The sequence below is a fragment of the Scyliorhinus canicula genome, chromosome 10, assembly GCF_902713615.1.
Source record: "Scyliorhinus canicula chromosome 10, sScyCan1.1, whole genome shotgun sequence".
NCBI lineage: Eukaryota > Metazoa > Chordata > Chondrichthyes > Carcharhiniformes > Scyliorhinidae > Scyliorhinus > Scyliorhinus canicula.
Genome location: NC_052155.1, coordinates 48,138,897 through 48,283,075, shown reverse-complemented (window position 1 = coordinate 48,283,075; position 144,179 = coordinate 48,138,897).

Below are 144,179 nucleotides of genomic sequence, written 5' to 3'. Positions count from 1 at the left end.
AATAAATATGGGAGTTGAAGCAAGTCTCAATAATGGTGACACTGAAACTTTTGGATTGTGAGAAAATTCCAAATGCCCCTTGAGGGCAGAAAATCTGCCACCTTTTCCCACACAATACGGTGGCTTTTATTCTCCCTGTGAAATGGCCCAGCAAGCCAAAACTATCTCAGATATGTTGATAAAACCGGACGCACCATCTGTCATCGACCAATAGGCATCAGAAACAATAACGGAATATTCTGCCAAGTCAACGCTGCAATGTCTTCCTGACTAATATCTGGGACCTGTTCCAAAATCAGGAGAGCTGTTCCACAGGCCAGTCAAGCAAGTCTTACATAATTGTTGGATCCAAGGAAGCGATCGCTTGAGAGCATAAAGGAAATAAATTTTATTGAATGTAGAATGAAACTCTGTACACCGCCACTCCCCAAAGCAACTCCTGTGACCGGCCCATACCCGGGCCGTGGCTTTTATGTCGTGGTTTGTTCCCCCTCTCATGAGGGAGCCCCGCCCCCTCAGTGAGGTAGCTTGCATTCCTCGAGAGTCACAGGAAGCCTAATTGGACCAGTCCCATGGCTCCCGTGTAGGTTATAACAATAATAATGCTCACCGAATCTAAGCTTCAACCAATGTCTCAAACTCCTCCATCACCTTTCCAGGATGTCCTGTTGGTTTGGAGAGGTTGCGATAGTGGTATACAGTCAAGGGGGATTTATCCTGGGAATCTTCAACATTGACTGCGGAGCTTTCATAGCATGAAGCCAAACATGTGCAGGAAACCTCCTGCTGATTTTCACCGACTGTTTCCCCCCCCCCCCCCTCCCCCCCCACCACCACCCACACCCCGTCCCCCCTTCTCCGTCCCCGTCTCCCTACTTCCAGCTGACGAATCAGTACTCCTCCATATTGAGCACTGCTTGGAGGAAGCACTGAGAGTAGAAAGGGCACAAGATGTTCTCTGGGTGGGGGACCTCAAAGTCCCTCACCAAGAGTTCCGAGGTAGTACCACAACTGGCTGAGCTGGGAAAATCCTAAGGACATATGCCAGACTGGACAGGTGGTGAGGGAACTAACGAGAAGTAGAAACATGCTTGACCTTGCCCTCACCAATCTAACTGTAGCAGATGCATCTGCCTACGACATTTCGGTAAATGTGACCACCGCACAGTCTCTGTGGAGACAAAGTCCTGTCTTTACACTGAGGACATAATCTATCATTCTGCCAACTGTAATAGATTCAGAACAAATCTAGCAACTTAAAACTGGGCATCCATGAGGCATTGTGGGCCGTAAACTGCAGCAGAATTGTACTCAACCCCAATTTATAACCTCATTGTCTGACTAAACTTTCACTCTAATATTACTGCCAAGTCAGAGGATCAATAAAACATACACAATTCTGTGGGGGCTTGACACGGTGAATGCTGAGAGAATATTTCTTCTTATGGGGGAATCTAGAACTGGGGAGTGGAGTTTGAAAATAAGAGGTCGCCTATTTAAGACAGAGATTCGGAAGAATTTCTTCTCTCAGACGTTATTCTTTAGAATTCTTATCCAGACAGAGCAGTGGTGGTTGGTCATTGAATATATTAAAGGCTAAGTTAGGCAGATTTTTGATTGTCCAGGGAGTCGAGGGTTATGGGAAAAGGTAGGATAGTGAAGCTGAGGCCACAATCAGATCATTCATGATCTTATTTACGGCATGAGGGGCCTGCTCCTATTTCTTATGTTCAAACCCTGGGTTCAATGAGGAATGCAGGACAGCATAATAGAAGCAGCACCAGGCCTGCCCAAAGGTGAGATGCAAACCAATGGATGTTGTGATCTTCCTCCGACAGCCTCTTCTGGTGCACACAGGGGTTCATCTGCCTGCATCACCCCAGTCAACCCAACCCATGCAGGCTGCACGAGAATGACCGAATGTTGACTGCACTTTCTTCAACTCTTGTAGGTATGTCCAGCAATGCAATGCAAATGGGGTTACCTCTGCACAGATCCAGGAAATACATATATCAGTAGTATCACAGCATCATATTCACAAGTGGGTGGCACATTAGCACAGCGGTTAGTACTGTTGCTTCACAGCGTCAGGGACCCAGGTTTGATTCCCTGTCTGTACGGAGTTTGTACGTTCTCCCCATGTATGCGTGTGTTTCCTCCGGGTGCTCCGGTTTCCTCACACAGTCCAAAGATTAGGTGGATTGACCACGATATCATAGAATTTACAGTGCAGAAGGAGGCCATTCGGCCCATCGAGTCTGCACCGGCTCTTGGAAAGAACACCCTACCCAAGGTCAACACCTCCACCCTATCCCCATAACCCAGTAACCCCACCCAACACTAAGGGCAATTTTGGACACTAAGGGCAATTTATCATGGCCAATCCACCTAACCTGCACATCTTTGGACTGTAAGAGGAAACCGGAGCACCCGGAGGAAACCCACGCACACACGGGGAGGATGTGCAGACTCCGCACAGACAGTGACCCAGCAGGGAATCAAACCTGGCACCCTGGAGCTGTGAAGCAATTGTGCTATCCACAATGCTACCGTACTACCCTGATAAATTGCCCTTAGTGTTCAAAACGTTAGGTGGGGTTGCTGGGTTACAGGGATAAGGTGGAGGTGTGGGCTTAGGTAGAGTGCTCTTTCAACGTCCGGTTGGCATCTTTCTGCACAGTAAATTCTATGAAGTGGAAGGTGGGCAAGAGATGGAGTTCAGGAACATTGAAACAGCAACTTCCAAGCACCCATGACCCCTCTCCTCACTAACATCCATTGGTTTACCATCCTGCTCATACTTATTTACATATCTTATGGCCTTGGTGGGAGCTGCCTTTGTGGGTTTGGAAGGTGCTTTCTACAGAGACTTGGTGTGTTCCTGCAGTACATCTTATAGACGGTACACACTGCTGCTGCTGTGCATTGGTGATGGAGGGAGTGAATGCTTGGATGGGGTGTCAATCAAATAGGCTGCTTTGTACTGGATGGTGTCAAGTTTCTTGAGTGTTGTTAGAGCTGCAGTCATCCATGCAAGTGGAGAGTATTCCATCACACGCCTGACATGTGCCTTGTAGTTGACGGAGGAGCTTTGGAGAGTCAAGAGGTGAATTACACACTGCAGGATTTCTCTCCTCTGATCTGCTCTTGTCACCACAGTATTTATGTGGCTGGTCCAGTTCAGTTTCTGGTCAATGATAACCGGCAGGATATGGATAATGAGGGATTCAGCTATGGTAATGCCATTGACTGTCAAGGAGCAATGGTTAGATTCTCTCCAATTACTCCCTCTGCAGAATAATTCCAGACAGCCGAATTGTCTCCGTTTCTCAACAGAAGACAACCCTCACATCTCAGGAACCAATCTACTGAGCCTATACTGTAGTGCCCAAGTATATCCTTCCTGAGAAATGGAGACCAAAATGGCACACAGTATTCCAAGTGCGGTTTCATCAAAGCCCTCAGCTACAAATGTAGCAGGACCATCCTCCCCACAGCTTACATTTTCACCTAACTTTGTATCATCAGCAAACTTAGATACATTGCTGGCATCTCTTCATCAAATTCACAAATATAGGTTGGAAATAGCCGAGTCCAGCACTGATCCTTTCAGCACTCCAATAGTTACAGCCTATTAATTTGAAAATTAATTTGAAATTGCACCACTTATCCTCGCTCTCTGCTTCCTGTCCATTAATCAATCTTCCATCTATATATCTCACCCAACTTTAAGAGCTGTTATGCTGCATTAAGGTGTGGCACCTTACTGAATGCCAAAATGCAAGTTTACTAGACCTAACACAGGGTTCTGTATCAGGGCCTCAATTATTCACATTATTCAATTATTCATTAATGACTTGGGTGATGGCAAAAACCCATGGGTCCTAAAAGAGCCCTGAAGTTTCTCCATTGTGACCTTGAATGTTGTGGAGGTCATCTTGCACGCTTTGAGCCATTTCAAGTGGGCATCCGCGATCACAAGGAAAATGGACATCATTAAGGGTCCCGCAGAATCCGCATCTAAGTGAACCCATGGGTGTCCTGGCCATTCCCAAGGATGGAGGGAGGCTGTAGACAGGAGCTTCTGATGCCCCTGGCATTTCAGGAAGCTACACACAATTCTCTGGATGTCCTCATCAAAACAGGGCCACCAGACATAACTGCGGGCCAACTTTTTCATTTTGGACGACCCCGGATGACCACTGTGTAGATCCTATAGCAGGGCGTCCTGAATCTACAGAAGGGTGACCACATGAACTCCTTATAATATGACACCGTCTTCTAGGCTTAGTTCAGAGAACCTCTGGGCGAATGACTGGAGGGTTACTGCTAGTGCCTCCTTTTTCTCGCAGTTAACAGCATAAGGCGAAGCGACACCCATTCCGCATCATGCTGTTTCCATGCACGCACTTGAATACTCATCACCAGTAAGGTGTCCACGAAGTTGAGTGTCGCAATCTCCTCATCCACTACCGGTGGGGACAGGGCACTCACGGACAACGGCAGCTGCTGAGGGCATCTGCATGGGCAACTTAGGTACCGGGTCGGTGCCAAAATGAATATTCATATGCAGCGGGGAGGACAGTCCAATGCTGGATCCCAGCCAACGTGATTGGTGAATTCCCTTATCCTCCCTAAAGAGGCCAAGCAGTGGTTTGTGGTCCGTAATAATAAAAACATGTCGCCCATAAACAGACTGATGGAAAAAAGCAAATTACTGCGGATGCTGGAATCTGAAACCAAAGAGAAAATGCTGAAAAACCTCAGCAGGTCTGGCAGCATCAGTAGGGAGAGAAAAGTGCTAACGTTTCAAATCCAGATGGCCCTTTGTCAAAGATACCGGTCAGCAGTAGCGACAGAGATTTGAACTTTGCCGCGGATGTGCTGCCGGGGCTGCCCTTTCAGTGGAAGTCTGGCCTGACCGACACCATCTCATAATGTAGGGGGGAGTGTGAAACAAAAGGCGTGCCAAACAATGAACGCCATAGTCCATGGACCCCTGCAGCTCCTGCTCACCATTCTCTGCGTGCTCTCAAGATAGGGAATGTCCAATGGCCCATTTCAAATCAAGGGTGATTTCTGCCAACAGCTTCCTCTGTGTGGTCGTATTGTTAATGTCACACACGAGCCAGACCCTCCACATTTCGGAGAGGGATGGCCCGAACGTGTAGTGTTCAGCCAGACATTACAGGCGGGTCAAGAAATCAGTGACTGACGTGCCATGGGACCGCACCGCCATATTAAAATGATACCATTGCGTAATTACGGAAGGCTTGAAGTCATAGTGTTCTGAAGCCAAAGCGGCCAGTTCATCAAAGGATTCAGAGTCTAGTGCCTCCGAGTAAGTCAGACTCTTTATGATCCCAAATGACTGGACTCCACAGGAGGCCAGGAAGCAGGCTTTCTACTCGCCTTTCCCCAAAATCCCATTTCCCGAGAAAAAAAACATCATGGACTCCACATACTGGTTCCAATCTTCCAGACCTGTATCAAATGCTTCCTACTTTCTGCATAGCAGCATCGTAAATTACTATGATGTTATGCCCCACACAGCGAAATTCCAATGAGTAGTCAGATCTACTAGCGAGTCCGGAGTTTCATTTAATCCTCGTCGCCAGTTTAGTAACTCAGACACAGCTGGCAGTAAATGAACATATTTTAATCTAACTATTTACAAAGTCCTTCTCAAGGCAGCATATCACTCCCTGTACGGTCCTTGCCAGGAGCACTAACCACACCAGGGCCTGCTTTGGGCCAGCTTTTATCTTAGTTGATAATGAAACGCAGGTAGGTGCCCTCCGCCCCCTATCTGAGAAATTTGTATGCCACGAATCCCACGGGGTGATCAATGATCGCTTCCCCTTGTCCTCGTGGGGGGTTATGACAATGTCTAAAGAGATTTGGGGATTCAGGTGTGTAGATCCTTAAAATGTCACAAGCAAGTGCAGAAAATAATCAAAAAGGCGAATGGAATGCAACCTTTATATGTAGAGGATTGGAGAACAAAGACACATAAATTATGCTGCAACTATATAAAACCCTGGTTAGACCCCACTTGGAGGACTGTGAGCAGTTCTGGACACCACACCTTAACAAGGATATTTTGGCCTTGGAGGGAGTACAATTTAGGTTTGCAAAAATGATAGCTGGGCTACAGGGGTTACGTTACGAGGAGAGATTATACAAATTAGGCTTAGTTTTGCTGGAAGTTAGAAGGTTAAAGGGTGATCTGATCAAATTATTCAAGATGTTAACAGGGAAACACAGGGTAGCTAAAGATAAACTATTCCCACCGGTTGCAGATTCTAAAACTGGGCAATGGCCTAAAAATTAGGGCCAGACCGTTCAGGAGAGATGTTAGGAAGCACTTCTTCACTCAAATGGTGGTAGAGGTTTGGAACTGTCTCCCACAAAGCAGTTGAAGCTAGGTCAGTTGTTGATTTTGAATCTGAGATAGATAGACTTTTGTTAACCAAAGATATTAAGGGTTTATAGGCCAAAGGCAGATATCTGGGGCACGATTCTCCACTCCCCACGCCGGGTGGGGGAATCACGGGACAGCCGGGTGACTCACGACACGCCGTCCTGGCACCCCCCGCAATTTCCCACCCCCGGCTCGGAGAATCGTCGCTCGCCGTTTATCACGGCGACCGGCGATTCTCTGGCCCAGATGGGCCGAGTGGCCTGACGTTCACGACGGCGGCAACCACACCTGGTCGCTGCCGTCGTCAACATGGCGCCAAAGTTCCGTTTGTGGCTTGTGGGGGGCGGAGAGGGGAGTGAGCACCACGGCCGTGCTCGGGAGGGGACTGGCCCGCGATCAGTGCCCACCGATCGTCGGGCCGGCGTCTCCAAGAGACACACTCTTTCCCCTCCGCCGCCCTGCAAGATCAAGCCGCCACAACTTGTGGGGCAGCGGAGGGGAAGACGGCAACCGCGCATGAGCAGGTTGGAGCCGGCAGCCGTTGTGACATCAGCCGCGCATGCGCGGCTGACGTCACTTAGGCGCCGCCATCGCGTCATTCTCAGCGCGCCGCCTTGACGCAAGCGACAGCCGAGATTTACGGAGCGCCGCTCATAGCCCCCTGGGGGGGGGGGGTTGAATAGAGTGCGAGGAGCGGGCTCCGAGGCCGTCGTGTAACTTGTCCGAGTTCACAACGGCCTTCCCAATGCCGTGCGGGAGCAGAGAATTCCGCCCCTGGAGTTAGGTCACAGATCAGCCATGGATCTCATTAAATGGTCGGACAGGCTTGAGGGGCTGAATGGCCTATGTCTGTGTGGTAGTATGGCTAGAGAACAAGGCTGCCATTGGTACAGCAGCCTCGCTGCCCATTGGCCCAGGCAAGTCATGTGCCTCTCTGCCAATTGGTTGTGGCTGGTCATGTGACTCCCCTCCTATTGGCTGAGAGGTTGGTAGCTCCGCCTACAAGGCGGGGTATAAGAGCTCGTGTTGGCTGGCAGTCGGCCTTTCTCTGTACGACCACTGCTGGGCTCACATCTAGCGTATTAAAGCCTGTTGTTTGGAACTTCACTACGACTCGAGTCCAATTGATGGTGCATCAATCTGTCCCTATGTTCCTATGTACCCTCCCCTTTATCTACCCTATGAGTTAGCACCCCAAAAACCAATAATTTGGTCAAACATGATTCCCTTTCGTAAAATCATGTTGATTTTGATTGATCAAACTATGACTTTCTTAAGAAGTGCATTCTTAAGACATCCTCAATATTAAAAGGGACCTTCATTCCAGTCTGGTACTGTAAGGATCCGTGTCAGCTAAAATAACAAATGTCAGGTAAATTCTCTCTTTGACCTACTGTGTTTTATTTCTTGTAAGGTTTTTCTGAATCTGATTAGGCGCAAATGTCTGCACTCTGTGCGAGCAAAAGCTTCAGCTCACAGAACAATTTAAGCTGCTTTCTGGGAAGCTGTGTGCGAATGGCCGCATGTTCTCTGAAGCTGAGAGGAAACATAGGTCTGGTGATGTTATGTCATCGAGGGAGCTAGGGATCATCACGTTCGTCAATCTGGAAAGGTGGTTCAGACATTGTCATTGATGGTAAATCACCCCCATTACTTAGCGCTTGCCCTTTCCAGACATGTGCTACTGACACACATGATGAATCTTCGCTGGCACAGAAACTGCCAATTCTTCGTGGAATTTTGTGTTTATTTTTACTTGTTGTCCAACTATGCAATATGGATGATATAAAGCCAGAAGAAGTGTCGATTATGGAAGGAAATATGCTGCATACGTCTAACTTAGGTGAAGAGCCAAGATTTATACTGTGGGAACCACCAAGGTTGAAAACAGCAGGAGAGAAGCTAGGGCAATAGTTGAGTGACACATAACATTGGGTTTTCAAAACCCACAGACTGGGCTTCCGCAGTGGCTGAAATTCCTTATCTCCTGAGTTTATGACCCTGACTGAAATCAGAGAATTGTACGGCACAGGAGACTATTCAGCCTATTCCACCTGGGCCCTTACTTTGAAAGAGATTTCCAATTAGTTACACTAACCCTGCTGTTTTCTTATCGGTGCTGGCTGTAATTCAGTGGGAGCACCCATGCCTCTTTGTCGGAATTTCGTGGTTTTCAGTCCCAGTCGATTCTGAGCACAGTCCGCATGCCTGCAGAGCAGTGCAGTATTGATGGGGTGCCACACTGCCGGATTAAATGCCCTGTCCGCTTTCACAAGTGGACATAAAAAATCTCCTGACACCATTTGAAGAAGAGTGTGGAAGTCCTCTCCGGTACCCTGGCCAATATATATCTCTGAACGAACATCACTAAAACTAGTTACCTGGTCATTATCACACTGCGAGATCTTGCTGTGAGCGAAGTGGTACGGCATTTTCTGCAGTATAACAGTAACCACACTCCAAACTACTTCATAGGCTATAAAAGGTTTTGATACAGCATGAAAAGAATGTTGTCTTCTGTAGCCCTGAAAATCTTCCTTTTTCGGCATATACCCAATCCCCTTTGGAAAGTTAATATCAAATCTGTTTCCACAAACTTTGCAGGCAAAGCATTTTGGATCATAACAACTCCCTGGGAAAGACATTTGTCCTCGTCTCCCCCAGCTCTTTTGGCAATTTTGTTAAATACGTGTACTCTGGTTACCAACCTTAGGTCAGTGGAAAGAATTTCTCCTAATTTACTCTACCAAAATTCCTCTTGGCATTGTACATTTCCTCTTGACCTTTTATTCTATTCTAAAGAGAACATTCTCTCATCTCGTCAGGTGGCCCTCAGTTCATTCTTCAGTCCATACTGAGTTAATAGATCTCAGTTGGGATGTGGTTTGCATCCCTGGGTCAGAGGGAGAGAATAAACAACAGCTTAAGTTTTTGATCTTTATTATAAACTGTACACTGGGTTTGGTGGAAGGTACAAGCCCCACAGGGCAAAGATAAGTAGCCTAGAATTCTGACTGCCTATGAGCTTTAAAAAAAAACACTTTATAGATCGTTTGGGCAGCCATGGGGTCTATGGATTGGGGTTGAGCCTTGGAATTTTTATGACAATCCAACAATTTTTGATCTCTTGCGGATATCAGCTTTTTATTTCCAAATTTCTCAATTTGCCAATGTTCAATTTGAACTTGGGATTTTCTGGATCTAGTGGGATCATTGAGATCTGAGGAATTTCAAGATGGTTCCCAAATCCTGCTTCCTGATTTGCCTCATCCTTGAATGTTTTCTATCACCTGAACTGTTGACCTTTGGGCTTCTGAATATTTAAAAAAATATTTTCATCACAAATTAGGGGTGAATTTATCTTTTGGGTGACAGCAGATGGCAGCCAGATTTACATCTCTCCCAATTTTCATTGAAGTCAAAGTCAAAATGCGTCCATATTGTTAACACTGAATAGGAAAGGGTTAAAACCTTCACAACATTCCTCAGTGGCTATTATGCTATATTTTCAGAGACTATAAGGAATGCGAAAAGAGGATTACACTTAATGATAAAGAAAGATGAGATGATCCAAGAGGGAACTTTAATACATGATTGGAATTTTAATCTTTACATTGCCTGTATTTGCTTTCCTCACGCTATCACCTCTTTTGCCATCAAAGGCGATGGAAAATGTTATTCATTAATCTCGCTCACTGATTCACAATATTTCTGTTCAGATGCGTAGGGTTCCAAGGGAGCAGCCTTCAATTGGTTCCCACACTGACAGGGCAAGAACCCATAGGAGAGCGATGGTTAGGGGAAAGAGGCTTTTTTCTGTTTATGTTGTTCACAGAGTAGTCAGGCTATCCATGTATGTAGAGTAGTCAACAATAATGTCATTGGGATTAAGAAACCAGTTGCTGGATTCTCAGTTTCTGCGGCTAAGTGACGGCGCCAACAGTGGTGTTACACAACGGGAAAATTGGCGCAAAACCCTCACTGATTCTGGTACCGGAGATGGGCTAGCGCCGGTGCCATGTGGAACACCCGCAGATCATGTGGACAACGGCCAGAGAACGATGGGTTCCGAGCCGCACATGCACAGGGCTGACAAGCTGCAGCCACGTACGCCTACACCCCCACCGGTCGCGCCGGGAAACATGGCGTCGGCCAAGCTGGACAGCATACCCATTCACCCCAACCCTGGCTACTCCATGAGCAATCACGGGGTAGCCAGGAGGATGTGGGTCCAGTGCAGAAAGCACTACAGTGATTTCATAAGGTCTAGGAGGGGGAGTGGCAAGTGGCTCTGTACACAGCAATATGCACACAAACTCAGAAGATGTCAGAGTGAATAACTAGTTGTATTACTGAGATTTCAGCCACCCTCTCATCTGGAGTGAAAATGAGAGAAGCACAGCACTGAGGAGCACAACATCTCACAGCAATGCCATGCTGTGAGAGCTGAGGGAAGGTAACCTGTACTTGCATAATTCTCACCTCATCCTGCAAGAGATGAGAGCTTACCATACCTGGGAGATGATGCATGCAGGGGGCAGAGTGCTAGACCAGCACTAACTCATGGCCTCAGAGGCGGTACAGCTGGAAATTGCACAGGCCCAGTCACAACAAGCCATTGGTGACGGCGAGACTGGAAGACATTGAGAGCAGGGTCATTTAGGTAGCTCCATTCTCAAGTAAACAGGTGGAGTAGGCACCTGTTCAATGCAGGATGTGGCTTGTTAACCGCTGTCCTCTATGGCAGTGCTTTTCAAACCTTTTTGCTCGGGGCCCATTTTTACCAACCAGCCATCCATCGCAACCCACACCGGCTGACCTTCGCAACCCACACCACCTGAACTTCCCGACCCACCATTTCCACTTACCTTTAATATGACAGGTGAGCCGGTTTGGTCCTCACAATCTCACTTGCCTTGTCATTCAGTGTTCCTGCTAAGGACTACAGCTGATGATTTAAGATCTCACTATGTCCGCTGAAAGAAACTCAAGAGGTTTGTCATCGAACTCGCCACGCTTAGTCTTCAAATCCCTTCGAACTTTTGAGGGTTTTAATCTTTCATTTGCCAGTATGTCCCTGCACATAATACACATGGGCTGGGATTTTCCTTCCCGGGGACTAAGTCCCCACGCCGGCGGGAAAACCGGCGCCAACCACTCCGGCGTCAACAGGCCTCCAAGCTGAGGAATTCTCACCTGTCTTGGGGGCTAGGTGAACGCCGGAGGAGATGGCGCCACTCCAGCTGGTGCCGAAGGGAATGCACGAGTTTGCACATGTGCCAAAGTGCTGGGGTGATCTCGCGCATGCGCAGAACTGCCGGCGTTTTTTGGCGCATGCGTGGGGGATTCTCTTCTCCGCACCGGCCATGGCGGAGCACGATAGGGGCCGGCGTGGAAGGAAGGAGTGCCCCCACGGCACAGGCCCGCCTGCAGATCGGTGGGCCCCGATAGTGGGCCAGGCCAACGTGACCCCCCCCCCCCTTCCCCTGGTGACAGCCCCAGCCGACTTACCTGCCAGGCCCCGTCGTGTGGGACCATACGTAACCCACGCCGGCGGGACTGGCCAAAAACAGACGGCCGCTTGGCCCATCGGGGCCCAAAGAATTGCCGGGGGGGCCACTGCCAACGGCCCCGACCGGTGTGGCGTGATCCCCACCCCCGCCCGAAAAATGGTGCTGGAGAATACGGGGCGGGGCGGGATTCGTGCCACCACCCCCCCCCCCCCCCCCCCCCGTTCTCCGACCCAGAAGTTCATGGTTGGAGAATTCCGCCCATGAACTTTTCATCCTGATTTGCAGCGGCACAATTAATAAACTAATACCTCAAATAATCATCTTTATGCTGCTTTATTCCTGATTTCAGCTTCTTCTTCATGGGTTATTCGCCAGAGGCCCTGGAGCTCACACCAGCACTCTTGCCAGCAACAAAATGGAGGAATTTATTTCGCGCCAGAGCATGAGACCGGGTGCTGGATTCTCCCCCCCCCCCCCCCCCCCCCACCGACGAGGCAATCGCATTCGTCGACGGGGCGGAGAATCAGCTTTTCGTGCATGAAATCGGGACCGGCACGTTTTCTCTATTCTCCACCCCCCCAAAATTGGTGCACTCGCCGAGTATCCACCGCCTGAGGCCCATCCCGCTATTCTCCGTCCCCAACTGGCCGAATTTCAGACGACGTGATTCTAACATGGTCCTGCCATTCGGGAACCTTGCGAGGCTGCTGCAGCCTTAGTCCGGGGCCACCACAGTTGGGGGTGGGCCAATTGGATGACAGGGGCGGCCTCATTTGGAACTGGGGTCATGTGGCTGGGCGGTCCGAGGCGGACGAGCGCCCGATGGAGGGCACTATTTCAGCAGTCCAGGTCCGCGGGCTGAGTCCACCATGGAGCACGGCATGGCCGCTGGAGGCCTCCATCGTGTGCATGAGCGGCCTCTGACCCAGAGGTGCAGAGGGCCATATCGGCAGCTAGAGCTGCGAGCTTTACGACAACTGTCGCCCTCTGGGAATGCTACTTTCACCCACACCCATTCTCACCCAAACCAGCAACTCAAACTTCAGCCCAAAAGGTCAAAAATGAGAGGTAATGGCTCTAGGTTAGAATGAGAGGTCACGGGTATAGGTTGAGAGGTGGCAGATTTAGAACTGAGATGAGGAGGAATTACTTCTCGCAGAGGGTGGTAAATTTGTGGAACTCGCGGCCCCATTGTGCGGTACATTCTGAGTCATTAAATAGTTTCAAAAAGAGATAGATATATTTTTGATTAAAAAACAGGTGAAAGGGTATGGGCAACAGATGGGGAGGTGGATTGGAGACCAGGAAGAGGTCAGCCATGATCTGATTGAATGGTAGAGCAGGCTCGAAGGGTTGAATTGCCTACTTCTGCTCCTATTTCCGATTTTCCTATGTTCCAAAGTGGCCTCTGTGTTTCTAGCATAGGGAAAGGCTCAAGGTTCATCACTAGCATTACAGTGCTCCCTCAGTACTGAACTGGAGAGTCAACCTATATCATCAACTCAAATCTATGGAGTGAGCACTAACACACCACATTCTCACAGTAGAAGTGAGGGTATCACTCAAGCTCCAGCTGACAGTACCATTACATCAGCTTAATTCTGGATCTAAGTGCAGCAATACACATGGAGCATTAGAAAGGCACAATAGACTGTTCAATCCCACTCTCTCAAATGCAGAATCTTTTCTAATGTGTCAAATATTTAGTCTGCACCAGCCAAGAATGTTTAGGAAATCATATAGTAAAGGAATTTACTCATTAAATCCTGTCAGCGACCCAGGCATTTACTTGGAAACAGTTCAAAAATGTTCCCAGTTCACCCTCCCTCCAACATAAATCCCTCTCCGGCCCGTAAAACAGCATTCAGAGAATTCAAACTGGGATTTGTTGCGGTTTTAATAGAGATTGATTATTTTAACTGTGTATTTGGTGATGCCAAGCAACTGAACTCATAATAAAAAGGGGTTAAGGCCAGTGTGGTACAGCACACGTAATGTGGTGTGAGCACATTGAGGGTTTGTAGATGAGCCGTACTGATCAGAATTCCTAACCTTCATTGTCCTGCCAAAAATCAGAAAAATGTGTAAACGTCATCACCCCCTGTTTCTCAGGCGATAAGTTGTACGACACTGAGCCATGCCAATCAGGAGCTCAGCTGGCTGATTTGCTGCAGTTGGCCGCAATTCTACTGCATTAATTAAATCAGCCAGGGATTCCCACTCACAATGACTTTTTCTGCTTGAAAGCAGACATCAGACTGAGGATAATATAGGGCATAGCTATTAGTAGCCATTACTCCATCTCACCTCTGAGGTTACAAGGTTGTCGGTTCAGGTTCCAGTCCAAAAACGTCAGCACAAAATGTATTTTGACACTCTCACTGCAACACGGACAGAGTGCTGCACTGCCAGGGGTGTCTTCTTTTAGACGTTAAACTGAGGCTCCATCTACTCTCTCCATTATGTCTGCACTAGCCATATAGCACCTATCTTTTCTGATGCCATTTTCCAGCACTTGGTCCATAGCTTTGTAAGCTATGGTGTTTCACGTGCTCATCTAAATGCTTCTTAAATGTTGTGAGGGTTCCTGCTTCCACCACCCTTTCAGACAGTGAATTCCAGATTCTCACCACCTTTTGGGTAAAAAAGACTTTCCTCAAATCCCCTCTAAATCTTCTATCCCTTACCTTAAATTTATACTCCATGGTTATTGACCCCTCTACTAAGGGGTTTAATACTATTTGCCACTGTTCTGCCCTCCTGACCAGCCCATCTATATTGTCCTGTAATCAAAGGCTTTCCCCCTCACTATTTAACACACCACCAATGCTCATGTCAGCTGCAAAATTACTGATCGTACACCCCACATTCGCGTCTACATCATTAATGTACACTACAAACAGCAAGGAATCCAGCACTGATCCCTGTGGTGGACACAGGCTTCCAGTCACAAAAACAACCTTCGATCATCATCCTTTGTCTCCTATCAGTAAGCTGATTTTGGATCCAATTTGCCAAATTGCTCTGGATCCATGAGCTCTTACCTTCTTGACCAGTCTGCCATATGGGACCTTGTCAAAGGCCTTACAGAAGGCCATGCAGACTACATCAACTCCACTGCCCTCATCTACGCATCTCTCCTCCAAACATTGAATCAAATTTGTTGGACATGATCTCCCCCTGACAAAGTGATGCTGACTATCCTTGATTAATCCTTGCCTCTCAAATTGTTTCCAATAAGTTCCTGACCACTGATGTTAGACCCACTGGCCTGTAATTGCCTGTTTTTTCCCTAACTTGCCTTCTAGAATAATGCTATATATAATATATTCTGTAATGAACTCCAATTGGCTTTATTGGTTGGCCAATTGGAGTATGAGCTCCCTCAATGATAGCTTATTGAGGGGGCCCATATAATCACCTGTGTAGGCTTTGTGAGCAGTCTTAAGTTGACTGGACTGCTAGCAGCACTGTTTGTAGCTGCTCCTGTAATATCGTTATTGTAAATAAATATCGGTGTGGTGACGGAACTCCTGCCTCCCGTGGATTACTACAGTGGCGACGAGGTAAACTACGAATTTTGCGGAGACCAGCTGCCGCACTTGGAGGGTAAGTCTTGCCATTTTTAAAAATGCCGTTTTTTGGGAGGTTAGAGGCATTCGACCCGGCTATTGAGGACTGGTCCCAGTATGTGGAGAGAATGTGTTACTTCTTCCGGGCAAATTATATACTGACAGACGAAAGGAGACGGCTTATCCTGCTGTCGGCGTGCGGACCCTCCGCTTTCGCCATTATACGTAGTCTGACTTATCCCGATGCGCCGGACATGAAAACTTTCCAAGAAGTAATGGAATTGGTGAAAGAGCACTACGTCCCAAAACCACCCCTCATTTTGCGTAGGTACAGATTCTACACAGCGAAGCGGGAAAACAGGGAGTCAGTCACAAATTTCTTGACCCGCCTAAGAAGGCTGGCGGAAAAATGTGAGATCGGCCCGACGCTAAATTAAATGCTTCGGGACCGGTTAGTGTGTGGTATAAACGACCTCACAATACAGAAACGCCTGTTGGCGGAAACGGAGCTAGACTGCAGGCAGGTGTTACAGCTCGCACTGTCCCTAGAAAAGGCAGCAAGTGGGCCGCAGGAACTACAGGGCACGCCAATGGAGGTAGATACCTGTGAGAGGGACTACCACAATGGGTCCTGCTACCAGATAGCCGCTCTCAGGAAAAACCTGAGGAATAGAGGGAAAAGGGAAAACCCCAGAACTGCTCCCAAGTCTGCCAGGACTAACTGGAGACAGAGGGAAGTACCGGCTGAGGCTCCCCCAACAGGGAAGGACTGTCTCTGGCACCAGACAGAGTTGGGTAACAACGACAGAAACCCTAGAAGGAGGTGGCAAAAGAGGAATAACAGGTGGGGATGCAGGGAAGTACACAACCTAGACGCCCCATCCTCCTCCGAAGGGGAACAATTATATAATATTACAACGAAGAAAGCAGAACCCATTAGGATTACCCCATGGGTGAACGGGCGGCCGACAATAATGGAAATAGACACAGGTGCGGCCGTATCAGTAATGGGAATGGCAGCATTTATAAAAATCAAAGATGGACTCCAGCCACTAACCCTAACAAAAACATTGACGAAACTTAAAACCTACACGGGGGAACCCTTGGAAGTTCTAGGCACGACTCATGTACCTGTGGAATATGAGAAACAATTGCTCAGATTACCGTTGACGATAGTAGAGGGCTCCGGACCGAGCTTAATTGGACGTAACTGGCTGAAAGACCTGAAATTAGATTGGATGAAAATTTTCCAGAGTGGAAGCGGGCAGTTGAGTGGAGTACTCCAAAAATACCCGGAGGTCTTCCAGGAAATCATAGGCGCCCAAGCAACTTTGCACATGGACCCAGAAGCCCTTCCGAAATTTTGTAAGGCCAGGCCGGTACCTTTTGCATTAAGGAAGAAAGTAGATGACGAAATAGAAAGGTTACGGCGCGACGGCATTATCAGACCAGTACAGTTCTCGGAATGGGCAGCGCCAGTGGTACCAATTTTGAAGCCAGATGGCTCGATACATCTCTGTGGAGATTTCAAACAGACAGTAAACAAATACGCACTGCTAGACAAATACCCAATCCCGAAAATAGACGACCTATATGCCAAATTGGCAGGTGGACTTTTGTTCACAAAACTAGACATGAGCCACACCTACTTGCAGTTAAAACTGGACAAAGCCTCCAGAAGTTTGCTACGGTCAACACCCTGAAGGGCCTTTTTAGTTATACTAGGCTACCTTTTGGAGTGCCATCAGCCTGCGCTATATTCCAGCGTACGATGGAAAATATTCTGCAGGGACTACCGCAGCTGGCGATTTATTTGGACGATGTCTTAATCACGGGTAGGAAAAAACAGGGAACACTTAAGGAACCTGGAGGAAGTGCTCAGGCGTTTCGCAAAGGCAGGCGTACGGCTAAAAAGGGAAAAATGTGTTTTTCTGGCCTCACAAGTGACGTACCTGGGATATAAAGTAGACGAGTCAGGCTTACATCCATTAGAAGACAGAGTAAGGGCAATAAAAGAAGCCCCAGCTGCCACCACGGTCCAGGAGTTACGATCATTTCTAGGGTTGGTAACCTATTATGGAAAATTTATTGAAAATAGGGCGTCCATCCTAGAACCCCTCCACCAGCTACTAAAAAAGGGGCAAGAATGGAAATGGTCCACCCGCCAAAACCGAGCATTTAGGGACATTAAGGAACAGCTGTCATCCGAAAATGTCCTAGAGCATTATGACCCAAGGAAGGAGTTGGTGGTCACTTGTGATGCATCCCCCTACGGGGTAGGAGCCGTCTTAGCTCATAGAGGAAGGAATGGGGAAGAACGGCCAATAGCCTATGTTTCGAGGACCTTGGCGATCGCTGAGAGGAAGTACGCCCAAATCGAGAAGGAAGGACTGGCGGTGATATTCGCAGTAAAAAAATTTCACCAGTATCTGTACGGGCGGAAATTCACCATCGTGACGGACCAAAACCGTTATTAGGGTTATTAAAAAAAGACAAGTCAATACCCCCGATCGCTTCAGCTAGAATCCAACGCTGGGCGTTGCTACTGGCGGCATATAGATACGTTCTGGAGCACAGACTGGGAACGCGAGTAGCACATGCAGATGCTTTGAGCAGACTTCCCCTCCGGACACTCCGCCGCAAATACCAAAAGTAGAGGAGATAGTAATGACTCTAAATTTTTTGGACACCCTACCAGTAGACGCACATCATATTCGGTTGTGGATGCAAAAAGACCCAATTTTAGCCAAGATGAAGCATTTACTGCTAACAGGGGAACTGGAAAGACCAGTGGAGCCCCAGATGCACCCATACTGGAGCAGAAGGGACCAAATAACCATAGAAGATGGTATCCTATTATGGGGAGCCCAGGTAATTGTCCCAGCTCAGGGACGTCAGGCAACCTTAACTGAGTTACATCACGGACACCCAGGGGTGTCTAAAATGAAGATGCTAGCTCGAAGCTACGTTTGGTGGCCAAGTTTGGACACAGACATAGCAGCTTTGGTACGTCGGTGCCAGGAGTGCCAACAGGGGCGCCATTGCACCCGTGGGAATGGCCAGGCAGACCATGGACCCGCCTGCATATTGACCATGCCGGCCCTTTCATGGGCTCAATGTTTTTGGTGATAGTGAACGCCCACTCCAAATGGTTGGATGTCCACCGGGTAAACACGGCAAGCACAGCATCGACAATTGAAAAGCTCAGGGCTTCGTTTGCAACACATGGACTTCCGGAGGTATTGGTGTTGGACAACGGAGCGGCATTCACAAGTGGGGAATTTGGAAAATTCCTGAAGGAAAACGGAGTCCGTCACATCAAAACGGCCCCTTACCATCCAGCGACCAACGGCCTGGCAGAGAGAGCGGTCCAGACACTTAAAGCGGGACTCAAGAAGCAGCCAGCAGTGTCAATAGACACAAAGCTCTCCCGCTGGCTGTTTGATTACAGGACCACACCGCATTCCACAACGGGCATACCACCAGCTGACTCTTAATGGGAAGGCGGCTGCGAACGAGGCTGAGTCTCCTTTTCCCAAATTTAACGGGGAAAGTGAAGAAACAACAGGAGGCCCAACGCAGAGGGAATGATAATAGTCGGCAGCAGAGACATTTCCAGGTGGGGGCACCGGTTTGGGTAAAGAATTATGGGAATGAACCAACATGGGTCAAAGGCACGGTAGAGTCCCAAACAGGGCCCATATCCTATGAGGTTTCAATAGGAGGTAAGGTGCTGAAGAAACAACTAGACCAAATAAGGGCAGCGGAACCACACCTGGAGGCAGGCGAAGCAGGACCGCCTCAAGCTGGGATAGCCCAGACGGAAAGGATACCCACACCCCAACCCCGAGCAATTTCTCCAGACCCCGTCATCCGGTCATCAGAGTCGGAGATGGATACACTCGACGAGGCCGCCGCGACACCGCTCCCCGAGCAGGAGGAAGAACAACTTCCAAGGAGGTAGTCAAGGAAAAGACGGGCACCTATCAGGTACACCCCACCCACTTCGGAGAACGACCCGGCGGACGACACAGAGGTGACAGACCCAGACATGAGGAGCAGGAAAAAGCTCAGAGGAATGCCAGCTGGCAGGAATTCCTCGGACCTTGGGGGGGGGGGGGGGGAGGGGTGTAATGAACTCCAATTGGCTTTATTGGTTGGCCAATTGGAGTATGAGCTCCCTCAATGATAGCTCATTGAGGGGGCCCATATAATCACCTGTGTAGGCTTTGTGAGCAGTCTTAAGTTGACTGGACTGCTAGCAGCACTGTTTGTAGCTGCTCCTGTAATATCGTTATTGTAAATAAATATTGGTGTGGTGACGGAACTCCTGCCTCCCGTGGATTACTACATATTCCATCTGGCATGTTCTTGCCCACTCACTAAGTCTGCCCAAACCCTCTTGAAGCAGCTTTGCAAATTCCTCACAACACACATTCCCTCCGAGCATTGTTTCATCTGCGGACTTGGAAATATTACATTTGGTCCCCACATCCAAATCATTGATATATATTGTGAACAGCTGGGGCCTGAGTACAGATCCCTGTGGTATCCCACTAATGAAAGCCTGCCAAACAGAGAATGATCCATTATTCCTACTCTCAACTTTCTACCTGTTAACCAATCCTTAATCAATGTCAGTGTGTTATCTCCCATCCCATGTTTTTGAATTTTGCTAATTAACCTCCATTGTAAGCTGTAGTGTTTTTATCAAAAGCCTTCTGAAAATCCAAGTATTCTGCATCCACTGAGGTGGTGGGGGAGGGAGAAGGCTGCATAGGGTTATAGAAAGACACATACAAATGGTCAAGACAACCTTTGCCAAATTCGGAGAATCAAAGGAAGATTCAAACCTTGGCGTATTATCGCTCTGAACAACATCTCCCAAGGCAGGCATGAAATTGCCTACAAAGCTGTTGAACAAAAAATTATAAGACAACTCTGCCCCGCACGATACTTCCTTCAAGTGACCAGAAGGAATTAGGACAACAACTCACTGATGCACAGGTCGAAAGAGGTCAACACCTCAACAGGCATGCCAAATCCCTGCAGCCCACCAGAGGTTACACCCCAAGTCACATACATTCCTGACTTGGAATTATTTTACCATTCCTTCCCTGTTTCTTCATCAAACACTTCCTAATAGCAGTGTGTGCGTACCTGTCCTTTACAGTTAAAGAATGTGGCTCAGAGTCATTTTTTGTTTCCTGATATTCCTGTGAGGCACCGTGAAAATTTTATAATGTTAAAAACATCGTATGAATATGAATTGTTGTTGTTAAGTGCCCATAAAAGACTTTTAGATTCCATTTTATGTTAGCTGCCAGTCTCTTCCCATACTCTCGCTTTGCTTTTATTATTTTTTTTACATCCCATTTGAGTTTTCTATATTCCGTCTAGTTCACAATTGTGGGCAGCACGGTGGCGCAGTGTAGCATTGCTGCCTACGGTGCTGAGGACCCGGGTTCGAATCCCGGCCCTGGGTCACTGTCCGTGTGGAGTTTGCACATTCTCCCCGTGTTTGCGTGGGTTTCACCCCCACAACCCAAAGATGTGCAGGATAGGTGGATTGGCCACGCTAAATTGCCCCTTAATTGGAAAAAATGAATTGGGCACTCTAAAAATAAGAATAGTTCACAATTGTATTATCCACCTGATATCTGTACCCTTTTTATGTTTGACCTTATTATCTATCTCTTTTGTCACCTTTCCTCCTCATGGGAATGTACCTTGACTACACAAACTACCTCCTATTGGGATGGCACGGTGGCAGAGTGATGCCTCACAGCGCCAGGGACCCGGGTTCAATTCTGGCCTTGGGTGACTGTCTGTGTGGAGTTTGCACATTCTCGCCCTGTCTGCGTGGGTTTCCTCCGGTTGCCCTGGTTTCCTATCACAGTCCAAAGATGTGCAGCTTACGTGGATTGGGCATGCTGAATTGCCCCTTAGTGTCCAAAGGTTAGGTAGAGTTACCGAGATAGGGCAGGGAGTGGTCCTGGGTTAGGGTGCTCTTTTGGAGGGTTGGTGCAAACTTTACTGGCCAAATGGCCTCCTTCAACACTGCCGGTATTCTATGATTCCTCTTTAAAGGCAGTCCATTTCACCATTACTGTTTCGCTTCCCTACTTATGATTTCAATTTGTCTGGATGGGATCCATTAAAATTGACCCTCTTAATAATTTAGTTACTATTATTTTTACCCTGGATTTCTCTTTGCCCTTTTCCATTACTAACCTAAAATTTATGATAGGATCATGACCCTTAGATGTTCCCAACTGATACTTGACACATCTCATTCCCTAGAGCCAATTTCCTCCTTCTCTGTGAGCCTCTGTACCCCTCCCTGATGCAGCGATACACGGAGATTTTGGTATTGCCAACAGTTCCAGACCTGAAGAAGTCTGGGGCATCAAAATTTAGGATGACAGTCAACTTAGCTGTCTTCATCCTGCTCTGTGGCTGCAGGTCTGTTTTGAGGAGGTGGCACAGTTTAGTGATTGTCTCCATGATTAAGTGCCGCCATCTGGGACACTGCTCCTCTGGCTGACATGCGGTGTAGTGGTCTTTCAAGACCCTTTGTGGCTTCTGCCCTCTATTGAGAAACATCCTCCTCCTCTGTAAGCTTTTCCTTCACTTGCCCGTGCTCCATCTCCGGCTGAATTTGCAACTCAAGAGGGGCTACAACTATGGAATTAGAACAGGCTTTCTACACAGAGGCCTTCACAGTATGGGGCTTTTCACAGTAACTTCATTTGAAGCCTACTTGTGACAATAAGCGATTTTCATTTCAAATATCTTGGAACTCCTTGACAATGTCTCGTACCAGCACAGCACAGAGTGCTTCCTTTAACTCTGCTGCAGCAAAAAGCACCTGATCTGAACGTTCTATGGTGATGCCTTTGAATAGGACTTGGAGTGTTGGAGGAGTGCGGAGGTAGGCTGCTTCCCTCATGAAGCTGAATGTATGAGGGTTGTTAAGAGAGGGGAGTTAAATTACCTGCGAGGTTCAGAATGGCAGGTCGGATGCTAAATCAACATTAGAGACTTTGCGAGTTCACGTTCTTCCTCAACTGCATACCCATGCTAACACATTCCAAGCATGGTGTACTGTGTGGACCATGCCAGAAGTGGCCGAAAGTATATCGGCCACAAGTTTTAGCACCTCCAGGCTCCACTAGCCCCAAGCACAATTTTACACTTCCTATCTCACTGGGACATTTTATGCATGAAACTGCATTTGTTAAATTACAGTTGCTTCCTAAATATTTCATTGACTGTGAAGCATTTGGGAATGTCGTGAGGTCATGCAAGGTGCTGCATATATAATTTTACATCTAATTTTGTGACCTTGGCCATTGGTTGAAACTGAAAAGTCAGACTGAATGCAAGGACGTTGATGAGGAATAAGCATAGTGGTGAATTGTCCCTATCTAACCTAGCTTAGTGATTAAAACAGTGATATAAACTGGGTGGCATGGACAAGCTGGGCTGAAGGGCCTGTTTCCATGCTGTAAACATCTATGACTCTATAACCCAGCAATGTGGAGGTTAAGTACAACCTCCCTAGCATCAGCCTAGCTAACTCTGTGAAGGGTCAAACCTAAAGGATATCGCAGAGCTCCTTCACTTGCTCTGTTAGGAAGGCCCTCCTTTCCTAAAAGCATTCATTTTCTTTCTGCAACTAGATTTAGGAATCCAACCTTAGTCAGCATCCATCAGCCATGAACAGAGGCCACAGGGCTCATGCTGAGGAACTGCTTTGCATTAGAAGTTCGGCTGTGTTTAACAATTGAATACCAACTTCTTGGTGACTGATGCAGTTCGCCTCCAGCTCTCACATATCAGCATTAAGAATTAACCGTACCCACTTCTCAGAGCACACATGTGTAGAAGTTGACACCAGGACTCACATGGGCCAACCAGTAACAGATGTGAATCATTTGTTACCTTCCACCCAAAGTGTCTGCTCCACACACGCAGGACTTGACACAGACAAGCATTACAGTCCCAGATGTGTAGGAAATGTCAGGGTGTAATCCCATATGCTTGGCACTGATTGATTTGTTGGGTTGTCTCTATAATATTGAGCTTATTAATGCAATATGCTACTTCCTGTCATAAAATAAATTCTATATACATACATATGTATAAATTTAAAAGCACACTTGGTCAAAAAAATAAATCCTCCCTCAGCACAAAGTTTTGATAGGACACAATAATTTACAATTTAATCTTCTAAAGAATTGAAACAAAAAAAGAAAAATCTGGCAAAGTATCAATAGCTGGAGATGAGCTGGAAGATTCACAATGTGGTGAGCCTGATAGGGTATCTGGCTTCTTTCTAAAGGATAAATATTTGGGTATGCAAATTTAAGCAGCTGTTGTGTACATTTCATTGTAAGAATTAAAAGTTAAAGAGTCAGTCACATTGCTGTGGATCTGGAGTCACATGTAGGGCATTCCAGGTAAGGATGGCAGATTTCCTTCCCTGAAGGGACATTAGTGAACCAGATAGGTTTTTAGGACAATGGCTTCATAGTCATCATTACACTTTTAATTCCAGATTTTTATTGAATTCTAGATTCACCATGGTGGGATTTCAACCATGGTCCACAGAGCATTGTGCTGGTTCTCTGGATTACTATTCCAATAACAATATCACTGCACAACATTTCCCTTATTGAATTCTTGGACATCTATGAACATATGAAGAGGACTGAAAACAAGTAACAAAAGTTTGAAACACGGAGTGACTTGCTAGGCAACTTCAGAGGTCAGTTAATAGACAACTACATTGGTGTTGGAATATAGTCACAGATATACCAGGCCGAGTAAGGGTGGTGGATTTTCTTCTTCTTTGGATGTTCGTTAACCAGCTGGATCTCTGCACCAATGTGGTCAATTTTACTGAGACCAGCTTTTCACTTTGTTACAAAGATATGTTATGTAGAATAGTAATTCATACGTCATCAACGGAACATATGTATAGAACTTTCTGGAAATAACACACTTGCCAAGCCTATAGCAGTTACTATGGGCAGTGATATATGGCTTCTCACAGCATTTGATCTTCTGATCCTGCCGAAGTCAATGAAGTTTTAAATGGCTTGCTGTATTTTCTGGCCCTGTCCTCACCGTGACTGGGGCAATAAAACTCTGTCCTATGTTTGTGAACATTTGCGAAGGACACAAACGACTATATGGAGACACACAGCTGAATAAAACGCTCTGCGATAAGGAGCGTTTCCCATTTTGATGGGCGTATGATTTGGTGCAATGACATCAGGCCCCATTCTGGATGTCATCACAACAACTTCAGATACTATCGTAAATGGGTGGGGGTCAAAAGTCAGGAATTCCCCCCATATTATTCAAATATCAATTTAGATTTGTTACGATCCCTGACCAGATCCCAATTTATATTAGGAAACCAGATAAGACCCCAATGATTTTTCAATTTGTTAAACTGTGCGAAAAGGATACGTCACACCAGGACTGATGACTCTGGTCAATAGATATCTTTTATATTAAAACAAACTTTATTCTTACCACAGAACTAAACACATCAATATCACAGAAAATAACTTTTCAATTATCACACATTCTAAATTCTCACTCCGTGTACCCGAACAGGCGCTGGAATGTGGCAACTAGGGGCTTTGTACAGTAACTTTGGTGCAGTTTTAATGTAAGCCTACTTGTGACAATATAGATTATTATTATAAACAATTCTTAAAAGAAAAGGAAACCCTTTTACTACAAACTTATACCTTCTCTATTTGCAATTAAGCAAAGCCCACCACAGGTCAAAACCCATTTATATATAAAGTTAGCAAGCACAGGGTTACTTGCTGCACACTTGTATAGACCTTCCTTGGAAAGGCTGCTTGACGAGGGAGAGAAACACTTTCAGATAAAAGCTGCAAGTCCTTCTGTCTTTGGCAAACTAAAAGCGAAACTATTTGCAACAGATCAGGCTCCTCCCAATAATTACATTATCTCTATCCCACTAACTGGCTATGACCATCTTACTAAGGCTATAGATACCTTCAGGTATCTAAGCCACAAGGAAGCTTATTTCTATAAACAAAATTCCATTAGTCCTATATAGGAAAATAATTAATTGGTTGGAATGAATGATGATCTCACTTTTATGACATCTTAATTGCACCCTTTTTAGTCACAGTCTGTCTGCATGTTAAACTAGGATTTGTAAAAAATATTACTGCAACAGATATATATAGTACAATCATAGAAAAAAATGCAACATTCATCACAAATGCCAATTGAGGCAATTAACAAGTAGTCTGACTGAAATAATATGGCCATATCATGTCTTCAAGGTGAGATCAGGTTGCACCTTTTTTTAAGAACAAGCTTGTTTTGGCAGGTTTTTAAATGGATTAACCCAATGGATAAATAACTGAAGGATGAGGTGTGTCAACTCTCGGACACAGATCATAATTATGCTCTCAGTAGCAGACCAGTGAGGTAAAGAGGAAGATTAGGAAGAGGAGAATGGTGTGAGGACTAACGGGTCAGAGGCAGGCCCAGAATGCCATGGGTCCTCAGGATCGGTACAAAGCAGCACCAGCCTCAGGAGGAGTCTTGAGATCCTCATCGGAGGCACAGAAGATATTATGCTGCACCTAGAGTTTACAAGCAGTGGTTCAACTACCTTCAAATGACTAGCACTCAGTGAAGGAGATGAATGAAGCTCTCAAGGGCAATTCTACTTTCCTTAGTAAGGTGCTCACAGGGACAATCTCATCAAACTGCCTGTTACCTTGAAGGTTAGAGTGGCATTCAGTTTTTTTGAAGAAGGCTCGTTTCAGGAAGCCTGTGGTGACTTTTCAGGGGTACCACAGTCAACTGCACATCATTGCATAAAGGTGTAATGTTACAAAGTCATTGAACCTATTGTGGCATTGCGACCAGGTCCTCCCCACCATGGCTACACTGCTAACCTCCTCGGCCACCTCCTCCCATCCAACACAAGTCAACCTGGCTTCCTTTCCTGAACCTCACTTGGTATGAGCTAATCAAGTCTCCCTTCAACTACACGCAAAAGAGGGCATTAAGAGCAGTCTCATCTGGGGGCCACTTTGCCCCTTTTGGAAAACTTCTCTCCATCTTCTGATGGTGCAGACGACTGTGCATAGAACCATTAAATTGATGTTCAACTCCTCAATGTCTGAAGCTGTTGGGCTTGCTCATTTATTACTATTTTGTAAACTATGGGCGCGATTCTCCGCAAATGCTGAGAGTCGTAAAGGCTGCCGTGAAACTGGCCGTGTTTCACGGCAGCCTCCGCACCCCCTCCCGGGACCCGATTCTCCCCCCTGGTCGGGGCTAGCAGCGCGGCCCCGCGAAGCACGGCATCGCAGGCTTAGCGACCGTCGCTAAGCCCGCGCGCCAAGGGTCACGGTGGCTGACGCGCACGATGAGATCAGCCGCGCATGCGCGGATTGGACGGCTCCAACCCGCGCATGCGCAGATGACGTCATCACGCATATGCGTCAAACCCGCGCATGCGCGGGCCGTCATGCCCCTCAGCCGCCCTGCGGACTGATCCTGCGGGGTGGCGGAGGAACAAAGAGTGCGCGGGTTTCGGACCAGCTGCCCGCGATCGGTGCCCACCGATTGCAGGCACATGCCACCCTTGGCACGGCCGTGGTGCCATGGTTGTCGGGAACGGCACTTTGCGGCCGTTTTCACGAACGGTGAGAGCAGGTGTGTTTGCATTTGTGAAAACGGCCGTAAAGGCCTGGGAACTCGGCCCATCGGCTAGGGTAGAATTGCTGTTCGCAGTAAAAATAAGGCGAGCAGCGATTCGTGTCGTAGGGCGGCCGTGGGGGGGGGGAGAATAGCGGGAGGTCGGGAAAAATGTCGGGAAGGCCCTCCCGCTATTCTCCGACCCGTCGTGGGCAGCAGAGAATCGCGTGTATGTTTGGCAAACATAAGCACAAATTAAACAGACTTACCTGGTTCAACTACAAGTCAAAATTCTTCACCGCTCACAATTTCAACCCCTGAAAGATCAGCTGAAGGCTCACTTGACACTTATCAGTGTCAGGGTGTCTTTAAAGTACTGGACATCACCTTGTTCTGGGTTATAGCCTCCAGCCTTCAAGAACAGGCATTCAGCCCTCCAACACACATTGGACAGGATGAAGGTCTATACCCACCCTTTCTGACAATTGCTGACAATTAGAATGTTGGACATATTTATACATTTTAAATCTTAGTCATTTGGTTGTACAGAACTTGGGTATTGCTGAGAAGAGAGAAATGGCGAGGGGTATTCCGGTTGTGCCCGCCTCAAAGGCAATGAACCTTTGAATGGTCCATCAAATTTTCTGTCACACTTGCGACGATTCCCGCAGTGGGCAGGATACATAATTTACCACATGATGTAAAAACTTTTTGTCTTGCGTTCATCAGTACAGCTGTGCAAGGTAACCCAAAAATAAAAGGGACAACAATTCATCCTGTATTGGAAGAGAGTGTTGATTGGTTGGCAAGTGGACTCTGATTGGGAGAGGCATTGCCAAGGGGAATGTAGCAGAGAACAGTTAACTGTTAACCGCCACGCTTTTATTTCAAATTCAAATCTTTTGTTAATAGCTTCTGCATCTTTAGCAAAAACTAACTACATACTTGTTAACTTTAGGAACCTGGCTGGCTTGTTTCTTAGGCCGAGTCACAGTTAAGTATAAATATGGAATTGGCAATATTACCTTCTTAAAATGTTAACTCTATTATAACCAACCTAATATTGGGATAAAGAGAGGAGTGAGTTCACCCCTCCTAACTGGTCATAACAACTTCAAGATTTTGTTCAAATTTGCATGCTGCTATGATGGAACATGAGCTTATAAGTAATTCTTACTTTGATCAATGGTTAAAAAAGGCAATATTGAATTAGCAAATCATTGTATGGAGAACCTGTGGCACAGGAGATAGCTTCCTTGCCTCCAAGTCAAAAGCTTTAAGTTTGATTTCCAACTCATTTACTTGATGCTCAAGCAAGGCCTGTTTATAAAGCAACCACTCAGGTTGATTATCATCCGTAAAATCCTTCCAGTACACTCCAATGACAAGCAATAAGAGTGAGAGAGCTTTCTGATCAGCCATTTGATGGAAAGGCAGTTGGAGCCTCCACCATCACAATGCGTAGCTCCAAACTACAGCATGCATGTAAAAATGTTTGAAGCCATTTTGGATCCCTGTGTGATCTGTAACCCTGTCCGATTCTCCTTTCCATGTAAGTCAGCCAGTGTAAATAATGGAGATTATAATTCGCTATCCTCCATTTTGCACCAGCATCCACAGTTAAAGATATATCCACCACATTCCTCTGGATTATTAGTCCATCCACAAGACTCTTAATCTACTGTAAGACTTGTATAATTAATAATTATCAAACTGTACTGCACCTAAATTTAGTGATGGAAAGTTTTAATTTTTATGTATTATTGGAATGTTATTACAAAGTCTTTAGATTGGCATCTCTTTAAGTGTTAAATACTGTAATGTAGATTTAAGGGAAAAAACCTAGTAGTGAACTGAATTTGTGGTGGGACACATGTTGCATTTGGGCTCCAGTGAATCCAGCAAGGAGCAACACGTGGGTGGCATAGTGGTTAGCATTATGGCTTCACAGGTTTGATCCCAGGTTCAATTCGCAGTTTGGGTCACTGTCTGTGCGGAGTCTGCACATTCTCCCCATGTCTGCGTGCTTTTTAGGTGAATTAGACATTTTGAGTTCACCCTCTGTGTACCCAAACAGGCGCAGGAATGTGGCGGCCAGGGGCTTTTCACAGTAACTTCATTGCAGTGCTAATGTAAGCCTACTTGTGACAATAAAGATCATTAATGCATTATGCATTAACACTGAAAATAAGTCAAGCCTGAGATACTGATTGGCAAAAAAATGGATGGGCTGAGGGCTGGAATTGTAGGAGAAGGTACAAGCCACTATTAGTTTATTGCAGGGATGCCTTCTCCAATCAGTCAAGAATTGTAAAAAAAAGAAGTGTAACTCAGGGCGTGATTCAACTAATTGGGAACAAAGTCCCATAGCGAGCGCGTTTAGCCAGGTATTTCCTGGCGCTCGCAGTCGAGGCCGCACATAACCCCGTTTTGTACACTGAGGAGCTCGGCTCGCCGGAACTCCTCAGTGTAGTGAGATATCGGGACACTTTTTAAATGGTATCCCGATCTCCAATCTCTGAGGCCCCCGAAGCAACCCCAGAATCCCCCAACCCAAATGTGCTATGGGAGTATCCCCAACACCCATGCAGGGCACCACCAGTCCAATTAAGCATGCATACAAAATGCCAGCTTGGCACCTTAGCAGTGCCAACCAGGCACACTGGCAGTGCCCATGCCAGCTGGCAGTGCAACCGTGGCAGTGCAAGACTGGCACTGGAAGGGTGTCAGGGTGACACCAGCAGTGCCAGGATGCCACCCTTCCCAAAGGGCATGCAGCTGGGTACCTCTGTTCCCAATTTGTGGAGACCTGTACAAAACAGGTTTCACCCGAGTTCTCCAAGGCAAAAGGCTTAGAACCCATGCCTCAGGTATCTCGGGAATCTGCACATTAAAGTGAGACTATCTATCTTGCTTTAACATGCAGATTTATCAAAAAGTGAACCTGCCCACAATGGGCGAGATTTTCAGCGTAACGTTAGATTTCACAAGGTGTTGTGAGCCGTGTAGATCCCAAGAGTGTGGTCTCCTGGCTTTTATCAGCCACCGTGGTGAACTGACTTTCAGGCGCAGTGTGGCAATTGGATCGTGCCCTCAAGGTTGTCATAGAGAAGCCATGAGATTAGTTTCCATTGGTCAGGAATTACAAATGCTTGGGAGAAGTTATTAGTTGCATTTACAGTGGTGATCACGTCTGGGCTGATATTGAAAAATCTCCCTGAAAAAAGAGCATAGAAATAGGGGAACAGCACTGGGGTCTTTGCATTTGCCGGGTACAGCGTTAGCCTCAGGAGACTTAGCAAAAGGGGGTTCCTGCTGGGAGAATTCGGAGTTAGCAGTTGTGCCAGGGTGACACCAGCAGTGCCAGGATGCCACCCTTCCCAAAGGACAGGTTGACCTGGGGTTGACCGTAGGAAACCTAAAGGTAAATATAGGTTTAGGGTTTGCTGCAAGGAACCCAGAGGTGACTATAGGCTTGGGATTTCTGTAAGAATCCAGAAGTGAGGTTTGGAATTTTCTGTCAGAAGTCTAAGCTATTAGTGTTCAATCAGTATTAGGATTCAGTATTAGGACTAAAGGACTTGCTTTAAGAAGGAAGTGAAAGTGAAATTGAAAGCTGCCTTCAGTACTCAGCAGCAATTGTAGACTATGTGAGACAGAAAGAGAGAGGAAAGTACTCAGCAAGTGAAGTGACATAGACGGGGAAATTAGAAGTCTTAAAGCTGCAAAAGTGTTTTGTATGTAGATTAGAATTAAGTTGACGAAGGTAGAATCTTCAAGACTTGAGAGTCAAGAAGCCAGGTCCTAGGGACCAAGAAGAGAAGATTGCAGAGATCCCAGGATCCACAAGTAGACAATGGACAAAATTCTCCAACTTGTGCCACCATTAGTGGAGTTCCTGGTGAGGTGGAGAATCAAGCGGTTCTGAAGAAAATGGTGCTGATCCATTTCCGATGCTCCAGCCCCTTGCTGATCTCGGGATCAAGGTTTGCGCCCCACTACAAGCAAATGGGTCATTAAGGCCCTTTGCACTTAGCAGGCCGGCACCATACTCTCCAGTTCCTCTGGGCTGGGAATCACGTGGGTGAGAGTCACTACAGCTCTTGATTAGCATGGCCCTGATGAGGTGGACCTCAAGGTGGGCCAAGAGGGTAACATTTTAAGGGACTTATTCCCAAAGTCCATCCGAGGGTCACCCCCCCCCCCCCCCCAACCACACATAGCAAGATGCCCCCCACCCCACCAGATTGCTTTCCAGTCACCTCCCTTCATGCTATGTGATTTTGAAATGGTCAGTTGGAAATTGACAGCACTTAATTCTGTTTGAACTGATCCAAGAGCTGTCAATCAAAGTTTATAAACATTGTGGTAGACTGCGCTCTACCTTCCTGACAGGTCTCTTTTCCAGGGGCTTCCTGACATGGGATCACTTTTCTGCGGGGTCTGTGGGGGCTCTCTCTGTGTGGGGGGGCGGGGGTAGCCAGCCTCACTATTGGGCTGCCCATTCAAAATGGCGGCCCAATAGCAGGATTCCCCAGGGAGTCACTCGCAATCTGCACCATGCATAAATTTTCATGGCAAATGATTGGGAATCCCTTCATCTGGGAGCAAAAAATCAGGTGCAATTCTGCTCCAGCGGGAGAACACAGGGCGGGATACTCTGTCAGCGGGATCTTTCCTTTTGTCAGCAGTGCACTCATGTCCGTGGATTTCCCCCTGACATGGGGGTGTCCACAATGAGAAACCACATTGGCTGGCTCCCGGGAAAGAGGATCCCGCTGCCAGCAGGGGTGCGCCGCACCAGAAAACGGGTGCGATAGGATGTAGAATTTCCACAAGCTATATTGAATCCAATTGCATTACCAGCCAAGGTGGGATTTGAACTAACAGCCAAATACCACACCCATTACCAGCTTTACCAGCGGAGGTGGTAGAGGCAGGCACGATAGCATCATTTAAGAGGCATCTAGACAGGTAAATGAACGGGCGGGAACAGAGGGAAGTAGACCTTGGAAAATAGGAGACAGGTTTAGATAAAGGATCTGGATCGGCGCAGGCTGGGAGGGCCGAAGGTCCTGTTCCTGTGCTGTAATTTCTTTGTTCTTTGTTCATGACAAGACCCCAGGCCTGCATTTGAATAGAAGCTATGAGGGATAAATTTGTTTGCAAAGTGCTGCTCCTAGCATGGCTGCACAGACTTATTTTGATTCCCTGGCAAGTCCGTTTGGAGAGTTCTTCAATGAAATCAATGCCAAATGCTGCAGAAACTGAGTAGGTAGCTGTCTATCCCCAAAGGACTGGCATTTTCTGCATAGAGCCTCTGGAATCATTTTTTTTGTCTGAGAGTTGTTTTTTTAAAGTTTCATAATGTACCTGAGTAAAAATGTGAAATCAAAATATTAATTTTTTAAGATATTTATTTTGGGATTTGGACAGTGCTGTAATTATTGTTCATCCCTATTTATTCCGAGGGAATTAGGGTCAACTGCATATGCTGAGAAGCTTCCATAGAGATTACTCTAACTGGCTACCGTACTTTGGGTTCAGCTCCCTCATAAACTGTCAATCTGCTTCGAACAGTTACGCTGACCAAATAGGTCCCCTGAAGGGAATGACTTCATTGGAGTCACCCGTAAGCCAGACAATGAGAACCTGTTGGGTTTAGGTAACAATTCGGTAGATTTCATGATAATCATAGAATCATAGGATTTATAGTGCAGAAGGAGGCCATTCGGCCCATTGAGTCTGAACCGGCCCTTGGAAAGAGCACCCTACCTAAGCCCACACCCCACCCTATCCCCGTATCACCGTAACCCCACCCAACCCAACCTTTTTGGACACTAAGGGCAATTTAGCATGGTCACTCCGCCTAATCTGCACATCTTTGGACTGTGGGAGGAAACTGGAGCATCGGGACGTAACCCACACAGACATGGGGAGAACGTGCAGACTCCGCACAGAATGTACATTTTTCCCGCTATGCTTAGCGACTTTCAATGTTTCTGGTTGTAAGTGGCCATCCCAGATGGCTACAACGTCTTCTGGGACTTGTGGGAGCAAACTGGAGGAAACCCACACAGACACACAGGGAGAATGTGCAGACTCCGCACAGACAGTGACCCAAGCCGGGAATCGAATCTGGGACCCTAGAGCTGTGAAGCAACTGTGCTAACCACTATGCTTCCGAGCCACCCTTTGTCTTCTGGTACTAGCCACAAGTTTCCACATATTTAATGAATTAATGTATTGATGAATTAATTTTCAGCCCTTGTTACGGTAGCATTCGATCTCATAGGAATTTCTTCAAACACTGTGGATGGTTTTTTTTTTAATTGATCCCCCACCTGGATGCCAGGCTTTATAATCTGTTGGGTGCAGAATGCTGCAAAATAGGCTATAGCCCAGTCAAGTAAGATTTGTAATTGCTGTGGAGACAGATTAAGAGCTGGGGCAGTTGCGTTATTTGGGGATACATGAGTGTGGGGAGGGGGGAACATAGAACATAGAACAGTACAGCACAGAACAGGCCCTTCGGCCCTCGATGTTGTACCGAGCAATGATCACCCTACTCAAACCCACGTATCCACCCTATACCCGTAACCCAACAACCCCCCCCTAACTTTACTTTTAGGACACTACGGGCAATTTAGCATGGCCAATCCACCTAACCCGCACATCTTTGGACTGTGGGAGGAAACCGGAGCACCTGGAGGAAACCCACGTACACACGGGGAGGACGTGCAGACTCCGCACAGACAGTGACCCAGCCGGGAACTGAACCTGGGACCCTGGAGCTGTGAAGCATTTATGCTAACCACCATGCTACCGTGCTGCCCTAATTGGTCAGAGATTTGGGAAGTCAGGGTGGAATCAGAGGGGAGTGTTGTTCATGGTTAAATCAGTGAAGGTTTGTGGGTTGTGAGGTGAGGGGGAGATAGTATGGGGTCAGAGATTGAGGGAAGAGGCGGGGTTAGATGTCAGAGATTGCAAGGGAGTTAGGAGAGTTAATGATGGAGGGGTTGGTGATGCGAGGGGTTGGTAATGAGAATTTTCTGAGGAAACATCATGGTGTTGGGGTTTGGGTGCTCTGACAGGTAAGCTTTCTGGAAATGCTCTTGAGTGTGTTAGAGCACAGAAGCATGATTGGGTGAGTTAGACTCTAAGAAACTCTTGCATTTGTATAACACCTTTCACAATTAAGCACTTTTTGAAGTATAGTCACTGTTGCCATGTGGAAAATGCAGCAGCCAATTTGTGCACAGCTTGCTCCCACAAACAGAAATATGGGGCGGGATTCTTTGGAAACCAGCGGGGCGGGCAACACCGGCGCGAAGGAGTAGCGTGAACCACTCCGGCGTCGGGCCTCCCTGAAGGTGCGGAATCCTCCGCACCTTCAGGGGCTAGGCCGGCACCGGAGTGGTTTTTGCCGCTCCGGCAGGCACGGAAGGGGCTTGGTGCCACACCAACTGGTGCGAAAGGGCCTCTGCCGGCTGGCGTGAGTTGGCGCATGCGCGGGAGCACCAGCGTGTGCTAGCGCCATCCCAGTGCATGCGCAGGAGGGGGTTCACCTCCACGCCAGCCATAGTGGACCATTACAACTGCCGGCACAGAGGAATAGAGTGCCCCCATGGCACAGGCCCGCCCGCGGACCAGTGGGCTCCGATCGCGGGCCAGGCCACCATGGGGGCACCCCCCGGGGCCAGATCACCCCTGCAACCTCCCGAAGACCCTGGAGGCCGCCCACGGAGCCAGGTCCCGCCGGCAGGACCGGCCTAAAACGGGCGGCGACTCGGCCCATCGCGGGCTGCAGAATCGTCAGGGGGCCGCCGACCGGCGTGGCACAATTCCCGCCCCCGCCAAATCCCCGGCGCTGGAGAATTTGGCAGCCGGCGGGGGTGGGATTCACGCCGCCCCACGGCGATTCTCCGACCTGGCGGGGGGTCGGAGAATCCCGCCCTTGATAATTGATGTGTTAGGCAGCCTGGTTCGATGTGGACTGCACTTGATGCAGGGAAGCTAGAAGCAGACGTCTAACACAGGAGAAAATCCAACACTATTTTATTCAACGATAGAACTAATATACATGTTCAGCTGTGGGTCAACACTATACGGAACTGACTGGAGACCTTGTATTAGCCTGACCAGACTTACTCGCTACCACATGGTGTTTGCATTGGATAGCTCGTGGACTCTGACTGTCTCAGTGGCTGGGTCCAGAGAGAGCGGGAAACTTAGTGCCCTCTGGCTTTATAGTGGTAGTGTCCTGTCTGGTGACTGGCTGCACTGTGTTGTGCGCTTACTGGTCGTCCTGCATGTCAATCACTGCCTGTCTGCACCTCATTATATACATGAGTGGATATTATGACAGTAATGTTCAGACAATCTAGAGTATGGTTGGGCGTGATTGAGTCCAGAGTATGGTTTGGCGAATTGGAGTACTTCACAGAAAGCATGGTTAGTAGAATGGCCGTATTCATGGAATCATACAGCACAGTGTTGCTGATGGATACGAGGCAAACAGAACTTCATCCCCACACTGTCTATCTATAAGAAGAGCTGTTTTAGAATTATTTTTAAGGTAGGTTGTGGCATGTTTCCCCAAACCCTCAGTTTGTGTGGTCCATAAGTAACACGCAGCAAACTCTTTTTATGTTTAACTCAGAAGGTTAGTTTATTCCACAATTAAAGCTTTGTTGGTAGGGGGTTGGCAATATTCACAAACACACACACACGGATAGAAAAGACGAAGTTCGTACAATTATGGAATGAACCACAGAAATGAATATTAGCTCACGTGATTTATAGAATCCAGAAAGTCAAAGTCCAGAGGGGTTTCCTTTGTGATGGAGTTCAGTCCGGATGAGACTCTGGTTGGAGACAAAAGCACAAAAATCCTTGAAATGAATGATGCTGCAGCACGGTGGAATTTCTGTATTTAGACCACTTAGCAGATGCTGATCAGAAACTTTTAAAATCAAACAGGCTTTGAGCAATTGAGAGATGGTGGCTGGCTGCTTTGTCAGCCTTTGCTGTTGTTCTTTTCTGGTTGGAAGTGATCAGCAGACTGCTTGTTCCTCCGTTCGCAACTGAAGAAAGAGATTTCAAAATGTTCACTCAAGTCGCGTGACTGCCTTCCTCCAAAATTCTTTAAAAAAGGATGCTTATCTGATGTCTGTGTTTGGCCTTTGTTTCTAATGTCCCATTCAGTGGCCTCTGAAAGAATCGCTCTCCATGTTGAGGAACTTTTTCAGGAAGCCATTGTCTGGGTGGACCCTGTGAATCCAATGGAGGGTTACGTTTAGCAAGATGTAAATGACATTCTTTATCCCCTCAGCAGTCCCTTTTGGAAATGACCTGGACAGTCCCAATTGTGAGATGAGTCTGTTAACAACTCGACAGGAATAAAGAATGTTTATCTCTATGAGTCCCCTGGTTTCATGATTATGATGTTGGATTTGATTTATTGTCATGTGTACCGAGGTACAGTGAAAAGTATTTTTCTGCGTACAGTCCAGTCAGATCATTCCATACATGAAAAATATAGTATATCATGCCTCTTCATTCACCTGAGGAAGGAGCAGTGCTCCGAAAGCTAGTGTTTGAAACAAACCTGTTGCACTTTAACCTGGTGTTGTAAGGCTTCTTACTGTGCTCACCCCAGTCCAACGCCGGCATCTCCACATCATGAAAAATATAGGACATATGATAAATACACAATGTAAATACATAGATACAAACATTGGGTGAAACATAGGGGGCAAAATTCTCCAACCCCCAGCAGGGTCGGAGAATCGCCTGGGCCGCCTAAAATCCCGCCCCCGCCGTTGCAGAGATTTGCCGGTGGCGGGAATCTCGCCACCCCGATCGGAGAGGCCCCTGCGGTGATTCTCCGGCCCGGATGGGCCGAAGCCCCGCCTCTGGGAGGCCTCTCCCGCCGCCGAGGTTTGAACCACCTCTGTAACGGCGGGATCAGCGGCACGAGCGGGCCCCGGGGTCCTGGGGGGGGCAATCGAACCCTGGGGGGTGCCCCTAGGGTGGCCTGGCCCGTGATCGGGGCCCCCCGCTCAGACTCTGGGCCAGTGCCCTGGGTGCACTCTTTCTCCGCCGCGGCCGCCACGGCCTTCGCTATGGCGGAAGCGGAAGAGAAACCCACATCGCGCATGCGCCGGTGGTGACGTCAGCGGCTGCCGGCGCATGCGCCGACCGGCGAAAGCCTTTCGGCCAGCCCCGCTGCTGGGGGCGCCGGTTTTTTGCACCAGTCTTCTGGTGCCAACCGCTCCGGCGTGGGGCTGGCCCCCAAAGGTGGGGAGAATTCCCCACCTTTGGGGAGGCCCGACCCCTGAGTTGTTGGCGCCACTCCCCTACGCCGGGACCCTCCGTCACTCCGGGTAGGGGAGAATCCAGCCCATGGAGTGTAGTACTACTCAGCAGAGAAGATGTGTGGAGAGATCAGTTCAGTCCATAAGAGAGTCATTCAGGAGTCTGGTAGTGGTGTGGCCATCTAAAATGGGCACCCACAAAGAATGATGGGAATTGTGGCCAGGTTGGGACACAAATAAGATACAATTTGTGTATTTTGCAAACAACAACTCCGATTTGTGCAGAATCTCACACCTGCTAAAGACCACTCAAAGGTCTTCCTGGGACAATGGGCTCCAGATTGAAACTTACCGTAAGTGGCAGACTCAGTGGCGCCTGTTTGCCTTATTTGGGAGGGCCTACATGCCTTGGACACTACCGACCAAGCCCCACCCAGCCATCAAGGTACCAACCCCTAATTGGCCAGGATCGATTAGGGTGATCAAGACCCTATCAATCCATTGGATCCACCTGGGACCACCCAAAAGATGGCTAAAGATCGGAGGATAAGAAGAACTGCGCAACCAGCATTCAGTCTCTTTGGGATCAGCTCCTGCCTCCCAACTGCAGCCAAGTTCAAGGACCCGCGACCTCCACCAGAAGACAACACTCAGCTCAGATGATCCAGCTGACCTCCAGCCGCCACATGTGAGGAAACAGGTAAAGGCCTTGGCCGGGAATCTCCGACCCTGCTCCGGGTCGGGAAATCTCCGGGGCAGGGAGACGTGAATCCCGGCCCGCCGCTCCGACTGCCCTATTCTCCGGCGCCATTTTTCGGGTGCCAGCGGGATTCCCGACACGCCAGTCGGGGGCCGTTGACAGCGCCCCACCCACCCCCCCCGGCGATTCTCTGGTTCCCGATGGGCCGAGCGGCCGTCCAGTTTTGCCCATCGCGCCGCCGTGAATTACTCACCTTACGCAGGGCGGGACGTGGCAGGTAAGTGAGCTGGGGCGGTCCTGGGGGGGCACGGGGGGATCCGACTCTGGGGGGAGCCCCACGGTGGCCTGGCCTACCGATCCTGCGGGTCGGCTGGTTCCATGGGGGCCTTCTTTCCACTGCGCCGGGTCCCTGTAGGGCTCCGCCATATTGCCCGGGGGCCGACGTGGAAATACACAGGCAGGTCCGCGCAAGCATGTGATCACACCACCGTTCTGCGCATGCTGGAGCGGCGCCAACCACTCCAGCGTCCACCTAGCCCCTGAGAAATTGGAGAGTTACTCACTTTTGGGGGCTGTTGACGCTGGATTGGTTGGTGCCAATTTTCCCACCAGCGTGGAGACATAGCCCCATTTCCAGAGAATCCCGCCCAATTCCTACCCTGCATATTTGGGAGTTAAGTCAAGGTCATTTAAACTGATGGCTATAGTCTAATGTGCAGTAGCGTGTGATTTGTTAAATATAGGACTAATCAAGGGAGCACGGTGGCGCAGTGAGTTAGCACTGCGGCTTCACGGCGCCGAGGTCCCAGGTTCGATCCCAGCTCTGGTTCACTGTCCGTGTGGAGTTTGCACATTTTCCCCGTGTTTGCGTGGGTTTCATCCCCACAAGCCAAAAATGTGCAGAGTAGGTGGATTGGCCATGCTAAATTGCCCCTTAATTGGAAAAATGAATTGGGTACTCTAAATTTTTTTTTAAAGTATAGAGCTAATCCTATCTTCATTAATAATCTGTGATTAGACTAAATACCTGTGTGATCATTTGTCCAATACACGGAGCACACACGCACACTGTGGTTATTAATAATAAAAGAGATAGAAGTCAACAGTGGGGAAGAAGCATTTTTTGAACCAGTTGGTGAATGTTCTCAGACTTTTGTATCCTTTGCCTGATGGAAGACGTTGGAAGAGGGAATAACCTGGATGGGAGGTGTCTTTGATTATGCTGCCTGCTTTCCCAAGGCAGTGGGAGGTATAGACAGAATCAATGGATGGGAGGTGGGCTTGTGTGCTGGAATGGGCTGTGTTCATGACTCTCTGTAGTTTCTTACGGTCTTACAGTGACACAATCCGGGAATCGAACCCGGGTCCCTGGCGCTGTAAAGCAACAGTGCTAACCATTGTGCTACCGTGCCGCCCACATGACACCATTCCACTAGGTTCTCTATCTCCCTCCTGTACTCTGATTCATCATTGTTCGAGATCCGACCCACCACTGTTGTGTCATCAACAAACCTGTAAATGGAGTTGGAGCCACATTTTGCCACACAGTCGTGAGTTAATACCGAGTATAGTAGGGGGCTAAGTACGCAGCCTTGCGGGGTCCCTGTATTGAGGACTATCGTGGAGGATGTGTTTTTGTTTATCCTTACTGATTGTGGTCTATGGGTCAGGAAGTCGAGGAACCAATTGCAGTGGGAGGAGTCAAGTCCTAGATTTTGGTGCTTTGTTATGAGCTTGGCTGGGATCATGATGTTAAAGGCGGAGCTGTAATCAATGAATAGGTGTCTGACATAGGAGTCCCTGTTGTCGAGATGCTCCAGGGATGAGTGTAGGGCCAGGAGGATGGCGTCTGCTGTGGACCGATTGTGGCGGTGTGTGAATTGCAGTGGATCAAGGCATTTTGGGAGTATGGAGTTGACGTGTCTCATGGCCAACCTCTCAAAGCACTTCGTAATTATTGATCTCAAGGACACTGGATGGTAGTCATTGAGGCACATTGCCTGGTTCTTTTTTGGCAATGGTATGTTGGTGGTCTTCTTGAAGCAGGTGGGAACCTCGGACCGGAGGAGGCAGAGGTTGAAGATATTGCCAAACACACGTGCCAGTTGGTCCACGTAGGATTTGACAGGGACCCATTGCTTTTAAAGGGCTCACTTTCAAGAAGGCCGATGTGACTTCGGATGATGTAGAGATGCCAGCGTCGGACTGGGGTGAGCACAGTAAGAAGCCTTACAACACCAGGTTGAAGTCCAACAGGTTTGTTTCGAATCACTAACTTTTGGAGCACAGCTCCTTCCTCAGGTGACTGAAGAGGTGGGTTCGAGAAACATATATCTAGACAAAGTCGATGATGCAAGGCGATACTTTGAATGTGAGTCTTTGCAGGTAATTAAGTCTTTACAGGTCCAGATGGAGCAACTGGAGAGAGGGATAATCATAGGTTAAAGAGGTGTGAATTGTCTCAAGCCAGGACAGTTGGTAGGATTTCTCAAGCCCAGGCCAGATGGTGGGGGGGTGAATGCAATGCAATATGAATCCAAGGTTCCGGTTGAGGCCGTACTCATGTGTGCGGAATTTGGCTATAAGTTTCTGCGCGGCGATTCATCGTTGTCACGCGTCTTGAAGGCTGCCTTGGAGAACGCTTACCCGAAGATCAGAGGCTGAATGCCCTTGACTGCTGAAGTGTTCCCCGACTGGAAGGGAACATACCTGCCTGGCAATTGTCGCGCGATGTCCGTTCATCCGTTGTTGTCGCGACTGCATGGTCTCGCCAGTGTACCACGCTTCGGGACATCCTTTCCTGCAGCGTATGAGGTAGACAACATTGGCCGAGTCGCACAAGTATGTACCACGTACCTGGTGGGTGGTGTTCTCACATGTAATGGTGGTACCCATGTCGATGATCTGGCACGTCTTGCAGAGATTGCCATGGCAGGGTTGCGTGGTATCGTGGTCGCTGTTCTGAAGGCTGGGTAGTTTGTTGCAAACAATGGTCTGTTTGAGGTTGCGCGGTTGTTTGAAATCAAGTAGTAGGGGTGTGGAGATGACCTTGGCAAGATGTTCATCTTCATCGATGACGTGTTGAAGGCTGTGAAGAAGATGTTGTAGTTTCTCTGCTCCAGGGAAGTATTGGACAATGAAGGGTACTCTGTCGGTTGTGTCCTCTGTTTGTCTTCTGAGGAGGTTGGTGCGATTTACTTGCTGTGGCGCTGTCGATCGATGACTGGAGCATCATATCGCATTCATGTGAGGGCATCTTTCAGCATCTAGAGATGTCTGTTATGCTCTTTCTCGTCTGAGCAGATCCTGTGTATACAGAGGGCTTGTCAATAGGGGATGGCTTCTTTAATTTAGGGTGTTTAGGGTGGAAGCTGGAGAAAGTGGAGCATAATGAGTTTATCCGTGGGCTTGCGGTAAAGCAAAGTACCGAGGTGACTGTCCTTGATGGAGATGAGTGTGTCCAAGAATGCCACCGAGTCTGGAGAGTAGTCCATAGTGAGTCTGATGATGGGATGGAACTTAATGATGCCATTGTGTAGTCGTTTCAGTGATTCTTCGCCGTGGGTCCAAAGGAAAAAAATATCATTGATGTATCGCGTGTATTTTCATCTCTACTGCCTTCCGAAAATACACAAGGCCAATACACTAGGCCGTCCTATCGTATCAGGCAATGGGACCCTGTGTGAGAGCCTCTCTGGCTCCATCGAGGGCATCTTGAAACCCATGCTACGAAATACAACGTACTTGTTACAGAAACTCAGCACCCATGGACCAGTTGAACTAGGAACATTCCTCGTCACAATGGACGTCTCGGCACTCTATACCAGCATCCCCATGACGACAGAATTGCCGCAACAGCCTCAGTATTCAACACCGACAACTGCCAATCTCCAGACGCAGTTCTGCAACTCATCCGCTTCATTCTGGATCACAACATCTTCACCTTTGAAAAGTTCTTCATCCAGACACACGGACTAGCCATGGGGACCAAATTCGCACCTCAATATGGCAACATCTTCATGCACAAGTTTGAACAAGACCTCCTCACCACACAGGACCTTCAGCCGCGTTATACACCAGATACATCAATGACATTTTTTTCCTTTGGACCCACGGGTGTGGGTGTGCTGCCGGCGAAGCAGAGGATCTTGCCAACGGAGATTCTCCAATAAAGGGGCTATATCCCCACACGAGCACTTCTGGTCGGGAGACCACTCATGCGCAAAACGGTGGCCGCCCCGTGGGACATGGCGGACTCAGCCCGCGGAGCAGCACCTGAAATGTAGCCCCCCCCCTCTGAGATCGCGCACGCCTGCGGCTCCGCGATGCCGGATCGCCCGCCTGGCTGTCCATGAGGGCCCCCCCCTGGTGATCGATGCCCCCGCCACCCCATCAGGGTGGATGCGGACTGAGTCTGCAGCCGCCACTGGCCATTCCCAACGGTCGATAGGTGGTTAGAACCATGCAGTCAGGAACTCAGACAGTTTTCCTCGGAGAATCGCCTCTGATAATGGCCCTCTACCGACGGCGCGAAGTTCGCGCGCACTATTTGTGAGGATTCTCTGGGACTGGAGAATCATGGGAGCGGCGTCAGACTGGATTTCAGTGTAAACGCCCATTCTCCACCCCCTCGCCGATCGCGAGTTTGGTGCGGAGGCTCAGAGAATCCAGCCCGTGGTCTCTAGAATTGGACACAATACTTCAGTTGAGACCTTAAGCAATAATTTATGAAGAAAGTGACCATTAATTAAGTGATAACTAAGGGGAAGCAGTGGCATTGTGGTATTGTGACTGTACTTGTCATCCAGAGGCCCAGTGTAATGCTCTATGGATCTGGATCCGGGCTTGAAACTCACCAGGGCAGATGGTGAAATTTGAATTCAATAAGCAACTGGAATTGAAAGTCTAATGATGACCATGAAACTATTGTTATAAAAACCCATCTGGTTCACTAATGTCCGTTAGGGAAGGAAATCTGTTTAAGAGTCAATCACATTGCTGTGGATCTGGCCTATCGTGATCCACACCTGGAGCAATTATGATGACTCTTAAATGCTCTCAGGGATGGGCAATAAATGCTGGCCCAGCCAGTGACTCCCACATCCCATGAATGAAAAAAGGCCATTTAAGAACCTCAATTGGTGCATGGATGGACCAGCCGAGCCGGTCCCAGTGTAAAATTGTGGGTGGGAGGCCAGAGGGAAGGCCATCTGAGGAATTTTACAGGCACCCCTGCTGGTGGAGGGATCGTAAAATTCTGCCTTTGGTTTATAGTAGGAATGTGCCTGATGGGCTGAATGGCCTTTTGTCATTTCATGCTTTTGCGCGTTCTGATTTTGTCTGAACTCAAAGCCTGATAAAGCCTTGGGACCTAGCTGACATTGCAGCTTTGACAACTGTTTAAAGACTTGCTTGATGGTGTTTTAACAGAGTCTCTGGGTGGCCTGTTAGCACAAACATGAGAGCATTTGTTTCCTGACCAGACGGTCTGAGTGGAATTGTTAGACAGAACAACGTGTGGTGGTAAAGAATTCCTGTCTCGCACTGAGTAACACAGGCAGGCAAGGGTATGGCTTTAGCACTGTAATCATCATTGAATTCAGAATGGCTTTAGTTTCAGACTTTATTAAGGTAACCACGTTTCAGCATCAGCCACTCTATCCATCTCTCCTTTTGTTTGCACCTGTCATTTATTCAACCTAATAAATGTTGTGCCCTTTGAACTCAAATATCAACACTGAATACCAAACTTCAAGGCTGTCAACTGCAGCCAATGGCAGTCTACTATTTGCTGTTGGAGCTCAGTTAAACAGGTTAAACAATAGCAATGACTCCCCCACTGGAACAGTGGCATTAAAGTAAAAGAGATTTTCTTCATTACTATCCTGAATTCAGAAGGTGGGATTGAACAAAAAAGAAACATCCAGAACTGCAACTTTCAAAACCTCGAGACAAAGCATTTTACACTCACTTAACTAGTATTGAAATGTTGTCATCATTGCAATGCAGGTAGCACAGCAGCCAATTGGCACTCAGCAAGCTCCTCTTGTTGAGGAATAGCTATTGACCAGGGCACCAGGAAATGCTCCTGAAATCTTCTTCAAAATAGTGCCATGGGAATCTTTGAAATGCACCTGAGCGGAGAGATTTAGCATCCCAGTGGAAAGGTAGTGGGCGGAATTCAGCCCCATTATCATCTAGGTGCAGTTAGAAAACAGTGACTTCAGCAAAGCAATGTAGGATAACCAGTGCCATAGCGGAGTAGCCCAGAGAAGGTCTTATAGTGACCCTGCCTCTGACCTAGAGCTTCATGTTCGAGTCTCACACCAGAACTTGACAGCAAAGGAAGATGCGTTCATACCGTGGTATTGACACTGGACTAGTAATCCAGAGACCCAGAATAATGATCTGGGGATCCGATTCGAATCCCACCACGGCAGGTGGTGGAATTTAAATTCAATAAAATATCTGGAATTAAAAGCTTAATGATGACCATGAAACCATTGTCGATTGTCGTAAAAGCCCATCTGGTTCACTCATGTCCTTTAGGGAAGGAAGTCTGCCGTACTAATCTGGTCTGGTCTACATGTGACTCCAGACCCATAGCAACATGATTGACTCTTAAATGCCCTCTGAACTGGTCTAGCAAGTCACTCAGTTGAATTCAACCAGTATAAAAACACAACAAAGGAACAAAACCAGACGGACCACCCGGCATCGAACCAGGCACGACAATGGTAAACCCAGTCCTGTGGACCCTGCCAAGTCCTCCTGACTACCATCTGGGGGGGGTGGACCAAAGTTGGGAGAGCTGTCTCACGGACTAGACATGCAATAGTCTAATATAGTCGCACTGCCAGAATCATACCTTAAAGACAATGTCCCAGACACAACTATCACCATTCCTGGGTATGTCCTGTCTCACCGGCAGAACAGACCCAGCAGATGTGGTGACACAGTGGTATACAGTCAGGTGGGAGTTGCCCTGGGAGTCCTCAACATCAACTCCAGACCCCATGAAGTCTCATGGCTTCAGGTTAAACATGGGCAAGGAAACCTCCTACTGACTATCACGTTCTGCCACCATCAGCTGATGAATCAGTACTCCTCCATGTTGAACACCACTTAGAGGAAGGACTGAGGGTAGTAAGGGCACAGAATATACTCTGGCTGGGGGACTTCAATGTCCATCACTAAGAGTGGCTCGGTAGTACCACCAAAGACCGAGCTGGCCGGGTCCTAAAGGACATAACTGCTAGACTGGGACTGCAGCAGGTGGTGAGCGAACCAACAAGAGGGAAAAGCATACTTGAAATCATCCTCACCAACCTGCCTGCCACAGATCATCTGCCCATGACAGTATCACTAGAAGTGACCACCGTACAGTCCTGGTGGAGACAAAGTCCCATGTTTGCATTCCAACGTGTTGTGTGGCGCTACCACCTTGCTAAATGGGGAGACTTCGACAGATCTAGCAACTCAAGACTGGGCATCCATGAGGCACTGTGGGCCATCAGCAGCAGCAGAATTGTATTCAACCACGATCTGCAACCTCATGGCCCGGCATATCCCCCACTCTATCATTACCACCAAGCTAGGGGATCAACCCTGGTTCAATGAAGAGTGCAGGGGACCATGCCAGGAGCAACATTAGGCATACCAAAAACTCAGGTTTCAATCTGGTGAAGCTACAACACAGGACAACTTGTGTGCCAAACAGTATAAGCAACAAGTAATAGAGCTAAACGATTCCACAATGAACGCATTAGATCTAAGCTCTGTCATCCTGCCACATTCAGCCGTGAATGGTGGTGGACACTTAAACAACTCACTGGAGGAGGAGGCTCCACAAATATCCCCATCCTCAATGATGGAGGGGCCCAGTGCAAAAGACAACACTGAAGCATTCGCAACAATCTTCAGCCAGAAGTGCCGAGTGGATGATCCATCTCGATCTCATCCGGAGGTCCCCAGCATCATAGATGTCAGTCTGCACCCAATACGATTCACTCCGCATGATATCAGGAAACAACTGAAGATACTGGGTATTGCAAAGGCTATGAGCCCTGGCTATATTCTGCCAATATACTGAAGACTTGTGCCAGAACTTGTTGCATTCCAAGCCAAGCTGTTCCAGTACAGCTACAACACTGGCATCTACCCGGCAATGTGGAAATTTGCCCAGGTTTGTCCTGTATACAAGAAGCAGGACAAATCCAACCAGTTACCTCCCTATCAGGTCTACTGTCCATTATCAGCAAAGTGATGGAAGGAGTCATCAACAATGCTATCAAGTGGCATTACTCAGCAATAACATGGCCGGCATGGTAGCACAGTGGTTATCACTGTTGCTTCACAGCTCCAGGGCCCCAGGTTCGATTCCTGGCTTGGGTCACTGCCTGTGTGGAATCTGCACGTTCTCCCTGTGTCTGCGCGGGCTTCCTCCGGGTGCTCCGGTTTCCTCCCACAATTCCCAAAAGCGGCACTGTTAGACAATTTGGACATTCTCAATTCTGTGTACCGGAACAAGCACCAGAATAGATTGGATTGAATTTGTTTATTGTCACGCGAAAAGTATTTTTCTGCGAGCAGCCCAATAAATCATTAAGCACATGAAAAGAAAAGGAAATAAAAGAAAATAAATAATAGGGCAACACAAGATACACAATGTAACTCCATAAACACCGGCATCGGTTGAAGCATACAGGGTGTAGTGTTAATGAGGTCAGTCCATAAGTGGGTCATTTAGGAGTCTGGTAACAGCGGGGAAGAAGCTGTTTTTGAGTCTGTTCGTGCGTGTTCTCAGACTTTTGTATCTCCTGCCCGATGGAAGAAGTTGGAAGAGTGAGTAAGTCATTTGGGAGGGGTCTTTGATTATGCTGCCCGCTTTCCCCAGGCAGCGGTAGGTGTAGCTGGATGGGAGGCGGGTTTCTGTGATGGACTGGGCTGTGTTCACGACTCACTGTAGTTTCTTGTGGTCTTGTGCCGATCTTTAGCCATACCCGTCTGTGATGCAGCCAGATAGGATGCTATCTATGGTGCATCCAACTCATGTTCCACAGGCTGTAGTAAAATCTCACAAACCTGAAAATCACTTCAGATATCATTCTGGCATCTCAGCCCTCTTCTCAGTTTGGTCTGTCTTTACCGAACAGTGTTCTGTTCCAGTACCTTTAACCTCAAATTTCATGGAAACTGTTCTTCATTTCTCTAGTTTCTTCTCTTTCCCTTATAAGTTAATTTCATTGTCTTGAGTTTCATCAGAAAAATAACTTCCTGCATCTTGTACTCTTCTCATCAAATATCTCAGAGGGACCTATATTTTCTGTTAATGTTAGTGCCTCTGCTTCCACCGAGCTACAGGCATTGTGAACTTACATGACAAAAGCTTTAACTCAGGCTAACAATTGTCATCATTCAATAAACTTCTATCAATATTTTGCAGCGAGTTGCTGACACCATTAATTATTTGAAGTAACCAGTTCCAGAAATAAGTAAAACAGCAATATCGTACTTCAAATTTCTCTGCTGAGGATTTTGCTTCAGTGTTCAGACGTGGTTTTTTGAATTTAATGCGGGTGTCTCTAATAAGGTTTCCTTTATATCAGCAAAGTTCATTTGCAAAGGCAAAACAGCATCTACACGAGCAGACCACCTCATGTATCAAATTCTTTTGACTGTCAAATATTTTTCATTTGCGGGCTCCAAGCATAATTGCAACATGTTCCACCAATGCATGGAAACCCAAAAAAGGCATACAAATTTTGAACAAAGTCAGGAAAATGTACAGTCCTCTCACAGGATTCAGCTGCAGCATTGCAAATTAAATCCAAGTCACTACGAGAACATGGGATGAATGCACAGAGGCTTACATTGTTCAGTCTTGCTTGTGGACCTGAATACTTTCCTGCCATAGTTGTGACATTATTGAAGCTCTTCCTTTGACAATTTGTGATGTCCAAACCTACATTTGAAATGATTTCCAAAACATTGTCTCCAGACACTCAGAAGTGTAGGATTTCAACTAGGCAAAACAAAGAAAGCGCTCTTCAACTTCACCATCGCTGGTCACATTTCTTAAAATTAATGTTAATTGGGCCACATGACTTTCATCTGGTGGTGAATCAACTATTATGGAATAGTTTTTGGCATCTTTGACTTCATTCGTGAATTGGTTTCTAAGCCATTATAGTGATGAAGTAATCGTAGATTTGATTCGTTAAAAAGTTTCTTGTCAAATTCACTGAGATATTCAAGACAGGCTACAAATTACCTCTTCAAGTTGGCACTGATGACTCATCGTTTCCTCTTAAAGGAAGTCCCAAGGAAGACAGCAGTTTGACAACAGCACTTTCCTCCAATAAGAACACTTCTTTTCAAACTGAGCTGATAACACAGAAGCAATTCCTTCAGATAATTTACACCTTTGAAGAAATAAACACGTAGCCTTAATATGAGCTTTGGAAGATTCATGATTGGCAATATCTTATAGTTTCGCTGTCAATTCAGAGTCAATTTCTTGTTTAGTTTTTTCAGGTCATGTGGTTTCTTTGGAATTCAAAAGTCGAAGTCATAAATTATTCGCTCAAACTTTTGGATGAGGATGAATGTGCGCTGTTCAAATTTCTAAAAGGAAAATGACTAAACTGTCTTTTTGTCGAGCTTTGTCCTCTTGCCTCGCCTTCAATTTCCTGCGTTTTTCACTGCCAGATTGATAGTGTCGGTAAGGGACATCTCTAACCGGCTTGAAAGGATATCGAAGTGGGAGGGAGAGGATCCAGTTGTTGTGGTCCATGTTGGGACAAACAAGATATAGGCAAGACTAGGAAAGAGGACCTGTTGGGAGATTATCAGGAACTAGGAACAAAATAAAAAAACAGGTCCTCAAGGGTTATAATCTGGTGGATTACTACCCGAGCACGTGCAAATTAGCATAGGGATGAGAAAATTAGGGAAGTAAGCGCTTCCTAAACTAAAGGAGCGGTGCGGGAAAGAGGGGTTCCATTTCATGGGGCATTGGAATCAGTATTGGGTCAGGAGGGATCTGTACCGTTGGGATGGTCTCCACCTGAATCGATCTGGGACCAGTGTTCTAGAGGAAAAGATAATAGGGTGGTAACAAGGACTTTAAACTAGCAAATGGGGGGGAAAGGGAGGGGTAAAACGTAAAGAAGTACATTATAATGGCAAATGGGAACCAGAGCAGCCAGTCAGCATGTGAGGAGAAGATAGAGGTTAATAGGATGAACAGGCAGGACCAGCCTAATGACTACGGAGTGGAGAGGAAACATAGAAAATCAAAATGTAAGATAACTGTGGGGGTGATGGTTGGGGATGAGGCTGAGTGTTATCAGAGATTAAAGGAGGTCAGAATGTTTGAAAAGTGTAGTGCACAAGAAAATTCCACAATGGAATTACAAATCAGGAGGACATATTTAAAAACCTTGTATCTAAATGCATGCAGTATTCAGAATAAGGTCAATGAACTGATGGCACAAATGGAGAGAAATGGGTATGATTTGGTGGGGATTGCTGAAACATGGTTGCAGGACGACCAGGACTGGGAGCTAAATGTCCAAGGGTACTCAGTATATCTAAAGGACAGACAGGATGGAACAGGAGGTGGAGTTGCTTTATTGGTTAACGATGACATCGAGGCTGTATTAAGAAATGATATTGGCACTAAGGGACAAGATGTTGAATCGATATGGGTGGAAATAAAAAGCAAGGGAAAAAACTCCGGATAGAAGTAATTTACAGACCCCCAAGAAATACTTCCAAAGTGGGGCATAATATAATGAGGGCTTGTGAGAAGGGCTACATTAGGGTTAGGGTAGCCTCGAGGGAGATTTCATAGGGTGCATGGTTTTTTTTTTCTTAGAGCAATATGTTATGGAGCCAACCAGGGAGCAGGCTATTTTAGATTTAGTGCGCTGTAACGAAAAGAGTTGGTAAATAATTTTGTCGTTAAGGATGCTCTTGAAACGAGTGGTCACAGCATGCTTAAATTTCAATTTCTGGGAAGGGTGTAGTTTCAAATTCTGGGTGGGGTGGAAGGGGGACAACTCTGCTGGCGCAAACTTCAGCAGCTTCCCTCATTGTGGTGGCGGCCATGCCTCTCCCTCACCGTATGCTCTTGCGCAAGTTCACCTGATACCAACAACCGTTACTTTTCCCGCTCTTTGACACTCATCCAATCAGAGTCTGATTTTGCTCTGCATTTACTGCTGATAGGATCAAACAAATGAGAGTAACCAGCCTCCAATTGAATGCCCTCTAACTGACGACTCTGGCCGTGTGGAGCTGGCCCTTTACCACAGGTCGCCGACCGTGCTGAGGCACAGTGTGTTTCATTGTAAATCTGCCTCTGCGTATTGTATCATAATCCAATTTTTCATGTTTAATAAATGCTTTTTTCTTGTTGTTAAAACTAATTAGAGTTTCTGTGACCCTGTTCCTTCACATTTTCTAAACAAGTATAAAAGTTATGCAGTGAAATTCTCCGTCGGCGGGATCATCCGATCGGCCAGCAGAGCACCCACACCCGCGGGTTTCCCAATGGCATGAGGTGGCCACAATGGGAAATCCCATTCGCCGGCTGCGGAAATGGAGAAGCTTGCTGCCGCGTCAGAAACCATGGCGGGCAGACTGGAGAATCCTGTCCATGGAATCTTCTCGTCCAGTTATAACATCAACTGGGATCGTGAACCGAAAAATGCACCAGCCCCTCTTCAAATGGCATCATGTGATCTTTTACATCTAAACAAGGTTTAGTGTCTCATCCTAGAAATAGCATCTGTGGCAATGCAGCACTTCCTCAGTATCACAATGCACTTTCAGTCTTTCTTGGAATAGTCCTGGAATAGATCTTGAACCTTAAATCTGCTGAGCGACAGACAGGAGTGCAGGCACTGAGCCAAGGCTGGCTGTCATATGGAAACAGAAGATATTGGGAAAGTCAGTCAGCAGCTTTAAGATCTGTTGAACAAACATAGAAAATTAACAGGCAGGGAAAGAATAGCTGGTCTTTCGAGGCCTTCATCAAGCAACATGATTGGCCATTTTCCTCTCCAAGTCCTAGTTATGGAATAGCCCGAGAGACAAACAGGGCCACTAAGGGGATAAAATCCTCTGGAAAATGTATCTTCTCTCAGGCTCCCACCCAGCTAGTCAAAATCAATCCAGGCATTCATTTAGCATCCCTTAGTTATAAAGTATGATGTATCATATATTATATGTATTATAAAGTATCATATTAACATATGATGAACGGCTGAGGATCCTGGGATTGTATTCATTGGAGTTTAGAAGGTTAAGGGGAGATCTAATAGAAACTTACAAGATAATACATGGCTTAGAAAGGGTGGACGCAAAGAAACTGTTTCCGTTAGGCGAGGAGACGAGGACCCGTGGGCACAGCCTTAGAATTAGAGGGGGCAAATTCAGAACAGAAATGCGGAGACATTTCTTCAGCCAGAGAGTGGTGGGCCTGTGGAATTCATTGCCGCGGAGTGTAGTGGAGGCCGGGACGCTAAATGGCTTCAAGGCAGAGATAGATAAATTCTTGATGTCGCGAGGAATTAAGGGCTGCGGGGAGAATGCTGGTAGGTGGAGTTGAAATGCCCATCAGCCATGATTGAATGGCGGAGTGGACTCGATGGGCTGAATGGCCTTACTTCCACTCCTATGTCTTATGGTCTTATGGTCTTAAAGTGAGCCTGGGGTTTTCAAACTCTAATAGATAGAAATAATTGCTTGATTGATATTTCTGGCACTGTGATACCTGCTGTCAATCTCAAAATGTTTATTTACACAAGATTAAGAGATTTAATGTGCCAGCAATTGATACTTTAAATGCTCTGGCTGATTGACATTTATTTTGTTTTGTCGCACAAGTTTTTTTGGAAAGTGGAAATTTATCAATGAATGACCTTTTTTTGAAGTTTTTTCGTACAAATTTCAGAGACTATTTCCTCGGGTGGATGTAGCTGTTACAAGGGGGCATAACTATAAGGTTCAGGATGGGAGATATAGGAGTGATGTCCGAGGTAGGTTCTTTACTCAGAGAGTGGTTAGGGTGTGGAATGGACTGCCTGCTGTGATAGTGGAGTCGGACACTTTAGGAACTTTCAAGCGGTTATTGGATAGGCACATGGAGCACACCAGAATGACAGGGAGTGGGATAGCTTGATCTTGGTTTCGGACAATGCTCGGCACAACATCGAGGGCCGAAGGTCCTGTTCTGTGCTGTACTGTACTGTGTTCTATGTTCTAACCTACTGTCACTATAAAGTTAATCGGTTTTTGTCAGCACTTAATGGGCATGGATGCACCACAGGTTTAGCATGGAGAGGCATGAGGAGTCATGGGGGTCATTTTAGGGACATAACTTTCCATGGGGAGGACATGCGGAGCCATTGAAGTTGTTTGATGGGGCCTAATTTGACATGGGGCATGAGGGGCCATAGGGGATGGGTGTGGGCATGAGATGGAATTTGGGGGGGGGGGGGGGGGGCTAGAGGGCCTTTATGTTTTTATTTTATCTGAGCCAAAGTCCCACACCACCAAGGCGGTTTCTTTGGGCTGCCCACATTGACTCCCAACAGCCCTTGTGGCTGCTTCTGAACTTTGCCTAAGGTCGACTAGCCCATCTGCTGCATGCACTCACCTCCCAACAATGAGGATCCTATCTTTGCAGGTTTGTTTTCCCCAAAGTCGAGCTGGGAATTTTCCTGACTCCCAGTACCCACCTTGAGGATGAAATTCCAGCCCACGGAATCTGTAAGAAATGGAAGCAAGCTTGTACTGGAGCATAAAAGAGTGGCCTTATGAAACACCCTTCCTCAGTCTTCACAGAGCGGGTGGGTATTGAGATTGCAGAGCTATCGGGGCTTCGGTATGCGCCATGGAGTGAGTGGTCACACACAAGGCAGCTCCTGCCCAAGGTTACAGAAAATATTTTTTAATCAATACGGGGTGGAATTTTGATGAAAAGGCGTAGGTGAATGTTGGAGGAGTACTTTCCCCCAGGAATGGTATGTTTCTTGGTTACCAGACCCGCAGAAACAGTGAAAGATTTGGCTGAAGCTGCAGCAAAGATAAAAGCCTCTTCCAGCATGCAGGCGGGGGAAGGGCGGGCTTAGAGGCCTCAAGCTGACTTGAGGGCCTTTATGAAAGCTGAATTCTAGCAGCAGAGGGAACAACTGTGAAAATATCTCACCAAGGCCATTGAAGAAGCGGGGACGGGACTTCCGGTTGCGGCGATGCGGAGCTAAGCCACACGCTCGGTAGCTCCTGCTATTTTTGGACTTTCGGGCTCTTTTAAGGGCCCGCAACGGCGCTGATTCAGCTTTTCCCCGGGTGGGAACGCAGCCACTGTGCTCAGCGGCCGGTGGATGGGCTGGACTAGAAGTGGAGCGGTCAAAAAGTCGACTTTGCAGCAGAAGAAGGTGCGAGGCAGAATAAACAAGATGGCGGCGGGCGGGGAACCGGCAGCGTGGCAGCAGTGGGCGCGGGAGCAGCAAGAGCTGCTTCAGATCTCCTTCAGGGAGCTAAAAGCTGAGATCCTGGAGCCGTTTAAGGCCTCGCTGGACAAGCTCATGGCGACTCAGACGGCTCAGGCCGCGGAGATTCGAAAGCTGCAGCAAAAGGCTTCGGAGAACGAGGACAAGCTCCTGGGCCTGGCAGTGAAGGTGGAGTCGCACGAGGCGCTTCACAAGAAATGGTTGGCAAGGATGGAGGAGATGGAGAACCGCTCCCGCCGGAAGAACATGCGGATTTTGGGCCTCCCGGAGGGGCTGGAAGGTTCGGATTTGGGGGCCTACGTGGTCCTGATGCTGAACTCGTTGATGGGGTCGTTTCGTGGTCCCCTGGAGCTGGAGGGCGCCCATTGAATGCTGCTGCGGAAGCCCAGGCGAAATGAGCCGCCCAGGGCGGTGCTGGTCCGCTTTCACCGCTTGACCGACCGTGAGTGCGTGTTGAGATGGGCGAAGAAGGAAAGGAGCAGCAGGTGGGCGAATGCGGACATTAGGATTTATCAGGACTGGAGCGCGTAGGTGGCGAAGAGAAGGGCTGGCTTCAATCGAGCGAAAGGAGTACTTCATAGGAAGGGGGTGAAGTTTGGCCTGTTACAGCCGGCTCGCCTCTGGGTCACTTACAAGAACCGCCAGCTCTATTTTGACTCTCCGGTGGATGCCTGGGCTTTTGTCGAGGCAGAGAAATTGGACTCGAACTGAGGACTGCGGGGCTAGGGAAAGATGTACATTGTTTGGAGGCTCTGTCCTCCTTGGTATCCTTTTGCTTATATTGGCTGTGTTTGATGTTGCCTTTTCGTTGCCCTGAGTTTTCGTCTTTTGGGGCTGTTATTTATTTACCGTGGTGCTTTTTGGGTTTTTTTTCCCACTGGTGGGGGGTTGGGGAGCAGTTTCAGGTCCCGCTGGGTCATGTGCCCGTCTTTTTCCCGCGTGTTGGGTTGGGGGGTGGGTTTCGGGATGGAAGCGCGGGCTTTCTTCCCGCGCTGGAGGAGTTGGGGGCGGGGCCGGCACTGGGAGGGGGGATTGGTGGTTGTGTTGCATTGGGGAGGGGGGGGGGGGTCGCTGGTATGGCGGGAGTAGCCAGGGTCAGCAGGAGTCAGCTGACTTACGGAAATACAATGTTAGGGGTAACGCAGCTAGGGGGGGCCCTAGCTTGGGGGTGGGGGTGGGGGGGCTCGGGGGCTCGGAAGAAGGGGGTGGGTACCGGGTTGCAGCTGTAGGGGCTGTAAGGAGACGGCTGGTGAAGGGGGGATTGGGAGGGGGGTTCTGCCACCGTGGGGAATGGGCTTGGGGGGTTCCCTGGACACATGGTGGGTTGAGGGAGAGCTATGGCTGATCGGCGCGGAGGGAGTGGGAGGACCCCCCAGATTCGGCTGGTCACATGGAATGTGAGGGGGCTGAATGGTCCGGTGAAGCAGTCCCGGGTCTTGGCACACTTGAGGGGGCTGGGAGCGGACGTTGCTATGCTCCAAGAGACGCACCTCAAGGTTACGGATCAGGTGAGGCTAAGAAAAGGCTGGGTGGGGCAGGTGTTTCACTCGGGGCTCGATGCGAAGAACCGAGTGGTGGCAATCTTGGTCGGTAAGAGCTTGTCGTTCGTTGCGTCCAATGTGGTGGCAGACAGTGCAGGTAGATATGTAATGGTGAGTGGTAGACTTCAGGGGGAGCGGGTGGTCCTGGTCAATGTGTACGCCCCCAACTGGGACGATGCGGGCTTCATGCGGCAAATGCTGGGCCTGTTCCCGGACCTGAAGACGGGGGGTTTGATCCTGGGTGGGGACTTTAATACGGTGCTGGATCCGGCTCTGGATTGTTTGAAGTCTAGGACGGGTAAGAGGCCGGCGGTGACCTCGGTGCTGAGGGGGTTCATGGATCAGATGGGAGGGGTGGACCCTTGGAGGTTCTTGAAGCCGGGGAGTAGGGAGTTCTCTTTTTTCTCCCATGTTCACAAGGCTTACTCCCGGATAGACTTTTTTGTTCTCAGTAGGGCGTTAATCCCGAGAGTGGTGGGGGCGGAGTATTCGGCGATAGCCATATCGGACCATGCTCCACATTTGGTGGACCTGGAGCTGGGGGAGGGGAAGGACCAGCGCCCGCTATGGAAGTTAGATGTGGGGCTTTTGGCAGAGGAAGAAGTGTGTGGGCGGGTCCGTAGGGGCATAGAGGGGTATCTGGAAGCCAACGACAACGGGGAGGTGCAAGTTGGAGTGGTTTGGGAAGCGCTGAAGGCAGTAGTCAGAGGGGAGCTGATATCCATTAGGGCGCACAAGGAGAGGGCGGAGAGGGCCGAGAGGGAGAGGCTGGTGGAGGAAATGGTAAGGGTGGATAGGAGATATGCGGATGCCCCGGAGGAGGGGCTTTTGAGGAAGCGGCGCAATCTCCAAGCGGAGTTCGATATACTGACCACCCGGAAAGCGGAGGCGCAGTGGAGGAGGGCACAGGGGGCAGTATATGAATACGGGGAGAAGACAAGTCGGATGCTGGCCCACCAGCTCCGGAAGCGGGAGGCAGTGAGAGAGATAAGGGGAGTCACGGATGCAGGAGGGAACTTGGTGCCGGGTGGCAAGGACATCAATGAGGTGTTCAGATCCTTTTATGAGGGACTGTACCGAGTGGTGCCCCCTAGGGAGGTGGGCGGGATGGACCGCTTTCTGGATAGGCTGGAGTTCCCAAGAGTAGGGGATGAGCATGTGGAGGGTCTGGGGGCCCCAATCGAGCTGCAGGAACTGATGGAGGCGATGGGAAGTATGCAGACAGGGAAAGCACCGGGACCTGACGGGTTCCCGATGGAATTTTAAAAGAAGTTTTCGGATCTGCTGGGCCCGCTGCTTGTGAGGACTCTGAATGAGGCAAGGGAGGGGGGGGCTCTTCCCCCGACGATGTCCAGGGCAATTATTTCTTTGATCCTGAAGTGGGCAAAGACCCCCTTCAGTGTAGGTCTTACAGGCCGATTTCGCTCCTTAATGTGGATGTAAAGTTGTTGGCAAACGTACTGTCCAGAAGGGTGGAAGATGTGGTCCCGATGGTTATCCATGAGGACCAAACAGGGTTTGTGAAGGTGAGGCAACTGAATGCCAACGTGCGGAGGCTCCTTAATGTTATGATGATGGCGCCGGCGGCTGGGGAGGCAGAAATAGTGGCATCAATGGATGCGGAGAAAGCTTTTGATAGGGTGGAGTGGAGATACCTGTGGGAAGTGTTGAGGAGGTTTGGGTTTGGTGACGGGTTCATCAGCAGGGTGAGGTTGCTGTACAGCGCCCCGGTGGCGAGTGTGGTGACGAACGGGAGGAGGTCGGAGGACCTTTGGCTTTCCAGGGGGACGAGGCAGGGGTGCCCCTTGTCTCCCCTGCTCTTCGCGTTAGCGATTGAGCCCCTATCCATGGCGCTGAGGGATCCGAAGAGTTGGAGGGGGATTGTGCGGGGGTGGGGGGGGAGGAACACCGGCTGTCGCTGTGCGCAGATGATCTACAGTTGTACGTCGCGGATCCGGCTGAGGGGATGCCAGAGGTGTTGAAGATACTTGAGGGGTTTGGGGACTTTTTGGGTCAATGTGGGGAAAAGTGAGCCGTTTGTCCTGTGCGTGGGGGATCAGGAGAGGGAGATAGGTGAGCGCCCGTTGAAGAGGGCTGAGAGGAGCTTTAGATATCTTGGGGTCCAGATAGCTTGGAGCTGGAGGGCCCTGCACAGGCTTAACTTTTCGAGGCTGGTGGAGCAGATGGAGGAAGAGTTCAGGAGGTGGGACGCGCTGCCGCTCTCGTTGGCGGGCAGGGTCCAGTCGATTAAGATAACGGTGCTCCCGAGGTTTTTGTTTCTTTTCCAGTGCCTTCCCATGTTGATCCCAAAGGCTTTTTTCAAAAGGGTGAATAAGAGTATTCTGGGGTTCGTGTGGGCGCGGAAGGCCCCGAGAGTAAGGAGGGTATTCTTGGAGCGAAGAAGGGAGTTAGGAGGTTTGGCATTGCCCAACCTGTGTGGGTATTACTGGGCGGCGAATGTGGCAATGATTCGCAGGTGGGTGACGGAGGGGGAGGGTGACACATGGAAGAGATTGGAGGTGACGTCCTGTGTGGGTACGAGTCTGGAGGCTTTGGTGACGGCCCCACTTCCACTCCCCCCGACAAAGTACTCCACGAGTCCGGTAGTGGTGGCATCCCTCAAAATCTGGGGGCAGTGGAGGTGGTATAGGGGGAAAGTGAAGGCCTCACTCTGGGCCCCGATATGGGGCAATCACCGTTTTGCGCCGGGGAGAATGGATGGTGGATTTGGGAGTTGGCACAGGGCAGGCATCAAACAGATTGGGGACCTTTTCCTTGATGGGAAGTTCTCGACTCTGGAGGAGCTGGAGGGGAAGTGGAACCTCCCCCCTGGGAACGCTTTCAGGTATATGCAGATCAGGGCATTTATTAAGCGGCAGGTGGTAGAGTTTCCGCGGCTGCCGCCAAGGGGGGTGCAGGATAGGGTGCTCTCGGGGACGTGGGTCGGTGAGGGGAGGATCTCGGCAATTTATCAGTTGATGCAGGAGGAGGAGGAGGCCTCAGTAGAGGAGCTCAAAGCGAAGTGGGAGGAAGAGCTAGGGGAAGAGATTGAGGATGGAATATGGTCTGACGCCCTGGAGAGGGTGAACTAGTCCTCTTTTTGCGCACGGTTCAGTTTAATTCAGCTGAAGGTGCTGCATAGGGCGCACATGACAGGGGCCAGGATGAGCCGGTTCTTCGGAGGGGAAGACAGGTGCGGGAGGTGTTCGGAAGGCCCGGCGAACCACACCCATATGTTTTCGGCATGTCCGGTCTTGGAGGGGTTTTGGAAGGGGGTGGTGGGGATTTTGTCGGAAGTGGTTGGGTCTAGGGTCAGGCCGGGCTGGGGGCTCGCGATCTTTGGGGTAGCTTCGAAGCCGGGAGTGCAGGAGGCGAGAGAGGCCGGCATTCTGGCCTTTGCGTCTCTAGTAGCCCGGCGCAGGATTCTGTTACAGTGGAGGGATACGTGACCCCCGAGTTCAGAGGCCTGGATCAATGACATGGCTGGGTTTATCAAGTTGGAGAGGATGAAGTTTGTCCTGAGGGGGTCGGTACAGGGGTTCTTTCGGCGGTGGCAGCCCTTTCTTGATTTCCTGGCGAAGGGGTAGAGAGTGGTCAGTCTCTGCAGAAACCTGGGGGGGGGGTGTTCAGGCTGGTTAAGGGGGTTTGTTTTTGCGACGGTGGGCTTGTTATTTTCTTCTGTCATGTATTGTTGTTTGTTATTATTTATTATTCTGTTTTGGGGGGGGGGGGGAGTTCTTTTCTTGTTTCGGTGTGGAACCACACCTTGTTTACTTTAACTGTGGGGAGAAAATCTGTTGTTGAAAAACTTGAATAGAATAAAAATGATTTAAAAAAAAAAAGATTTGGGTGCAATGGAGGCGGCACAGGTGGGGGTGGGGGCCTCGATGGGGTCCCCGATACGGGGAAACCACCGATTTGTTCCGGGGAGAATTGATGGCGGGTTCCTGAGTTGGTACAGGGCAGGTGTCAGGAGGCTGGGGGACCTGTTCATAGATGGGAAGTTCGCAAGCCTGGGTGAGCTGGAGGGGAAGTTTGGGCTCCCCCCCGGGGAACACCTTTAGGTACATGCAAGTAAGGGCATTTGTCAGGCGGCAGGTGGCGGGGTTCCCTCTGCTACCGCCGCGTGGGGTTCAGGACAGGGTGCTCTCGGGGGTGTGGGTTGGAGAGGGGAGGATCTCGGAAGCGTACCAGGTGATGCAGGAGGTAGACGAGGCCTCGGTGGAGGAGCTGAAAGGTAAATGGGAGGAGGAGCTGGGTGAGGAGATTGAGGAGGGGACGTGGACGGATGCCCTGGAAAGGGTGAACTCCTCCTCTTCATGTGCAAGGCTTAGCCTCATACAGTTTAAGGTGCTGCATAGGGCTCATATGACCGGGACAAGGATGAGTCGGTTTTTTGGGAGTGAGGACAGGTGTGTTAGATGCTTTGGGGGCCCAGCAAACCATGTCCATATGTTCTGGGCATGCCCAGCACTGGGGGAATTTTGGACGGGTGTAGCAAGGACGGTATCGAGGGTGGTAGGATCCAGGGTCAACCCAGGCTGGGGACTCACAATATTTGGGGTTGCAGTGGAGCCGGGAGTGCAGGAGGCGAAAGAGGCCGGTGTTCTGGCCTTTGCATCCCTAGTAGCTCGGCGGAGGATTCTTCTTCAGTGGAAGGATGCGAGGCTCCCAAGCGTGGAGGCCTGGGTCAACGATATGGCGGGGTTTATTAAATTGGAGAAGGTGAAATTTGCCCTAAGGGGGTCAGTGCAGGGGTTTTTCAGGAGATGGCAACCATTCCAAGATCTCCTGGCAGAACAGTAAAATCAAAAGGTCAGCAGCAGCAGCAACCGGGGGGGGGGGGGGGATCTCTTTGTTTTTGTTTTGGGTTGAATCTTCTCTAACGATGGGCGTTTATTTATTGTTTCTCTTTTGTATATATGGGGGAGGGGTTGTTCTTTTTGTTCTTTGAATTTTCTGTTACTGTTTTCTTTGTGAAAATGTGAAAATTTTAATAAAAATAATTTTTTTTAAAAAAGAGATTGCAGAGCTATCAGTGATGGATTGTGAACAGTTAGAAGAGACTGGTGTTCAAAGCCAGGTGGTAGAAAAACCACTATTCAAATTTAGTTTAAACAACTCAGCAGAACCTGACAATTTACTTTTTCGAGAAACTAAAGAAGAGGCTTTGAATAGAATTTTCCACAATTTAATGAAAGCAGATTGTGCCTTTGTCTTTAAGGGTGAGATATGTAGTCAGACAGGCCCATCTCCCTTTTAAACACAGACATGAAGGTGCTGGCTAAGGTTTTGGCGAGGCGACTGGAAGGACGTGTACAGGAGGTGATCTCTGAGGACCAGACAGGTTTCATGAAAGGACAGCAGCTGCTGAACAATATTAGGCGATTGTTGAATGTGGTTATGACTCCATTGAAGAGTAAGGTGCTGGATGATTTTGTATCCATGGATGCAGAGAAGGCGTTTGACAGGGTAGAGTGGAGGTATCTGTTTGAGACCCTGCGGAGGTTCGTGTTTGGGCCTACGTTTATCTCCTGGGTGCGGTAACTGTACGTTGCCGTCATGGTTAGCATAAGGACGAACCTGATCAGATTAAGAGCTTTCCGGCTATATTGGAGCACAAAGCAGAGGTGCCCACTGTCCTCGCTGCTGTTTGCACTGGCTATAGAGCCTTTGACCATTGCGCTCTGGAATTTGATGATCATGATGAAAACTGGAGCAGGGCCAAATGTCCTCCTCCTGCTTCTATGATCTATGTATGTTTCTGTGCATGTTATCTCAAAAGCTTCTGACACAGAGACATGAATGCTTTCGTCACCATCGGTATTTTCTCAGACATTAGGCCTTCCATCCGCTCTCTCCACACCATTTGTGTCCCATCTGTCCCCAGACATTTCCATTTCATCTGTCACCAGTCACGTACCTTCCGTCATTCCACAGTCAGCCTGGCGACATTGACCCTTTAATTAAAAATAAGAGAGAACTGCAATGAAAAGAAAACAAATATCCACACGTTGCCAAAGTAGTTGAGGAGTAAATGAAATATTCTGAAGCCTTCAGACGGCAGCCACAGATACACAATGTTATCACAAGCATGGGTGGACCAAGGGAAGGTCTATGGCTGCAGACTGTCAAGGCAAAGTCCTGCCCTTTTTGTTTTATGGCACTTTAGACTGATTGAATGAGGTGCTGCTCCGTGAGATATTAAACACACCCATTTCTGAGGCCAGTTTCCTGGGAGACTGAATGGACACTTTGACAGCACCTCTTAAAAGAAAAGAGACCAAAAACAAACTAGATTTACGCTTGCAACCAGCGATATTGTCAGTCACCGCAAACACCCAGCAATCCTTGGACAAAACAATAAGTTGACATCCCAAAGCCCCGAAAACTCTCACAGGACATCGAATGCTTTCAAGGTAATTAATCATTCTCCTGGTCCCACTAACTGGAGGAGTGCCAGCATCGGACACTCAGAACAGGTGGCGTTTGTGTGTTTTTCATGATCAACATCAAAAGGCGGTGCACCTGGATAAGCAGTGCCAGCAGGGAGTTTATCAAACTGATGAATGGCACTTTATAAACTCGTAGTAGTTTGTTCCAGTCACAATGGCTTGAATGTCACCTCCCTGCAACTCTCAGTTAATAGCTGATTTGATCAACATAACAGACAATATCTTCTCTCAGCTAATCACACTCATACCTATTGATCAGAAGGCTCTGAGTTCAAGTCCAACATTAAAATCAAAACCACTTTGAATGAAAAAGCTGGTATCAATAAAATTGACTGTGAAGCTATCAGATTGGTGTAAAATCTCAACTGGTTCAGTTAGGAACTGGTCTTTTAGGAAATTTGGGCAACACAGTAGCATAGTGGTTAGCACAGTTGCTTCACAGCTCCGGGGTCCCTGGTTCGATTCCAGGCTTGGGTCACTGTCTGGGTGGAGTCTGCATGTTCTCCCTGTGTCTGCGTGGGTTTCCTCCGGGTGCTCCGGTTTCCTCCCACAGTCCAAAGATGTGCAGGTTAGGTGGATTGGCCATGATAAATTGCCCTTAGTGTCCAAAAAGGTTAGGTGGGGTTCCTGGATTACGGGGATAGATTGAGTGCGTGGGTTTAAGTAGGGTGCTCTTTCCAAGGGCCAGTGCAGACTCGATGGGCCGAATGGCCTCATTCCGCACTGTAAATTCTATGAATCCATGAAATGAAAACTACTTTCTTTATCCATTCTAGTCTATGTCTGTCTCTAATCACATACCAATGTGATTAGGACCCAGGTTCGATCCTGCCCACGGGTCACTGTCAGTGTGGAGCCAGCATATTCTCCTTGTGTCAGCATTGGTCTCCCCACAACCCAATGATGAGCAGGGTAGGGGGATTGGCCACACTAAATTGCCCCTTAATTGGAAAAACAAATAATTGAGTACTCTAAATTTATTTTTTTAAATACCAATGTGGTTGACTCTTACTTGCCCCTGGATGTACCCTAGCAAATCACTCAATTGGAAAATGCTAAATATTGGTTTAATGTTTTAAGTCTCATTTGTGATTCACTTTTTGATTAATGCAAATTCCCTTTAAAGGACTGTTCCTTTAAGTTGTCCACCTAACCTGCACAACTTTGGACTGTGGGAGGAAACCGGAGCACCCGGAGGAACCCCACGCAGACACGGGAGAACGTGCAGATTCCGCACAGCCAGTGACCCAGCAGGGAATCAATCCTGGGACACTGGCACTGTGAAGCCACAGTGCTAACCACTCTGCTACCATGCTGCCTTTGTTAGTGATGCCCAAATCCAGAGACCGGGCAATAAAAAAGTTGCTTTGCAACATTTTAGGTGTGTGCTTAGTTCTTCCTTTCTGTTTTCTTTCTTTCTATTATTTCATTTATTTTGACAGTATCCATCGGAAGTAGCTATTCTCTGTTTGTGATATCTGGGGCGAAATTCTCCGACCCCTCCGACCTGGTTAACTTGGATTTGTTAGCCTGCCACCTGGCCCATGGCACAATGGTTAGCATTGCTGCCTACGGCGCTGAGGACCCGGGTTCGAATCCCGGTCCTGGGTCAATGGCCGTGTGGAGTTTGCACATTCTCCTTGTGTCTGCGTGGGTTTCACCCCCACAACCCAAAGATGTGCTGATTAGGTGGATTGGTCACGCTAAATTATCCCTTAATTGGTAAAAAATAAACACTACATTTTTTTTTTAAATGTCCGGTCCATGTTTGTGTGGACTAGTGCTAAATGGTGTCATAGTGCGGTCTTCCACGCATGGACATTCGATCCCTGGACTCAAGATAATCGGGCACAGACATATTTTAATGAGCCTAATAGCTCATTTGATTATGTTAATCTGGATCATACTCAGCGAGGGCGAGATCCAGATCACAACGTCTCATGCGATCTCGTTAGATTGCGCGAGGCGTTTGAAAGGTCGCCAATCCCACGAGAGGCCTCTCGCAAGATTTAACGCCCTCATCGTGTCACCAAGTTGGGCTCGACAATGTCATCTGATCGGCCCATTTGTTTAGTTGAAAGCAGGCTTGAGAGAATTTAGTCACAATCTCAGCCTTGGCTCAGCAGTAATGTTCTTGTATCTGAGTCAGAAAGTGTGGGTTCCAGTCCAACACCATTGAGCTGAACACATCATCCAGGCTAACATTACAATGCAGTACAGAGCAAGAGCTGCATTATTGGAGTTGCTGTCTTTTGGATGACATCTTAAACCAAGACACCATCTACCCTTTGATATGGGCATAAAAGATTCCACCACAATAATCAAAGAATTGCCAGGAGCATTTCTCTTCTCATTATCCCCAATATTATCCCTCAACCCACAGCATAAAAACAGATTATCTGGTCATTATCTCATTGCTATTTGTGGAATGCTGCTGTACACAAATTGGCTACAGCGTTTCTCTACAACACAGCAGTAACATTTCAAAAAGTACTTATTTAGCTGTAGAGTGCTTTAACACATGCTGAGGTTGTTAAAGGTGCTTTATCTATGCAAAATATTTATTTTGGCTCTAAGGATAGACTAGAAAAATTGTAGTTCAATTCACTGTAGTAGACAAGGTTAAGATATGGGTCCTTGCTGCACAGTGGGTTGAATCTCTACGTCTCAGCCAGGAGATCTGCCCCCCCCCCCCTCCTCCTCCCTCCTCCTCCCAGGACTTGATAGCCGCAGAAAGTACATTTGAAACATGGCCAAACAGGCTGATTATTAACCTGTAAATCTTTCTGATACACCTATGACGAGCTGGACAGCTTCCTGGTTAGCCATCTGCAGAAGATAATGGCAAATCACTTCAGTATCTTGACAAGCGTAACCGTGGACCAACACAGAAGTCCATGGTCACCAATTCCTTTTTGGGGAATGACACCTGCAGAGAGAAGGCTGACAGGAGGACTGATATGGGTGTTCATAATCATGAAGGCATTTGATAAGTAAATCATGAAAAACGATAGGAATAAGGCAGCAGGAGGCATCATTTTAAAATAAACACCAAGGAAATGAAGGGAGCCAACCAGAAAGTCTACTGTTAGGAGTGACTTCATTTATTCATTCATGTGTGCTGTGCCTGAAGGCAGGTTCTTGTCTGTTTGTCATAGGGGAACATTTCGACCCAAAGTCGCCACTGATAGTGCGCCGTTTCCGGTTCTACACGCCACCCAGACCCAGCAGCAAATTTCTGGCTCGCCCCAGGGAACTAGCTGAGATCTGTGAGTTCGGCCCAACCCTGGGCGAAGCACTACGCGATCGATTAGGATGTGTGAACCACGATGCGGCCACGCAAAGAAAATTACTAGGCAAAGCTCATTTAGACCTCCAAAGGGCTGTGGAAATTGCAATATCCAGGAAAAGTGGCCAAAGCAATTCAGGGGATGGCGGTGCTCAGTATAGGGCAGCAAAATAGACCCCGCGCACGGCCCGCTAGGACGGAAGAACCCCAGCATTGGGATACCTACAGGCAAGGGACGAGACGCCAAAATAGGCCGGGAACATGCCGAACCTTTTCCCTTAATCAGGAGTATAATTACCGGCCTGCAGCAGTAGCAGCGGGAAGCAGGGATCCAAGCCACAGAAAACCTTGTGAGGAACCGCCCATCCACCGCACCGCCAGGCGTGACCACCCTCACTTGACAGTGACCACTGCGTGGAGGACGATGACGAGCAATACTAACATCTACACTATGTGGCAGCAATAGGAATTGCGCCTATCCAAATCTCGCACCAGCTAAACGGCCACATTACTCGCATGGAACTCGATATGGGGGCTGCATGTCTGTCATTAGTCTACACACCTTCAACCCCATACAACCTAGGATTTGTCCGCTGACTCTCCTGGGTTCTAATACAAGGCTAGCAACTTAATCGGGGGAGCCTCTCACAATTGCGGGCATGACCACCATCCCTATTGAATACGGCAACCAGTCAGCCGATTTACCACTGATGATTGTACATGGGAGCGGCCCAAGCTTAGTGGGGCGTGACTGGTTTGCCAAATGCACGCACATGGCCCCAAAGACATATTGGGCAGATTTCCAATCGTATTCCAAGGAGGTTTGGATACTACAGGGGGGGCCGAAGAATAAGTGTGGATCCCATGGTCCAGTCGTGCTATTTCCACGCCCGCCCCATTCCATACGCCTTGCTTCCAAAGGTAGGTGCAGAGTTGGGCCACATCGAGAACCTGGGGATCATAAGAACAGTACAATTTTTGTACTAGCTGCCACCTGTCGTACCAGTAATTAAACCCGACGGGTCGGTGCATCTCCATGGGGATTATAAAATGACAGTAAACCAGGTATTACGATTAGACCCTTATCCAGTTCCCAGGATCGAGGATCTGTCTGCCAAGCTTAGCGGTGGACTTAGAGTCACCAAGCTAGATATGAGCCATGCGTATCTCCAGCTGGTCCTGGCCCCTGAGCCAAGAGGATTCATCACCATCGACACACACCGGGGGCTCCATGGGTATACCTGGCTACCATTCAGCATATCCGTGATGTCTGCAATATTTCAGAGAACCATGGCAAACATATTGGGAGGGTTACCATGCGTGGCGGTCTACTTAGACAATGTGTTGACAACCGGTTCGTCAGATAGGAACATTTCCACAATTTGGCAGTAATGCAAGAAAGTTTGAGGAGGCTAGATTGGATTGGATTTGTTTATTGTCACGTGTACCGAGATACAGTGAAAAGTATTGTTCTGCATAGAGTCCAGACAGATCATTCCATACATGAAAAAAAAACATAAGGCAAACATATACACACAATGTAAATGCATAGACACAGACATTGGGTGAAGCATATAGGAGTGTAGTACTACTCAGTGGAGAAGATGTGTGAAGAGACCAGATCCGTCCACATGAGGGTCATTTAGAAATCTGGTGGGGAAGAAGCTGTTTTTGAACCTGACAGTGCGTTTTCTCAGACTTTTGTATCTCCTGCCTGATGGAAAAAGTTGGAAGAGTGAATAACCAGGGTGGGAGGAGTTTTGATTATACTACCCGCTTTCTAAAGGCAGCGGGAGGTGTAGACAGAGTCAATTAGGATGTATGTCAATTAGGGAGGCGGGTTTGCGTGATGGACTGGGCTGTGTTCACGACTCTCTGTAGTTTCTTACGGTCTTGGGCCAAGCAGTTGCCATACCAGGCTGTGATGCAGCCAGATAGGATACTTTCTGTGGTGCATCTGTAAATGTTGGAAAGAGTCAATGTGGACATGCCGAATTTCCTTCGTTTCCTGAGAAAGTATAGGCGCTGTTGTGTTTTCTTGGTCGTAGCGTCGACGTAGATGGACCAGGACAGATTGTTGGTGATGTGCACACCTAGGAATTTGAAGTTGTCATTCATCTCCACCTCAACACCATTGATGCAGACAGGGTGTGTACGATACTTTGCTTCCTGTTTAGCACACTGGGCTAAATCGCTGGCTTTGAAAGCAGACCAAGCAGGCCAGCAGCACGGTTCAATTCCCGTAACAGCCTCCCCGGACAGGCGCCGGAATGTGGCGACTAGGGGCTTTTCACAGTAACTTCATTGAAGTCTACTCGTGACAATAAGCGATTTTCATTTTTGTTTCCTGAAGTAAATGACCAGTTCTTTAGTTTTGCTGACATTGAAAGAGAGATTTTTGTCATTACGCCACTCCATTAGGTTCTCTATCACCCTTGTATCAGCAAACTTGTAGATGGAGTTGGAGCCAAATTTTGCCACGCAGTGATGTGTGTATAGGGAGTATAGTATGCGGCTACGTACGCAGCCTTGTGGGGCCCCGGCATTGAGGACTATCGTGGAGGAGGTGGGGTGTATCCTGACTGATTGTGGTCTATGGATCAGGATGTTGAGGAGCCAGTTGCAGAGGGAGGAGCCAAGTCTTGGGTTTTGGAGCTTCCATTTGGAGATACCATTCATCCCTGCAGGCTGAACTTCCCCGCTAAAGGGGTGGGGTTTCCCTTTAACTGGTGTAGCCCTTCTAGTATCAAAACCCCGACCTGAGAGAACCACTGGGGAGTGGTGGTGATTTGACTGTAAGTAATGATAAACCGCTTTGTACTCTAACCTACTGCTTATGCATGGCTTCTTACCTTGGAGCTAACACTAGCAATTTAGCCAACCAAGCTATTCAACCCTTGGAGTGAATTACAGGACTTTGTATAGAACTTTTAAGATTGGAGAATATTCCAAAGTTCTTCCTAAAAATATAATTCAATAAAAATTGACACTGAGCCAAAAAAGGAGATATTCTGAGGCTGGCTAAATGCTAGTCATAGAGATGGTTTTAAGGAGAGCTTTAAAGTAGGATTTTGAGTTAGAAAGAGATTTAGCGACAGAATGCGCAGGGCTTGGAAGGTTGAAGGAATGATGGGTGATGGGAAAGGAAGGACTGATTTGGAGGAATGCAGTTACTGGATAGTATAAGCTGGCAGTGTTTTTAGGGAGGGTTTAGGGAAGAATAATGCTTCCTTTACATGACATAAATTTTCGGAGGAATTTTAAATTGTACTGAGCACTGCAAAATAATCTGCAAACATCCCATGATGGGATTTAAAGTCATGTTTACCAGATTACCAGTTCCGGAACATAACAACTACAGCATATGGGGCTGGTTTAGCACAGTGGGCTAAACAGCTGGCTTGTAATGCAGAACAAGGCCAGCAGCGCGGGTTCAATTCCCGTACCGGCCTCCCCAAACAGGCGCCGGAAAGTGGCAACTAGGGGCTTTTCACAGTAACTTTATTTGAAGCATACTTGTGACAATAAGCGATTATTATTATTATTATTATTATAAGCCTAAACAGTGCGGGAGAAAGTGAAGATTGAAAAATATGAAATATTTCACATTGGAAAGAATGAGTTAGGATGGCAGTCTGTACAACAAGTCACTATTTTAATACAGTAAGAATCACGGAAGGCAGAAGAATGCATGAGCTGATGCGCACGATTCTCCATTCCCCCAGCCTCGTGTTTCTTGGCAACGTGCTGTTCGCTAAAAGCAGGATTCTCTACTCCTGCTGTTGGTCAACGGGATTTCCCATTGAAGTTACCCCCATGCAGCAGGGAAACCCAAAGGCACGGGTGTGCTGCTGATGGAAAAAGGGAAACCCGTTGGCTGGAGATATTTGTTGTTGAGGAGGAACAGTACATGAATATTATTGGGAAGAGTGATCATTGTATCAATAAAAAAGGAAGAAAACATTGTGAAAATGAGGTTGGAGACAAATGTCTATGCCATTTAAACACGGCTCGGTGCAAGGCAGTCAGTGCTCTATAGATTATTTTCATTCATTAATGTTCACAGAATCTGTGATCCCTTTGGAAGCAGGTCCAGTCAACCCACTGGATAATTGGAGAGATGTTGTCAACAGCCGAATCTCTAGTCAGTTGTGCTGTAGTTGTTAAATCATCTCCATGCCGTAATTTATATCCCTCAACAAGGCAGCACATGATTTAGGAATGTAACCCCATGGATGTATACTGGGTTCAGCCAGGAATAGCAAGGGTGGGGGGAATTACAGAGCATTTCCGAATGCATGCACAACTTTCCAGGCAATCGAGACTGCCGTTAACCAGAACTAACTGCATTCTGTTTTATGTGAAATAATAGATATAGCTCAAACATGAGAGGGATGATAACTGTGTAAATTGAAAGCATTATGCAGTTTAAAACACCATTGGAGGCCGTCAGACTGAGCTGGAGCTGTCCCAGGTATTTTTTTTCACATAGTAGATAGCTGGCTTTGAGTTACAAGCTGGTAATTTGTTTTGAACAGTTCCCAAGCCATCGTAAAGTTCGAGACTGCGACCAAGGGAGTGGTTTTACCAATGTCAGCAGAATCCAGAGATTGAATTACTGCCTACAAGTCACTGCCAGACACTTGTTATTCTTTATAATGTATTGTTCCATGGAATTGGTAACATTTTCATGAAGAGAGAGAAAAAAACTGGCCTGTAGAGAGTTTCAGGAAAACTGCATATTAAAAAATAAATTCAGGAGAATTTGCCTGAAGGGGTTCAGGGTAGCTATCAATTTTCATAAAGTTAGCCCAAAGACATTTGCGTGAGCAGCAGATTGACAGTTTTGACTCTCTGATGATATAGAAGGAATGATCATATGGTAAATTATTCGACCTGGCAAGGCTAATTAATTTTGTGTGATAAGTACTAATTATAGGCCAGAGATTGATTATCTAGTACAATTTTGTCTTCCTGAGTTCAACATCATCAGGTGCCCGGCCCTTAAGGCCTACTGTGACTAAGCAGTGCCACAATCTACAGAAAATGGCTGAACGAAAAAGGCATTCACTTGCACAACACACCATTTTATAGAGCTTCCCACACCAAGCCCATGTCCATTTTAAACGGAGATGATGGCTAACTGGGGGTGAGATACAGACTGGGATCTAATCAAGGTTTTAAGGTAGTTCATGTATAGAAATAGATACACAGCAGTGATTTGCAGGCTAAAATCTAATCAAGGGTTTAACTGGTTTGGATAGAGAGTAATCGATACCTGTTGTATGTGCAACAGCGAGTGGGGATAAGGGGTTCTTTTTCACATTAGTGACCTGTAACCAATGTGGTTCCACAGGATCAGTGCTGGGACGCAACTGTTTACAATATATATTAATGACTTGGAGGAAGGAAGCTAATGCACTGTAGCCAAATTTGCAGACAACACAAAAATAGTTGGAAAAGTAAGTTGTGAGAGGGATACAAACAGTTTGCAAAGAGAGGGAAAATGCTGGAAAATCTCAGCAAGTCTGGCAGCATCTGTCGGGAGAGTCAAGAGCTAACGTTTCGAGTCTGATGACTCTTTGTCAAAGCTTTGACAGAGTCATCGGACTCGAAACGTTAGCTCTTGTCTCTCCCTACAGATGCTGCCAGACTTGCTGAGATTTTCCAGCGTTTTCCCTTTGGTTTCAGATTCCAGCATCCGCAGTAATTTGCTTTTATTAGTTTGCAAAGAGATATTGATAGGTTAAGTAAGTGGGCAAAAGGTTGGCAAATGGAGTACGATGTGGTAAAAGGTGAAGTTGTTCATTTTGAAAGGGAGAACAAAAGAACAGAATATTATTTAAATGTAGATAAACTGCAGAAAGCTGCAACACAAAGGGACTTGGGGTAAATGTAAAATACAAATGTCGCCACAGTCCCAGAAGACCGTAGCCTGCTCTCCCATCTTGAGAGAGGTCTGACTGGTGGTGATTTAACCTGAGGGTCACCACACCTCAGACGAGGGGCAAGGTTGAGAAGGTGGCTCTTCATGAATAACCTCAGCCAGTGCGGGAATTGAACCTGCGCTGTTGGTGTCACTCCACATCACAAACCAGCTGTCCAGCCAACTGACCTAAGGTGCACGAAACACAGAAAGCTAGCGCACAGGAGCAGCAGTTAATCGGGAAGGTTAATGGAATGTCGGCCCTTATTTCAATGAGGTTGGAGTACAAGAGTAGGGAAGTCTTGCTGCAACTGTACAAGGTACTGGTGAGACCACATCTGGAGTACTATGAGCAGTTTTGGTCCCATTATTTAAGGAAAAATATTGGCGGGGATTCTCCGTCCATTCCCGACAGCAGGATTCTCCAGTCCAGCTGCAATGAATGGGCGATTTGGCTCAGTGCCAAATTCTCCATCCTCATGAGCAACTTTAACAGGGCGAACCCACAATGGAGAATCCCGGCCATTATTTCATTTGAGGCGCTTCAGAGAAGGTTCACTAGGATGACTCCCGGTATGGAGGGACTGTCTTATGAGCAAAGGTTAAACAGGTTGGTATTCTACGCATTAGAATTTGGAAGATTGAGAGCTGATCTCATTGAAAAATATCGGAATCTTAAGGGGCTTGACAGGGAAATGCTGAGAGGGTGTTTCCATTCATGGGAGATTCTAGGACCAGAAGGCATAGGGCGGAATTCTCCGCAGGGGGCCGAATTCATGAAGGCCGTCGTGAACTCAGCCGAGTTCACGACGGTCTCAGAGCCCGCCCCCCGCACCTAATTCACCCCCACCTGGGGGGCTAGGAGCGGGCCTCCGTCTTTGTCGGCAGCGACCTCGTCACGCCGAGAATGTGAAGTCATCCGCGCATGCGCGGGTTGCCGGTTCCAACCTGCGCATGCGCGGATGACTTCATCACGCAGACGGCACGAACCTGCGCATGCGCGGTGGCCGTCTTTCTCCTCAGCCTCCCAGCAAGACGTGGCGGCTTGATCTTGCCGGGCAGCGGAGGGAAAAGAGTGCGTCCGTTTTGGACGCTGGCCCGACGATCGGTGGTCACCGATCGTGGGCCTGTCCCCTCCCGAGCACAGTCGCGGTGCTCCCGTCCCAATCAGGTCCCTAGATGCCCCAAACGGGCATCTGGCGCCCGTTTCATGAATGCAGCGACCAGGTGTGGTTGCTGCCGTGGTGAGACGGGCCTGAAGGGCCTGCCGCTCGGCCCATCGGGCGCAGAGAATCGCCGTTCGCCGTGAAAAACGGCGAGCGGCGATTTTTCCGAGCGGGGGGGAGAATCGCTGAGGGCGCCAGGGGGGCGTAAAAAATGTCGGGAGGCCCTCCCACGGTTCTCCCACGCCACGTGGGGAGCGGAGAATTCCGCCCATAGTATCAGAATAAAAGGGGTGAATTTAAGACTGAGACGAGGAGGAATTTCTTCTCTCAGAGTTTGTGAGTCTTTGGAACTCCTTGCCACAGAGAGCTGTGGGGGCAGAGTCCTTGTGTATATTTAAGGCGAGATAGATAGATTCTTGATCAGTAAGGGAATCGAGAATTATGGGAAAAGAGGACGAAAGTGAACGTGAGGAATGTCAGATCAGCCATGATCCTATTGAATAGTGGAGCAGGCTCGAGGGGCTAAACGGCCTAGTCCTGTTCCTATTTCCTCCGGTTTATGATTTTATACTAGAATGTTTGGATGGATTATATACAGAATGATGGATTACAGGGAGAGATTTTTTTCATAGTGCATGACTGATTTGTTTAAGTGCTACTGCGTAGGCCTGGTAACTTAAAATGGGTTGTTATGTGCACAGCACACGGGGGAACATTCGGCACCACCATGCAGCTTGGAGGGAACATTGCCTTGGAATCAGTTGCAGACTTAAATCTAATCAAGGGGTTGAGAAGGCTTCTGTGTAGAATAATGGAAATCTGGGTATATGTTGCACACTGGGTTCAGATTGATGTATAGGGGCTTTTCACAGTAAATTCACTGAAGCCTACATGTGACAATAAGTGGTTATTATTATTATTATTATATACAATAATAGATGCCTTGGAATGAGTTACAGGTTGGAATATAGAATCTAAACAGTGCAAAAGGAGGCCATTCAGCCCATCAAATCTACACCAACCCTCTGAAAGAGCACCCGACATAGGTCCACTCCTCCACCCTATTCCTGTAAACCGATAACCCCACTTAGCCTTTGGGCAATTTAGGAAATCTTTGGACTCTAAGTGGCAATTTAGTATGGCCAATCCACCTTACCTGCTCAGCTTTGGGCTGTGGGAGGAAACTGGTGTACCCGGAGGAAACCAATGCAGACACGGAGGGAATGTACAAACTCCACACAGACACTCACCCAAGGTTGGAACTGACCCGGGTCCCTGGTGCTGTGAGGTAACAGTGCTAAACACTGTGCCAACATGCCATCCTATGCCCAAAGGATTCAGGTAGTTTATACATCGAATTACAGGCTTTTAGGTTAGTTTGATCATTTCTGGTGAGCTAGTCTGATGAGTGTAAATCAGCACGGTAGCATTGTGGATAGCACAATTGCTTCACAGCTCCAGGGTCCCAGGTTCGATTCCGGCTTGGGTCACTGTCTGTGCGGAGTCTGCACATCCTCCCCGTGTGTGCGTAGGTTTCCTCTGGGTGCTCCGGTTTCCTCCCACAGTCCAAAGATGTGCAGGTTAGGTGGATTGGCCATGATAAATTGCCCTTAGTGTCCAAAATTGCCCTTAGTGTTGGGTGGGGTTACTGGGTTATGGGGATAGGGTGGAGGTGTTGACCTTGGGTAGGGTGCTCTTTCCAAGAGCCGGTGCAGACTCGATGGGCCGAATGGCCTCCTTCTGCATTGTAAATTCTATGAAACAGCTTAATAAGCATATGTATTTTTTTAGCAATACTTAAGTTCTGTACTACCACACAATTATCAGTTAATCTGTTTTGGTGGTATAAGTTGAGAGATGAACTTTAGCCAGGATGTCAGGATAACCTGCTGTGCATCTTCAACATGTGGTCTTCACGCAGAAAGAAGTCTTACAACACCAGGTTAAAGTCCAACAGGTTTGATTCAAACACAAGCTTTCGGAGCGCAGCTCCTTCCTCAGGTGAATGGCAGCTGGGGCTTTAGTTTAAAGAATGAAAGAATGTTCCTTCATTCCTGGTCTAAAGTATCAGCCTAGCTTACATGGTCACCTTCGTAATAGGGATTAAACTCAAATCTATTCACTCGGAGATGAGAGTAAAACCATTTTGCCAAATTAACATGCATAGCATGCTTATAACCCTGTGCTTCCTCGATAGGTTGAATACATAGAACATAGAACAGTACACACAGTGGAGGCCCTTCAGCCCACGATGTTGTGCCGACCATTTATCCTAATCTAAGATCAACCAAACCTACACCTCTTCAATTTACTGCTGTTCATGTGTCTGTCTAAGAGTCACTTAAATGTCCCTAATGAATCTGACTCCACCACCTCTGCTGGCAGTGCATTCCACACACCCACCACTCTCTGTGTAAAGAACCTACCTCTGACATCTCCCCTATACCTTCCTCAAATCACCTTAAAATTATGTCCCCTCGTGACAGCCATTTCCACCCTGGCTATTCACTCTATCCATGCCTATCATCACCTTGTACACCTCTAACAAGTCACCTCTCTTCCTTCTTCGCTCCAGTGAGAAAAGCCCTAGCTCCCTCAACCTTTCTTCATAAGGCATGCCCTCCAGTCGAGGCAGCATCCTGGTAAATCTCCTCTGAACCCTCTCCAAAGCATCCACATCCTTCCTATAATGAGGCGACCAGAACTGGACACAATGGGCGGAATTCTCCGCTCCCGGGAAAAATCGGGAAGGCCGTCGTGAACTCGGCCGAGTTTCACGACGGCCTGGGAGGCCGCTCCTCTCACCATATTCACCCCCACCCGGGGGGCTAGGAGTAGCGCTCCGTTATTCTCGGCGGCCGGGCCTTGATGCTTGCGAGAATGACGCTACGGCAGCGCCTATGTGACGTCCACCGCGCATGCGCAGGTTTGCCGGTTCAACCCGCGCATGCGCGGCTGACGTCACGACGGCTGAAGGCTCAAACCCGCACATGCGCGGTGGCTGTCTTCCCCTCCGCTGCCCCGCAAGACGTGGCGGCTTGATCTTGAGGGGTGGCGGAGGTGAAAGGGTGCGTTGCTTTGAGACGCCGGCCCGACGATCGGTGGGCACCGATCACAGGCCAGTCCCCTCCCGAGCACGGCCGTGGTGCTCACTCCCCTCTCCGCCCCCCACAAGCTTCAAACGGGCCTTTGGCGACCATGTTCACGACGGCAGCGACCAGGTGTGGTTGCCGCCATCATGAAACGGTCGTGAACAGCAGGCCGCTCAGCCCATCCGGGTCGGAGAATCACTGGTCACGTGAAAAACGGCAAGCGGCGATTCCTCCGAGCGGGGGGTGGGAGAATCGCGGATGGCGCCAGGGGGGCATGAAATGAGTCGCCCGGCCCTCCCGCGATTCTCCCACCCCATGTGGGGAGCGGAGAATCGCGCCCAATATTCCAAGTGTGGTCTAACTAGAGTTTTATAAAGCTGCAGTAAAACCTTGCGGCTCTTAAACTCAATCCCTCTGTTAATGAAAGCCAACACACCATACGCCTTCTTAACAACCCTATCATCTTGCAAAGTAGCTCCACTCTGGCAGGGAGCTTCATAGAGATGGGATGAAATGTTGAGTTGAGGAAGATGGAAAAGAGCATTAGTACGGTGACACAGGCTTGTGTCACCCTAATTTTCACTTGGATTTGGTCTTTGACAGATCCATTGGTAAGGATCACAGCTTGAAGGTCATGCAGCAGGTGGAGAATGGTGCTGAATTTATGTGGATAGCCAAATTGATGAGGGTGCTCCACAGTCCCTCCCAGTTGACAGAGTCAAGTGCTTTTGTGAGGTCAAAGAAGACCATGAATAAAGGTCTGCATTTTTCTTGGACTTTCCTTGTTGTGAAGATCACGTCCATTGTGCCTCTTGATAGACGGAATCTGCATTGGGACTCTGGCATGAGCAGGGGCTGGTTTAGCTCACTGGGCTAAATTGCTGGCTTTTAAAGCAGACCAAGCAGGCCAGCAGCACGGTTCGATTCCCGTACCAGCCTCCCCGGACAGGCGCCGGAATATGGCGACTAGGGGCTTTTCACAGTAACTTCATTGAAGCCTACTCGTGACAATAAGCGATTTTCATTTCATTTTCATTCAACTGTGTGGAGAAATCGATTGAGAAGGTCTCTTGCAATGACCTTCCCTGTGACGGACAGCAACGTACCCCTCTGCAGTTGCTGCAGTCAGTCATGTCTCCTCTTTTTGAAGATTGTCCTGATTGCAACATCTCGGAGATCCCCAGCATGCTTTCCTCCTTCCAGATTAGGGGTAGACCGTTCAGGAGAGATGTTAGGAAGCACTTCTTCACCAACAGGGTGGTAGAGGTTCGGAACTCTCTCCCACAAACAACAGTTGAAGCGAGAGCAGTTGTTAATTTTAAATCTGAAATGGATAGATTTTTGTTAAGCAAAGGTATAAGGGATATGGCCAAAGGCTGGTATATGGAATTAGGCCAAAGATTTGTCATGATCTCATTGAATGGCAGATAGGTTCGAAAGGTTGAATGGCCTACTCCTGTTCCTATGTTCCTCTGAGATGAGGTCATGCATTTGCTGCCAGATTTTAGCACTTTACTGACTGAAGAAAGGGGTGTTTCATGACAAAGTCTGCAGGGTCTACAGGGCTGCAGTGCTACCTGCCCTCTTGTACGTGTTAGAGACATGGATAATGTACAGCTGATAGCTTAAATCCATGGAGAAATATCACCAGCATTTATTGTCCATCCCTAATTTGTTTTTTAACTGAGTGGCTTGATATTTCAGAGGGCATTTAAGAACTGCGGATCTGGAGTCACATGTAGAGCAGACCAGGGAAGAATGCAACATTAAGGAATCAGCTGGGTTTTTATAACTATTGACAATGGTTTCATGGACATCATTCATTCCAGGTTTTTAAAAAAATAAATTTAGAGTGCCAAATTATTTTTTTTCCAATTAAGGGGCAATTTAGCGTGGCCAATTCACCTAACCTGCACATCTTGTGAAAACCACGCAGGCATGTGGAGAATGTGAAAACTTCACACGGACAGTGACCCAGGGCCAGGATTGGAACCCGGGTCCTCAGCATCGTAGGCAGCAGTGCTAACCACTGTGCCGTGTGCCACCCCTTTTTAATTCCAGGTTTTTATTGAATTCAAATTTCACGATCTTCTGTGGTGGGATTCGAACCTGGGTCTCCAGAGCATTATTTTGGGTCTCTGGATTACTAGTGACAATACCACTCACCACCTGCTTCGACTATAGGTTGAATAGTTACCACTGGTCCTGTAGAGTACAATATAGAACATAGAACATACAGTGCAGAAGGCCATTCGGCCCATCGAGTCTGCACCGACCCACTTAAGCTCTGAGTTCCACCCTATCCCCGTAACCCAATAACCCCTCCTAACCTTTTTTTTGGACACTAAGGACAATTTAGCATGGCCTATCCACCTAAGCTGCACGTCTTTGGACTGTGGGAGGAAACCGGAGTACCCGGAGGAAATCCACGCAGACACGGGGAGAACGTACAGACTCCGCACAGACAGTGACCCAGCGGGGAACTCTCGCGGGGAGCTCCGTGTAGATATCATACAGGAAATGTGGGAATCTCTTGCTTGAGAACCACCTAAACTGGAGAAGCATTTGCGAAGGCGCCAAACATTTCAAACGCCTCCGACAGGCCCAGCACAAACAGCGGAAGGAGCCAAAATCTGAGCATCTCATCCAGCCACACCTTCAAACACTACGGCCGGGATTCTCCGATCCCGCGTTCTGACACCAGCGTCAAAAGCGGAGCGAGCCAATCCAGCGTCAATTGGCCTCCAGGCCCGGGTATTCACCCCTTCCTAGGGGGCTTGTACGGCCCCGGAGTGATGTCCACTGCTCCATCACTCGAAAGCCACACGCCACGGCCGGCGCGGGTCCTCGCATGCGGTGGGTTCCCTCCTCCACGCCGACCCCCGGGGCAATATGGCGGAGTCCTACAGGGGCCGCGCGGAGGAACATAGGCCCCCCACAGAATTAGCCCGCCCGTCGATCGGTAGGGCCCGTTTGCGGGCCAGGTCACCGTGGAGGCACCCTTGGAGTCGGATCCCCCTGCCCCTCACCAGTACAGCCCCCACAGCCAGAACGCCGAGGTCCCACCGAGTGGGACCATACGTAACCCACGCCGGCGGGATTCGGCCGAACTCGGCGGCACTCGTCCCATCGAGGCGTGGAAATCGCCGGTGGGGGGGGGGGGGCGCTTTCAACGACCCCCAACCTGCGCGGCAGCGACTCTGCGGGCGCTGGGGAATCGGCGCGGGATCAGAGAATACCGGTTACCTGTCCCACTTGCAGTAGTCAGTGCAGATTCAGCATTACACTTTGTAGTCACCTCAGGACCCACAACCCCAGAGTGGAAGAAAGCCCTGCTCAGACCCGAGGGGTAAGAAAGAAGAAGCTTCCTCTATGGATCAATGGTACGCACAAAGTCCTATATCCTGCATTCCATTGAATTTTTGGCCTGCATGAATATTAAATTAGGCCTATTCCTCTGGGCCTTACAAAGTAGTGAGATCTCAGAGAAAGGTTTGTCTTTCGCTGTGAGGGATTTATTTTCAGCATTCCCAGCTGGTTCAGAGGGAAAATATGCTGCCCAACACTGAATCATACAGAATCAAAGGTCACACATTTTGTTATTTTACCAGGGTTTCCATTCCTAATCCAATGACCTGCACTTGAAAGCGAGAGTGAGGCGAGGATGTCAGATGAGACTAAGGACGAAGGACAATTCTGTAGCTGAACCAGGAACCACTCACTCTCGGGCTCACATATGATGGAAAACCACTTGAATGAGATGGCTATAATCAGAATGGACTTTGATCAATTCAGTAATGCCTCAAAGAACAAAAAGTAAAAGGCAAAGATGCCACTCATTCGATAGACGTACTGTAGGAGCCACTTAAGTGCAACCTGAATAACTGGCACATCTTCCATGATGATACATAGGAACATAAGGACAAGAGAAGGATCTTTGAGCCTGCTCTGCCATTCAATATGATCATGCCTGACTCCATGTACATAATCTTTGTCTCATTTCTCTTAGTTTCTTTAATTAACCAAAATCTATCACTCTCAGTTTTAAAATTAACATTTGGTCGATCACCAATTGCCATTTTCAAAAGACAGTGCCAAACCCCTCCCTGCACCATTCTCTGCCCTAGGATTTTTTGTTTCACCCAGAGGGTGGTGGGAATCTGGAACTCACTGCCTGGAAGGGTGGTGGAGGCAGGAACCCTCACAACATTTAATAGAGATGAGCCCTTGAAAGGTCACAGCATACAAGGCTACAGACCAAATGCTGGAAAATGATATTTGAATAGACAGGTGCTTGATGGCTGGCACAGACACGATGGGCCGAAGGGTCTCTTTCTGTGCTGTAAACTCTGTAGCTAAGGCTTCACGCTATGGACCATCCTCGGGATTAGTATAGCATGAAATACTGACTATGCGTTTAGTGTAGGTAATGCCTACTATCCTGGCAAAAGATAGCTAGCTTGTGAGAGTGAGCAAAAAGCCTGATGGTTGCCTGCAGGAGCCGATAGTCACCTGGAGGAGCCAAGAGATTGTTATTAGCAGATGAAGTTAAATGTTTGCATGACTGTTCTGTTCCTTAAAAGTGCTATCTAGTTGCAATAAACTGGTTAAAAACCATTAAATAGAGGACAGTAGAATGGCCTCTGTCCACTAATATTGTTGGTGCTTTTTAGGTTTTACCTTATAAAATCAATGGAAGTGGCACTGGTCAGGCGTGATTTGAATATTCATTCAGTTTTGGGCCTCCTATCTTATAAAGGTTGTCCTGGCCTTGAAGGTTGGCTTTGAGGTCACTAAATAGCAATCAGGAGCTGTAGCTGGATAACATTTTCTTGCTTCCTATCCCTGTCGGAGGTATCTCAGCACAGAAAGAGGCAGAATATGGAACCAGGTATACAGGACTCAACTCAACCATGAGCTGTTCAGAGAACAATAGCTGTGACAGAGGCCATTTGCTCTGATATATTAAATCCAGCTGATTCATTGGCCTGTATGTATTTATTTTGGGGTGGTCACCTCTGTTTGTGTATTTCATTAAAACCAGTTTTATTATGAGCTTTGACCCTATTGTAAGCCAGAGCTAAGATAACGGTAGAGACTGAAGTGAAAGGTCCCAGATAAGCCTGTGATAAGGGAAGTGGGTTGGGGGTCGGGGGAGAGATTAAACGCACAAAGCGAAAGAAAAGTCCAGGCTTCAGAAGCCTGACAGGAAGGCCAACTGATTATAATGTTCTAAAGTAACAGGTAGATCTACTGGCTACGTGACCTTAGAGGAGCAAAGAACAGTTGCAAACATACAGGGCAGGATTTGCCTGCAGACTTTCAGGATCCTGACATACGAACCAAATGGGGGTCCCAAGCTCACAGTCACTGGTGGGGAAGCAATTGTCCTGGAGGCAGACTGCTAATTGACCACCTCGTCATCCGCTTGAGGACAGCAGGTGGGCATTTGATGCAGCTGGTCTAATCACATGGTCGGCAACTCTAGCGCCTCAGCTCCCTGGCTAAGAGATCACAGACACAGCTGAGGCAGGTAGGTGAACACAAGGGTGACTAGCATGGTAAAACTAATTAAATTCTTTGGGGAAAAGGCATGTGGAATAGAGTGGTCCTGTCAATGGGTCATGGAGCCTCCAACACCAATGGTTCCTCAATGTCCTCATAGTGAGGCTGTCTCCATTAAGCTGGCAGCCTCCATATGGGGAAGGGGGGTGGGGGGTAGGGGTGAGGGGGAATGATCGCTGGGAAAATGCTGGCAAGCGGTTTAAATCGCACTTATTTAGAGCCTTCGATGTTTAAGTTGGCTGCCTGACTCCATCCAGTGGGCAGCCAATCTACAACCATGCCTGCCACTGGGAAAGTTTCCCAGTAGTGGGAATGTGTCAGAAAGCCACCCCAATGCAGTTCATCACTATTTCCCCCCCCCCCCCCCCCCCCACCACCTCAGACAGGGAAAACTTTGCCCAAAGTGTGAAAAATGAAGCATTTTTGTCCATCAAGTTTTAAAACTAAGTTTGATTTTGTGTACTTAATTAATTGTGCGCTCAATGTCTGTCAGTGTTCTGCAATTTGATCTAATGAGTTGAAGTTATCTGATGCTCTCTTCCTTACTGGGTTCGTTGTGCAATTTTCAGTGTGGTGCTAAGCTGTACAGACCAGGAGGTTCCAGGTTCAGTTTTTGACCTGTGCCAAGTCAGCCAGGGGTAGGGATACCAGAGCTTCTGTCATCATCTCTGGGCACAGGAGAGAAGAAATCATTCAGCACTCACTTTCCTGATCAGTGTCCAATGACTCCAACAGAGAAAGATTGGAACTTGCTTCAATGCCCTCATAGTTAAATAGGCTGCCAGCACTCACAGGCTAGGCTCACACATTAAGAACAGTTACTTGGGTTGGGTGTCGGCCCCTGTGGAGCTGTATCAAGGAAAGGAAAACGTGAGCTTTTATAAAGTATCTAAGAATTTCTCAGCCGGCTGTTATAACTGCATGGTAAATCTGAGGCAGCCCTATCCCAGCAATAGCCAGCGTAGTGTTAACAATTGGGGAGCAACCCAGTATAAGTAATACCACAGGAAATCTAATATGAATATTACCAGGCTTCATGATTGCATTATTTTGTTTTTGAAGGTTATTTTGAATCTGTAAAGTGTGACATTCGGTGCATATGACATCATACAACATCTGAAGGACTAAAACTAGATAGAAAACTGTTATATGTAACCTCCTTGGATGCTCCATAAGATAAAGTGGATAATCTGCTGTTTTATAAGCTTTAAATATAAAATACACATTGTATTATTCTTCTGAAAAGTTGCAGATGTCCTATAGTTAATTAAGCCTCACAATAGGGATTGTGAAAAAAATCTTTGTTACCCACAGACAGTGAGGAATGGCGGTAAGTCAGACATGGTGATGAGTTGAACATCGGAGGTCGGTAAGGAGATTGGGAATCGGGGACGGGATTCTCCGACCCCCCCCCCCCCCCCCCCCCCCGCCGGGCCGGATACTCGCCGGGGGACGGCATGAATCCCGCCCCGACGCCAGCTGCAGGATTCTCCGGTGCCGGTTTTTCACCGGGGGCGGGGAATCGTGTTGCGCCAGTGAAGAACCCCCCTGCGCATGCGCGGGGATCACACCAGAACATGCTGGCACTCCCGCGCTTGTGCCAACTCGCATAATGAACACATGCATGCTTGATCCTCATCTGGTAGTTACAGACCATCTGGGCATTAAGGGAATGGAACTCCTTCCTGTTAATAAATTGGATTTCCTGATGCCATGGGGTACATAGAGCCCCATGAATGCCATTAATGGCCCCCACACCAGTGGTATACCAGCTATGGTTATGATTCCTGCAGCCCTCTCATCCTGATAGGCCTAGTCCAGATCAAAATGAATGTAGTCCGATGTCCTTGTATAGAGTGCCTCTGTGACCTCACGGACACATTTGTGGGGGGGAAGACTGTGAGATACGAACAGGTCACCCGTTTAGCTCTGGAATGATCCAGTAGAGGTTTAGGGTTGCCGTGTCATTCACGGCCACAGGGAGTGTGTGCCCTCTTCCTCCATGTGGCGGCAAGTTGGCACAAATGTTGCACAATTGCCGAGCTGTCTCCCTTTGGAGGCAGAGTCTCCTGCGGCACATGTTCTCCAACAGCTCCATGAAGGACACCCGGGTTCTGTGAACTCTTGTCCTCCTTCTTTACCTTCAAGTTCAGTTTGTGCTGCATCCAAGCCCTTAAGCCTGCCCTGTGGCCCCCTGGCCTCCTGGTGCTGGGTTCTCCCTGGGTCAGTGATGTACCATCAATTGGACTCGAGTCGTGAAGAAGTTCCAAATATCAGGCTTTAATGAACTAGTTGTGTGCCCAGCAGTCGACTTACAGAGAAAGGCCGACTACCGGCTGCTACGGGTTCTTATACCCCACCTCGTAGGAGGGGCTACCGGCCTCTCAGCCAATCGGCGAGCAGTCACATGAATAGCCTCAGCCAATTGGCAGAGAGACACATGACCTGCCTGAGCCAATGGGCAGTGAGTCCTCTGCACCAATGACAGCACTACTCTGAGGTGCCGTAAACCTCCTAGTCATACCACCACAGTCAGGCAGCCCATTGCTGCTGGAATCTCTGCTCCTCCAGCACTGTTATAAGCAGAATTGCCAGTTCTCAGAAAGCTGTGAGGAGAGAGAGAGTGAGAGAGAGTAATGGGGCAGTAGCCTGAGGTCATTCATGATTGAGTTCTATATAAAGTCAGCTAAATATGGAGCCGACAGAGCATACCTGGCTGGGATCTGATGTATGTTGTAAATATAATTGCTTTGCAATAAAGCTAGTTTTATTTTACTAACTTTATTTGGACTCGTTTATACCCTTCCAACATCATTGCATAACTGGCACCGATCAATGCCCTCCCCTCGCCTCTCCAGAATCACCTGTGGCCATCTGTTAGTTTTCCCCTACATTAATATATACATCACTGGGGGTTCTGACCGACTATTCCAATGGCCACCTGTCCCTCATGGGCAGGGTCAGCTGGACGCTTATGTATACCTTGAGGGCTGATGGATTCTCTATGGGAGGTGTGGGGATCTGGCAATTATATTTCATATTCCCTCTCAAACATGAGTTTTCACCCATAGCCTTGATTTTCAGAATGTGGACAGCTGACATTGTGAAGGGTTAACTCACAATGGCCAATTGTTTCGACAAGTATGAGTCTCAGGAATACTAGAGGACACAATTACTCTCTCAATCAGGCATAGGCAAGATGAAAAGGCACCTTTCTTCCCCAGGCTGCAGCATCTCATTGCTGTCAGACCTGTACACGCAAGTACAGCCAATCCGCGAATTTCCTGTCAATACAGCCTGCAGACTGACATAGTGCTCTGAAAACCTTTTAAAATACACAGTCTGCAGCCTGACACAGCACTCTAAATACTTGTAAAAATACACATCTGCTGGCTTCAGCATCACTCCCATCAGCCGCCATCTCCATCCCGGAGGAGACCCCCCCCCCCACCCCCCGCAACGCCCAACACCCTTGAACCATCCCCCCTCTGGAGTTGGTCAACTATACCATCCCCTTGTCTACCCTGGTACAAGGTAGAGAGGGGGCACATCTCCTTCCTCCCTTCGGAAGTTATTGCCAGCTGGTTTCCCTTTCTAAAAAGCTGTAGTAATTTGAGTCTGCGTGATATCACGCTGGTGGTTGGGAAGATTCAATGAGGTCTGAAGGTTTTACTTTAAACTCGCCAATTAGAGTAAAATGCGTTCAAATTCATTCAAATTGGGTGCCCTTCCTGGGCGTGAACATGATCGCGGCCTGGGAAGATAGCGACCAATAATCTTGCAGCCGCAAATCCCGGGCGCAATTCTCCCAAAGGGAGACAAACAGCCGACGCCGGAGTGAAACCCGGAGTGTTTCACTCCGGCGTCGGAGGCCGCTCCTCACTCCCTATTTCCCCCCCCCCCCCCCCCCCGCCCCATGGGGGGCAAGGAACAGCGGCGCGTGAGTTCCGAGCGCCCGGCCTTGACGCTTGCGTCAAAGCGGCGCGCCGGGATTGACGCGGCCGACGGCGCCTAAGTGACGTAAGCCGCGCGTGCGCAGGTTGGCCGGCGCCAACCCACGCATGCGCGGTTGCCGTCTTCCCCTCCACTGCCCCGCAAGACATGGCGGCTTGATCTTGCAGGGGGCGGCGGAGGGAAAAGATTGCATCGTTTAGAGATGCCGGCCCGATGACCGGTGGGCACCGATTGTGGGCCAGACATCTGCTGAGCACGCCCGTGGTGCTCAATCCTCCCTCCGCCCCCCACCGGTTGCGCGCTGTTCACGCCGGCAGCGACCAGGTGTGGTTGGCGCCGGCGTGAACCGGTCGGGTTCGGCAGGCCGCTCGGCCCATCCGGGCCAGAGAATCGCTGGTCGCCGTGAGAAACTGCGAGCGGCGATTCTCCGAGCGGCCTGTCGCAAAACGCAACACGCCATTTTTTGGGGGTGTGGGAGAATCGCGGGGGGTGCCAAGGCGGCATGGCGTGATTCGCCCGGCTCTCCCGCGATTCTCCCACCCGGCGTGGGGTGCGGAGAATCACGCCCCCCATTTCTGGCCTCTCCCGATATTTTGCAGGCATTACAAGATTTGCGCCTGCAGCTAACAGGCCCACCAAATCACACCCATTAACTGTGTTTCTATGTTCACACATATGGCCTGACCTGCTTTCCAGCATTTTCTGATATTCTTTTAACAGCCTTCTCAACTTGACCTGTCACCTCCTTTCAGGCTGTCCACTCCTCTATCCTTTAAAAATTGAACCATTGAGCTCGTATTACCTCATTCTTCCTATCAAAATTCATCACTTCACACTTTGCTGCTTTAAACGTCATCTGTCCTGTACCTGCCCATTCACCGGACTGTCAGTGTGATCCTGATGTCTGTCAGTGTGCTCTTCATTCACTTCAGTGGGCAGGAGGAATGAAAGCATTACAGACTCAGGAATTTTAATATATTATTAGGCAATGTCTCATGGCACTGCTGATGGAAAACAAAGTTATAGATGTAGCTCAGTGGTAGCACTGTTGCTTCAGAATTAGTAGATTGTGTCACAGACAGAATGTACAGAATGACCTTTTACTGCCTATAATCAGTATGTTTGCATGAAAAAAGTATGCATTTTCCTCTTGGAATTTGCATTCTAATTAAATAATTCAGCAACAACCTTCCATTAGTTAAAATAAAGAAGAATATCTATTCTTATACACTTATCCCGAATGAATACAAAGTCACACACCGGTCTCACACATGCATACACATAAAGATTGGATACAGATAATGATGGTGCACTTTAACAGATACAGTTAATTTAATCTCAAACTTACAATTTTCACTTTCCCACGTGGCAGGCCTGTGGTTTCTTGAATGGATTTGATGATTTAAAATTGAAGTGAGGGGAGATGTCTGGGATTTTCTGGCGGGATCATACGGTCCCTCTGACAGTGCACCCGCAGCGGTTAGGGATGCATTCAATGGGAACCAGAAGGCGTCGCCTCTGCCCAATGGCGAACTGCCCTCTGCTGCTGCAGATCCCGCAGTGGAGGGAAGGAAAATCCCACCCAGGGTCTTGTAAAGTGAAAGGATCGTAGGATGACATTTCACATAGTCAAATGTCTGGGGGGTTAGTTCTCAAGTGAACTTTGAAACTGGAGCAAGCTGTGTACTTTGGGCTGCTTGATGATTTTGAGCTAGTTTCAGAGTCTGGTTCTCTGGTTGACAATGGATGGTTCTGATGGATCTGCCAGCTCTCAGGGTAATAAGTGCGCAGACCCTGAAAAGCAGCTTCAATCACATGACCACTGCATTAACATATTGGAGGCCAACCCAGACTGGTTTGGATGGGGGAGACCATCGAGAATCCCGCCCATCTGTCTGGAAACTCCACAGTCTTTAGGCGATGGCCTATCCTTAAACAATGATATGTGTGAATTCTACAAATGGCTGTGAGGTACCCTCACCTATGTCCATATTTAATTAGATATTCATCAGATACTATCTGTAACCCAAAGCCAAAAATCACATGATTTGCAGCAGCTTATTTAACACCTTATTTGTGCCAATCTTTAAAATGTTTTGTAGGTCACTAGTCAATGAAATTCATGACAGCTTCTTGGTCGGCTGAACACTATTTATCCTGCAATTTACGCCTCTAAACATATTACAAGGTCATTATTGTTATTATTTATCTCATTGTGGGACCTTACTCTGCACAAATCGGCTGCCATTACAACAGTAACCATGGCCAGACTCTCCTGTTATGGAGGTTATGTTTGGTGGTGAATGCAGAGGTGGGAGTAATTTCCACTGTGGGGCAGAGTGGCTGACTAGGTGCGATCTTGCACTGTTCAGATGATTAAATATGCATCCATGAGGAGCAGGCCACAGTCACCATCTCTGACGGCACCTCATGGAGTTGATGGTCCGGGTGATGTATTTAAAGGGTACCCTCCCTTCCACCTTTATTCAACCACTGCTTCCCTCTTCCCAGCTGACCCATGCTCCCTTGGCCATCCTCCACGCAACTTGCAGAGGACAGTACAGTGGCAACTCAGCATTAATCATGGAAGAAGTCGATTAGACCAGGTGTGCGGCACTCATGTGTATTCATAAAAGTGAACATTGAAATTTTTCGCTGGCGGGGAACATAATTTGGAGGGAGAATTTAATTCCGATGAGGTGGACTTTTAATGAGTTACAAAGGGGCTTCCCGACATTGATCATTGAGAAGCTCAACCCGCCTTTCACCTGCCTTTAACCCGCCTTTGAAGTCCCGAGAGCATAATTACTAAAGTTCGTCCCACCGATTTCTGACCTCCCGCAAAATTTATTTCTCTCACCTGCCAAGCTTCCTGCTGTTAGTGGGACTGGAAGTTTCCGTATAATTCAAATGTGTTTCATTGGTATAAAAGTACTTTAGGCTGGTCAGAAAAGACCAGGGGCGGAATTCTCCGGGGAGGACCCCGGGGGGGTCGGAGAATCGCCCGGGGCTGGCGTCAATCCCGCCCCCACCGTGTCCCGAACTCTCCGCCCCCTGAGATTTGGCAGGGGTGGGAATTGCGCCACGCCGGTCGGCGGGCCCCCCGCGGTGATTCTCTGGCCCGTGATGGGCCGAAGTCCCGCCGCTGACAGGCCTTTCCTGCCGGCGTGGTTTAAACCCCCTCTGGTACCGGCGGGATTTGCGGCGCGGGTGGGCTCTGGGGTCCTGGGGGGGATGCGGGGCCATCTGACCATGGGGGGTGCCCCCATGGTGGCCTGGCCCGCGATCGGGGCCCACCGATCGGCATGAGGACCTGCTTCATGGGGGCACTCTTTTTCTTCTGCCCCGCCATGGTCTTCACGGCACCTCATGGTGGGACCTTACTCTGCACAAATCAGCTGCCATTACAGCAGTGACCATGGAGGTAATTCATGACTCTCAGCAAAAATATATCCCAGGAAGGAGGAAAGATTTTAAGAGAGTGATAGAACATAGAACATAGAACAGTACAGCACAGAACAGGCCCTTCGGCCCTCAATGTTGTGCCGAGCCATGATCACCCTACTCAAACCCACATATCCACCCTATACCCGTAACCCAACCCCCTTAACCTTAATTAGGACACTACGGGCAATTTAGCATGGCCAATCCACCTAACCCGCACATCTTTGGACTGTGGGAGGAAACCGGAGCACCCGGAGGAAACCCACGCACACAGGGGGAGGACGTCCAGGCTCCACACAGACAGTGACCCAGCCGGGAATCGAACCTGGGACCCTGGAGCTGTGAAGCATTTATGCTAACCACCATGCTACCCTGCTGCCCCAAATGAATCAACCATAGCTATCAAAGGAAGTTAAGGACAGTATTAAGTTGAATAAAAAGCATATAAAGAGGCAAAAGTCAGTGATAGCTCCACAGACTGGGATAAATTCAGGTCCAGCAAAGGAGGACTAAAATGATAATAAAGAGAGAGAAAATAAATTACAAGGACAAAATAGCGGGGAATATAAAAACTGACAATAAGAGCTTCTTTAAATATATAAAAAGGAAGAGAGAGGTCAAAGTGAACATAGGCCCCTTAGAAAGTGAATCTGGGGAGATAGTTATGGGGAACAAGGAAATGGCAGAGGAGTTAAATAGATATTTTGCATCCGTCTTTACAGTAGGAGATACTTTGAACATCCCATTAATACTAAAGAATATGGGGAGGAATTAAATACTATCACCATCACTAGAGAAGTAGTATTAAACAAACTAATGTGGATAAAGGCATTTAAGTCTCCTGGCTCTGGTGGCTTGCATCCTAGAACCCTAAAAGAAGTAACTACAGAGATAGTGGATGTATTGATTGTAATTTTCCAAAAATCCTTGGATTCTGGAGAACAACTGGAGGATTGATAAACTTCCAATGTGACAACCTTTTCAAAAAGGGAGGGAGGGAGGCAACATCCGGGTAACTATGGAATCAATTATTAAGGAAGTAAAAATAGCACATTTGGAAAATCATAATCCAACCAAGCAGAGTCAGCATGACTTCATGAAAGGGAAGTCATGTCTGACTAATTTATTAGTATTTTTCGACCAGTGCGGATAGAGGGGAACCAGTAGATGTGTTTTATTTGGACTTCCAGAAGGTCCTCGACAAGGATGGCATAGTTGTGCCAGCTCACCAGAGGGCTGTGATGCCAAGGACTGAGATGAGGACTTTGATGGGCCAACCGACAGAAAAAGGATAATGAGCACATACAACAAAATAGCTGGTGCATTGAGAAGCCTGTCAGAAAGACTGTGTCAACTAAAGAAGCATGAAGGAGTCCAGCACTGCTTGGCACAGGGTTGTGCACAGAGTTTGGAGCTCATCCTTTCAGGGTTGAAAGTAGTGGCCAACTCCATTTGTGCACTTGTAGATCTAACAATAGTGCTATGTTTGATGGCTAATGTTGCAAATCCAGTGCAGTACAAGTAACAACCACACCATGCCCGAGTGCTGCAGTGGAGGCTCAGACTGCTGCCATTGCCATGCCTGCGGTTCACTTTGAGCAAAGGGGTTCACAGGGTATCACAGCAAACTGTCTGCCAACAGGTCACTAAGATTGCAGAGGCACCATCCCATAGGCGAGTTAATGGCTCCTTGGAAAAAGAGCTAGCTGTCATTTTCCAGGAAGACATTACTACAGAAGCTACACTTCAAAAGTTCTTTATTAGCTGTGAGGTGCCTTGGGATGTGCTAAGGTCAAGCCAGGTGCTTTATAAATGCAAAGTATATTGATCTAACTTTTCTTAATACAACAACAACATGGATTTCACAGAGGCAATATGGAACAAAATAACAACACCAAGCCAAATAAGGAAACATTTGGGGAGAAACTTGGTCATGAGGAAGGTTTCAAAAGTGCCTTGAAAGAGGAAAGCAAGGTCGAGAAACAGAGAGATTGAGGAAGGGAATTACAAAGCTTTGGGCCCAGGCAGCTGAAGGCTTGAGCAGCAATGGTGAATCATTTAAAATCAGGGACCAAGAGACTTAAATCTCCAGCTACAATAGAATAGATTATGAATGGGATCATGTGAGCGCAATTCCACCTAACTGGTGACTATGGAGTGGAGTTGGAGGATGATGGTGCAATCAACCATGTCAATGGTTGCAGACAGGTTGAGAAGAGCAAGGAATGTAGTTTATTCTGGCACAATCACAAAGGATGGCACAAAGTGTGGCAAGAACTGAAACCAGATTGAGGTGATTCAAACATGGATTTCTGGAACGATGATCACAAATTTAGGAGGTGACAATAATTCACAATAATAATAATCTTTATTACTGCCACAAGTAGGCTTAAAGTTACTATGAAAATCCCCTCGTCACCACTACGGTGCTTGTTCGGGTACACAGAGGGAGAATTCAGAATGTCCAATTCACCTAACAAGCATGTATTTCAGGACTTGTGGAAGGAAACCCATACAGACTCAAGTAGAACGTTCAGACTCCACACAGACAGTGACCCAAGCCCCGGGTCCCTGGAGCTGTGAAGCTACAGTGCTAACCACTGTGTTAAATTCAAAGACTTTGAAGAGGAAAGGAAAGTTGTAGCTGAGGCAATATTTTACAAGGATGGAGAGATCAAGGGTTGGCTTTTTGAGGAGATAGGTAATGATAGATGTGAAGAATAGGGGGAGAATCTGAGGAGATAGAACATTTAATAATGTTAGCTAGCATGGGAGCCAGGAAGGGTGATCAGTAGTTTGTTGGGATTGGGTCAAGAGAGCAGGAGGTGGGTCACATGGACATGATGAGCTGAGAGACAAACTAGAGAAAGGTACAAGTCGAGGCCACAGGAACTTAGAGGAAGGTTGGTCTGAGGGGAAGGGAAGACATAGGCTGGTTGGAAAGTCTTAGTCTTTCTGACAAAGAAATCCGTGAAGATTTTGTCGTTGCTGTTCACGGAGACAGGGGAGATGGTCTACAGTAGAAAAAAAAACTGAGTTACTGTTGCATTTCAGAATGATCTTCGAAGGGTGAGTAGCCTTCACAGTGCTTTCTGTGATCCAGTCAGACTTGGCGATGAATGGTTAAATGTCTGGTATATTAATTTACATCAACATCCCTTGAACTTAAGAGAGTGGAGATCAGGGCCATGCCAGAGAGAATGGCCAAGTGAGAGGGAGTAATGATTTTAATGGAGACAAAGGAATCAAAGGTGGAGGGAAGGGAGCAGTTCAGCAAATGTTTTGGTGAGCAATGGACCAGAAGCTAGGTGGTTGAGATTTTGAGAATACTGTTGTTGGTAAAGTTGAGGAGAATTTTTTTCCAGACGCATACAAATGGAAGTTGAATTTGGAGGGGTAAATGAAATATGTGTGTGTGGATAATGATACAAGGAAATGATCAGAGATAGTATTAGCCATGATTGATACTATAGGAGTAGCAAGGCCATGTGAGACAGGAAGGACAAGGTGATGTCCAGATCTAAGGATTGGTCCGTTTTCATGGAGGGTGAAATTAAGGGAAGATAGGAGGGTAGCGCATTCAGAGGAAAGAAAACATTATGAATTGATATGGAGGTCAAAATCAGCCGGGATGAGGAGTAGCTCATTGTAGAGGATGATGGAAGAAAGCAGATAACTCATTGAGAAAATTACTTGGACAGGTGGTAAAGAACCAAGATTTCAAATGACAATTGAGAGGGGTGGAACAAGGTGAGATTTGGGTAAAAAGTAACAGAAGAGTTAGGGGACAGAATATGTGGTGATTTGGTGATTAGAGGCATGATGCAGCCTCAGTGAGGCAAATAGTGCAAGATATAGACAGGAAAGGAGGCTTCATTTAGGGGGAAGGTATAAATTATCCCTCGGCCAGAACTCAAGGCCTTGAGTTTGGTGCAATGATCCACAATTAACTGATGGATTGTAAGGGCTTTGTTCACAGGTAAACAGATGTCCTGGAGGAAGGCGCACAGAGAGATAGCGTTAGCTGGATCACTGACAGAGTGAGCTGAGGTGACGGTGTCTATCCTTAACCTCAAGGCAGCATTTGACTGATTGTGGCATCCAAGGAGACCGAGCAAAACTGAAGTTGATGGAAATCGGGGGGAAAACTCTCTACTGGTTGGAATCATACCTAGCACAAAGATAGATGGTTGTGGTTGAAGAATGTCAATCATTTTATCCCCAGGGGTTCCTCAGGGAAGAATAAGTAGTGGCCCAAACAACTTCAACTGCTCCATCAATCATCATCCCTCTATCAAAAGGTCAGAAGTAAGGATATTTGCTGATGACTGCACAGTCTTTAGTGCCATTCATGGCTTCTCAGATACTGAAGCTGTCCGTGTCTATAAGCAGAAAAACCTGGACTGATAAGTAGCAAGTAATGTTCAGACCACACAAGTGTAGGAAAAGACCTTTTCCAAAAAGAGAGAATCTAGCTATGTCCCTGATATTCAAAAACATTACCATCACGGAATCCTACATCCTGGGAGCTACCATTGACCAGAAACGTAACTGGACCAGCCATATAAATACTGTGGCTACAAGAGCAGATCAGAGGCTGGAAATTATGTGGTGAGTAACTCACTCCTGATTCTCCATAGCCTACAAGGCACAAGTCAGGAGTGTGATGGAATACCCTCCTGGATGAGTGCAGCTCCAACAACATTCAAAACCCTCGACACCATCCAGGACAATCCAGCCTGCTTGATTGGCACCCCATCCAGCACCTTAAACATTAACTGCAGCACTGCTACACAGTGACAATATACAGTGTGTACCATATACCAAATGCGCAAAGCTAGTAACCAAGACTCCTTTGACAGCACATTCCAAACCAGTGAGCCACACCATCTCGAAGGGCAAGGGCAGCAGAAACATGGGAAGACCATCAACTGGAAGTTCCCTCAAAGCTACACACCATTCTGACATGGAACTATCTCACCGTTCCCTCGCTGTTTCAAGGGAATTTAGGAATGAGCAACGATGGGCTATGAGAAGCAAATGCTGGCTTTGCCAGCGATGCACACACACCATGAAATAATTTTTTTAGAGTATTGACATTGGGAGGGGTGAGTTGGAACGGGAGGAGAGTGATGAGATCAGCTCCGTGCTGGCACTTTGGGCTGGAATACCGATGAGACATTAGAATGGGGCAGTTGTGGTTACTGCTCATAAGAAGATGCCTAGTGCCATAATGGGACATTCAGAGGATGTCAGGGTGGGCACAGAGGGATTGCTGTAGGCTTACCTAACACACAGCAGCAGAGTAGGAATTTTGAGTACTACTGAGGGTTGGAATAGAGATTTGGCAAGACAGAAACAGGAGGAATGAAAGAGGCAGAAGGATAGAAAGAAGGGCCCTGGAGGAGTAGAGAGAGAAGAAATACAAAGTAGGAGGAAAATAATAAAAAGGAAATGGAAGTGATGGGCTCGGGTCCAGAACTGCATCTAAAGTGTGCATGCAAACGAACCTGGGGAAAATTCAAGATACAAAAGTCTGGTTACACAGCATTAATGAGGATATATTTATCCAAACAATAAACAGAGAATAGAGGAAACAATAGAAACAAATCCAGAGGTAATGTCATAATCCCACAGTGGGGTAAAGTTGATGTAGGCAGATGGGGTTAGCGTGAACAATTGACCAACTGTTCTCCAAGTTCAGAGATAGGTATGATGGGCAATCCAGAAGCTGTTTGAAGGGTAGATTATCAGAAGACATGCAACTAAGGAAATTCCCATTAGAATGAAGATCCAACAGACATGCAGAAATGGTTGCAGGGTAGAAAGATGACTGTAAAGTAAGGAGTCAGCATGATATCCAACTTGTTGTCTAAAAGATTATGAGGGGCATGGATAGAGTGGATGGGCAGGCATTCTTTCCAGGTTGGAGGGGTCAGTCACCAGGGGACATATGTTTATGTCCATGGGGCAAAGTTTAGAGGAGATGTGCAAGGCAGGTTGTTTGCACAGAGGGTGACGAGTGCGTAGAACGCGTTGCCAGTGGAGATTGAGGAAACAGATACATTAACGGCATTCAAAAGGCATCTTCACAAACACATGGATAGGATGGGTATAGAGAAATATGGCACAAGGAAGTGCTGAGGGTTTTGGCAAAGGTTGGTATCATGACCGGCATGGGTTTTTAGGGCCAAAAGGCCTGTTCCTGTGCTGTATTGCTCTTTGTTCTTGGAAAATGTTGGACTGTATAATGGGAGAATTCTCCATTATTTTTCAAATAGTGCCAAGAAATCTTTAACATTCACCTGGATAGTAAGTGGGGTCTCAGTGCAATGTGTTATTGGAAAAATAGTACCTCCAACAATGCAACCCTCCTTCATTTCTAAAAGGTTCTCATGTCCCTACAATGGGCCCTGTACCCTGATATTATGACTCAAGCTCTGCTCCACAACTTGAATCCACAGCCTAAAGTTCTTTATTTTCTGACTGGCGATAAAGAGTGTTGCTAACTATACTAAACTGACATGTTTAACATGCAAACAAAACTTCACACAAAGCTGTGAAAAAAGGTTTGCGCAAAGGTAACCAAAAGGTGGGTCAAAGAGTTTCAAGAAGCATCTTAAAGGAGGAAAGCAACTTAGAGAGGCACAGAGATGTAAAGGAGGAATTCCAGAGTTCAGAGCCAAAGGAGCTGAAAGTACAACCACCAAATGTGAAGCAATTAAAATTGGACATGCTGAGGAAGGCAGAATTAAAAGCAACATTGATATTCTGGAGGATTGTGCATATGGAGGAGATTAAGCAAGTATGGAAAGGTGGCAAAGGGCAAGGACATTGAAGGATGTGAAAACAAGGAGGGTGGTGGGAATCTGGGACTCACTGCCTGAAAGGGTGGTAGAGCCCTCACAACATTTAAGAAGCATTTAGATGAGCACTTGAAACACCATAACAAACAAGGCTACACACTGAAAAATGGGATTAGATGATTGATGGGCAGTGCAGAGACAATAGGCTAAAGGGCCTCTTTCTTGGCTGTAAAACCCCAAGGATGAGAATTTTTAAATTAAGACGTTGTTTATCTGTTTGATGTCAATTAGTGAGCACAGGGGCTATGGGTCAACGGGATTTGGTGCAAGTTAGAGCATAGGCAGCAGAGTTTTGAATTATAGATAGATTGGAGAGTTGGGCAGAGAAATGGCAGGTGGAGTTCAATCCTGGCAAATGTGAGGTGATGCATTTTGGAAGATCAAATTCAAGAGCGGACTATATGGTCAATGGAAGGGTCCTGGGGAAAATTGATGTACAGAGAGATCTGGGAGTTCAGGTCGTACCCTGATGGTGGCAATGCAGGTTGATAGAGTGTTCAAGCATGCTTGCCTTCATCGGACGGGGTATTGAGTACAAGAGTAGGCAGGTCATGTTACAGTTGTATAGGACTTTGGTTAGGCCACATTTGGAATACTGCGTGCAGTTCTGGTCGCCACATTACCAGAAGGATGTGGATGCTTTAGAGAGGGTGCAGAGGAGGTTCACCAGGATGTTGCCTTGTATGGAGGGTGCTAGCTATGAAGAAAGGTTGAGTAGATTAGGATTGTTTTCATTGGAAAGACGGAGGTTGAGGGGGGACCTGATTGAGGTCTACAAAATTATGAGAGGTATGGACAGGGTGGATAGCAACAAGCTTTTTCCAAGAGTGGGAGTGTCAGTTACAAGGGGTCACGATTTCAAGGTGAGAGGGGGAAAGTTTAAGGGAGATGTGCGTGGAAAGTTTTGTACGCAGAGGGTGGTGGGTGCCTGGAACGCTTTACCAGCGGAGGTGGTAGAGGCGGGCACGATAGCATCATTTAAGAGGCATCTAGACAGGTATATGAACGGGCGGCAACAGAGGGAAGTAGACCTTGGAAAATAGGCAACAGGTTTCTTTGTTCTTGAATCCAAGTTGACATGGGAAGGCAGCCAACAGTGTGTTACCATAATCAAGTCTAGGGATGGCAAAGGCATAAAATAGGGTTTAAGCAACAGATGAGCTGAGATGGGGTGAAGTTTACATAGAATTTACATAGAATTTACAGTGCAGAAGGAGGCCATTAGGCCCATCGAGTCTGCACCGGCTCTTGGAAAGAGCACCCTACCCCCTACCCAAGGTCAACACCTCCACCCTATCCCCATAACTCAGGAAACCCCACCCAACACTAAGGGCAATTTTGGACACTAAGGGCAATTTATCATGGCCAATCCACCTAACCCGCACATCTTTGGACTGTGGGAGGAAACCGGAGCACCCGGAGGAAACCCACGCACACACGGGGAGGATGTGCAGACTCCGCACAGACAGTGACCCAAGCCGGAATTGAACCTGGGACCCTGGAGCTGTGAAGCGATTGTGCTATCCACAATGCTACCGTGCTGGAAAAGGTTATGCAGGTGGAATTAGGCAGTCTTAGTAATGATATGGATATATGGTTGGAAGCTCAACTCTGCTTCAAATATGACACCCAAGTTGTGAACAGTCTAATTCAACCTCGGAACTGTTTCCAGGGAGAAGATGGAAGTTGTGGCCAGAGAATAGAGTATGTGATGGCAATGGCTTCGCAATGATTAGTTGGAGAAAATGTCTGCTCATCTAGTTCTGAATATCAGAGGAGTTGTCTGATAATTTAATATCTGATATAGTACCCTTACCTAACAATTGTGGAAGATGGTGGTGGACCTTTTCTTGGAACACTGTCGTCTAGATGATGAAAGTACTCCCAGACACTATTACGTAGGAACTTTAATGGTTTGATCTAACTGAATATTTTGCTAGGCCAGCTCAAGGACTGTTAAGAGCCAACCAAGTTAGTATTGGACTGTAGTTGCATGTCGGCCAACACTAGGTTTCCGAGTGAATCAATGAGGCTTTTACAAGAATCTGACATTTGATGGTCAATCTTACATATGCCAGCTTTAAACTCATGGAGTTTTGTTTAAAATTCTGTAACGATGCAATTTGAACGCATATTCAGTGGATTATTAGTCCCAGCATCTGGAGTGTTGGTCCAATAAAATAACCATTACACAACCATACGCATTGAGCCCTATCATTATACCAGCCCTACCTTTTTCCTGCCTGTTATAACATCTATAATAATTTATTAACAGGAAATTGTCCAGTCCACAGTCATTATATGCCAATAAAGATGAAAATTACTTTGTCCAAGCAGGCACATGTTGGCAGAGTGAAGTTTCTTTGAAGCCAATGGACTAAAAGCTGCTAAGCCTGCCAGGACTGGAATTATCTGATGCCTGACGATTGTGAACCCCATAGACTGGCAGTATAAAAGCTAAATATTTATCATCAGAGGTCAGTCTACTTTTTTTTCATTGTAGCATTTCGTCTTGAACTTTCTGCCCTCTCTTCTCCTGAAAGAGTGGAGTTCATTCCAGTGAAGAACCTGTGGCTGGCAAAAGCCACTATCGATATCCTAACCAACTGAATATTCTTCATACACGATCATAGCAAATTACCAAACCTGATTGAAGGCAGGGTTTGAGGAAAGACGATTCATAGCCAAACATGATCCTGACAAAATGTCTTTTAACTGGGACCATGTGAAATAGAAGCAGGAGTAGACCATTTGGCCTCTTAAATTGCTCTGCCAGTCAATAACATCAGGATCTGATTGTGACCTCAACTCAATTTTCCTGTCCACACCTCCTCATAACACTTGACTCCCTTGTAGGTTAAAAATCTATCTAATACAGCTTTTAATCTGTATTCACTGATCTTTGGGGAAAAGAATTTCAAAGATGATAACCCTCTGAGAGAAGAAATCCCTCATCGCTGTCTTAAATGAGAGACCCCTTATTTTCAGCTGTACCTTCCAGTCCTAAGTTTCCCCATGAGGTCAAACATCCTCTCAGCGCCTACCCTATCAAACCCCCCTCAGAATCTTATGGGGCAAATTTTATGTTGTTCGGCGTGGGCGCATGTCTGACCTGGAAGTGGGTCGATTGTTCATTCCTGACCCCGCCTTTGAAAGTTGCCCGATAATGCGTCTGTCATCCAATTAAAGGTCTCCCAGCAGGAAGCCAGCCAAATGCTGAGGTTCTAGGTTGCCTCCAGCACTCCTCCGAGTACCAGAATCGTGCTCCAGCTCAGTCTCTGACTGGTAGTCTGGCGACTGTTGTGCTTTCACCAGTGTGTGGATCGCTTATAGCTGCATTCCCATAGAGGTACTTGTATCTGCGCTGGTGCTAGGTCTGGAGATCTGCTAGGGTGAATGTCTCACAAGTTTGGAATAGACTTAGATAGAAGGGTGTGAGGATGTGAAGTGGCTTGGATGTGAGATTACCTACTTTATCGGCCAAGTTTAGAAGGAGGCTTGATGTAGGCATGGCCACTCTGCATGACAATGGGGGTGGTGGGGGAAAGCTTCTGATCTGAATCAATTGTTAATTGGGCAGCACGGTAGCATGGTGGTTAGCATAAATGCTTCGCAGCTCCAGGGTTCCAGGTTCGGTTCCCGGCTGGGTCACTGTCTGTGCGGAGTCTGCACGTCCTCCCCGTGTGTGCGTGGGTTTCCTCCGGGTGCTCCGGTTTCCTCCCACAGTCCAAAGATGTGCAGGTTAGGTGGATTGGCCATGATAAATTGCCCTTAGTGTCCTAAAAAGTAAGGTTAAGGGGGGTTGTTTGGGTTACGGGCATAGGGTGGATACGTGGGTTTGAGTAGGGTGATCATTGTTCGGCACAACATCGAGGGCTGAAGGGCCTGTTCTGTGCTGTACTGTTCTATGTTCTATGTTCTAGGAAGGGGCTTTGAGAAATGTTGGTCCCCAGCAAAGTACATGTTGGTCACACATTTGAAGGCATGATTGCAGCACAGCATAGCCATCACAATGTCCTTCTTCATTTCTCGGAAAAGACGATGCACATCCGAGATCCCTTACAGGCCTCCAGATGAGGCCTGGAAGGACCCTGTGATACAAAATATTCAGGGCCACTGTGACCTTAAAGGCCAATGGCATTGGATGTCCAGTTGCACATTAGATGTAATGTCAGCAGCCAGCATGTCACAAATTCCTCTGACTGTCTCCCTGGAAAGCTAGAATATTCCGAGGCGCTGGAGCTCTGCATTTGCAAATATGTGGGTCTTAGCCAGCCAGCTATATTGCCTGGATGGTGCCTTCTCCTCTGTTTGCCTGGCAACTGGAAAATTCCCATTAGACCTAAGAATACCAGCTCCAAGTACAGCTACACCACATTTATAAAAACATACAGTAATGTTCATTATAATTGCTGCCATCCACAATTTTGCCGGTGAACAATGAGAGGCAACCTTATTGAGACATATAGGATTCTCAGGGCACTTGACAGGGTAGATGCTGCAATGTGATTCCCCCTTATAGGAGAGGCTAGGACCAGAGGGCATAATCTCAGAGTAAGGAGTCGCCCAATTAAAGACAGAGATTGGAGGAATTTCTGATCTCAGAGGGTAATGAATCTGTGGAATCCTTTACGACAGGGGGCTATAGAGGCTGGGTCATTAATTATATTAAAGACTGAGATAGACAGATTTTTAATCAATAAGGGGATCAATGGTTATGGGGATAAGGCGGGAAAGTGGAGTCGAGGATTCTCAGATCAGTTATGATCTCATTGAATGGCAGAGCAGACTCGATGGGGCGTATGGTCTAATTCTGCTCCTACATCTCATGGTCTTATGGTTGTTCCCCTTCCATCAGGAAATGGCCTAATAGAGTTTTAAATTGAAAGAAAAATAAATGCCACTGCAATTTATTCCACAGCATATTAAGAAATGGCTGAAGGTGTTGAAAGCTGCAAAGGCAATGGGTCCTGACATTTCAGCAACAGTACTAAAGACTTGTGCTCCTAAACTAACCATGCCTCCAGCCAAGCTGTTCCAGTACAGCTGGAGCATTGGCATCTACCCAGCAATGTGGAAAATTGCCTAGGTTTGGCCTATCAACAGTCCCTTACCAGCCTCCCCGAACAGGCGGCGGAATGTGGCGACTAGGAGCTTTTCACAGCTTCATTTGAAGCCTACTTGTGACAATAAGCAATTTTCATTTCATTTTCATTCGAACCAGCCAATTAGTCTATTTTTGATCATCAGCAAGACAGTCATGGAAGGGGAGAATTGACAGTGCTATCAAGTGGCAATTAGTCAGCAATATTCTGTTCACTGACACTCACTTTGGATTCCTCCAGGGCCACTCAGTTCCTGACTTAATTAGTCCAAACAAAAGAGCTGAGCTCAAGAGATGAGATGAGCATGACTGCTCTTGACACAAGAGAGCATTTGACTAAGCGTGGCAGCAAGGAAGCCAAGCAAAACTAGAGTCAATAGGAAGCAGGAAGAAAACTCTGCAGTGGAAGGAGTCATACCTTGTAGCATTAATAATATAATGCAATATAGTACCATTTACAGTAGTGCAAAGAAAAATGATTGTGGCTGTTCTAAGTCAAACAACTCAGCCTCAGGACTTCAGAGGTTGCTCAGGGTAATGTCCGAGGCCCAATCATCTTCAGATGCTTCATTATAAAGTCAGAAGTGGGGATATTCAATGATTTTTAAAAAAAATTTTAGAGTACCCAATTCATTTTTTCCAATTTAGCGTGGCCAATCAACCTAGCCTGCACATCTTTTGGGTTGTGGGGGCGAAACCCAAGCAAGCACAGAGAGAATGTGCAAACTCCACACGGACAGTGACCCAGAGCCGGGATCGAACCTCGGCGTCGTGAGGCAGTAGGGCTAACCCGTGCTGCCCTGGGATGTTCACTGATGATTGTGCAATATTCGGTACCATTCATGACTCCACAGATACTGAGTTTGTGTTTATGTATTTACATTGTGTATTTTATGTATGCCCTATGTATTTTCTTTTCATGTATGGAACGATCTGTCTGAACTGTACGCAGAACAATACTTTACACTATACCTCAGTACACATGACAATAAACAAATCCAATCAAAACCAATCCTGAAGAAGTCCATGTCCATAGGCAGCAAGATCAGGACAACTACAGGTTTGTGCTACTAAGAGGCAAGTTACATTCACACCATACAAATGGCAAGCAATGGCCAGTTCCAACAAGAGAGAATTTAACCATCTCCAATTGACATTCAATGGCATTACCATCATGAATCCGCCATTATCAACATTGACCAGAAACAAAATGGGAACAGCTATATAAATACTGTAGCTACAAGAGCAGGTCAGAGGCTGGTAATTGTATGGCGAGGAATTTGCCTCCTGACTCACCAAAGCCTGTCCACCATCTACAATGCAAAAGTTAGGAGTGTGGGAGAATACTTTCCACATGCCTGGATAAGTGCAGCTCCACTTCTTCCAAACCTGCGACCTCAACCACCTAGAAGGACAAGAGCAGGAGATGCACGGGAACGCCACCACTTGCAAGTCCCCCTCCAAGTCAAACACCACCCTAACTTGGAAATATATGACTGTTCCTTCAAGAAATGTTAACATTTTCCTGACCTGGTCTAGTAAAGTCAGCCACAGTCCTGCTTGCAGCCTTTATAACCCCTACAGCCTAAAGATGTACAGGGTAGGTGGATTGGCCATGCTAAATTGCCCCTTAATTGGAAAAACAACATTTTTAAATTTTAAAAAAAAGAATGCATTAGCTATAGCCAAAGATGCAGATCTGGATCCAGATCCTGGAATTGTTTAAAGGATACATTAACATTGGGTGAATTGCCTTTTGTTAGAATGTTGTGGATTGTTTTATTTACAATGTTGTTGGTTGGTTTAGAACATTGTGGAATTTGTCACAGCCGTCAAAATGTGAGCAGAGTTTTCAGAGTAGGTTTGTGGATGTGGATTGGACTGAAGCTTCCTCAGTTAGAAGGACGCTCTCAATAAAATTATTTTATTTTTCCATCTTTGAAGTTACAGAGTATTAACTCGGTGGGGAAATGTCTCAAGGAAGAGTTGTGTAATAGTAATGACATTGAGTTGACACAGGAGGGGGCAGGTATGCACTCCATTGTGTGCTTTCTTCACCTGTTACTTGTTGTAGCTGTATGCTAACCATTTATTATTCTTCTACAAAGACATCCAATCCTTTTGTACGTCAACATTCTGCACTCTCTTTCCATTTTTCATGCCAAAATGGACAACCTCACATTTACCACGTTAGAACATAGAACATTACAGCGCAGTACGGGCCCTTCGGCCTTCGATGTTGCGCCGACCCGTGAAACCATCTGAAGCCTCCATCTGCCAGATTTTGCCTACTCATTTCACCTATCTATATCTCTTTGCTGACTCTTTATACCTCCTCACAACTTGCTTTCCTACTTTCGTATCACAGAAAATTTGGTTGCAATACAATTGGTTCCTTCAACTAAGTTATTAATATAAGTTGCAAATAGTTGAGACTCCAGCACTGATCCCTGTGGCACCTCACCAGCCTAAAAATGACCCATTTACCCCAACTCTCTAAATCCTGTTAACTACTCCTCTAACCATACTAACATATTACATCCAAAACCATAAGCTCTTATGTTGTGTCACCTTACCAAATAATTTTAGGAAATTCAAATATCCTCGATCTACTGGTTCTCCTTCATCCACCCTGATTGTTACATCCTCAAAGAACTCTAATACATTTATCAAACATGGTTTCCCTTTATTCAAACCATGTCAACTCTGTCTGATTGTATTATGATTTTCTAAATACCCTTCTACTTCTTCCTTAATAATACATTTTAGCATTTTCCCAATGACAGATTTAACTAGCTGATAGGTTTTCTGTTTCCTGTCTCCCTCCTTTCTTGAATATACATGTCACGTTTTGCGTTTTTCCAATCCATAAGGCCCTTGCCAGAATCGAGGGAATTTTGGAAGATTATGGAGCATAAGAATGCATCCATTATCTCTGTACCCAATTCTTTTACAACTTTAGACTGCAGGCCACCAGGTCCAGGGAACTTTTCCGCCTTTAGCCTTTAAACCCACTAGTTTTCCCAGTACCTTTTCTCTTTTTCTCCAATGTATAGGTTCAGGAGCAGAAACACTTCCTGCTTTCCCTTTCCTCCCTTATTTTAGTCCAGGAGAATCTGAGGCCAATTACTAGCCTTGTTTGACATTAGCTAATTCACCACATCTCCATACAATTATGAATAACGTGTGCATTTTGTGAAGCAAAGATTTTATAAGAACTGGAATTGGGAAGGGTTAAGGAATCCATTATGGGAAAATAAGTAAATGTTTTGGTGCTCCTAAATCAATCATCTAGTGTATGATCAATTAGAAAGGACATTTCAGCATTGACTAACTATGTAACTTGAGAAATCAACAGTCCTTTTCCCAGAGATGTCAAAATGTGCTTTTCCTACGTAGTAGTCAAACACCAGCTGGGTTTATCGCTGGAGCCTAATGACTTCTGTCAACAGTCCACTTCACTTTACTAAGGAAAATGTGTACCAACGCCACAGATTACAGAAGAGCCTCTTCAGAAAAGAGAGTGTACTCTTGTCACAGGGGACAAAGCATGGTGCGAAAAGCAAAGAGCTTGGTGTTTGATGGTGTGTGAATGTGTGAGCGAGGCAGGTTCTCAGTTTTCCTGTCAACCAACAAAAGCAAGGTCAGGATTGAAGGAGGAGGGGATGGAAAGGATGGAGGGCTCTTTCAATAACTTGATGGATGAATATATCCCAGGGCTCAATTCTACACATCAGCAGGGTTCCAGGATCCATTCTCATTCTCAGATGATATTTCCTCACTTGAAATTTAAGGCATAATTTTCTGACATTGCGCTTTCAGCATGAACCATAGCTGGAGAATAATGTGCAGTACATGCCTGAATTTCTGATATGCTCTTCCAGCAGCGGCCCTTCTGACTGAGAGGGAAGTCAGAAAATCATCACATTCGCAGATTCCAATCTTTCTCTCAGTCCAATGAGAGAAAATACAGAGACCAATTTTACAGGGGCTGTTCGTGCCACACATGTGGATATGCATGTGTGTGTGCATGTATATGTGTCTTTATGTGTGCATTTGTGTGGTTGTCATTTGACTTGTCTGGCACACCTACATTGACCACTATGGAAGTTCTGGTTTGGAGGGGAGGCTATTGGTTGACTGCCCAACTTCTTGGACCAGTGGCGCTGGCAGGAGGTAGGAGGAAAGGAGACCCTCTGGAGAGTGTGTGGAGCAAACACATTCTCAATAAAGCAAACAGGAAGTATATGGAACAGCCATAGGCAAAACACCTGGGGATTGGCAGCTAGCATTCAAGTCTTCCAATGGTCTGGCAGAGTAGGTGCCTGGCACTATCATCATAGAGATTCCAATCTAATGAATGCTGAATAGGTTGTTTGTTCGTAAGGTGCCCCATTGGTTCCTTCTTGGAAAACATTAACATTATATTTCTCATATTACCAATAATTGCCCAAGAAACTGTCTTTAACTGTTATATTATAGAAATGCAAGACCTGAAACATTGTTTAAAGTTGTGAGCAAACAGAGAGAACTGCTACTCTCCCTGCCTCACTCTGTTTGTCTCTCTCCCCCCTTCAGATGGAGTGTCCCTCAGGGTGAACTGATATTCATCAGAATAAAACCCAATCCTCTCAATGGCCTTTATATTTTAAAATGAGAACACAAAGTTCCTCATCAATGTAACTCGACACATTAATAAGTAGCTTGCTGGGTGCTAAGGCAGAGTATTGGTGTAGCTATGCAGGAAGTGGATCTACCTGAGCAGTTTCTTTTGCCACTGTAACTTTGTCAGAGATCCATTTAGACAATTGAATCACACATCATAGAAGGAGGCTATTTGATCCTTCGTCCCCTTGCCAGACCTATGAAAGAGCTATCCAATTAGTCCCACATTTCTTCTCTTAACCTAAAATCCTATTTATTTTCTCTTCAGATACATATCCAATTCCTTTTAGAAGGTTACTATTGAATCTGCTTCTGCTAGCCTTTCAGATTGTGCATTCTAGATTATAACAATCTGCTATGTAAAACATTTCTCCCTCCATTTTTTTAAACCTACTATCTTAACTCTGTGTCCTCTGGTTATTGCCCCTGCTGCCAGTGAAACAAGATTTACTCTATTCTATCAAGTTTGCATGTTCTCGTGATGCCTGCGTGGGTTTCCTCCAGGTGCTCTGGTTTCCTCCCACAGTCCAAAGATATTCATGTCAGCTGGATTGGCCATGATAAATTGCCCCTTAGTGTCCAAAGATGTGCAGGTTAGGCGGGGTTATGGAAGTAGGGCGGGGGATTGAGCCTCTGTAGGGCACTCTTTCAGAGTGTCGGTGCAGACCCAATGGGCTGAATGGTCTCCTTCTGCACTCTAGGGATTCTATAAAATATTTAAAAAAATAATTACAATTTCTCTTGTCAATTTATGGGAAATTTACAGAAGTGACATGGGAGAGCATCCCCCACACCCACCCCACCCCACGGCTCCCCAACCCCACCTTATTGCTGTGTCACTCCTCTCCCCTGGAGGAGGGTTGCCCACTGTCTCCATTAACAGCGCAAACGTGCACAGTTGTGTGGAAAGGTCGAATGCTATCAAATGTAGTTGTCAGGGAACTTCACAAATGGTTCCACCACACAGGAGGCCATTCAGCCCATCATGCCAATCCACTTTTCCTATTTCCCAGATGGTTCACAGGGGTGATTATTGAACAGAATTTGACACAAAGCCACATAAGAAATTTTAGGGTTGATGACCAATGGATTTGTCAAAGAAGTAGGTTTTAATACGTGTCCAAAGGGAGGAAAGTGAAGTAGAGAGATGGAGAGGTTTAGCGATGGAATTCTAGAGCTTAGGGCAATGGCAGTTGAAGGCATGGCTGTCAATGATGGTGTGATTAAAATTGGGGATACTCCAGAGGCCCGTGTTAGAGGAGAGAAGGACCTCAGAGGGTTGTAGGTCTGAGAAGATAGGGAGAAGGAAAGGTATGTGAAAATTCGAAAACATGGATGAGAACTTCAAAATCAAAAGGGTGCTTTCCTGGAGGTTCGTGTAGGTTAGCGACCGCAATAGTGATGAGCGAATCAAATTAAGTACAAGTTAGGATGAGTGGTACACCTTTGGATAATCTTGTTATGATCCATGACACGATGTCCAAATTTTGTTACAATCTCAGTAGAGAACAGTAACTTTTTTTTATAAAGTAAAAAAATTCTGAAATCCAATTATTTACTAAAAGAATGAAGACAAAAGATTCCATGGTTTAAAACAGTAGAATCTTTACTATACAAGAGTCAAACAAAGGAAACACTACTATCTTAGTTAATCAACTATACAAAGTGAACATTACTTAAACATGAATTAACAGGCAAATTGCGATAAATTATAAACTATAAATTGCACAGAAAATGGTAGATATAACTAAAACAGGTCTTCCAAATTGTCTCAGCAGACTACTCAGCATATAGTTCATAAAGTCACATAGTCCTTGAAATCTCTGTCTTCCTTATGAAGAATTCTAGCTCCTCTTTTTCAAGGAGTTAGGCTGACTCCTCCCCATCTCCACGACAGCAGTGCACATCCAACCCCAAATCCACAGGGACGGTCTTCACCAAAAATAACATAAAGCTGCACAACTTTCTCAATTCGACCTGGATGACATGCATTCCCCAAATCTATCTGTAAGTAACAAAAGCAGCTGCAGAAACTATTGTCTATTTTTAGCTTCTGGACCCAGCCTTTGTCTTCTTCAGCTTGCTCATAATTCACCACTGGACTCATCAACTTCTACTGAGCTCTGGTGGTTCTGTCTCCTCAGAGATAGTTTCAATCAGAAGTTTTGGTTTCCAATCTCAGTTTCAACCTTAATTACTTTGGCAAGTGTATATATTATTTAGAATCTTTATTGTCACAAGTAGGCTTACATTAACATTGCAATGAAGTTGCTGTGAAAAGTCCCTAGTCGCCATATTCCGGCGCCTGTTCGGGTACACTGAGGGAGAATTCAGAATGTCCAAATTACCTAATAGCACGTCTTTCGGGACGTGCGGGAGGAAACCGGAGCACCCAGAGGAAACCCACACAGACACAGGGAGAACGTGCAGACTCCGCACAGACAGTGACCCAAGCCGGGAATCGAACCTGGACCCTGGAGCTGTGAAGCATCAGTGCTAACCATCTGTTTCCTTTCTCAGTTTCCTTTTCAATTAGGGTCTGCCTCAAAGAAATACAAACATTGCTCACGGTTTCCATCACAACCACGGGTGGAATTCTCCGCTCCCCACATGGCGTGGAGAATCGTGGGAGGGCCTCCCGACATTTCCCCCCCCCCCCCCCCCCCCCCCCCCGGCGCCCCCGCGTTTCTCCCACCCCCTCTCGGAAAAATTGGCTCTCGCCGTTTTTCATGGCGAACGGCAATTCTCCGAGCCCGATGGTCGCTGCATTCGTGAAACGGGCGCTGGATGCCCATTTGGGGCATCCAGGGGCCCGATTGGGACGGGAGCACCGCGACTGTGCTCCGGAGGGGACAGGCCTGCGATCGGTGCCCACCGATCGTCGGGCCTTCGTCCAAAACGGACGCACTCTTTCTCCTCCGCCGCCCGGCAAGATCAAGCTGCCACGTCTTGCCGGGCGGCGATGGAGAAAGACGGCACCGCGCATGCACGGGTTTGCGTCGTCTGCGAGCTGATGTCATCCACGAAGCGCTGTTCGGGCGTCATTTCCCGCGGCCGAGGTCGCGGCCGGGAATGACGGGGGCTCGCTCCTAGCCCCCTGGGTGCGGGGAGCGGGCCCCGAGGCCGTCGTGAACCTCGGCCAAGTTCACGACGGCCTCCGTGATTTTTGGTGCCGGCAGAGAACACCGCCCCACAAGTTTATAGAGAATTGAACATGGGAGGCCAGCAATGAAAGAGCATTAGCACCATTAACTCTAGAGATAATTGAAATATCGATCAGAGTTTCAGTAGCAGATGAATTGAGGCAGGAGCAGAGTCAGGTGATGTTACAGAGGCGGCCTTAATGTTTGATGCACAATCATTTGTACAAAGACTAAGGTTGGATACAACTGTGGCTTTATTGCAGTAAGATGTGTGGCCTCCCACAGCAGCTGGTGAAATGGCTGCTGAATAGAGGACATGCTCCTCCTACTGGGCGGAGCCAGCAGGCAGGGGCTACTGGCAAACCTGTAGTACAAGTCCTACCTTACATCACCTAATATAGGTGTAACAGTGGTTTACCACAATGGTGATTTGGATTTATGGTCAGAAGTTCATCTTTATGGTCAGATATGATACCAAGTTCACAAACTGCCTGGTTCAAACTCAGGCAACTGCCAGGGAGGGGTACGGAGTCAGTGACGAGGGAACAGAGTTTAAATAGCCCATTCTTACTCCTATCTTCCTATGTTCAAATTTAAGACCCGCGATTCAGTCCAAACTAAATTACTCAAATGCAGAATAAAATGTTACCACTTTATGATCACTCTTCCCACCCTGCCAACCATGGGTTTTCAGAGAACAGTTATCCTATCTTCACATGGCCGAGGCATAAAGGCTCTTTTACCACAAGGTTATTAATTAACTCCTTCACATTGCACAATGCCAGATCTAAACTAACCTGGGCCGGGATTCTTCCCTACCCGGCGGGGCGGGGTGTCCCGGCGTGATAGGGTGGCGGGAACCACTCCAGCATCGGGCCACCCCAAAGGTGCAGAAGTCTCCGCACCTTTAGGGGCCAAGCCCTAACATTGAGGGGCTAGGCCCGCGCCGGAGTGGTTGGCGCTCCGCCGGCTGGCGTGGATTGCCATTGGTGCCACGCCAGCTGGGGCCGAAGGGACTTCGCCGGCCGGCGGAATTCCACGCATGCGCCGGAGCGTGCGCAGGGGAGGGGGTCACTTCTGCCTCCACCATGGTGAAGACTATGGCGAAGACAGAAGGAAAAGAGTGCCCCCACGGCACAGGTCTGCCCGCCAATCGGTGGGCCCCGATCGCGGGCCAGGCCACCGTGGGGGCACCACCCAGGGCCAGATCGCCCTGCGCCCCCCGACGACTCAGTAACCCGCCCGCGCTGCCTGCTCCCACCGGTAAGGTAGGTGGTTTGATCCACACCAGCAGGAGAAGCATGACAGCGGCGGGACTTCGGCCCATCGCGGGCCGGAGAATCGCTGGGGGGTGCACGCCGACCGGCGCGGAGTGATTCCCGCCCCCGCTGAATATCCGGTGCCGGAGAATTCGGGACATGGTGGGGGCGGGATTGAGGCCGGCCCCCGGCGATTCTCCGACCCAGCGGGGGGGTCAAAGAATCCCGCCCCTGTTCCCTATCAGATTCCTTGACATCCTGATCCAGAAATATATATTGAATATTTTTCATAACCATGGTAAAGGCTATAAATCTAAGGGTGATAAATTAATCTCGATAGCACAGTCTTCAGTAGGGCTATGGAAGGCTAGGGCCATTTTGCTCAAGCTTGCAGCCTTACTAGCCATCAGCTGTCATAGGAAGTTTATGCAGTTCTCCGGCAGGAAAAGAGCACCACAGTGTGCATCAGCATTATCCTGACATCATGCAACCTAAAGTTTTGATGTGGTACTAGAATACATAATTTGGACCAAGAATGATCAGGCAACAAATTTGTTCATTACTCACTATTCTGCTGTAAGTTGGAACCTGAACCAGGGCTATTGAAAGAGCAGCATGGTAGCACAGTGGTTAGCACAGTTGCTTCACAGCGCCAGGGTCCTAGGTTCGATTCCAGGCTTGTCTGTGCGGAGTCTGCACGTTCTCCCCATGTCTGTGTGGTTTTCCTCTGGATGATCCAGTTTCCTCCCACAGTCAAAGATGTGCGGGTTAGGTGGGTTGGCCATGCTAAATTGCCTTGACTGTCCAAAAAGGTTAGGTGGGGTTACTGGGTTATGGGGTTAGGGCAGAGGTGTGGGCTTGGGTAGGGTGCTCTTTACAAGGGTCGGTGCAGACCCGATGGGCCGAATGGCCTCCTTCTGCACTGTCAATTCTATATTCTATGTTCTATTACAAGTTGTAGACAAGGTGTTTACTCCATTGAGCTTGGGCAGAGTTTGTGGAAGCACTCTGCTGGATTTTTGGAGGTACCTTTTGGTGATTGGTGGTAACAGATTGGGAGGGCACATGTAAACATGATCCAGGTAAGGGAGCAATTTTTGTGGTGAGCCTTGGCCTGCAACATGACTGGGACATGGAGTGATGGAGGATGTCAAAAGGGGAAATTGTGCCTTGGAGAGAGAGGAGACTTCCCCACAGAAGGCTCTGCCCACAAAGAGTTTTGAGACAACAGTTACCCTATCTTCACCTGATCGAGGAATATTGCTCCTGTATCCTCCTAGCTGGGAACTGGAGACTTGCAAACCTTTCCCAGTATGACATTCATTACAACTTCTAAGAGGTGACAGAGCCTATTAATGCCAAACATGAGGCTTTATCATTTTCTTGCTTGAGTGGATGAAAAGACATGTAGCTTCACCAAAATAATGGGATTTTTGATGCTACAAATTTCCCATGTCAACAAGGAGAGGTAGAAGAACTGAAAGGGCTTCCATTCGATAAATATGCTATTGGTATGTGACACACCGAGACCTTGAATGTCCAGGCGACATTGCCCACGCCGATGACCGCTTCTGCCACCTGTGCCCAGGCACAGCGAACAGCTCATCGTCCCTGAACCATGGCTCTGCTCTCCTTCCAGCCATCTTGTTGGCTGGGGTGGTGTGTAGGGGCAAATGGATCGTTTAAGTGCGGCTGCCGTGTGTGAGCCTCACGTGCGCCAATCATGGTCCTGGTGAATCCGGCGCCATTTTGCATGAAATTGATTGCATTCCAGGTGGCAAAGGTGCTAGCCCATTTAAAGCTCCTGTTGTAAAATGCCACTGTTCCCACGCCGGCGTCAGCACTTAGTCTCAAAATCGGAGAATCCAGCCCACGTTTTCCAAAAAATGTTGTTCAGCATAAACATGTCTTGCTGGCTTCTGAAACCTGTGGATGAGCACCAGACTGTTCGCCTTTGCCAATCTATGATTTGAAAATCATCTTCTTGTCCTACCCGTCACCTTAAAAAGATTCTCAAGAAGTATATCAAGGAGTTGATTGAGGCAAGTGGGTTGCCGCCTCCCCTCCCGTCCCCCCACCCCGCCATCTCTCACTTTGCAAATAGCAGTGCAGGACCTCAGGACATTAGAGGCAGGTCTTTATGTTTTTCATTCATTTTCAGAATATAGGCATTGTTGACAATGTCAACACTTATTGCCCATTCCCAGTTGCCCTGAGAAGGTGGGGGTGGATCTTCTTCTTGAACCATTACAATCCCTGTGGTTCGTAGCAACTGGCTGCTTTGCCAGACCATTCAGTGGGCTGTTAAAAGTCAACCATTTTGGTGTTGCAGATGAGTTACATACAAATCAAATTAGGTAATGACAGCAGGATACCACCCTAAAAAGTGGACCAGTCTGATTTTCACAATAATTGGCCAGCTTCCTTGTCAGTATGACAGATACCAATTTTTAAAAATGTTTTAAATACCTTTTTAAGCAGAATTCAGTTTCAAAAATTGCTGTGATTAAATTTGAATTTGTGTTCTCTGGATTACTAGTTCAACAAAGTAAACACGGGCATGACTGCAATCAATTAGACTTTTGGTACCATCCCCACTTTCACAGTTTAATGTTAAAGTGTCTCTGTGGATCCTTTTTGCCATATGTGAGCTTTGAGATCCAATCTGCATCACAGGCCAACCACTGAGAATGGCCTGACCTGATCACTGAAATGATTACGCCAGCGTGCTCTTAAAAGCCAAGCAACAGTCATTCTTTTACAAACCAAGGTCAGGCTGTCTCAGCACAGATCCTAATACCAGAACTGTCACCGAGAGAGAGCCAAAAGAAAGAACAAAGAGCTGGAGACTTCTCAACTTTTTTCCAGCCATTACTTAAGATTTGTGCGTGCATATTGAGGAGTTGCTTGAATGTTCGCTCTGTGGCCTGTGTTTTCTGGGAACCAGATGCTGTTGATTTACCGTGAGGGCTTTGGCCTCTGCAGCATGATCTATACATTCTGATCACTTATTTGTATTATACGAAAAGTCAAACTCACACTTATGCAAGAAGGGCAGCCATTTTGCATACAGCATTGTGATAAACATCAAGTTAACCTGGTTGTTTTAATGGTTTTGGAAGAGGGCAAAATTTTGGCCAAGATACAGGGACAGTGACTGCTCAATTTAATGTCCCATCCAAAGCAGTGGCATCTGTAGCAGTGCTACATTCTTTTGGGTATCAACAACAACAACTTATATTTAGATAACTCCTTTAATGTAGTGCTTCATAGGACAATTATAGAGCAAAATATTACACCAAGCCACATAAGGAGATATGTCAGTTCCGATGAAAGGTCACAGAGCTGAAGCCATAGAGTCCATAGAATCCCTACAGTGCAGAAGGAGGTCATTCAGCCCATCAAGTCTGCACTGACCCTCTGAGAGAGCACCCTATCTAAGCACTCCCCCGCCCTAACCCCGCATCCCCACCTAACCTGCACATCTTTGGACAGCGGGAGGAAACTGGAACATCTGGAGGAAACCCATGCAGACACCAGAAGAATGCGCAAGCTCCACTCAGACAGTCATCCAATGCTGGAATTGAACCCAGATCCCTGGCACTGTGAGGCATCATGCTAACCACTGTGCCATCGTGCCACCATGACTTTTTTTCCTGTTAATCACAGATGCTGCCAGACCTGCTGAGTATTTCCAGCATTTTTTGTTTTTACTTCAGAATTAAAACATCTGCATTATTTTGCTTTTGTAAGGCGATATTAGGTCAGATGAACAAAAGATTTGTCAAAGTGGTAGATTTTAGCGAGTGTCTTACAGAAAGAAAGTGAGGCAGAGAGGTGAAGAAGTGTAGGAAGGGAATTCCTGATCTGAGGACTTAACAGCTGAGGGCTTGGCCATCAATAGTGGAGTGATTAAAATGGAGGTGCTCAAGAGACCAGAATTAGAGAAGCACAGATATCTTGGTGGGCTGTGAGTCTGGAGGAAATTATTGAGATAACGAGGGACAAAGCCATGGAGAGATTTGAAAAGGGATGAGAATTTATAAACCAATGTGCTCCTAATTATGTTGAAATTTAATACTCAACAATCCATGATGGTTGTTTATGCTCTATACGAGACTCCTCCCATCTTACTTAATCTAACCCGATCAACATAACCTGGCCAGGGTGCGGGGTCTGGCTTTGCGGGTGTGGTGATATGATCTGCATACCTGTCTGCCATTGGGCCAGAACATCAGCTTACCATTGGCCCTGGTCGGTCATGTGCCTCTTGACCGATTGGCCGAGAGGCTGAGTTAACCACGCCTCCATTAACGAGGTATAAATGGTCAGACGCCTGACGATCGTCCTTTCCATTGTAGACGATCGCAGAGCTGTGTTCTAGTCTATTAAAGCCAGACTTTGGTAAATCACTCGCCTCGCGTACAATTGATGGCACATCAGCGGGGGTATTCCCCAAATAGGAAAGAGACACAGTGGACACTGATGGAGGCACACCCGCTGCCTGCTTTGCCACCTGAAGCCCGAGCACATGACAGCTTTCCCCACGTTGGAGTTTTCCGTTTGCCGGCCTCAAAATTGCATCGGCGGGAAGTGGTCTTCAAATGTCCACTCGTTGGCCACTTAAGGCCCTCAATTAGGGCAAGGACAGGTGGGCCCTAGGCCTCACTCATCACCTGTAAAATTTCTGACAGGTCAGTGATGGGTGGGTACGCGGTGTGAAGGTCACCTGTTGAGCTGCCCCTGCTGGCATGGGTCAGCAGAATTCTGTCCCAGGTCTTCCTGCACCTGCACCTCATTTAAAATTAAACCATTTAGTTTATATTACCTCTCATCTTTTCCCTTCTAAAATGTATCACTTCACACTCTCGGCATTAGAATTCCTCTGCAGTGCGTCTGTCCGTTTTTCCTGTTTCCTTCTGAAGCGTAGCACTATTCTCTTCACTGTTTTACAATATCAGGTTGTGGTATCTGTAAAATTATGCCCTGTTGTAAAAAAGAAAGAATATACTTCACACCTTTCATGACCTCAAGACTAAAGTCCTTGTGGTGATATGCATCACTGTATATACACAAGGGGTTAATGTAAATACACTACAACTAAGTAACCACTAGAGGGAGCACAAGAGATGTCATGACATGCAGACACGCAACCAATGGGTCATGAGAACAGGACACAACCAATGGGTAATCAGGACACCCAGAGGTGGCATTACACAAGGGGGCACTACACAACCCATATAAAAAGGACTAGGAACACAGGCTCTGCCTCTTCCACCGGCAGAAACCTAGAGAGTAGGACAGAGTTGATTAACAGCAACATCACACCCTAGCACGTGGTCAAGAGCAAGCTTGTATAGTTAGCAGAATAGCCTGAGTTACTGGAGGCAGATTAGTAGAGAGTCAAACTCATTTAGGAGCATTGTTCATCGTTCAATAAATACGTTAAACTTACCTCCGAATCTGGACCATCTTTCAGCAGAGCCTACATCAAGTGGCAGCTTATGTTACTGGCAATAACATAACACAACAGTCCTAAAGTGTTTTACAACCCATGTAGTGCATTCACTGTTTTAATTGTCAGTAGGTCCAGGTCATTAATATATATCAAAAACAGCAACGATCTTCATACCTATCCCTGGGAAACAACAGTGTACTCCATCCAGTTTAAGAGAACAACTGTTCGGTAAACTCTTTGCATTCTGTTCCTCAGGCAGTCTTGAATCCACGCTGGCACTGCCTCATCAAACTCGGTTTTCAATTTTACTAATCAATCTATTATGTGGCATTTATCAATAACCTTTTATAAGTTTGTATACGCAGGGTGCGATCGAACGGGAGTTGGGTGCAACAAAGCCGTTAAACCTCACAAGAGGTCTCGCGTGAGATTTGCAACGCCAGAGGCATCTTGTGAGATCTCCCGAGATGCCGCGATATGGGCCTCGCACTCACTGGGCGGGATCCAGACTCGCAAATTTAATTGAGCAGTTAGCTTCACTTAAATATGTCTACGCCGAAATCTCCCAGGACCCAGGATCAAACACACACGCCGCCTCAGACACCTCGCCGTTTAGCACTGATCCATACAAACATAGAACTGGCATATCGGCACCTGGGGGGGGGGGGGGGGGGGGGGGGGGGGGGTTCCCAGGCGATCGTAGACGTCCACGTGTTCGGGCTCGGAGCCAGGTGGTATCCTGGCACTCCCGATGCCACATGAACACCTTGGCACTGCTGACATGGCACATTGGCACTGCTGCTCAAACACCTTGGCAGTGCAACCCTGATAGTGCCACGGTGCCCGGTGGCACTGCCAGGCTGATGGGGCACTGCCACAGTGCCAAGGTTCCCAGGTGGCAGATTACCCTTGCCGTAGATGAGGCCTGAGGGTGCCCTGCCCTTATGAGGTGGGGTGAAGGGAGGCTCGAGGAGCCCTAACCGGTAGCTTGGGGCATTGGGGGGGTCCGGAGGCCATGGTGAGGGGCCAAGAGATCAAGGTGGCGTTTAAAACTGGCGCCCCCATCTCTTCCTGCACAGACGAGCTGTTTTTTTCCCGTTAAATCGTGCCTGGAGTTTATCAACAGATCAGGAAATATCTGTTAAGATTGAACTAGAATTAGGGTTTCAGGTCGATGATCTTTCACCTAATGAAAGGTAAACAGCCTGAAATTCTGTTTCTCTTTCCACAGATGCTGCCAGACCAGCTGGATATTTCCAGAATGTTCTGTTTTCTTCCATATTTTCAGTATTTGCAGTATTCATAGTCTCTTATTTAAATTAGTCATGAGTCCCTCATCGAAGAACTCAATCAAGTTGGCCAGACAGGATTTGCCTTTATCAAATCCACTTTGGTTTTCATTCATTAATCCCCATTGTTCTAAATTACTTTTCTCATGGACTGTGATATCTAGAAGTTTCCCCACCACTAATGTTAACCTGACTGGTTTGCAATTACCAAACGTATGGCTTTTGAACAGGGGTGTAATATTTGAAAACATTTCCAGTCCTCTGGCACCACTTCTTTACCAAAGGATAATTGAATGCTTATGCCGAAAGCTTCCAATATTTCCATCCTTACTTTCCAAGGATGCAAGCTATCCGGACCTGGCGACATTTCTATTTTGAGCAAAGCCAGCCTTTCAAGTACCTCTGTTTTGCTGTGTGGTAGGGATTGAAACTGGGTCTGGGAGTTGTCTTGTCTCCTAAATGCATGCTGCTCGAGTCCTTAGTCTTTTCAACTAGAACTATTTATTTACAGCAAGTACTGAAACATTTGGAGCTCCGCACAAGGTGAGAGCTTCTGTTCGCTTCAAGATCTCTCTTACTATTCGGTCATGTGATATGACATCATTATTACATCAGCATCACGTATATTTCTGATGTAAATCCTTTATTCTACATCTCCATCAAAGTCTTCATCCCCAACATAATTACCTCCTCATACAACCTCATCAGTAACTCTTTTTATCTTATCAAATTTCTATACACCTCAACTTTTCTTTACATTGGCAGCATTTTCTTTATTTGGTGAAAACCAATATAAAGTATTCATTCAGTAGCTTGGTCCTACCCTCTTGCTGCCACACAAAGATTTATTTTGGTCTCTAATCAACCTCACCCTTCCTCTGATTACCCCATTAGTGTTTGTATGTTTACAAAGGATTCCAGTGTTCCCTTTTGTGTTACTCACTTATCTTTTCTTGTATATTCTTTGCCACTCTTATTTCCTTTTTTAGATCTCAGTATTTCTGCTTGATTTAGTTAGAGGTGAGAAGGCCTGGATGGAGGAATCTCTGGATGCACTGTTGGTGGTAATGTCAATGAACCACTCAAAGCCTATTATCCCACTGTGATTTAACGGTGGCACTGGGATATATAATGAACCTGATGTTTGTCACATGTCTCCTTTTTCTGTTACAATTTATTTCATCATTCAGTGAGTTCCAGTTTTGGATGCCCTTCCTTTCCACCCTAATAGTTAACTACCTTTTGAAATAACTTTCTTCACGTCCATTATCAGTTTGGTAGCCACATAATCTTGGTTAGCATTACAATTCTTCTATTTGTGTATGGCCACATATGTTTCCCTAGGAAAGTGGCCGGTCTTCTTCTTGAACTTCAGCAGTTCCTGTGATGGTGGTGCTTCCAAAAGATGGGGTAAAATATAGAATTTCAGGGCAAAAAAAGACCTAGGCCGGGTAGCATTTGACTTGAAGGGGGTCTAGGATCTGATGGAGCATCTTTAATGTTACTATCAGTGTTCTTAAATACGATACTGAAAGAGCTGGTGCACTATCAGATCGAGGCTCATATAGGGCCTAGATCCCACCCCAAAAGGTGCTGGCCAATTAGAGGCTGGCAGCTTGCCATTGTCAGCAGTCCCAGTGGGACAAGTGGCTATCGCTGGTATAACTCTGAGGCCTTCACCAAGGATCATCGTTGGATTCTCTGAGAAAGGTGAGTGGGGCAGGTGAGGGTCATGGGAATAAGGTCAATGGTGAGGGAATGACGGAGAGTTGGGTCTAAGTGCAGGGGTGAGGCTTTCAGTTGTTTGCCCTCCTTCCTGATGCTGGGAATCAGACACTTTGAACATTCTGTCAGGGAGCTGGGAGAATCAGGCAGAAGTACCCACGTTTAATTCCCAGCATCCAGAACACTGCTCTTAATTTAGTCAGGAGTGAGAAGGCCTGGATGGAGGAATCACACGCACTGTTGATGGTAATGTCAATTAGGCTCATCAATGAACGACTCAAAGCCTATTATCCCTAAGCCCAGTGTGATTTAACGGTGGCACTAGACTTTAATGGTGGCACAGGGATTTAATGGAATTCGCACAGCGCTCCTGTGCCTCACATAGGTCACACAGCAAATCTTGTCAGGTTTTCCTGCAGCCTTACAGAGGGTGTCCCTCATTGACAGGCACTGTGTTCCCAATTGAGGGACCTGGCATCAGGAGGAGTGGTCTGTTGAAATCTCCCACTCCCCTCCACCCACCACCCTTGCAACTGACCCCCATTCCCCCCACTTGCCACTTGAAGGCTACCGTCTCCCACAACCCCGATCCTGCCCCAACCTTTCTCCAGGGATCCAGCAATGATCCTTACTGAAGGCCTCAGAGCATTATCAACCGCAGCCACTGTTCCTTGTGGTGCTACCAGCAATGGAAAACTGCCAGCTTCTGATTGGCCAGCAGCTCTTGGGTCTCGGATTTATGGCCCTCGCACCTTGATCACATGGGAGGCCCGGCGTTGGCCAGTTAGGTGCCTGATTGCATTTAAATAGAGACAGAAGCAAGGCAGGGCTCCCATCAGGAATCCCATCGCTGGAACTAAATTCTGACCTATATTTCTTAAAGTAGTTCAATGGCTTTGCGGATACAAAGGCCAATATGAGAGTATCTTCCTTGGTCAGTTGTAAGCAGTAGTTTAAGTCTGATGAAGGACTCACATGATAACATTAAAAATGTTGTGGTTCCTTGTAACATATGGCAGACTGTGCAACAACAACGTAATCTTTTCTTGTATGGAAATGTCAACCTCTCAGAAGATGGACAGGATGGTAAAGGAAGTTTAAAGCTGCCCATTACATGAGATTGAATCATAGATTCATGGAATTCCTAAAGTGCAGAAGGAGGCACAATTTTTATGCAATGACAGCTCCAATTATAATAAATAATGTCAAGTAATCGACAGATAACATCACACGTTTACTCACTTTAGCAAAATTAATGAGGCGAACCTCAGTGTTTTAAGAGGCAGTCAGATGTTTCCACAGCTTTTTGGGCCCATTCCCAACACTGAGTGGTTCTGGCTACGCCACTCAGAACAGAACTAACAGTCAATGCTTCCCACACCCATTGGACATTGCTTTGCATTTCACTGGAATTATCCGCTAATATGGTGGGTGCATAGTGGTTAGCACTGTTGCTTCACAGCGCCAGGGCCCCAGGTTCAATTCCCCGCTGGGTCACTATCTGTGCGGAGTCTGCACGTTCTCCCCGTGTCTGCGTGGGTTTCCTCCGGGTGCTCCGGTTTCTTCCCAAACGTCCCGAAAGACGTACTGTTAGGTAATTTGGACATTCTGAATGCTCCTTCGGTGTACCCAAACAGCGCAGAGTGTGGCGACTAGGGGATTTTCACAGTAACTTTGTTAATGTACATTGTTAATGTAAGCCTACTTGTGACACTAATAAAGATTATTATTATTATTATTAAGGTGAGAGGAGGCACATGAACAGTTTGTCTGAATAGTCAGACTTTGCACAGTAAGTTCTCTATAACTCTCAAACTTTCCATTGAGGACCACACAAAATGATTCACTGACACATCTCCATAAGTGATCATCTCTATCAGTTATACCGAGTCATGAATATACCCTTGTTTTCCTATTTCAGTTTCCATCCTGATGCTACCATCAATTCACTCAAAGACACGAGTAGAAGCAAACCGAGGTTTTAATCAGCTTAGAACAGAGCCTGCCTGTGACTAGTACAATACTGTGGACCGCCTACAGGTCAACTGCTCTTTATACTTTCTTTCAAGGGGGAGGAGCCATGGACAGAGCCCGTACATGCCCCAACATATCCCCCTGTGGGTGAAGCCACACAATGGCCCATAGGTGGAGCCCACAAGGTCAACAACATAACATAGCTGTAACACAATGGCAGAACATGATACTAATACACTGGTGGATTACTAGTACTATACATTCACCACACATCCATAGAGATATAAGACAGGATTTTCTCCGGCGGCAGAGACGGTTTGCCATTGACCGCTGGAGGAATCTTCCAATCCCGCCGATGACTACAGCATTTTGTGTGACTTGCCCGTCCCCCTGCGGAACCCACAGGGCGTGGCGTCACCTTTGGCAGGACTAGAAGATCCCACCGACGGGAAAGGCTGGGAAATCCCGCTCATAGTCAGGAGCACATACTCATTGTATGCACACCCCCTGCACACATGGGTATTACCCCACACCCCACATACATGGGTATTACCCCACACCCCCTAAATGAGGATACCCTGCTATGGGGTCACTGAAGGACCCCCTTTTCAGGTCCACTCACCACCCTTTTCTAGCCCCACCTTTCAGTACCTCAACCTTTCACCCCCACAACCTTTATGAGGCCCTTTCATATCCGCCCTTCTCCCCAGCACCATTCGTACACCCACCTCATCCCCCCCTTTAATTGGCATGGACTCCTCAGGCCATAATCCTTGGCAGTGCCACCCGAGCACCTGGCACTGCCACCCTGGGAGTACCACCTGGGCACCCTGGTAGTGCTGGGGTGACAGTATCAGGTTGCCAGGTTGGCAGTGCCAAGGTGCCTGGGTGCCAGAGGGTGAGCTAGGGTTCCATCCTGCCTTGTCCCCAACCACCCAGGGGTCTCCAATAGTCTGGGGATCCCTCAGGTGCCATTATGCCTGATCCACAAGGCGCCCGATCGAGGCCTCGCTGGGGAGACAGTTAGTCCACAGGCGTCAGGAGAATCATTTAAATATGCTACTCTGGATCTCGCCCAAAATGTTAAAGTTGCATTTTTGAGGTATTGTGTGACGAAAGCAGTCTGTTCCTTGCCCTTCCCCTCCACCCCTCCCATGCTAATGTTGTACAGGAGCAGTGCACCTGAAGTCTGTGCCTCTTCCGCACTTCCAGGATGGCTGGGATTTCTGTTCTGGACCTTTGAATTACCCAGGGACAGTCTCTCCTGGAAGTGCTCAGCCCAACTCCCACCCTTCCACCACACTCACATGCTTGCAAAGGGGAAGGTTTAAAGAGTGAGGCAAGAGGCTTGGAACCACTCCCAAATCTCTTTAAATAGGACCTTTTGGGCTAATACTGTAGGCAGAGCTTGACAATCCCACCAAAACCCCAGAAGACCTGATATGTGTTAAAGGTGGAGACCTGGTTATCAAAGTCTTTGGGATAGATTCTCCAATTTTGAGACTATGTCCGGAGGGATTGTCTAGTTTTACGATGAAAAAGTCAGCATCGCCCCCGCACTGATGCTCCACCCGGTGGGGTGCTAGCAACCACTCCATGTAAAACCCTCGGCGTTCCCGACAGAAACAGCCGGAAAATTGCCGGGTCCGTGACCATGCATGTGCACGGTGACGACCTGCAGTTGTCGCACCCTACAACATGGAACCAGCCACACGCGGACCCCGCCTGCCAGATGGTGCCCCTCTGTAACCCCCCTCGGCATCCCCGGACCACCCCCCACCAGTCCCCCAGCCCCCGCCAAAGTCCCCCGTCCGGCCAGTGGAACGGCTCCCCCCTCCCGGCTGTGGCGGCGTTGGACACAATCCGCAACCGCCACGCAAGGTTGACAAAAACGCAGGGCACACGTGTCCCACGCCATCAGGAAATCGGCCCATCGGGGGCGGAGCATCGGGGGAGGGCCTTCAGGTGACATCCTGAGGCCGTCCCAACGGCGTGCCAAGTACTCACCGGAGATGCCATTTTGGAGGGGCTGGAGCCATCTGGATACAGGCGCCGCCCCCGATTTTGGAGTCAAAAGGGATTCTCCACATGATCAGCAAATACGATTTTGGCGTCGGCAAGCGGAGAATCCCACCCTTTGTTCATTTTTCCTCAACTGTCATCCCTCAGGGTAGGGGACAGCCAATTGCTGGACAGTAGAAGCATGCAAGAAATACAAGGACGTGATTACACAGGGAGATAAAAAAAAGTTAGAGGGAAGGGATTTTTACATCACATTTGGCCTCTCCTTCAAAGTACCGTACCAACTTGGCAAAAAGTAAAATTAGCAAAGCTCATGTAGATGTGTGTTTGTCATTCCCATTTTGACAGAGGTCAAATGAAAATACTTACATTTATACAGCATCATGCTATGGTGTGAAAATATTGTGGTAGTATGACTAGGGGTATTACGGTACCTGGGAGTGTGAGCTGCCATTGGTGCAGAGGACTCGCTGCCCATTGGCCCAGGTATGTCATGTGCCTCTCAGCCGATTGGCTGAGAGGTAGGTAGCTCCGCCTATGAGGTGGGGTATAAGAATCCGTGTGCCCCGGCAATCTGCCATTCTTCTGTCCATCTGCTGCCGGGTCCACTTTTTGTGTATTAAAGCCTATTGTTTGGACTTTATCTACGTTTCGTGTCCATTGATTGTGCATCAAATATCTCACTTGACAGTTGTTATTTGAGCAGCAGCCATATTGCATTAGTAATATCCCATAAGTGGACCAGAACGAATAACAAAATTATCTGTTTTTTAAAAATATTTGTTGAGCTAGAAATGCTAACATAGAAAGGAGACTTTGTCAAGAATTGTTGTAAACTTTTTGCTTACTTTCTCCTAAACTATAGGCCAATAAAAGGTCATTTTATTACAACTGCGTGTCATAATAATGCGGCACATTAAAGCACTAGATCAATTATTAGCATTTGTCACACGCTGTGTCATTCATATTATATTTTTCACGTAGAAAAGTCAAGCAAGAAGGTTCACAGGGCAGAAGGAAAATGGATTTTGAGCCAAGGAAGGCTAAATTAAGAGAGGTCTAGATTGAGGACTGAACTCACAACCTTCTAACCAATCAGTGAATTTTAGCAACCAGGACAAGTTTGCACTTTGATAATTCCAATTTGAGGGAAAGAAAATGGTGTAAGAAATTTATGTATTTTTTTAAGTTGGAAAAAAATTCAAAACCCAGCTGGGTGTGCTCTTGTCTCTGAATCAATCAAATCTAATGAAGCACGTAATCTATGCTCAGACTCAAATGCAGCACAGGTGGAAGGATACGTTTATTGGAAATCCAGTCTTCATTGGTGTGGTCCAGCACTTTGAATGAATATTATAGATCCCACACCACCACTTAAAAGAACTGGACATTTTTCCAATGCCCCAGCCAACTCAAACAAGGTCACCATTAGAGATTAATGAGTCATCCACTTCATTGCCATTCCTATGGGTGCTTTCCAACATAAGGACAATCACTTACTTCAAAGTCATCATTATACATGAGACACTCAGTGACGTTTATGAGAGATTAATAAAGTGATCTATGAGCTTGAAAATACCACAATGGGCACAATTCAACTAATTAGGAACAAAGTCCCATATCGAGCACGTGTAGCCACGTATTTCCCGGTGCTCGCAGTGACTCATTTTGGAAAAGTGGCCTCAGCTGAGAATATGTGATTTATACACTGAGGAGCTCCATTCGCCAGAACGCCTCAGTGTAGCGAGAGATCAGGCACCATTATTAAATGGCGTCCCAAAGCCCGAGGCCCCTGAACCGAACACCCGCCCCCCCAACCCCGCAGCCCGAACGCATTGTGGCCGAACGCATTGTGGGAGGGCCCCCCGAGCGCATTATGGGAGGGCCTCCCCACCCCACCAAAACACGCAAACAGGGCACTCCCGGCCCAATTGCACATGCACAAAAAATGCCAGCTTGGAGATGCCAACCTGGGACTGTCCATACTAGGTGGCAGTGCCACCTCAGCACTTTGGCACTGCCAGGGTGTCCATGTTGCACCAGCAGTGCCAGGCACCAGCCTGCCCAATGGGCATGCAGCTAGGGGCTTCTGCTCCCCTGGGAGGCCCCCACAAGTGCCATTACGTCTGGTCATCATTTGTCGAGACCAGTACCAAACAGCGCTCGTCCAAGGTATCCGAGGTGAAGAGAATAAATCCCAAAGTCTCAGGTATCTCGGGAACCTGCACATCAAAGTGAGACTAACAGTCTCGCTTTCATATGCAGATTTGCCAAAAAAAAACAATCCCACACGTATCATCGCACCATTTCATGTGATCGCATTAGATCTTGTGGTAGTCACCACTGTTGTATTGTGTATACTGCATACAAGGGTATTAAGGTAAGGCACAGGTACGGGGGTAGATTCCTGCCTGCTGGCTCCGCCCAGTAGGCTGTGTATAAATGTGTGGGCTCTCCGAGCTGCAGCCATTTTGGCAGCAGCTGCGGGAGGCTCCACATCTCTGCGCAATAAAGCTTTGATTACTCTCTACTCTCGCCTCGTCGTACTTGATAGTGCATCAGATCTCATGAGGCGTTGCGAGCTGGGTAGATCCTGGAAGTGGGGTCTCTCAGCTTTTATCGGCCACATGGCACCACGTCGAGCTGCTTTTCAAGTGCAGAGTGGCAATTGGATCGCGCCTATTGTCTCCATCCCATTATCAGCACCACCACCCAACTCCATGAATATAGTCCAATGCCTGGGGCAGGTCACTCAACGCGCTCATGGTTGATCCTCCATCTCAACATCATCCTCCCGCACTTTCCTCATGCCCCTTGACCACTTTAGAGACTAGAAGTCTATTTATTTCCTCCTTAAATATATTCAGTGATTTGTCCTCCAGAGCCTTCAGTGGTAGATAATTCCACAGGTTCACCATCCGCTGTGCGAAGAAGTTTCTCCTCATATCAGTCCTAAATGGCCTACCCTTATCCTGAGACTGTGACCCTTGTTCTAGATTTCCCAGCCAGATGAAACAATATCCCTGCATCCAGTCTGTCTAGCTGTCAGAATTTTATGTGTTTCTATTAGGCGCCCTCCCATTCTTTTAAACTGTAGTGATTACAGGCTCAGTCGACCCAATCTCTCCTCATACGACAATCTTGCCACCCCAGGAATCAGTCTGGTGAACCTTTGCTGCACTCCCTCTATGATAAGTATATCCTTTCTTTGATAAGGGCCGCGATTCTCTGGCTGAGTTGCGCACTCACGCAAGATCTAAAACAGGAAAGGTGCCAGGAACCAAACAGTTTGCGATGCAACCAGTCCGCTCCCGTAGGCGAAATGGCAAGAAACCAATTATCACCATTTAAACCCACTTTCCATACAATTAACGGGAGTCACGCCAGATCCAACGGCCTCCCCATCATTCAGCAGCCTGCCCAGCAAGTGTTCACACTGGCACCAATTAGTACTCCTTTTGAAACATGTGAAACTGGCGGAAGGGCTTCTGTGGGGTGCCGGGGAGGCGAGTAGTCACCTTTGCTCACAGGCAAAGAGCCCTGGGGTGCTGGGCTTGCCGCCCCAGTGCTCCGCGGGGTGTAGGGGACCCTCCGCTGGGGTGGGCCGCCATGGGAGGGTTGGGGCGGGAGATGTGCTTGTGGGGGTGGGGGGGGGGGGGCAACCGGGTGGCAACTGCACACTGCGCCACCATGTCATACCCTGGATTGTGTGTACCCGTTCCGGGGTAACACTTGTCCCTGCACTTCACACAAACCAAGTGGATCCCCATGGGTGGGTGGGCCATGGAACATGTGATAATCATCACCGACCATCCCAATGAGACGGCAATGCTGGACACTGCCTGAACACTGCAAGAAGCAACACCACACAGGCAGCAGCCAACACCCAAACACCCAGGGGATGGGACACAGGGTCATTCCAGGGCTCCAGTGGGGACCTGTGTAGCAGCTCGTAGGCCACAGCCCACAGGTGCATCCGACAGGTCAGGGATGTCCTGTTTTGCCTGGTTTGAAGACTACACCATCTTTGACATGGACCAAGCATAGCAAGATGCCCGGGCCACAGGTTTCTCCGTCATTCCTGGGATGCCCCAGATCCAGGGGGTAATAGATGGCACACATGTCATCGTGCTCACCGAGCCATCTGGGAGTGCCCAATGTTAAGAGAAAGGGGTTCCACTCCCTCAAGCTACAGATTGCGTGTGACCACCATATGAAGATCATGCACGTGTGTGCACGCTTCCTGGGGAGTGTGCATGACAGCTACATCCTGGGGCAGCCGGTCATCCCTGGCCTCTTCGAGGAAAACCCCACGATAGGCGGCTGGCTCTTGGGGGACAAGAAAGTCCGAAGCGGAGACCCGGTACAACGAGGCCCATGTGGCCACCCCGGGTGTCACTGAGCGGTGCATCAGACTCCTCAAGATGCGATTCCGATGCCTCGACCACTCTGATGGTGCACCCGAGTACACCCCCCAGAGGGTTGCCTGCTTTGTGGTGGTCTGCTGTGCCCTCCACAACCTCACACAGCAGCGGAGCGACAAGCTGGAGGTTGGTGATGAGGAACATGTGGCCATCTCCGAGGAGGAGAAGCAGGTGGAGTAGGATGAGGATGATGAGGCGGCGCCAGACCAGCAAGAGTTGAGGACAAGCCCAGAGATGAACCGGAGGACCAGCCAAGGGCTGCAGGGCAGGCGTTGTCAGCAGGTCACTGTCGAGAGCAGGGGGGGTAATGATAACCTGCAGAACGCTGGTTCTCATTAATCTATGTCATAGTCTGACCCCTGTCTGTCTGCTGAGTCCTTGCTCACACCCATCACCTTCATGCGGTGTGCCAAGAGAAGGGGGGATGTCTGAAGAGATGGGCCAAGGGTTCATAGGTCATCCATATTGCGGAAGAAAGTGATTGAGGCATCAGACTGGTTGTGCAAAAGGGTGTGTATTGTGTTTAACAATTCCCCACTCTCCTGATGGTGCTGCCCCCAGGTCCCGAAAGACGTGCTTGTTAGGTGAATTGGACATTCTGAATTCTCCCTCTGTGTACCCGAACAGGCACCATAGTGTGGCAACTAGATGATTTTCACAGTTACTTCATTGCAGTGTTAATGTAAACCTACTTGTGATAATAAAGATTATTATTATTATTAGAGATGGAAGAAGCCAGCTGCTTACCATGTCCAGTGGCGTTCGATGCCCCTGGAGGGATTCCTCTGGGGGCTCTGGAGCTGGAGGGCCCAGGCTCCTTTGTCGGTGGCGCATGCACAGCCATGTCACCCTGTTCCGGGTGCTGACTGTGAGGCCTCATCAGAGAGGGGGCACTCGGGGAGCTGGTGCCACCAACGTCACTCCATGGGACAGATCCAGGTTGGCACTCAGCATGCTCTCCACCCGGTCAGTGCAAATAGGGCCATGGGGTTTACCTTGGGATGGAGGGTCAGCTGGTTCAAGCCCCGGTAGCCCCTGCATCATCTGGCTCTGCCAGCCCTAGTGGCTCCCCATGATCTTCACAATGTATGGCACCCTCGGAGATGCACCTCAGTGACTGGGACTTGCTCTGCAGCGCCTCAGCCATGCCCACCTGCGACTGGGACAAGCTTTGTATTGCCTCGGCCATTCCCATCCGAGAGCGTGACATGTCATGCAGAACCTCTTCAAGGTCAGCCTGGTACTGGGTGACATCCTCCAGTGAGGCAGACATGCTGTCGAGGCTCTCAGCGATGGCTATCACCAACTGCGCGACGCCTTGGACACCTTTACTGATGGTGCCGACGTTGTGGACCAGGCTCTCCACTACGGTCGCCACCCTAGCAGAGTTGGCCTCAGTGCTACACATTGCCGGCGACACCTCCTGTGCCCGGAACCTCTGGGACTCCCCCAATTGGCCATGGATCTGCTGGAGTGTCATGACCCTCGGAATAACAGGACATCCCTCCCGGCCTCTACTGCGCCAAGGAGCCTCCCCAAATCTGATTCTCCGAATTTTGCGGTTGGTCTCCTGGGCGGCATTGTTGCGCGCTGGCTGGGGTTGGCTGAGCAAGTGCTGCTTAAGTGCTGCTCAACCTTGTTAGCGGGGAACTGGCGAGTGCGGTGCCGGCGAATCAGCTGCCGAGTCTTCATTTGCGGCGAGAAGCCTGTGGGGCCGCGTTTAATGGACCAATTAACATTGAATAGTGTTGCCAGCCTCACTGGGCTGAGAGCCGAAAAGCTCGCAACAGTTCCCGCTCGCTAGCACACTTAGAAATCTTTCTGAAGAATCGCGCCCAAGGAGACCAAAACTGCACATAATACTCCACGTGTGATTTCATTAAGGCCCTATACAGCTGTAATAAGACATCTTTGCTCCTGTACTCAAATCCTTTTGCAATGAAGGCCAAGATACCATTTGCCTTCCTAACTACTTAGGACATCCAGGTCCCTTTGTACACCAAGATTTCCCAATCTATCACCATTTAAATAACTGAAAAAAGAGCACCCTATTCCTCCATGTGAGGGAGCTACAGGCTGTTTGGAGATGGTACGCTTTACTTCCTTGTTGATTGATTGCTTGTTCACAAGATCAAAACTCGGCATCAGGTAGTCCTTTTGACATCAACTTGTGCTTGCTTACACTGAGCCCTGAACAACAGCTTCACCTGCTCTGTGCAGACCTAGGTACAGCAAGACTAAGTGTATCCATTGGGATTCCCAGTATTAGTTTGGGAATGTCTTCACACATGACCTCAAACTGCTGCTAAAATGTAGGAAATGGGCTGTAGAAATACCAAGTGTCAAAGGATGGAAGCTCAGCAGACCCAGTTTCTGTCCCAAATTCCATTCCATCTCAAAGGGAAACAGAATATCTTACACAATATTCCTTTTCAGGGTCTCTTCTATCAAGCCTATCCTGCAGAAACTTATGCAGTGTGGCTGTTAATTTAAATCATTAATATTCTTCCAACCTTGGCCATCTACATGTTATGTGTCAAATTAGAAAATGTGCTGAGCAAAGGCAGTAACTGGAGACCCCAAAATATCTGGAAACCGTTTAGGTTTCTCTTTAAAAAAAAAGTTAAACTATTTAACGGGCCTTATTCCCTTCCAGGGAAAGGTGAGATAAAGTATTCAGGATGCCAATCACAGTCCTCTCCAGACAAAAGAACTCGCAGTCCTCGTTCAATGATAACAGCTGGCAGGAAGGAAGAGGCCAATTCTTTGATCGCATTGACGATGGACATGTTTGTCATTTTTCCTGTCAATTCCTACGGGCTTCCTGTCAAAACAGCTGCTGACGTATAGTAGGAAACAAACAGAAGAGGATGGATGAATCGAAGAGGAGGAGGAGATCATGTTAGGTGGCTTGGGACTTCTAATAGTAGCAGCAAAATTAAATCATGTTAAAACTGAAAGTGATGGAAATGAACACCATGAGCATCTGTGAAGAGGAAAGAAAACAACATTTTAGATGTAAGTCCTTTGTCAGATTTGTGAATAAAGCTGTTTGCAGGATTGAAGAAAACAAAAATGGGACGAGAAAGCAACAACTTGCATTCAAACAGCCCCTTTCAACATAGGAAAATGCTTGAATCACTTCACAAGAATGTTATCAGACATTGAGCCAAGGAAGACATTAGAACTGGCGACTAAGTGCTTGGTCAAAGAAGCAAGCTACAAACTGAGTTTTAACGAGGAGAGAGGTGGAGAGATAAGGAGGTTCAGAGGAGGGAATTCCAGAAGGTAGGGTCTGGATGACTTAGGCACAGCTGTCAAAAAGGAAGTTGGGGATGCACAAAAGGTCAGAGCTGAGGAACATATTGCTCTCTGAAAGTTTTAGGATCAATGAAGGTTAGAGCGATCAGGAGGGGAGAGGCTATGGGGGATTTGAACACGAGGATGGGAATTTTAAAATCAGGGCATTAGTTGACTGGGAACAGTTGGTTGATGGGTACAGAGTTGAACAAACATTAAGGGCGGGATTTACTGAGCAACCCGCCATTTGTTTTCCGGCAGCGGAGGCGACCCACCAATGGGATTTCCCATTGACTGCACCCCTTGTCATCAGCAAACCCGAGGCGGTGATGCTCCATCGCTAGGACAGGAATACCCTGCCGGTGTGAACAGCCGGTAAATCTGCCCAAAGGGTGAAATTCCCTGGGAGACTGAGGGCGTGATACAGTGTCGACATTGATAAATGGGCTCTAAAACCCACTTAGCCGTGTGACCCACACAATCTTTTTCCAGCCAAGAAGATGGTACAAAGGAGAGTTGTCTTAAGATTCAGAGTCAGGGCTTGATCAAATGTTGGATGCACTGGAGGAGAGGTGGGACACCCTCTTCCCCAGGGTGGTCAGGAGGCCCCAGCCCACGATCATCAACCAGGCCTGGGTGGAAGTGGCCGAGGCAGTGGGTGCTGTCATCCTCACCAGGCGGACCATCATGTAGTGCAGAAAAAGGATGAATGACCTCCTTAGGGCAGTTTGCGCTAGTTCCCCTGGCATCACTCCTGCCCCTCACTCCCCACATCTCACCCCCACTTCCATAGAGGCCAATCAAAACCCTCCTGCCTGCCCCCCCCCCCCCCCCCCCCTCCGCATCCCACCCTGGACCAAACATGTCCTCTTTGGCCAGGTGCCTTAGACTCCACATGCCACCGTTAAAGACCCCTCCTGTAGCCCGCCGCCATGTCCTTTATCTGTCCCCTAGTTAAAGGCAGCCCATAACAGAAGAGAGCAGGGGAATACCGGAGGGGACGTCCCAGACCTCAGGCTCCAACCACCGGGGAGCAGAGGGTGATGGAGTTAGCTGGGGAGGTGAAGGAGAGGCAGAGGTCAGCATGCAACAACCAAGTGAGCTTCCAATGTAGAGTGATGTCCCAATAGCAAGTGAGTCACCCTCCTCCCCCAGAGCACTCTTTCCCAAGATCACACCATGTGTGTCTTGCCTTTTGTCTTGCAGGATCAGTATCAGACCAAGCTGGCCTGCAAGGAGTAGCTTGCCCCCACCCAAATCCTCGGAGCACCAGTCCGGGGAAACCACCGACTGCTCCTCACTGTTGTTAACTACTATAGCAGAGACTGTCATCTCGGTTGAGCATTTTAGTGAAGAGGTTCCTGGGTCACCTTCTGATGTGCATGTCACACATGCTGCAAGTGGAGGTAGGGACACCTGAGGAAGCGAACAGTCGAAGGGCTGCTTGATCCCAGGAAATACTTGTAATCCGGAAGATATCGCACTTCTGGAAAGTATGATCCCATCACTGTGGATATGGAGACACAGAGCCAGGGTCTACAGGAGGGGGTGTCAGCAATATTCCAGCACCTGCTAATGCAGCTAGAGGAGCCCAACCACGTTCAGGTGCAGGAGATGGTGCCAACAATGCGCGGTACCCAGGCCAACACTGAACGGGTGGCTTCCGTGGTGGAAGCCTTGGGTCAAAAAGTCACAGCCATGGGTCATGACATACAAGATTTGGGCAATCTGTGTGTGGGTGATGTCTGAGGCTCAGGATAGGGGAGCTCAGTCACAGGCAAACATGTACCAAGGCCACATGGACATTGCTGCGGTGCTCCAGAACTTGACCCAGTCACAAAGATTCATGGTTGAGGGGATCGAGAGCATTGGCCGGGTGCTGACTGATCTGGGCCAGTCACAGAGAGACACTGGTTCAGACAAGTGCGGGCCTCCAGGATTGGCAGAACCACATTAGGGTGGTGCCTCCGGAGATCACTCCGGTCTCACCTCGGTCCATGGAGTAGCCCATGGCCATCAAGTCCCCTGAGGGAGGAGGAAGCATGATGGTGCATCCCGCAGGGGAGGTGCTGGAACACCTCAGCACCTCTGAATCCCCCCCCCCCCCCACCCCCACCTGACACTGGGGCATCTGATGGGCAGTTGGCTGAAGAGGATGGAACCTCATCACCTGTGGCACGCGAATGTCGGTCAGTCCCGTCCAGGTCCAGGACTTCCAGAGGACCGCCACCAAAGGCATCTCAGGTCAGAGAGCAAGATACACGCAGGCCACCTCCATGTCTGTTTGTGCTGCTTGGAATCACACCTAGAAGGAGCGGTAGGCCACATAATATAAGGATGTTAGACACCAGTTAAGTTGGCATGGGTGCAGCACATAGGTTAAAGGTAGAGGTCAGGGCACATTAATGTATATAGTCACCATTAAACACCTCTTCACCAACATTCCGACCTGCCTCACTCCTCTATCTGAAGGATGTGAGGGATGGGCTGGGTGTAGGGGGTGTGTCAGGTGGGGTGTGGGAGGTTGGTAATGTGGGGTGTGGATGTTGGAGGATGGAATGGGGGAACCCCCAGGACAATTGAACATTCCATCTGGGGTCACTCTCAAATGTGGCAGGAATAGTGCCAGAGTGTGAGGCTGCCTTGTAGGACATCTTACCCAATGAGTGACCCATGACAGCACACCATCTCCATAACCACCCCCCCCCCCCCCACCCCCCTAAGGATATGTGGGCCCGTGAGATAGAATGGCCAGCACACACACAGGGATCACCCGGGTGGACAGTGGAATGTGATACTGAAGACAGGAGTCAGGCTTTGTCGAATGAACAGAAGACCAGAGCTCATCTCACAGCGAGTTGTCATCATCCCCCATCCCGTGGGCAAGACCCGCTAATATTGCTTGTCCAGGACCAACACCCTGGAGTGATTGGCAAGACCCTCAAAGGGAGCAGGGGAGCTCGATGGTGGGATGGAGTGAAGGGAGGAGGGACAGGGAAGGATGTGAGCGGCTATGGGGAAGAGCCCACCACTTGGAAGGGGGTGCGGGGGGTTGGCCTGGGAAGTGTATGGGGAGTTGGGCCAGGGTACCGGAGCATCCGGTGGCCAGTCCACCCAAATCTGGAGGTGAAGAGTTTGTCCCGTGTGCGGCGGCCCTGGAGCACACATTGGGTGATCTGCGATGCCAGCCTGGGCTCCAAGCCTGGTTCTTCCTCGCCATCTTCCTAGTCAGATGGGGCCTGGTGTGCTCCCTCCTCCTCCAGCATGACCCCCTCTGCTGTGCGATATTGTGCAGATTGCAACAGGCCATCACAATGCGGGGCTATATCAGAGCAGTCCAGGCGCTGCACTCCTCTTGAACATGATGCTGCATCATTCAATGACTCTCCTGGTTGCTGTCTGAGCATTGTTATAATGGTTCTCCACTTCAGATGGGGCCTCTGGACAGGCATCAATGGCCAAGATTTCAGCAGGTAACGCTTGTCACCTAGAAGCCAACCCTTCACCCAAGTGAGCCCCTCAAAGGTGCTGGGAACTGACGGGCGTGTGAGGATGTATGCGATGTGCACACTGCCTGGGTATCAGGCGCAGATATGCATGATGTCACACACCAACTGCACATCCAGGGAGTGGAAGCCCTTCCGATTGATGAAGGGTACCACCTGATGAGCTGGTGCTCGTAGAGACATGTGTGTCATTGATCACCCCCTGGACCTACAGCATGTCAGCAATTGCTGCAAATCCTGCTGCCCGGGCATCCTGGTGTACCTGGTCCAGGCTGAAGTTGACATAGTCCACTGGCCGGGTACATAGGGCATCCATCACAGCTCGGATGCACCTGTGTATGGAGGTCTCGAGATCCCCAACTCAGCCCCTGGAAAGACCCAGAGGCATAAAAGTTCAGGGCAACCATCACCTTGATGGCTACCGGGAGTGGGTATCCTCCTCCATACCATCGCTAAACTAGGTGCACCACCATCTGGCACAGGTGGCGCAAGGTCTACCTGGTTAGCCGTTTTTACCGGCACGCGCGGTCCAGCAACTCCTCGAAGGACAGGCGCCGACGGTTCACATGTGGCCTGATGCAGCGCCTCCTTCACACCTGCTCCTTGGCCTGTGGGATGGCTGGCTCTGGAGCCTCACCGGCTAGCCCCGGCTCTTCTGGAGTAGGCTCCTCTTGTGCAGGGTCCTCCCCGAGCATACCCTGTGCCTCCAACCACCATAATGGCAGCTGAGCATTGCTGGCTGTACTCCGAAATTCATTCTCTGCAGGGGGAGGAAAGACATGTTAGCAAGATGAGTATTCGCTTGACCACCCAAAGAGCCTCTGTCCTCACCACCTATCCCAGTCAACAGGAGTACCGGTGGCTTCTGCAACCCGTGTCAGCGATAGGCTCTGGGCGCAGACTTCAATTTTGGCCGGACACCTGAATCTCCGCCTGATCGCAGTTCCCATTTGCGGCGTCACGAGGCGGAGAAATTCGCCCTACGTAAAAGCTAAGACTCCGGCATCAAAATAAAGATGCAATATATAGATTCAAAAACAGGTGTTCCAGTTGAATGTTGAACAATAAACTATGGAAACACATTAGAAATACAAAATAGTAATTCAAACAGGTAGCAGTATGATATTAATTATATCATCAGATAGTATTAGCTAACTATATTTAATACTTACCAGTTTTCTTTTCAGAATTTTTATTCAGCAAATTTTCAACAATACCAAACAACCCCACAAAAAAAACCCAGCCCCCAACCCCCCGCCTTTCAACAGTCAACGGTAACTAACTCTCGAAATGCATGATGAACATATCCCAACAATTGTATAGCCGCACACTTGCCCCCCCTCCTCACCGTGAACTTCACCTTCTCCAATGTCAGAAACTCCAGGAGGTCCCCCCACCACGCTGAGGCACAGAATGGAGAAGCTGACCTCCTCCCCAACAAGACACGCCTACGGGCGATCAGAGAGGTAAAGGCTAAAACACCTGCCTCCGCACCCACCTGCAGCTCTGGCCAGTCCGACATCCCGAATATGGCTTCTAGGGGATCGGGCTCAACATCTACCTGTAAGATGTTGCGAAAGATTGTGCGAAATACAGTCCTCCAGAGCCTTTCTAGCTTCAGGCCCCTACCGCATTGCTCAAAGACATCCTCCACATCTTCGAACAGCTGCCTCATCCTTGATTTTGTGAGGTGCACCTTGTAAACTACCTTCAGCTGTACCAGCCCCAACCTCGCACACAAAGGTGAGGCATTCACCCTGCGCAGCACCTCCCACACCAATCCCTCTTCCCACGCCACCCCCAGTTCTTCCTCCCACTTCGCCTTAACTCCCTACATAGATACCCTGTGGGCTCAGGGGGGTTGGCATCCAAATTGGGTAATTTGTTGCCCACAAAGGAGGTCCCCCAGCAGCAAAGGCAACCCCGTTTCAAATCACCACCCCTCATGCCCTCACCAACCTTCACTTGCACCCACCACCTGCACCACCACCCCCTCCCCCCCCCCCCCCCCCCACACCCCACCCCGCCACCACCAACCCCTGACGGGTGCCTGCCCGATTGTTCCCAGTTATCCCAGACTCCACTCAGTTCAATGTGAGGGCAGCATCCATCGCTGCAACCTCTCAGCTCAATGCAGTCTAGTACCGGCTACTTCCTCCAAAGAACAAAGAACAAAGAAAATTACAGCACAGGAACAGGCCCTTCGGCCCTCCCAGCCTGCACCGATCCAGATCTTTTATCTAAACCTGTTGCCTATTTTCCAACTATTCACCGCCCGTTCATATGTCTGTCTAGATGCATCTTAAATGATTCTATCATGCCCGCCTCTACCACCTCCGTTAGCAAAGAATTCCAGGCACCCACCACCCTCTGTGTAAAAAATTTTCCACGCACATCTCCCTTAAACTTTCCCCCACTCACCTTGAAATCGTGACCCCTTGTAATTGACAACCCCACTCTTGGAAAAAGCTTGTTGCTATCCACCCTGTCCATACCTCTCATAATTTTGTAGACCTCAATCAGGTTCCCCCTCAACCTCCGTCTTTCCAACGAAAACAATCCTAATCTACTCAACCTTTCTTCATAGCTAGCACCCTCCATACCAGGCAACATCCTGGTGAACCTCCTCTGCACCCTCCCTAAAGCATCCACATCCTTCTGGTAATGTGGCGACCAGAACTGCACGCAGTATTCCAAATGTGGCCGAACCAAAGTCCTATACAACTGTAACACCAGTGGCGGTGCTGAGTCTGAAGACAGCCCTCTCACTATCTCTAGGTTTTGGAGGTAGGCTCTTGTCCTTGAAAAGGACGAATAGTCGAGGTGGGGCTGCACCTGGCTTTTCGGCCCATCATCAGGGCCCCCGCTGCCCTGACTAAATTGTGGTCTAAGCAAGATGGTCTCTGTGTTCACCTACAGAATAACAATCACAGTACTTCATTGTAATTCACTGTGAAATAGTTTTATGTTGTAAGGCAAAATATAAATGTGAGCAATATTAACATTGGATGACCTGGAGGTACAGTGTGTGATACAAAAATTGGATTGTCTAAAAGCACAAGGTAGGATAGCATTCAAGCTATTAGCTAAACATGCCTTACTGAACACAAGAATAACGAGAACAAAAAAATTAATTTTTTCTTTGTTGAGGTTTTAATGCCAAGACCTGGCAATGTCAATCTGGCACCTGGACACTCTTTCAATGCCACCTAGGCAGTGCCAGAGTGGACTGCCAAGGTGCCAGGGAAGTGGTGCCATCCTGCCCTGTCCCCAACCACCCGGGGGTGTCCAATGGCCTGTGTGACCCCCCCCCCCCCCCCCCCCCCCCCCAGGTGCTGTTATGGCTGGTCCACGTTTGTGTGAACCAGTACTAAACGGTACCCTGGTGAGATCTCGCAGGAGTGGCCGGTGAGTCCAGGGTGCCAGGTAAATCCAGCATCCGGGTATTTAAATATGTCATAATACTCACTTAAATATGCAGATCTTGATCTTGCCCAGTGACGACGAGACCCAGATCGTACCGGCGCAATGAGTCGGGTGGCTTGTGACCGGCCCGGCGCGCATCCCGATTTGGGGCCCACGCGCAATTTACCCATTGCGCCCGAATCAGCGCCAGGCCCAAAAGGGTCGCTGAATCACGCCCAACATGTAAAGCATAAAATCCAAAGTTGCATGGGCTTCACAAAGTATGAGTTTCTAAGATGCAATGTGATGTCTGAGGTTCTAATTGATTAAGTGATCTGAGCCATTGCACTCAATCGCGGATTTATTTTCCACTATTTAAGATTGCTGATCGATTTAACATTGGGGAGAAAATGCAGCCTTCCACAGATTCTATTGACCCAATGTAATGTTAATGGATGCATTGACACAGAAATTCAAGGCAGGACTAGAATAAAAATGTGATAGGTGTGTGGTGTTTCCTGTACTCTGGAACCACCAAAATACATGTAATAGTATTCTCACCAACTTCCTTTCCTCCTTTAACACACTCCCCTACTACAAAGCTTTTGGTCATATGCCCCAATATCTCGTGTGGTTTCTAGTCATTTTTATTTTGTTAGACCCCTCTGAGAACCACCTTGGGACATTTTATTATACAAAATGCAAGTTGTTGGTGAGGTTTGGCTTCAACCTTTCAGTCCTAGCACTCTTTTCCTAGCTCAGCATGTAAATGGACATGCTGGCATGACATTGTTAGGGATTAAATCGGAGAAATAGGTATTTTATGCAAAGAAGTCATATATTTTGTCCCCGTTATGTTTTCTGTCGATAAAACCTTAGAACTAAAAAAAAACTTGCAGGTGTAGCTGGCAGGCAATATTTGTAGAATGTCTATGAATCTGTAAGGCTGGAACTGTCATCATATATAATGCTTTGGACAGTTCTGATCTTTTTGATTACATCTATGTGTTTATTCTTTTCTGTACAAGTAAATAGAAATGGCAGTTTATCTTATGTCCTAAGATCATGGTGTGGAGTCTTTTTGAGTTCTTGCTATAATGAGCGAATGATACCGAATGGAAAACTAAGGGTGAAAGTCATAGAGGAGGTGATGTAATGGCTTTTTAGCCAAGCTTAAAAGCAAGACCATTGTAACATGAGGTTGGGAGATGAAGAAGGGAGACATCTGGAAGGTTGAGCTCAACCCACTGCAATGCGAGTATCTTCTGCAATAAAGCATTCTTTGTAATTCCTGTGCAGGCTGTGAGTATGCAATATTTAACTTTTAATAAATGGCAAGTGTTTGACTCTGTGTCCAAGAATTCATCCTTGGCAGATAGGCAATATATAGTATATAGTGTCACAAAATTTACATTCCAAACAGAACCAAGCCATACAGACTAGGAGAAGATAGAAGAAAACTTGGACAATAACTGTCAGGTAAATTCAATGCTCCTAGTGTTGATCCGTGTTTAAAGGCAGTGTGGGTCAGCGTTATCCAATTGACATTCCCTTTGAGTGTGGCTCAATGCTGGGAGGAAAAGAGTGCCACGTTTACCCTTGGATCAGTTATAACATTCTCGCCTCTGATTCAAGAGATTTTGAAGTTCAAAATCATGGAATCGCAAAATTGTTAGAGGTCAGAGGAGACTATTCAGCCCATCGTGTTTGCATCGGGTAATCCTGCACATTCTTCCTTTCCAAATAACAATCTAATTCCCTGTTGAGTCCTTCGATTGAACCTGCCTCCACCACATTTACCAGCAGTGCATTTCAGATTTTCACCAACAGCTGAATGTAAAAGATCTTTCTGATATTGATTTTGCTTGTTTTGCAAATTACCTTAAATCTGTGCCCTCGATCCCTTCACAAGTGGAAACACTTCCTTCCCATCTACTCTGTCCAGACCCTTCATGATTTTGAATACCTCTATGATATCTACTCTCAGCCTCCTCTTCTCCAAGGAAAGCAATCCTAACTTCTCCAGTCTATCTTCATAACTGAACTTTCCCATCTCGAGAATGATTCTCAGGAAGCTTTCCTGAATTATCTCCAATGCCTTCACATCCTTCCTAAAGCAGCACCCTGAACTGGACACAGTACTCTAGCATTATTAACTGCTCTCTCAACCTGCCCATTCACTTTCAATGACATATAAACATATACATTTAAGTCCCTCTATTCCTGCATGCCCTTTAGAATTGTACCCTTCATTTTATATGGTCTCTCAATGCTCTTCCTATCAAAATGAATCAGCTCACATTTTTCCACATTGAACTCCATCTGCGCCAGTCCACTTATTCCACCAATTTGTCTATGTTCTTTAAAGTTCTACACTATCATAGAACATAGAACATAGAACAGTACAGCACAGAACAGGCCCTTCGGCCCTCGATGTTGTGCCGAGCCATGATCACCCTACTCAAACCCACGTATCCACCCGATACCCGTAACCCAACAACGCTCCCCCTTAACCTTACTTTTTAGGACACTACGGGCAATTTAGCATGGCCAATCCACCTAACCCGCACATCTTTGACGCACGGCGGCTGGGGGCACAGGGCCTGCTCACGTAGGACGCCGCACGAGAGGAGCCTGCCCCAGAGAGTAGTGGCCAGCAGGTGAACATAGAACATAGAACAGTACAGCACAGAACAGGCCCTTCGGCCCTCGATGTTGTGCCGAGCAATGATCACCCTACTCAAACCCACGTATCCACCCTATACCCATAACCCAACAACCCTCCTCTTATGTTACAATGTTTCCAAGTTCCCTACTTTTGTGTTCAATCACCTTGCCATTAATGGTAATGTTCTATTAGCTTTCCAAATTACTTGCTATACCTGTATACCAGCCTTTTGTGATTCATGCACCCAGATCCCTCTGCACCTCCGAGCTCTGCAATCTCTGACCACTTACCTCCTCCTTACCAATTTGCAAGCCCTTCCTGTGTCTGAATTACCTCCTGTTTAATAAGGGCCTGGGTAGCGTCTTTTTCCATGGTAAAGACAGACACAAAGTATTCATTTAATACCTCAGCTATGTCTCCTGCTTCCATACGTAAATTTCCCTTTTGGTCCCTAAATGATCCCACCTCTTCCTTTTACCACTTTTGTTTGCTATTTATATGCCATTTTATGTTTACTGCCAATTTATTTTCATACTCCCTCTTTGCTTCTTTTATTTGCTTTATCACCCCCCCCCCCCCCCCCCCCCCCCCCCAACCACCAACTCTGAACCTTATATATTCAGCTTGGTTCTTGTTGGGCTGGCTTAGCTCAGTCGGTTGGACAGATGGTTTGTGATGCAGAGCAAGGCCAGCAGTGCAGGTTCAATTGCTGTACCGGCTAACGTTATTCATGAAAGCCCTGCCTCCTCAACTGTACCCCTTGCTTGAGGTGTGGTGACCCTCAGGTTAAATCATCACCAGTCAGCTTTCCCCCTCAAAGGGGGGAGAGCCTATGGTCATCAGGGACTATGGTGAGACAATATTAACTTTGTTGTGTATTGTACTTGCAGGATAAAAGAATGGAAATGCTGAAGCATCAGGGTTGAACACAATAATCAACAGAGGCTTATTAAATGACTGTTAACTGTACAAAGGCTTAGTCTAGACTGACACTAACCTGACATCACAGACTACCACGTGACTCAACTCTTAAAGGGACCATACAACAGCACAACATTAACAACTCACATATATAAAATTCCTCGCTCTTTATTTCTAAGTTCCATCACAACAAATAACCCAGGTTCGATTCCGGAAGGGGTGACTATCTATGTGGAGTTTGTACGTTCTCCTTGTATCTATGTAGGTTTCCTCCATGTGCTCCTGTTTCCTCCCATAGATATGCAGGTTGGGTGGGTGTGCCAGGATCAATGCACGTGGTGGCGGGGATAGGGCGGCGAGTGGACCTAGGTGGAGTGCTCTTTCCGAGGGTCAGTGCAGACCCGATGTGCCAAATGACCTCTTTCTGCATGGATGGATTCTATCGCGGGGTTGCTCAGTCACTGGTAGTGCCGGGTTCTACAACTCCAGTATCCACAAGTCTTATTAATTCAGATTCTACCTTTGGATGTATAGCGTAGGATACTGCTTCAGCTTCGAGACACTTCGGTGGCTATATACTAATACTTGTACCCGTTTCATGGATTCCAGTGTTTACACGATTACACTGCTTTATGCTTCTAGGTCTGTAAATCAGCATTTGAAGCAACTAAGCTGTTAACTGCACTCCAGTTAAATTTGATCTTTTCCAGCTAAGAGTGGCCAAAGAGAAGTGGAACATTTCCTCAGACCACATGGAATGGCAGCTCTGCAGTTTGCCAACTTAACTCTACTTTAACTGTGATGTATCCTCTTAGAGGTACTATTTCCACAGTTTAAGTCCTCCAGATGACATCTGCTGGCTTCAATGGTAGGTGATTCAACTTCTGTTCATAGATGGTCTCAGGAGATAGCAGCTCCCTTAAACACCACCGTTTTTGCAGGTTGTTCATTTAGTTTTGGAACTACCCCGAACCGACGTGATTCAAATTTCAATTCTTCAACAGAATTATGTGCTGTATTTTCACTGTTGTTATTCTTATTTTCTTAGTTGAATTTGTTTTCTTTCTTCTTTTAGAAATGTTCTGAGTTTTTCTTTGAACATTCTTCAATGAAGAGACATATTTACTCCGGCAGGTTCCTCCTGTGTGGCTAGTTCTGCAACAACTTTTGCATTGGCAGTCCTTGCGGCCATGCTTCCTGTAGAGTGTCAGAGTATCTTTGAAGCATTTTCTTTATCCTCCCCTGGAAATTTGGCCATTTAAGAGTTGAGAATACAGGACCCAGTGTATGAGACGCTTTACAACCATCTGGGAACAGTGTCCAGTCCATCAAAGTCAATATCCTGGGAGTTTTGCCGGAATTCCTATGGAGCTCGCTTCAAGAAGAAAATGCCACAGGGTGTCGCTGGTACAGTCTGGGTTTTACTGCAGTACAGGACAATACTAACGACATCTGCTCTGTAGACTTGTACTTTGTTGACTTTGGAGGTCTTTCTGCCATAGTTTGTCAGAGATTGAGCTGATGCAGCTGATCCAGTGTTGGATCATCTCATCAATGGAATCCTTTTGAGAGAGTTGGCTGCCAAGTTATGGGAAGGGCTCAACGTATTCCCAAATTTCTCCTTCAACACTTATTGGAGGTGAAATATTTGACTGACCAGGTATGGATTGAGGTTTGTTTTGGCAACATTCAATGTCAGACCAGGTTTCTTGTATGCAGAATTTTGAAGAGATGGAGGGCGGCTTGCAAATCTGAGGCAGAGTGGTCAATGACATTGTACTCATCTGCAAACTTTAGATCGTGCATGTGAATGGTGGTCCATTTTGTTTTGACACAGAGGCAACTGAGGTTAAAGAGTTTTCTATCGAGACGGTATTTAATATGAAAAAAAATGGAAATCGCTTATCACGAGTAGGCTTCAATGAAGTTACTGTGAAAAGCCCCTAGTCGCCACATTCCGGCGCCTGTCCGGGGAGGCTGGTACGGGAATCGAACCGTGCTGCTGGCCTGCTTGGTCTGCTTTAAAAGCCAGCAATTCAGCCCAGTGAGCTAAACCAGCCCCTATTATATTGCCACCAGGGGGAGGCTGATCTTTGACGAAGCAAATAGCCACTGTCAGGTAGGTTGTAAATAGTACGAAGGCTGTCGCACAGTCTTGCTTAACCCTGGTTCAGATTGTCAAGGCACATTTCTCAAATCACCCACTCAAATCAGTTGCAGTCATATCATCAGGAAGCAATTGCAGGATTGTGATGAAGATTCCTGGACATCCAAATCTTTGGGAACACAATCCGTGGAGTCTCACAATTACTGAAAAATAAGTTTTTGTCAGGCCAATGAATGCAATGAATATCTCCTGACATTGTTCTCAACATTTGTTTTGGATTTGGTTGGAAACAAAGGCGATGTAAAAGTTCTTCCGGAAGGTCTAACGTCACACTGTGTCACTGAGAGGATTTCTGCAATCAGTGGATTCAGTAGAATTTGTGCTTCCACAGTAGTACACAGGTGTCAACCTAAATGATGTGTTGATGGGTGAAATTCTCCGCCTTGCGCGCCGGAAACGCGAACCACAATCGAGTGGAGAATCAGGGACGGGATTCTCCAACCCCCCGCCAGGTCGGAGAATCACCCGGAGCCGGCGACAATCCCGCCCCCGCCGTGTCGTGAATTCTCCAGGACCCGGGATTCTGCAGCGGCGGGAATTATGCCGTGCTGATGGCGGGCCCCCCGCGGCGATTCTCTGGCCCGCGATGGGCCGAAGTCCCGCCGCTGACAAGTCTCTCCCGCCGGCATGGATTAAACCACCTACCTTACCGGCGGGATTGGCGGCGCGGGCGGGCACCAGGGTGCTGGGGGGGGGGGTGGCGTGGGGTGATCTGAACCAGGGGGGTGGCCCCACGTGGCCTGGTCCTCGATCGGGGCCCACCGATCAGCGGGCGGGCCTGTGCCGTGGGGGCACTCTTTTTCCTCCGCCTTCACCATGGTCTTCACAATGGTGGAGTGAATGACAAGGAGGACTAACGGCCTACACCGTGGTGCAAGGGTAAGTTACCACCATCTCCTGGCCTCAATCCTGCCTGCCATTCCACCAATTCCCAACGCCCGCCCCCCCCGCACCACAAATCACAGGCTGACAACTCGCACACACCCACATCTGATCTTCATGCTTGCTCTTCAGAACCCACATGCACCAATCAGCACAGACCTTTCATGTCCAGATGCAGTTTCCACACATGTCACCTGCTATAGACCTCCTTGACTCATCAAACGTGTGGCTCACAGTGCCCTCTCTTTGTTCACACAGCAGAAGATAGCCCATAATAAGTAGGAAAGGACCAAGACCAGGGGGGGGGGTTGTGGAGTCCCAGAGATTCATGTCCTCACCCCTATAAGGAAAGGGCCCTGGAAATTGCGGGGTTGAGCGAGGAGACGTCACTGACAGCGAGGTTGGCCTGCACTGCAGAGGTAAGGATCCATTGCCCCTTCACCCAGATGACCTGTTTCGAGTGAGTTGTTCACATCAGACAAAATGATCCTTCCCTCTCACTAATCACATGTCCATTGTCTCGCAGGATCTCCATCTGATGGGGCCAGGCCATCTAAAGTCATTCTCCCCTGCCACACAAGAGACCATCTCAGAAGAGAGCTCTGATGAGACCACCATCAATGCGTCACAGCTATCACCCCCACCTTTCACCAACGCAGAGACACACACCTCGGTTGGCGACATTACTTACTGTCCAGGCTTCTGGGGCACAATCTGGTGAGCACTACACAGTTGCTAAGGCACATCAGGTGAAGGCAGAAACATCCAAGGGAGTCAGCAGTCGGAGGTTTGCTGAATCCCACAACTCAGCTGGGTCCCGGGACAAATTTATCCAAGAGCTGATGCTGATAATAGGACACAGCCGTGACATTCAGCAGGGAATATCAGTGACATTCCAGTGAGTGCATTGCTGATTGGAGGAATCTCAAAGGCTTTGGGCTCAGAGGATGATGCCGACCAGTGCATGGCACTGAGACCAACACTGCTATGGTGGTGACTGCAGTGGAAAGCCTGGAGCACGACATCAGCTTCTTGAGTGGTGGTGCCCAAGGCACACAGTCTGTGACGACCATGGCTGAGGGCCTCAACATCATGTCCCAGTCACTGAGGGACATGTTCCAGGCGCAGGTGGACATCACCGATGCACTGCAGAGCATGGCCGAGTCACTCAGAAGCATCGCTGAGGGTGTCAACACCACGGT